This window comes from Taudactylus pleione, unplaced genomic scaffold, assembly GCF_031769625.1.
Source record: "Taudactylus pleione unplaced genomic scaffold, aTauple2 ptg000332l, whole genome shotgun sequence".
Taxonomy (NCBI): domain Eukaryota; kingdom Metazoa; phylum Chordata; class Amphibia; order Anura; family Myobatrachidae; genus Taudactylus; species Taudactylus pleione.
In genome coordinates, this window is record NW_028284733.1 from 509,243 (window position 1) to 637,480 (window position 128,238).

Consider the following 128,238-nt stretch of genomic DNA (forward strand, 5'->3'; position numbering starts at 1 on the left):
ATTAAAATAGTGCTAGACACGTCCAATGGGTGTTATTAACTCCCTATAGTCAGTGCTAGACATGCCCCTCCAGCGGCGCACACTATGACTGACTATAATCTCCCTGAAACTAGTTTTCAAAAGTAGGCATCTATGTCTTGCACCCCATATTCTTATATGTAAGCAAAATTTTGTCAGTATATACCACAGGTGTCATTAGTTAGTATGCTTGGGTGTGGTTCTGTCTCTTTAAGCCAGTGAGCCAGCACCTACACCTATTGGAAAAGCATAACGTGTATTTAAAAATCTATGTGATACCTAGAGCCAAATGCTCATATTTTTGAAGGTCGGCATAGGGACTGACCACAATGGGAAGACCATGATGTGGTTGGTCAGCTTGACAAACTATTGCCATACTTTGGAACTAACATTCCCTGGAATCATAAGTACAGTTTGGAATATAATGGTGAGTGCTGAGTTGATATGATGTTTTTATTTAAATGGTGTGGTCACATACCACTGGCACCGCAGATGTTTGAGTGCCGTGGGTAAAGCCAATTGTTTATACATATTAGGGGTGTGCACCGGCCACTTTTCGTGTTTTGTGTTTTGGTTTTGGATCTGGATCTTTCTTCGTGTTTTGGATCTGGATTGGTTTTGCCAAAACCACCCTTCCGTGTTTTGGGTTCTGGGTTTTGTGTTTTGGATCTGTATTTTTTTGAAAAAAAGCATAAAAACAGCTAAAATCACAGAATTTGTAGGTTTTTCTGCTCCTATGCTATTATTAACCTCAATAACCTTAATTTCCACTCATTTCCAGTCTATTCTGAACACCTCACACCTCACAATAGTGTTTTTATGTCCAAAAGGTTGCACCGAGGTAGCTGGATGACTATGCTAAGCGACACGAGTGGGCGGCACAAACACGTGACCCATCTAGGAGTGACACTGCAGTGGCAGGCAGGATGGCAGTTAGAAAAACTAGGCCCCAAACTGTACATAATGCAAAGAAAAAAAGAGGTGCAAGATGGAATTGTCCTTGGGCCCTCCCACCCACCCTTATGTTGTATAAACAGGACATGCACACTTTAACAAATCAATCATTTCAGCGCCAGGGTCTGCCACACAACTGTGGCTGAAATGATTGGTTCGTTTGGGCCCCCACAAAACAAGCTGGCAATTAATGTGTCCCTGCACAAACTGGCTCTACGGAGGCAAGATGTCATCCTCATCCTCCTCATCCACCGATTCCTCACCCTCTTCAGTGTGTACATCCTCATCCTCACAAAGTATTAACTCGTCCCCACTTGAATCCACCACCACAGGTCCCTCTGTACCTTCTGGAGGCTGGTCTCCCTGGAAGAGCTGATAATTCATTTTGATGAACATCATCTTCTCCACATTCTGTGGAAGCAACCTCCTACGCCTTTCGCTGACAAGGTTCCCGGCTGCACTAAACACTCTTTCGGAGTACACACTGGAGGGGGGGCAACTCAGGTAAAATAGAGCCAGTTTGTACAGGGGCCTCCAAATTGCCTCTTTTTCCTGCCAGTACAGGTATGGACTGTCTGACATGCCTACTTGGATGCTGTCACCGATGTAATCCTCCACCATTCTGTCAATGGTGACAGTATCATATGCAGTGACAGTAGACATGTCAGAAATTGTTGCCAGGTCCTTCAGTCCGGACCAGATGTCCAAACTTGGTCCTGCCTGCCCTGCATCACCGCCAGCGGGTTGCTTAGGATACCTAAGTTTTTTCCTGGCAGCCCCAGTTGCGGGAGAAAATGAAGAAGGAGCCGTTGACGTGTCACGTTCCGCTTCAGCTGACAGTGTGTTCACCAGCAGGTCTTTGCACCTCTGCAGGCTTGTGTCGGCCGGAAAGAGAGACACCACATAGGCTTTAAACCTAGGATCGAGCACGGTGGCCAAAATGTAGTGGTCTGATTTCAACAGATTGACCACCCTGGAATCCTGGCAAAGCGAATGAAGGGCTTCATCCACAAGTCCCACATGCCGAGCGGAATCGCTCCGTCTTAGCTCCTCCTTCACTTTCTCCAGCTGCTTCTGCAAAAGCCTGATGAGGGGAATGACCTGACTCAAGCTGGCAGTGTCTGAACTGACTTCACGTGTGGCAAGTTCGAAGGGCTGAAGAACCTTGCACAACACGGAAATCATTCTCCACTGCGCTTGAGTCAGGTGCATACCCCCTCCTTTGCCTATGTCATAGGTGGATGTATAGGCTTGTATGGCCTTTTGCTGCTCCTCCATCCTCTGAAGCATATAGAGGGTTGAGTTCCACCGCGTCACAACCTCTTGCTTCAGGTGATGGCGGGGCAGGTTCAAGAGTGTTTGCTGGCGCTCCAGTCTTCGGCACGCAGTCGCTGAATGGCGAAAGTGGCCAGAAATTTTTCGGGCCACCCAAAGCGTCTCCTGCACGCCCCTGTCGCTTTTCAGAAAATTCTGCACCACCAAGTTTATTGTGTGAGCAAAACATGGGACGTGCTGGAATTTGCCCAGATGTAATGCCCGCACAATATTGGTGGCGTTGTCAGATATCACAAATCCCCAGGAGAGTCTAAGTGGGGTAAGCCACTGGGCGATGATTTCCCTCAGTTTCTCTAAGAGGTTGTCGGCGGTGTGCCTCTTACTGAAACCGGTGATACACAGCGTAGCCTGCCTTGTAACGAGCTGGCGTTTCTGAGATGCTGCTACTGGTGACGCTGCTGCTGTTGCTGCGTAAGGTGATACATCTACCCAGTGGGCTGTCACAGTCATATAGTCCTTAGTCTGCCCTGTTCCACTTGTCCACATGTCCGTGGTTAAGTGGACATTGTGTACAACGGCATTTTTCAGGACACTGAGGACACTTTTTCTGACGTTTCTGTACAGTCTCGGTATCGCCTGCCTAGTGAAGTGGAATCTAGACGGGATTTGGAACCGGGGACACACTACCTCCATCAATTGTCTAAATCCCACTGCACTAATGGCGGATACCGGACGCACGTCTAACACCAACATAGCAGTCAAGGCCTCAGTTATACGTTTTGCTTCAGGATGACTGCTGTCGTACTTCATCCTCCTCGCTAAGGACTGTTGGAGGGTCAATTGTTTAGTAAAAGTAGTGGTGTTCCTACTTCCTCTCTGGGATGATGAACGACTCCCAGCAGCAGCAGCAACAGCAGCAGCGGCAGCAGTAGGCGTAGCAATGCAGGATCCTCCGGAGGAATCCCGGATAGGAGAGTCAGTCATGCCAGTGATATGGCCTGCAGGACTACTTCCGATCCTGACTAAGGAGGAAATTGACGAGGAGGGAGTTGACGGTGTGGTTTGCAGGCGCTTGGATACAACAGGACAACGGGATTTAGGTGTCCCTGGACTGCTTACGGTCTGAGCCAAAGTTTCTGAACTTGACAGTAACTTTTTATGAACGCGCTGCAGGTGCCGTATAAGGGAGGATGTTCCTAGGTGGTTGACGTCCCTACCCCTACTTATTTCACCTTTACATATGGTACATATGGCAAGACAGTTGTTGTCCGGATTTGGATAGAAATATTGCCAGACCAAAGAGGTGGAATGTTTGGTCTTCTGCCCAGGCATGACCGTGATGGGCTTTTTCATCCCACGGACAACAACTGTCTCCCCCGGAGCCTGATTTAAACAAACCACATCACCATCAGAATCCTCCTCGCCAACTTCCTCCTCAGCGCCAGCTACACCAGTATCCTCATCCTGTTGTACTTCAACAGTGACATCTTCAATTTGCATATCAGCAAGTGGACTGTGGGTGCTCCTTTCAGCACTTGCAGGGGGCGTGCAAATGGTGGAAAGAGCCACCTCTTCCCGTCCAGTGCTGGGAAGGTCAGGCATCGCAACCACCACCACACTTGGACTCTCTTTGGGGATTTGTGATATCTTCTTAGAAAGCACAGTTCTTCGCTGTGCTTTTGCCAGCTTAACTCTTTTGATTTTTTTAGTGGGAGGAGTGCTTCCATCGTCATGTGAAGCTGAACCACTAGTCATGAACATACTAGGGATCGACCTTAGCCGTTCCTTGCCACTCCGTGTCGTAAATGGCATATTGGCAAGTTTACGTTTCTCTTCAGCTGATTTAAATGTCTTTTTCAAGGTCATTTTCCTGAACTTTGCCATTTGGGATTGTATGTGCCCTCTACTATGACATTGGGCATCGGCCTTGGCAGACGACGTTGATGGCATGTTATCGTCTATGTCATGACTAGTGGCAGCAGCTTCAGCACTAGGAGGAAGTGGTTCTTGATCTTTCTCTATTTTATTTTTATCGGAGAAAGTTTGGTCCTCCATTTATGTTATATCGATTTGATATATACGTGCGGCTAAACACAGAAAATAAATTTTTTTTTGGTTCGGACTGGAGTGTACTTTGTGGGTTACAGCACCCTTTAACGGTCAAGCCAGCCGGCCCTTTACTTATGACACAGGCGCACTCTTGGCACTACTTTGTTGATGCACGTGCGGCTACTGCGCACACAATTCACAAACACAGAAAATAATTTTTTTTTGGTTTGGCTTTGGACTGGAGTGTACTTTCGGGGGTTACAGCACCCTTTAACGGTCAAGCCAGCCGGCCCTTTACTTATGACACAGGCGCACTCTTGGCACTACTTTGTTGATGCACGTGCGGCTACTGCGCACACAATTCACAAGCACAGAAAATAATTTTTTTTTAGGTTTGGACTGGAGTGTACTTTCGGGGGTTACAGCACCCTTAACGGTCAAGCCAGCCGGCCCTTTACTTATGACACAGGCGCACGCTTGGCACTACTTTGTTGATGCACGTGCGGCTACTGCGCACACAATTCACAAACACAGAAAATAATTTTTTTTTGGTTTGGACTGGAGTGTACTTTCGGGGGTTACAGCACCCTTTAACGGTCAAGCCAGCCGGCCCTTTACTTATGACACAGGCGCACGCTTGGCACTACTTTGTTGATGCACGTGCGGCTACTGCGCACACAATTCACAAACACAGAAAATAATTTTTTTTTAGGTTTGGACTGGAGTGTACTTTCGGGGGTTACAGCACCCTTAACGGTCAAGCCAGCCGGCCCTTTACTTATGACACAGGCGCACGCTTGGCACTACTTTGTTGATGCACGTGCGGCTACTGCGCACACAATTCACAAACACAGAAAATAATTTTTTTTTGGTTTGGACTGGAGTGTACTTTCGGGGGTTACAGCACCCTTTAACGGTCAAGCCAGCCGGCCCTTTACTTATGACACAGGCGCACGCTTGGCACTACTTTGTTGATGCACGTGCGGCTACTGCGCACACAATTCACAAACACAGAAAATAATTTTTTTTTAGGTTTGGACTGGAGTGTACTTTCGGGGGTTACAGCACCCTTAACGGTCAAGCCAGCCGGCCCTTTACTTATGACACAGGCGCACGCTTGGCACTACTTTGTTGATGCACGTGCGGCTACTGCGCACACAATTCACAAACACAGAAAATAATTTTTTTTTTGGTTTGGACTGGAGTGTACTTTCGGGGGTTACAGCACCCTTAACGGTCAAGCCAGCCGGCCCTTTACTTATGACACAGGCGCACGCTTGGCACTACTTTGTTGATGCACGTGCGGCTACTGCGCACACAATTCACAAACACAGAAAATAATTTTTTTTTGGTTTGGACTGGAGTGTACTTTCGGGGGTTACAGCACCCTTTAACGGTCAAGCCAGCCGGCCCTTTACTTATGACACAGGCGCACGCTTGGCACTACTTTGTTGATGCACGTGCGGCTACTGCGCACACAATTCACAAACACAGAAAATAATTTTTTTTTTGGTTTGGACTGGAGTGTACTTTCGGGGGTTACAGCACCCTTAACGGTCAAGCCAGCCGGCCCTTTACTTATGACACAGGCGCACGCTTGGCACTACTTTGTTGATGCACGTGCGGCTACTGCGCACACAATTCACAAACACAGAAAATAATTTTTTTTTGGTTTGGACTGGAGTGTACTTTCGGGGGTTACAGCACCCTTTAACGGTCAAGCCAGCCGGCCCTTTACTTATGACACAGGCGCACGCTTGGCACTACTTTGTTGATGCACGTGCGGCTACTGCGCACACAATTCACAAACACAGAAAATAATTTTTTTTTAGGTTTGGACTGGAGTGTACTTTCGGGGGTTACAGCACCCTTAACGGTCAAGCCAGCCGGCCCTTTACTTATGACACAGGCGCACGCTTGGCACTACTTTGTTGATGCACGTGCGGCTACTGCGCACACAATTCACAAACACAGAAAATAATTTTTTTTTTGGTTTGGACTGGAGTGTACTTTCGGGGGTTACAGCACCCTTAACGGTCAAGCCAGCCGGCCCTTTACTTATGACACAGGCGCACGCTTGGCACTACTTTGTTGATGCACGTGCGGCTACTGCGCACACAATTCACAAACACAGAAAATAATTTTTTTTTGGTTTGGACTGGAGTGTACTTTCGGGGGTTACAGCACCCTTTAACGGTCAAGCCAGCCGGCCCTTTACTTATGACACAGGCGCACGCTTGGCACTACTTTGTTGATGCACGTGCGGCTACTGCGCACACAATTCACAAACACAGAAAATAATTTTTTTTTAGGTTTGGACTGGAGTGTACTTTCGGGGGTTACAGCACCCTTAACGGTCAAGCCAGCCGGCCCTTTACTTATGACACAGGCGCACGCTTGGCACTACTTTGTTGATGCACGTGCGGCTACTGCGCACACAATTCACAAACACAGAAAATAATTTTTTTTTGGTTTGGACTGGAGTGTACTTTCGGGGGTTACAGCACCCTTTAACGGTCAAGCCAGCCGGCCCTTTACTTATGACACAGGCGCACGCTTGGCACTACTTTGTTGATGCATGTGCGGCTACTGCGCACACAATTCACAAACACAGAAAATAATTTTTTTTTAGGTTTGGACTGGAGTGTACTTTCGGGGGTTACAGCACCCTTAACGGTCAAGCCAGCCGGCCCTTTACTTATGACACAGGCGCACGCTTGGCACTACTTTGTTGATGCACGTGCGGCTACTGCGCACACAATTCACAAACACAGAAAATAATTTTTTTTTGGTTTGGACTGGAGTGTACTTTCGGGGGTTACAGCACCCTTTAACGGTCAAGCCAGCCGGCCCTTTACTTATGACACAGGCGCACGCTTGGCACTACTTTGTTGATGCACGTGCGGCTACTGCGCACACAATTCACAAACACAGAAAATAATTTTTTTTTAGGTTTGGACTGGAGTGTACTTTCGGGGGTTACAGCACCCTTAACGGTCAAGCCAGCCGGCCCTTTACTTATGACACAGGCGCACGCTTGGCACTACTTTGTTGATGCACGTGCGGCTACTGCGCACACAATTCACAAACACAGAAAATAATTTTTTTTTGGTTTGGACTGGAGTGTACTTTCGGGGGTTACAGCACCCTTTAACGGTCAAGCCAGCCGGCCCTTTACTTATGACACAGGCGCACGCTTGGCACTACTTTGTTGATGCACGTGCGGCTACTGCGCACACAATTCACAAACACAGAAAATAATTTTTTTTTAGGTTTGGACTGGAGTGTACTTTCGGGGGTTACAGCACCCTTAACGGTCAAGCCAGCCGGCCCTTTACTTATGACACAGGCGCACGCTTGGCACTACTTTGTTGATGCACGTGCGGCTACTGCGCACACAATTCACAAACACAGAAAATAATTTTTTTTTGGGTTTGGACTGGAGTGTACTTTCGGGGGTTACAGCACCCTTAACGGTCAAGCCAGCCGGCCCTTTACTTATGACACAGGCGCACGCTTGGCACTACTTTGTTGATGCACGTGCGGCTACTGCGCACACAATTCACAAACACAGAAAATAATTTTTTTTTGGTTTGGACTGGAGTGTACTTTCGGGGGTTACAGCACCCTTTAACGGTCAAGCCAGCCGGCCCTTTACTTATGACACAGGCGCACGCTTGGCACTACTTTGTTGATGCACGTGCGGCTACTGCGCACACAATTCACAAACACAGAAAATAATTTTTTTTTAGGTTTGGACTGGAGTGTACTTTCGGGGGTTACAGCACCCTTAACGGTCAAGCCAGCCGGCCCTTTACTTATGACACAGGCGCACGCTTGGCACTACTTTGTTGATGCACGTGCGGCTACTGCGCACACAATTCACAAACACAGAAAATAATTTTTTTTTGGTTTGGACTGGAGTGTACTTTCGGGGGTTACAGCACCCTTTAACGGTCAAGCCAGCCGGCCCTTTACTTATGACACAGGCGCACGCTTGGCACTACTTTGTTGATGCACGTGCGGCTACTGCGCACACAATTCACAAACACAGAAAATAATTTTTTTTTAGGTTTGGACTGGAGTGTACTTTCGGGGGTTACAGCACCCTTAACGGTCAAGCCAGCCGGCCCTTTACTTATGACACAGGCGCACGCTTGGCACTACTTTGTTGATGCACGTGCGGCTACTGCGCACACAATTCACAAACACAGAAAATAATTTTTTTTTTGGTTTGGACTGGAGTGTACTTTCGGGGGTTACAGCACCCTTAACGGTCAAGCCAGCCGGCCCTTTACTTATGACACAGGCGCACGCTTGGCACTACTTTGTTGATGCACGTGCGGCTACTGCGCACACAATTCACAAACACAGAAAATAATTTTTTTTTGGTTTGGACTGGAGTGTACTTTCGGGGGTTACAGCACCCTTAACGGTCAAGCCAGCCGGCCCTTTACTTATGACACAGGCGAACGCTTGACACTACTTTGTTGATGCACGTGCGGCTACTGCGCACACAATTCACAAACACAGAAAATAATTTTTTTTTGGTTTGGACTGGAGTGTACTTTCAGGGGTTACAGCACCCTTTAACGGTCAAGCCAGCCGGCCCTTTACTTATGACACAGGCGCACGCTTGGCACTACTTTGTTGATGCACGTGCGGCTACTGCGCACACAATTCACAAACACAGAAAATAATTTTTTTTAGGTTTGGACTGGAGTGTACTTTCGGGGGTTACAGCACCCTTAACGGTCAAGCCAGCCGGCCCTTTACTTATGACACAGGCGCACGCTTGGCACTACTTTGTTGATGCACGTGCGGCTACTGCGCACACAATTCACAAACACAGAAAATAATTTTTTTTTGGTTTGGACTGGAGTGTACTTTCGGGGGTTACAGCACCCTTTAACGGTCAAGCCAGCCGGCCCTTTACTTATGACACAGGCGCACGCTTGGCACTACTTTGTTGATGCACGTGCGGCTACTGCGCACACAATTCACAAACACAGAAAATAATTTTTTTTTAGGTTTGGACTGGAGTGTACTTTCGGGGGTTACAGCACCCTTAACGGTCAAGCCAGCCGGCCCTTTACTTATGACACAGGCGCACGCTTGGCACTACTTTGTTGATGCACGTGCGGCTACTGCGCACACAATTCACAAACACAGAAAATAATTTTTTTTTTGGTTTGGACTGGAGTGTACTTTCGGGGGTTACAGCACCCTTAACGGTCAAGCCAGCCGGCCCTTTACTTATGACACAGGCGCACGCTTGGCACTACTTTGTTGATGCACGTGCGGCTACTGCGCACACAATTCACAAACACAGAAAATAATTTTTTTTTGGTTTGGACTGGAGTGTACTTTCGGGGGTTACAGCACCCTTTAACGGTCAAGCCAGCCGGCCCTTTACTTATGACACAGGCGCACGCTTGGCACTACTTTGTTGATGCACGTGCGGCTACTGCGCACACAATTCACAAACACAGAAAATAATTTTTTTTTTGGTTTGGACTGGAGTGTACTTTCGGGGGTTACAGCACCCTTAACGGTCAAGCCAGCCGGCCCTTTACTTATGACACAGGCGCACGCTTGGCACTACTTTGTTGATGCACGTGCGGCTACTGCGCACACAATTCACAAACACAGAAAATAATTTTTTTTTGGTTTGGACTGGAGTGTACTTTCGGGGGTTACAGCACCCTTTAACGGTCAAGCCAGCCGGCCCTTTACTTATGACACAGGCGCACGCTTGGCACTACTTTGTTGATGCACGTGCGGCTACTGCGCACACAATTCACAAACACAGAAAATAATTTTTTTTTAGGTTTGGACTGGAGTGTACTTTCGGGGGTTACAGCACCCTTAACGGTCAAGCCAGCCGGCCCTTTACTTATGACACAGGCGCACGCTTGGCACTACTTTGTTGATGCACGTGCGGCTACTGCGCACACAATTCACAAACACAGAAAATAATTTTTTTTTTGGTTTGGACTGGAGTGTACTTTCGGGGGTTACAGCACCCTTAACGGTCAAGCCAGCCGGCCCTTTACTTATGACACAGGCGCACGCTTGGCACTACTTTGTTGATGCACGTGCGGCTACTGCGCACACAATTCACAAACACAGAAAATAATTTTTTTTTGGTTTGGACTGGAGTGTACTTTCGGGGGTTACAGCACCCTTTAACGGTCAAGCCAGCCGGCCCTTTACTTATGACACAGGCGCACGCTTGGCACTACTTTGTTGATGCACGTGCGGCTACTGCGCACACAATTCACAAACACAGAAAATAATTTTTTTTTAGGTTTGGACTGGAGTGTACTTTCGGGGGTTACAGCACCCTTAACGGTCAAGCCAGCCGGCCCTTTACTTATGACACAGGCGCACGCTTGGCACTACTTTGTTGATGCACGTGCGGCTACTGCGCACACAATTCACAAACACAGAAAATAATTTTTTTTTGGTTTGGACTGGAGTGTACTTTCGGGGGTTACAGCACCCTTTAACGGTCAAGCCAGCCGGCCCTTTACTTATGACACAGGCGCACGCTTGGCACTACTTTGTTGATGCATGTGCGGCTACTGCGCACACAATTCACAAACACAGAAAATAATTTTTTTTTAGGTTTGGACTGGAGTGTACTTTCGGGGGTTACAGCACCCTTAACGGTCAAGCCAGCCGGCCCTTTACTTATGACACAGGCGCACGCTTGGCACTACTTTGTTGATGCACGTGCGGCTACTGCGCACACAATTCACAAACACAGAAAATAATTTTTTTTTGGTTTGGACTGGAGTGTACTTTCGGGGGTTACAGCACCCTTTAACGGTCAAGCCAGCCGGCCCTTTACTTATGACACAGGCGCACGCTTGGCACTACTTTGTTGATGCACGTGCGGCTACTGCGCACACAATTCACAAACACAGAAAATAATTTTTTTTTAGGTTTGGACTGGAGTGTACTTTCGGGGGTTACAGCACCCTTAACGGTCAAGCCAGCCGGCCCTTTACTTATGACACAGGCGCACGCTTGGCACTACTTTGTTGATGCACGTGCGGCTACTGCGCACACAATTCACAAACACAGAAAATAATTTTTTTTTGGTTTGGACTGGAGTGTACTTTCGGGGGTTACAGCACCCTTTAACGGTCAAGCCAGCCGGCCCTTTACTTATGACACAGGCGCACGCTTGGCACTACTTTGTTGATGCACGTGCGGCTACTGCGCACACAATTCACAAACACAGAAAATAATTTTTTTTTAGGTTTGGACTGGAGTGTACTTTCGGGGGTTACAGCACCCTTAACGGTCAAGCCAGCCGGCCCTTTACTTATGACACAGGCGCACGCTTGGCACTACTTTGTTGATGCACGTGCGGCTACTGCGCACACAATTCACAAACACAGAAAATAATTTTTTTTTGGGTTTGGACTGGAGTGTACTTTCGGGGGTTACAGCACCCTTAACGGTCAAGCCAGCCGGCCCTTTACTTATGACACAGGCGCACGCTTGGCACTACTTTGTTGATGCACGTGCGGCTACTGCGCACACAATTCACAAACACAGAAAATAATTTTTTTTTGGTTTGGACTGGAGTGTACTTTCGGGGGTTACAGCACCCTTTAACGGTCAAGCCAGCCGGCCCTTTACTTATGACACAGGCGCACGCTTGGCACTACTTTGTTGATGCACGTGCGGCTACTGCGCACACAATTCACAAACACAGAAAATAATTTTTTTTTAGGTTTGGACTGGAGTGTACTTTCGGGGGTTACAGCACCCTTAACGGTCAAGCCAGCCGGCCCTTTACTTATGACACAGGCGCACGCTTGGCACTACTTTGTTGATGCACGTGCGGCTACTGCGCACACAATTCACAAACACAGAAAATAATTTTTTTTTGGTTTGGACTGGAGTGTACTTTCGGGGGTTACAGCACCCTTTAACGGTCAAGCCAGCCGGCCCTTTACTTATGACACAGGCGCACGCTTGGCACTACTTTGTTGATGCACGTGCGGCTACTGCGCACACAATTCACAAACACAGAAAATAATTTTTTTTTAGGTTTGGACTGGAGTGTACTTTCGGGGGTTACAGCACCCTTAACGGTCAAGCCAGCCGGCCCTTTACTTATGACACAGGCGCACGCTTGGCACTACTTTGTTGATGCACGTGCGGCTACTGCGCACACAATTCACAAACACAGAAAATAATTTTTTTTTTGGTTTGGACTGGAGTGTACTTTCGGGGGTTACAGCACCCTTAACGGTCAAGCCAGCCGGCCCTTTACTTATGACACAGGCGCACGCTTGGCACTACTTTGTTGATGCACGTGCGGCTACTGCGCACACAATTCACAAACACAGAAAATAATTTTTTTTTGGTTTGGACTGGAGTGTACTTTCGGGGGTTACAGCACCCTTAACGGTCAAGCCAGCCGGCCCTTTACTTATGACACAGGCGAACGCTTGACACTACTTTGTTGATGCACGTGCGGCTACTGCGCACACAATTCACAAACACAGAAAATAATTTTTTTTTGGTTTGGACTGGAGTGTACTTTCAGGGGTTACAGCACCCTTTAACGGTCAAGCCAGCCGGCCCTTTACTTATGACACAGGCGCACGCTTGGCACTACTTTGTTGATGCACGTGCGGCTACTGCGCACACAATTCACAAACACAGAAAATAATTTTTTTTTGGTTTGGACTGGAGTGTACTTTCGGGGGTTACAGCACCCTTTAACGGTCAAGCCAGCCGGCCCTTTACTTATGACACAGGGGCACTCTTGGCACTACTTTGTTGATGCACGTGCGGCTACTGCGCACACAATTCACAAACACAGAAAATAATTTTTTTTTAGGTTTGGACTGGAGTGTACTTTCGGGGGTTACAGCACCCTTAACGGTCAAGCCAGCCGGCCCTTTACTTATGACACAGGCGCACGCTTGGCACTACTTTGTTGATGCACGTGCGGCTACTGCGCACACAATTCACAAACACAGAAAATAATATTTTTTTTGGTTTGGACTGGAGTGTACTTTCGGGGGTTACAGCACCCTTTAACGGTCAAGCCAGCCGGCCCTTTACTTATGACACAGGCGCACGCTTGGCACTACTTTGTTGATGCACGTGCGGCTACTGCGCACACAATTCACAAACACAGAAAATAATTTTTTTTTAGGTTTGGACTGGAGTGTACTTTCGGGGGTTACAGCACCCTTAACGGTCAAGCCAGCCGGCCCTTTACTTATGACACAGGCGCACGCTTGGCACTACTTTGTTGATGCACGTGCGGCTACTGCGCACACAATTCACAAACACAGAAAATAATTTTTTTTTTGGTTTGGACTGGAGTGTACTTTCGGGGGTTACAGCACCCTTAACGGTCAAGCCAGCCGGCCCTTTACTTATGACACAGGCGCACGCTTGGCACTACTTTGTTGATGCACGTGCGGCTACTGCGCACACAATTCACAAACACAGAAAATATATTATTTTTTTAGCACTTGGGGGGAGCACCCCTGATGGACAGAGCACCCCCTGGACAACACTACAGCACCCCTTTAGGACTGGGACACTGCACAGGACTTTGGAGTGGACACAGCCCCTATGGAGAACTGACTGCACAACACAGTCCAGCCAGCCCCTATGGACTTTGAAGTAGTGGACACAGCCCCTATTAACAACAGCAGCACAGCACAACACAGCCAGCCCCTATGGACTTTGAAGTAGTGGACAACAGCAGCACTACACTACACTACACTACACAGCACTAACTCCCACCCTCCCTCTTCACTGTCCACAGCCGAGTGAGAAAATGGCGCCGACGCGGGTACCTTATATAGGATCCAAAACCCGCGAGACTCGGAAGGCGGGATGATGACGTTTTGCCTCGATGTCAGATCCGAGTCAGGCGGGAAAAGTCGAGCCTGACTCGGATCGGACTCGGATCGGGGGGGCTCGGGGGGGTTCGGATTTCAGAAATCCGAACCCGCTCACCCCTAATACATATAAACAAACCCTCAATGCGCTATTAATACCAATTTGCAAAATTTAAATAGAAAACAGATTCAGCTGCTCCTCTTGTACGATCCTCGCCAGAGAATGGATCTAGAAATTAGAATATTAAAACAAGACCAGAAGGCGCTAATAGTGTAGTATGTAAGACACAGATTTGTTTGAAAATGAATAATAATGTGCGTACATTTAATCAGAATGTACATATATATATATATATATATATATTGTTTATATAAAAAAAAGAAAAAAATTCAACATGAAATTTGTTTTAAAAGAAAATGTGTTCAATAAAAGATTTTTTTTCCTGTGGCCTGAAGCTTCCATTGCAGGATGGCGATACGAGGATCGTAGGCTTACCAGTGCACTGTGTAGATATGCTATTGCCAGAGAAATCTGGCTGATAGTTTCTTCAATGCTAAACTTTTAGTAAATAGAGAAAACTTCCCCCCTGAAGAGTCTAGAAATCTCCATGATTCCACCTTCCCCCCCCCCCATTATGAAGCTGTTATATTAAAAAAATCAGAGATATATAAATGGGATCATTAGTATAATGTCCCTGCATTGGTTATAATAACTAATAAGGCACAATGATCCCTATGGTTACATGCATTTTCTGAAAAGTATCAGTGTGTTTTCATCAACAAATAGAACTTACTGACTACTTTGGGGGTCATTTACATTTGGCTGTAAGTCAGTATTGGGACACGCCTCTCAGATGTAGCAGGACACGCCCACTTTACCACCGCGCTCATAGGTGCTGCTTTCACACTCTCCCTGAAATGCTTTTTCAAAAGTAGCCAAGTATGCCACAAGCTCCAGCATTTGCCTTTGATTTACCTGCAGCAGCAAGGAGCCTTGTGCCCTGTGCAATGTACTAACGGGATTCCTGCACCTGTCATCAGCAGGTTACACGGGGGCTCTCAGGCGCAGAACTAGCTGTGCAGTGCTGAGGAAGTCAGCTCGGGAGGGATCAGAACACACAGAGAACACTCTGTGTGAAATGAGCTTTCCCCGGCCAACAGGATCACGGGAAACCCTGCTTCTATTTGCATATTACATAGAGCGCAGTTTCTCTAATGAACAAATAAAAGGCACATGTTGAAGGTGGTGGCTGTTGCCATGGAATGAATCTTTGTCTAGACAAGAATAGTAAAGCTGCATACACACACAACAATTTAGTTAATGAACGATTTTAGTAAACGATTTTATACTTCAGGGTCCATGGGGTATCCACAGGATACCTTGGGGTATAGGTGATGACGTCAGGCATCGGGCACCATAGAGTTAAGTTTTCAGCCTCCCAGGTTGCACTAGGGTCCCCCTCCTATACCCTGCCCCCGAGCCAAGGCATCCCAGTTTCGATTGGTGCCCGGCCGGAGTCGGATGCACCTGTTTAGAGGGGGGCTAGAATTGGCTCCTGAAGTTTTCTACAAGCAACTGTGGCTGCTCATCTGGGTGTACAGCATGGACAGTCAGTACTGACGTCCATGCTGTCTTCCCTACACCCCCGCCGGTACCAGAACGCCGGTACTGATCCGGGGATGCTGGTAGGCATCTGGGGTCACTGCTAGCAGTGACCCCAGATATTTGGTACCATGGCCGGATTCAAGGGGGCAGCAGGTAAGCAGCGGGGTCCCGTGGTGGGTCCATGCTGAACACATGGTCCAGAGTCCCCAGGCAGGGGGCTCCCTGGGTACTGGCTGCAGCGTGGAGCTAGGTTTCGTACCTGCGCTTCCACTACCCCCCTGGGACAGCGGACCGTAGCTGAGCGGTAGCCCTGCGGCGTCCCAGGGGTTAATTGCATGCCAGCGGAGCGCGCCTTCCCTGTAACAGCTGGCGCCTCCCCCGCTGCACACAGCCCTCTCCGCTCTGTTGACTGGCTCTGTGGCAGCGCTCCTCCCCCAGGCCGGCCTCCTCTCTGCTCCTCAGTGGCCATTTTTTGCTGGAAGCATGGTGAGCGCTGCTGGACGCTGAAGATCGGTGGCATTGCGGTCTGGGTCCCCCGGCATACCTCTCCTCCGTTGGTTCAGGTCTGTGTATGCAGCGCTGTGTCCTACCAGGCTCTGTGTCTGCGTAGTTGAGAATCAGCGCTGATAGTGCAGGAATTGATTTCTTTGCATTGTATGTGACTTCTGCTAGCGTCTGCTGCCTGTACTTTCACTTTCTACTGTCAGCCATTTCACTGTCCCTGTTCTTCTTCTGCTAAAGCCCTTGCGGTGCGGTGATTGCAGGGTGGTTCTCCCGCTATACTAACAAGTATCAGTGAGGGGGGTCAGATACTTACCATCATGTCTGAGAGTGACTTTCCTCTCCAGCTTATGTGTACTAAGTGTAAGGTACCAATAGCGGAGGGGGAGGGTAACACAGAGGGGCTATATCGGCAGTGTTATTTATTGGCGCGGCCAATTACTGTCACGGCTCCGGTACAGGAGCCGCCCTGGGCTTGTTTCGCCAAAGCGCTTACAACCCTTGTGGGCCAGTTAGCTCCGCAGCCTGCGCTCTCACAGATGGGATTGTCCCAGCAGTCAGTGGTGTCGTCGCCCATGCAGGGTTTCCCGAGACAATTGATGGTACCCCACAGTCTCCCTATTTCCCCTCCTCAGGTCTCTCAGGAGCCTGCGTGGGTTAATTCGCTGACAAGCTCTGTACAGCATTTGTCGGACGTGTTACAAGGGGAGTCTGTGTTGTGGCCTCACAAGCGGCTGGTGGCGTCTCTGTCTGCTCCTTATGAGGATGATGGGGAGATTCTGGATCTTTCTGACCAAGAACCTCCCCGTACTAAAGAGTCGGACACTAAGTCTAGGGTTTATATTCCTGGCCTTATTCGTGCAGTCCGTACTGCTTTAGTTATTGAGGATGATGAGCCTCCGGTGTCAAAATCCAAATACGCCTCTTTCAAGGATGTTAAGGGTGACACCACAGTGTTTCCTCTTTCGGGTCAATTAGTGGACCACTTAGAGGAGGCGTGGAAACATCCAGGCAAACGGTATCAGCCTCAAAGGCAGTGGCGTATCCGTTAGCAGACAATTATTTTGCTAAGTGGGAATCCCCGCCACAGGTGGATTCACATGTGACACGCCTGGTCCGAAGTGCCACGTTGCCCATGCCCGCCATGTCCTCCTTAAAGGATGCCACGGACCGTGAGGTGGAAATCTGCCTAAAGTCCGTTTATTCCCTCGCGGGGGGGGGGCAGCCAGGCCGGCTATGGCCATTTGTTGGGTAGCCAGAGCTATGGAGCGCTGGGCAGATACTTTAGAGGCGTCTTTCGATTCCGACTGTACGGCTGAACAGACCGAGTTGATAGGCAATCTCAGGGATTCGCCACTTACATTAACGAAGCGGCTTTAGATATCAGTACCCTGACCTCACGGATTTCTTCGGCTGCAGTGACGGCTCGTTGCACCTTATGGTTGCGATCTTGGAAGGCGGACGCTGATTCCAAAAAGGGCCTGGAAGCCTTGCCTTTTAATGGAGAAGTCCTATTTGGTTCGGATCTGGACAAAATTGTAGCCACGCTGGCGGCAGCCAAATCGGCATGTCTCTCGTCTGCTGCAGTTCCTTCCAGTTCAAGTACGTCATCCTTTCGGCCTTACAGGGCCCAGGGTAGGCCTAAAGCACAGTCCTTTCCCCGACAGGCTGGCCCCAAGAAGTCGGCCAACCCCCGGAAGCAGGCCTGGAGTACCAGACGTCCGGTCCCAAAGTCCGATGACAAACCTGCGGCCTGACGGTCCGGGCCTCCCTTTGGGGGATCCCAAAGTGGGAGGCCACCTGCTACGGTTCGCCCAGTGTTGGTCGGTAACCACGACAGACAGTTGGGTTCACGAGGTGGTTTCTCACGGGTATGCCCTCTCCTTCCGGCACAGGCCCCTGTCCCGATTCTTCACCACGGGTCTTCCATCAGACCGGAACAAAGCCACGGAACTGCAGAAGGTTTTGCACACTATGCTCCAGGCTGGAGTTATAGTGCCTGTTCCTTTTACCCAGAGGGGTCTGGGTTTCTATTCCAATCTGTTTTTGGTGCAGAAACCTTGCGGGTGCCGAGGTTTCAGATGGAGACCCTACGGTCCATCATTCTGGCGCTGGAACCTGGGGATTACATGGTGTCGTTGGACATACAGGACGCTTATCTGCATGTCCCTATTCTTTCGCGCCATCAACAGTTCCTCAGGTTTGCAATCCGCAACGATCACTTCCAGTTCCGGGTGTTACCTTTTGGCTTGGCAACAGCACCACGTGTGTTCACCAAGGTGATGGCGGTCATGGCGGCTTCCCTGCGGCTGCAGGGAGTGCGCATGTTGTCGTACTTGGACGACCTACTGTTGGTAGCAGGATCTCCGGAGCTCCTTCTGCGCCATTTGGATCTGACGATTGCAGTACTGCAACGGCACGGCTGGTTGATAAACTGACAAAAGTCCACCCTGATCCAGTCTCAGAAGATTCTGCACCTCGGAGCCTTGTTGGACTCCAGTCAGCAGCGGATCTTTGTGACAGGGGAAAAGATCTCTGCCTTGCAGTTGAGGGTGCGCAGTTGTCTGCAGAGTCGCCGTGTGTCTCTTCACTCGGCAATGAGGTTATTGGGCTCCATGGTGTCCGTATTCGACATGGTGGAATATGCCCAGTTTCACTCCAGATCTCTGCAGCAATTGATCCTGTCCAAATGGAATGGACTGCCTCAGAGTCTCAAATCCCAGACGATGGTGCTCACTCCGGAGGTTCGCCTGTCCCTTGCCTGGTGGTTGCAGATGACCAATCTCAACAAGGGTCGTCCGTTTTGGGTGCCGAACTGGGTCTTATTGACAATGGACGCCAGTCTTCGAGGCTGGGGAGCGGTCACTGGTCCACACTTGTTCCAGGGCAGATGGACAGGCGGAAAAGGAGCTTCCGATAAACCGTGGCTTACATAAATCGGCAAGGAGGAACCAGAAGTCGGGCGGCACTTGTAGAGGTGTCCCGCATCCTGATCTGGGCGGAGCACAATCTTCCGGCCATATCAACGGTATTCATCCCGGGAGTCCTCAATTGGGAGGCCGACTTTCTCAGTTGCCAGGACATTCATCCGGGTGAATGGTCTCTGCACCAGGATGTCTTTCAACTTCTGGTGGACAGGTGGGGTCTTCCAGAGATCGACCTCATGGCGTCACGGCACAACAACAAGTTGCCGGTGTACGGGTCTCGCACAAGAGACGAAAAGGCGTCTCTGGTGGATGCTCTGTCCGTCCAGTGGACGTTCCGGTTTGCTTATCTCTTTCCTCCATTTTCCCTTCTTCCACGGGTAATCTGGAAATTCAAACAGGAAGGAGGGATGCTCCTGTTGATAGCTCCCGCGTGGCCCAGACGGCACTGGTTCTCAGACCTTCAGGGTCTGTCCGTGGACATTCCTCTGCGGTTGCCACTACGACCAGACCTACTGTCACAGGGTCCTTGTCTTCACCCAGACCTGACTCGGCTGTCTTTGACGGCGTGGCTGTTGAGACGGCCATGTTAAGGTCCAGGGGGTTTTCCACCTCCGTAGTACGCACTATGCTGAGAGCTCGAAAACCATCTTCTGCAAGAATATACCATCGTGTGTGGCATACGTTCTTCCAATGGTGTCGACCGAGAGGTTATGCACCTCGGGAGTTCCATCTGTCTAGAGCGCTAGCCTTCCTACAAGCGGGACTAGACCATGGGCTTCGCCTTGCTTCTTTGAAGGTTCAGGTTTCTGCCCTGTCTGTCTGGTTCCATCGTAGGATTGCTACGATCCCTGATGTACGCACCTTTATGCAAGGTGTTCTTCGAATCCAGCCGCCATTTGTTCCACCGGTGGTGTTTTGGGATTTGGCGGTGGTCCTGAGGGCTCTCCAGGGACCGCCGTTTGAACCACTGGGTTCAGTGGATCTTAAATGGCTGACAGGCAAAACAGTTTTCCTTCTGGCCATCGCTTCGGCCAGACATGTTTCTGATTTAGGGGCACTATCTTGTAGACCCCCTTTCTTGATTTTTCATGGGAACAGGGCGGTGCTGCGCACTTGTCCTGATTTTCTTCCCAAAGTTGTTTGCCGGTTTCATATCAACGAGGAAATCATTGTGCCGGCTTTTAACTCACCTGACCTTTCAGTGGGTTAGGCCACTTTGGACGTTGTGCGGGCCTTAAAGATTTATGTTGACCGCACTTCTTCGTTTCGGAAGTCTGATGCCTTATTTGTCCTCTTTGGCTTCCGAAAAAAGGGTTGGCCTGCTTCAAAGCAAACTTTGGCAGGTTGGATCCGTATGGCAATTTCAGAAGCTTATCTTCATGAAGGCCTTCCAGTTCCTTCCTCTGTGAGGGCTCATTCCACTAGGTCTGTGGGTCCTTTGTGGGCAGCTCGACGTGGTGCCTCTGCAGTCCACATCTGCAAGGCTGCCACGTGGTCCTCTGTCCATACCTTTGTGAGGTATTACGCGTTTGACACCTTTGTCTCTCAGGATGCTTCCTTCGGGCGGCGGATTCTCCTTTCAGCACAGGCGCGTCCCCACCCTTGAAGGATACTGCTTTGGGACATCCCCAAGGTATCCTGTGGATACCCTATGGACCCTGAAGTAGAAAATATGAGATCTGGTAAGAACTTACCTTTGTTATCTCTATTTCTACGAAGTCCATAGGGTTCCACAGGACTCCCGCCCTGTCGCACCTGTGATTCTTGTGTGTGTGTGTCCAGATCTTTTTTCTCTCTCTTCCTTCTCCTCCTCCAGCCTATGGCTTGGTACGTAACTGAGATGCCTTGGCTCGGGGGCGGGGTATAGGAGGGAGACCCTAGCGCATCCTGGGAGGCTGAAAACTTAACTCTATGGTGCCCGATGCATGACGTCATCACCTATACCCCAAGGTATCCTGTGGAACCCTATGGACTTCATAGAAATAGAGATAACAAAGGTAAGTTCTTACCATATCTCATATTTTCGTTAATTTTTCCCTGGAAAAAATTTACGAAAATCGTTTACTAAAATCATTAATTTACTAAATGTAATGAATAATTTTTTTTTTTAACTACAAACAATTTTTGCATATTCCCTTACTGAAAATCATTGAGTTGGTCAGTCTGACTGAACAACAAACGTGAACGCACATGAACGATAATCGTTCGTCGTTTTAACTTCAGAAAGTGAACGATTTTTTTCAACGATTGAACGATAAACGATACCGTTAACGATAATCGTTCACAAAATCGTTGTGTGTGTATGCACCTTAAGCCTGGGACATGCAAGTTATTATTATTATTATTATTATTAGCAGTTATTAATATTTTGTTTGCCCTTTGCAATTGGAAACAAACATTAAGCGGCATATTCAATTGGCTGCAAGATTTTTGGCACAAAACGTAACACTGCTATTGCAACCAATTTCCATTTTCCAATTCTCACGCTACCGAAATGAGTAATATTGAGTGCAATCATTTTTAGTTAAAAAAATCCGCTGGAAAATTTTTTTACAAACTGGGAAATCAGCCTGTGCCCTAATAACTTTGAAATAAATATTGGATAACAGTAGGGGCATAGATGTCTATAATATCGCTTTTATACCTAAATTCCGGGTCTGACCCAGAGGTTGGTACAGGGTTACAATCCGGATCAGACCCGGAATTTCCCCGGTGCCGACCCAGGATATTCCTGAGTCGGCGCCGTTCACACCTGAGCCGGGTCTGCAGTGACCCGGGTTTTCCGGCGATGAAGAGGACACTTGGAGATTACATCATCTGCAAGCGTCACTGAAGCCGGCCAATCGGCAGACGTGCGGCACGATCTGGATCATTGCTACCCGGATCGCGCCGTTTACAGTGCAGGGTTTGACGGGTCGTTCCCGTGTTAAACCCTGCAAGTTACCCGGGTCACTCCACCTCGGAATCCAACTCTGTCCCCTTTTACACCAAGGAGCTACCCGGGTTAACCCTGCAATAACCCAGGTTTTAGCTCTGGTGTAAAAGGGGCATTACCATCTACCGTCCATTACTGTCCCAAAGAAAAATATTTAGCACTTTCAAAATGTTTCAAATGCCTGATTTGTTTATTTTTTAATCGTAGTGAAAAAATTATAAGAAAGCAATTATTTTTTGTTAAAATAAATGCGGTAAATAATTTTGGGGTGCGTAAAAATGCCAACAAGTTGATTTATGAGTCATTTGAAGCCATTTAAAAAAAATATTTAAAAAATAATAAAAAAACCTCCTGTACTTCCCACCTGCAATGTTAAAAACACCTGTCCCATGCATACAGCACCCCTATATATTTATCCCACAGATTCTCAAACTCTCTCCTCAGGAACCCAAACAGTGCATGTTTTCCAGGTCTCCTCACAGAAGTGAAATAATTAGCTCCTGCACCTGTGCGGCTGCTGGGTGAGCTGGGAAATGTGACCTGTTTGGGGGTCCTGAGGACCGAGTTTGAGGACCACTGATCTACAGTATCCCATATATGAATTTTGCAGAATAATACCCCAATAATGACATTGTTGGTCCAATTAAACTAATTAAAAACTTCTAATTGACTAATTAATCATTTGGGAGGGGGAAGGGGCTGCGAGAAAAAAATGTTGGTAAATCCTACTACGATAAAGAACTGGACATAATGCAGCCTTATTCAGTGTCTGTATTACTTCTCAGTACATAGGCCGAACAGGGCCGGATTATAGGGGGGGCGACAGGGGCGGTCGTCCCAGGGCCCCCACACCTAAAGGGCCCCCACACAGCAGCTGCACAAGAGCAGGCACCGTTATTAAGCCCCGCATCATGCCGCGATTCGCGGGTCAGTCGGCTGGAGGCGGAGCCAGTATGATGCATTTCCATTACAATTGTGTCATTTGGCTCCGCCCCTTTCCGATTGACCCGCGAATCGCGGCCAATGTCGCGAGGGGGACGGAGCTTAATAACATGGTGCCTTCCTGCCAGGTCCCCTCCCCATCCACAACACACTGTGCAGATGGTGCAAGGTAAGTGTGTGTGTGTGTGTGTGATTTGTGTGTGTATGTATGTTTGTGTGTAATGTACAGTATGTGTGACACATGCATGTGTGGTGTATATATGTGTTTTTCTGTGTGACTGTATGTATGTCTGTGTAAGTATATAAATATACTGTATGTGTATATATAAATATATACAATTATATTGATAGGGGCCCCCACAAAGTTGTTACCCCAGGGCCCCTTCAAACCTTAATCCGGCCCTGAGGCCGAATATGAGAATAATCCAGTATATGGATAATAAGACATATTGAATACAGTAATATAAAGGCTTTTTCACCATAGATAGTAAATGGCGTGTCTGACGGTCACGTGTTGATGTAGAGATCACAGTTATTCGCGGAATGCTGCTGGCTGTACCTAGGGGTGTGTACTGTAGGATGCATTCGCTCTTATGCTGCATTTTCTGTCTCATAGAAACTCACAACAGGATAAACACGAATATATATATAAGTATACAGGACATATATAGACCATGTACTGTCCGCCGGGCTTAATCAACAGAGATAGGTTCGCATGTTACAGTTTACATAGAAAAGAGGGACATCAACAGGGATTTCCTGACCTTATATCCATAAATATATTTACAACAATGTTTAACAAATTATTCAAAAGGAACTTACTGTTGGTGCTTTATCCTACTGTATCGGTGCCACTGTCTGTGTTACTTGTGTGACCTCCCTCACAGCACTGCTACTTATTCAGATATCATTTCAAATGCATTTCTCCACCGAGAATATGGTCCTTCTCTCTACTATCAGAGAACAAGAATACATTGTATCTGTTGGACACTGCTGAGCTCAACGTTGTTTTCACTGAACTTATATTCACGATAATTGGCAACTGATAACTTGATAATATTGTTATGAATATTGCCAAACTATCATGACAAAAATAACAGCAATGGAAAGATGTAATGGAAGTTGGTTAATATGTTGGGGATGCTTTAGAATGCCTCCCTGTCTCTTAACCAGGCTTGGCAACAGGGCGGTACAAGAATTTGGGGGACCAATTCATGTGCCCTGCCCCTTGCCTCTGCTGCTGCTGTATTCAGCAGAGCACAGCCATGAGAGGGTGGCCGGCAGCCTGGCACAATAAAGTATTTACTTGTGCCTGCATGGCGCACATGATATCATGATGCCATGCCACTGGTTTAGAGAGGTGCCAGGCTTGAGCTACCAGGGATGAGGAATAGCAGGCATCAGGCAAGTGTTGGTGGGCTGGAGAGACACAGGTGGGGCGGAGATTGGGGGGGGGTGGCTGTAGATGAAGTGGCAGGGGGGAATGAAGCTGAAGACTCAGGGCTAGGGAGATACAGGCTGGGGTGAAGCTGAGAGACACAGGCAGAGCCGGCCCTAGGCATAGGTATTATAAGGGGCATCCAACGGCTCTGATGCTGCCCCCACCCGATGCTGCCCCTACCTGGCGCAACCCCCCCGCCTGCCGCTGCCCAGTGGTGTAACTATGGAGGGTGCAGGGGGTGCAGTTGCTATGGGGCCTGGCGGCTTAAGGGGCCCACCGACCCACTGTTCGCATCCCCTGCACCCTCCATTTGCTGGGCGCCCGCTGAAAGTGTGTTGCCAGCGGGCACCCGGCTCCTTCTCTCCTCTCTCCCCCCCGGCACTAGCGACAGCCAGAGGATGGAGTGCACTCCTGAGCTCCGGCTTCCGGGTGCCGCAGTGCACTATTGGAGTGACATCATGACGTCACTCCCATAGTTTTGAGTAGCAGGCGCCGTGGACGGACGGCAGCAGGCACTGGAGAGGGGTTTAAGGTAAGTATTGTTTTTCTTTTGGTGTGTATGTGTGTGCGCGAGGGGGGGGGGCTTACATCTGGGGGCATCATATGGGGACATTAAAGGGGAAATTACAGGGGCCTTACTACTGGGGGCATCATATGGGAGCACTACAGGGGCCTTACTATTGGAAGCATCATATTGGGGCACTACAGGGGCCTTTCTATTGGGGCACTACAGGGACATTACTACTGGGGGCACTATTGGGAGCACTACTACTGAGGGCACTACAGGGGCCCTTACTACTGGGGGCACTTCAAGGGGCATTACTACTGGGGCACTGCAGGGAGCATTACTACTGGGGGAACTACAATGGCATTACAACTGGGGGCACTACAGGGGGCATTAATACTAGGGGCACTACTACAGGGGGCATTACTACTGGGGGCACTGCAGGGGGCATTACTACTAGGGGCACTACTACAGGAGGCATTATTTTTAGGGGCATTATTACCAGGGGGCATTGTTACCAGGAGCATTACAACAGGGGGCATTATTACAATTGGGGGCACTGCATAAGGGGCACATATATATGTATGTGTATGTAACATATATATATATATATACACAAATAGGGGGCACCAGTCAACATTTTGCCTAGGGCACCAAACTTGCTAGGGCCGGCTCTGGATACAGGGGCCACAGTGAGGCAAAGAGACATGGGGTAGGTAGGGTGAGGCTGAGAGACATGGAAGGTGGGCTGAGGAACAGGGCTCTTGAGTGAGAGACATAGGCTGGGGTGTGGCTGAGAGACACAGGGGCTAGAGGGAAGCTGAGAGGCACAGGGGCTGGGTGAGGATGGGATATACAGGGGCTGGCATGAGGCTGGGAGACATGGCCTGGGATGAGGCTGGGAGACATGGGCTGGGATGAGGCTGTGAGACACAGGTGCTGGTGTGAGGCTGTGAGACACAGGGGCTGGTGTGAGGCTGTAAGACACAGGGGCTTGGGTGGAGAGAGAAGGGCTGGGGAGAGGCTGACATACATGGGATGGGGTGAGGCTGTGAGACACAGGGGCTGGGGTGAGGCTGTGAGACACAGGGGCTGGTGTGAGGCTGTGAGACACAGGGGCTTGGGTGGAGAGAGAAGGGCTGGGGAGAGGCTGACATACATGGGATGGGGTGAGGCTGTGAGACACAGGGGCTGGGGTGAAGTGAGAGACACAGGTGCTCGGGTGAGGCTGAAAGACACAAGGGCTGGGCTGAGAGATACAGGGGCTGGAGTGAGGATGAGAGACATAGAGGCTGGCGAAAGGCTGTGAGACACAGGGGCTGGGGTGGAGAGAGAAGGGCTGGGGAGAGGCTGACATACATGGGATGGGGTGAGGCTGTGAGACACAGGGGCTGGGGTGAAGTGAGAGACACAGGTGCTCGGGTAAGGCTGAAAGACACAAGGGCTGGGCAGAGAGCTACAGGGGCTGGAGTGAGGATGAGAGACATAGAGGCTGGCGAAAGGCTGAGAGACACAGGGGCTGGGGCAAGGCTTTTAGACATAGGCGCTGGGGTGACTCTGAGAGACACAGGGGCTGGGGTGAGGGTGAGACACAGGGGCTGGGGTGAGGCTGAGAGACACAGGGGCTGGGGTGAGGCTGAGAGACACAGGGGCTGGGGTGATGCTGAGAGATACAGGGCCTGGGGTGAGACTGAGGCACAGAAGCTGGGGTGCAGCTGAGAGACACAGGGGCTGGATTGACACAGGGTGGGGAATGAACCTGAGAGACACAGGGTGGGGAATGAACCTGAGAGACACAGGGCGGGGAATGAAGCTGGAGAGACACAGGATGGGGAATGAAGCTGCAAGACACAGGGGCTGGGGTGAGGCTGAGAGACACAGGGCAGGGAATGAAGCTTAGAGACACGGGCTGGGGAATGAGGGTAAAAGACAGGATGGGGAATTAAGGTGAGAGACACAGGGTTGGGAATTAAGGTGAGAGACACAGGGTGGGGAATGAGGCTGAGAGACATAGGGGAGGGAATGAGGCAGAGAAACACAGAGGTGCAGATGAGGCTGTAAGACACAGTGGAATGGATGAGGCTGAGAGACAAACTATGGGGATGAAGCTGAGAGACACGGGGGAGGAATGATACTGAGAGAGGGATTGGAAATAAAGCTGAGAGACATGGGTGGGGAGATAATGATGCTGACAGACACAGGGGAAATGAGTGGATGGCTGGAGATGGAGAGACCGAGCGGGATGAGGCTGGATACACAGGGATTGTGCTGGGGCAACACAAGCAAGTATGAGGCTGGAGAGATGAGGGTTGAGACTGGTGTAACACCGGCAAGGATGAAGTTGGAGAGACAAGAGGGGGTTAAGGCTGAGAGACACAGTTGGGGATGAGGCTGGAGAGACACAGGGGATGAGCCAATGGCCGACCTGTACCTACTGGGAGGGGATAAGGGATACCAAAAACATGAGTGTGCCAGGCCCCAATATTCCTGTTGCTGGCCCTGCTTTTATCTGAGTCCTTCCTAGTGGTGGCTGAATCCTGTCACTGTGGGGTAAAGTTACTAAAGCTTCTAAAGCTGCCAGTTGGTGGTATTGCCCCATAGCAACCCATCAGCTTCTGTCTATCATGTCTCTATTGCATTCTAGAAAATGCTAGACAGAATCTGATTGGCTGCTATGGCCACCAATTGTTTGCTTTAGAAGCTTTAGTAAATCTACCACTGTGACAGCAGATTGGGTGTTGTTGCTGCTTGAGGGAGGAGCCAGTGCTCCTATGATGATGTGGGCTCCAAATAGGTTCTTTTAAGTTAAAGCAGCCACATATGGAGTCTATTGCTAAGTGCGAATGTACAAGCGATTGCAAATGTTAATGAAACCTCTGCAGCGGCGGAAGCCTGCTTGCTACCTTTTTCCATATTGGGTGCAAAATATCCATCAGAAACTGGAGGGCTACCACCAGGGCCAGCTCCAGGGGTCAGAGCACCCTATGCCGGCCCTCTCTAGTGTGTACAATCTTTGCGCGCTGAGAATGGGGGCATGGTCTAATTACCATAGGTCATGCCCCCTATGTGACATTAGGAGGCATGCCCGCCTCCAAATAACGTCAGGCCTCACTAGCTGGGCTTCCCCCAGGCCCTCTCCCGTCACTGAATGGATGTCTCGCGCATGCACACAGCATCCATTCAGAGTCTCCGGGGTCCGGCACTGCCGCACAACTGCGGCGGTGGGGCTCCCCGACCTCCCGATTTGACCACCCGCAGGACAGTACTGTCCCACTGAAATCGGGATGTTGGGGAGGGGTGCGCCCTCTATGGGTGGCGCCCCTGTGCGACTGCACAGGTCGAACGCCTCTAGAGCCAGCCCTGGCTACCACCACCCGCACGCTCCAAACGAGCACAGAAGTCAGCCTATATTCCCACCACAGTCCTATGGGACCAATCGTCTGCCCGGTAACCTCCCATTTCCTACCAAAAGGGCCCATTTCACACAAAGAGAGATCCATCAACGGACGGAGCGCTCCGTCTGCACTGTCATGCTCCATCTGTGAGCGGAGCGTGGTGCGGCACATGCACAGTCTGCAATTGCTTTCTGGGGAGCATGCACAGTTTGCAGAATTAGGCCCTATATGTGAATTTAGGGTCCAGATTTCCTGTGGTCCAGCCAATGGGGAGAGTTACGATATTATTGATACAATAGTCATTGCATTGATCGACAATTTTGTTATTTTTTTTTTTATTGGCGCAGAAGTCTATATACAGTAGGTGTATATTTATATTTATGCAGAAGCAGAAACTTTATTTGAAAATATCTTTGGCCGCAGAGATATGTGGAAAATTAGCTTTTTTTTTTTTTTTTTTTTAAATATGTAAACTAAAAAGAAAACTCCCTTTATACATAAAGTGATAGGTTGAAACTAAGGGGTACATTTACTAAGATGGGAGTTCTATTTAAGAAGTGATGTTGCCCATAGCAACCAATCAGAGTCTACTTCTCATTTATCTAGCAACTTCTAGAAGATAATACCTGGAATCTGATTGGTTGCTATGGGCAACATCACTTCTTAATAGAACTCCCATCTTAGTAAATTTACCCCTAAATATGAACTCTGCCATGATTGAAGAATTTCTAAATGTAAAGTCTATGGTTTAAAAGTTTTTTAAAAGATTTTAAATAATTATACTCTCATGCATATATACTGTATATAAAAGATTATACTGTGGAAGATTATATTTTTATTCTATCCACTCTGAACACCTGGGGTAAAGTAATTCGTTTTTTTTTCATTTAGATTATAGTAGAAGGCATGGCATCTCATTTATATCACCATATACACTGATGTATTCCTCTGGCCTTTCAAAACCACTTTTTAATATATCTTATTCACTTTTAGCTACTTCTATTCATTCGCCCTATTTCACTAGTGTATATAATTTTTAATTTGGCACTTTGTCACTTTAAATAGCACTAGTAGTGGTTCTTTAAAATACTGTACTAGGGGCCTAATTCAACAATGCACACTAGTGCACTGCTGAACGCAGATTCCTGACGGTCGGGAATCTGTTCCCCGAGACAGAGGCATGTCGCCGCCGTTGGGGGGGAAGGAAGAGGCCAGGATCTCCGTCGGCTGACAGAGATCTCCTGGCTTCTTCATCTCAACTGCGGCGGCCAGCTGTGTGACCTTAGCCGGCCGATTTCCCGCAAAGTATCCGATGCTGTGTTGGACAACGCAGCTCGGATACGTAATGCAGCAGGAGGAGTGATGCCTCCTGCTGCATTACCATATCAACACAGACGGAATTGCAAAGCTGCTTACGAGCACTGTTCTGTTTCATTTCAAAACAGGCACAGTCGTGCCCGGTAGCAATGGAGGTTTCCTAGGTGACCCAGAGCCTGGAGCTGATGATGTCATCTTCCGGCCATACCCAAAGTCCTTCGGGGGTTACGGGAATGGCGGCACCGTGGACACCTTCTCTCACAAGCAATTATCTCCTCATCCTTTATAAGGTAAGCACCTCACTTACTCACTTGTTGCTCACACCTTGACAAAGGGGCTATGGGCCCTGAAACGTTGGTACATGCTGTGACCTTTTGAATACACTTTTTGGATCACTACAAGACCCTGAGTGTCGCTGTGTTTTCTATGCTTTATATATATATATATATATATATATATTATAGAGAGAGAGAGAGTTGTCGATTCAGCACTCCAAATATAAGAGGTTGCTGTTTCTGCGTGCCCTTGAAGTGATGTATACACAAAACGCGACAAGTCACCCTTTATAGTGAATCAATGCACGGCACTGCAGCTCAATAATTAGATAAACTTTACTTCAACGTTTCGGGGCTCCCGTGCCCCGCAGTCAGGAAGACATATTACCGCGGGTATGCTCGCTCCCGATACCCGCAGCCGCTTTGCACACGCACTGCAGCTTATATGCATGTGTGATGGCAAACAGTCGCTCTATCTGCGTACGGATTCGCCATTGCGTTCAGCTCTGAAGCAGGCCCTATAGTCAGCGCAGGTTCCCTGCCCCTTATCTATAGTGTGTATACTGTGTGCATTGTAGAGATGAGTGGGTTCGGTTCTCAGAGAACCGGACCCACCCGAACTTAGAGATCTGAGACGAGATCCTAGTCCGGCTCAGGTTTTCCTGCCTGACTCGGATCTCAAAGCGAGGCAAAACGTCATCCTCCCACTGTCGGATTCTCACAGGTTTTGGATTGTATAAAGGTTCCCCGCACTCGCCGCCATTTTCATTCCGGCTGTGGAGAGTGAAGAGGAAGCAAGGGAGGGTCCATAGGGGCTGGCTGCTGCTGTTGCTGATAGGGGCTGTCTGGGCTGTGCTGGGCTGTGCTGTTGTCCATAAGGGCTGTGCTGTTGTCTATAGGAGCTGTGCTGCAGACAGAAGAGGGGGGCTTCAGTGGTTCGTGTGTCACTGCAGTCCATAAAGGGGTGCTGCTGTGTTGTCCAGGGGATGCTCTGTCCATCAGGGGTGCTCTTCACCCCCAGTGTGAATTTTTTTTTAAAAAGTGGGTTTTTTCCTGTGTGGGTGCGTTAACCGCACTTATCAGCAACGCTGCTGCCTTGTTAAGGGATGTCCCCCCCAAGTGCTAAAAAAAAAATATTAATATTATAATTTTTTTTCTGTGTGTGTGTGCGCGTTAGCCAAACTTATCAACAACGTAGCTGCGCCAAGCGTGCTGCCTGTGTCGTTAATCAAGGGGCTGCTGTCTCGTTCAGGGGTGCTCTCCCCCCAGTGTTAAATAAAAAAAAGAAATAATAAAAGTGTTTTTTTTCTGTGTGTGTGTGTGCACATTAGCCGCACTTATCAACGATGTAGCAGCGCATGGGTGCTGCCTGCGTCGTTTATCAAAGGGCTGCTGCCTCTTTCAGGGGTGCTCTCCCCCCAAGTGCAAAAAAATATATATTAATATTATAAATGTTTTTATTTCTGTGTGTGTGTGTGTGTGTGTGTGTGTGTGTGTGTGTGTGTGTGTTAGCCACACTTATCAACAACATAGCTGCGCCAAAATGTATTTTAGGAACTGAAAAACTTGATCCTAGAATGATCTTCCCTCATAAATTTTTTTAAGACTCAAAATATTAAATTAATTATATTAAAAACCAATGAATCCTTCCTTCCTTTCCCTGTCTTCTGTCCATAAACATATTCCAACACCGTCGGGCCTCTGACCTAGTTAAGGAAAACATTCTTGGTTTTTAAAATTCCTAGGGGTTGTATAGTTTATTAAACTGCCATCCTGTCTACCACTGCAATGCCACTCTGTGCCATGTTCGAAGCCGAACTGTCACATGTTAGTGCCGCCCACTGCTGCCGCTTAGCTTAGTCAGCCAGCTAGCTGGATGCAACCTTTTGGCCCTTTAACTAGATGAAAAAAAATCAATATTGTGAGCTGTGAGGTGGTTAAAATTGTCTGGAAATGAGTAGAAATAAATGTTATTGAGGTTAATAATACTGTAGGAACAGGCCCATTTTATGTGATTTTATGTTTTTATTATTTTTTTTTAGAAAAACTTTGCTGCCCCAGTCCGACCCTGAAGTAAATGCAAATATTTAAATGCGCAAGGAAGTGTTTATAGGATGCAGAATCCTCCTAACAGCAATTGCGATCCGAGTGCACTTTGGCTGCAGCACCGGCCAGTCTTAGTAAGCTTCAGCTTACTCAGGCTGGCAGATGCAAGGCCAAGAAATCTGCATCCACTAACGCAGACCCTGGTCAGGGCATTCCCGGTAATGCAGCCCAGACATCTCCACCAAATGCTGCAGCATGTCAACCATGCTGCAGCTTTGTGGACCTATGAGATCACAGGAACGGTACTACGAATGTGCAGACCCCAAACAATCGGACTGTGCTCCCTCTCATCTATTGCAGGCACAGCTGCTCAGTGGCTCCCCTCATCGCCTCTCACCAGCTGCTCCGGTCTGGCTCCTCCCAGCGGCTGAGCACCACCTGAGGCGATGTATCGCCTCCTAGCCAGGACCCATGTGCCTCTTCTGGACGACAGTACTGCTCTCTGGGACCAGGACCTCCCCCCAGGAGCCTCACCATAGCGTGATCCTTCCAACCGCCTCAGATCCTGGTCTCACAGTGCCCACTGCTCCAGTGAAGCAGCCTCCTCACAGGCAGTCTCCTCAGGCAAGTCTATACCTCCTGGGCCGGCTCAGCGACAGTGTTTGCAGCTAGTCAGCAGCTTCCGGCGGTAACTCTCCCCATTGCGGAGCTGGCTCTCTCTCAGTGCCACCGCTCAGAACCTTCAGATATTGGCAGCCAGCCAAACAGGAGTGACAGTCTGCCTTTCCTTTTATCTCTGCTGTCTCGCAGTCACTTTCTTTTCCGTCTCTGGTGTAAGGCAAGAGTCTCGGCATGCGGTGCTTTACCAGCACGCACCAGGTCAGCTCTTAAGTCCGGCACTCCCCTGGCATGGGTTTGAGTAAAGCTGCATAAGGCAGGACAGGCACCCCCAGCCTTAGTAATGCCCAGTTTGGGGGTATCACAAGTGTCTGTGGATTACTGCTCAGCACATAGTTAGAATATGAGAATAAACAAGTATTCGGATAATAAGACACCTTGTATACAGTGATATAAAAGCTTAGGACCTGATTCAGACCCGCTTCCCGAAGGAGCGCCTGCCGATTGTGGGCGGCCCTACTGACATCACACGTGATGTCAGTAGTGAACTTCCTGCTCTATTAGACAGGAAGTTCACTCGGGCTTGCGGGAACTGAGACCCTACCACAAGGGTCTCGTCGCAAGCCCGATGGTCGCGATAATCGCGACCATTGCCAGGCCGCTTGCAAAAGCTGTGGGTGGTCATCCACAGCTATGCGAGCGGCCTGGAGGCGGATTGTTTTGAAAAAAAAAATCCGCCCTGATTCAGAGCGAGCGCTCGCAAATAGTGAGCGCCTCTGAATCAGCCCTTAATGCGGTTGTGATTAATATTTTTCACATAAATTTAGATTGTGAAAATGAATATTTGTGCCGGCAAATGGTGAAGAACTGGAAACAGAGGAATAGGTTACGCTACCTGTGCTTCATGCTTTGGGTCCTCTGTGCACACACCGCGCATGCACAGTTGGCGGCCGGCGCATGTGTCATTGAGGTGACACGGAGCTTCGTATTCCAGAGCCTAGCAACCATATAGAAATCTATTTTGGAGATATCTGCTGTGGTCCTACCACTGTAAATGGGGGGGATGTAGTTAATAAACTTACCAAACTGATGCCGGCTGCTGAAATCCCGGTGCAGGAATCCTGAACCGTGGGCAGAAGACTGGCACCGGAATCAGTGAAGATGCCGACACCAGAATCCCGGCAGCCGGGGGGGTTAGGCTTAGGCACCATGGGGGAGGGGGTTAGGCTGCAGGAGGGGGGAGGTTAGGGTTAGCCACCACCGGGGGGTGGGTTAGGCACTAAGGAGGGAGGGTTAGGTTTAGGCACTAACTGGGAGGGTTAGGGTGTGGGGTAGGGAGGGTTAGGGTGCAGAAAAGGAGGGTTAGGGGGTGATGGGGGGAGGGTTAAGATACTTATCTAACTCCTGTCGGGATTCTCAGAATTGGGATGCCGCTGTCGGTCTTTTGACAGCCGGCATCCCGACTGCCGGTCTCTCATACCGGTATACAGTGGGGAAGCCGGCGGACCTAATCCCGACAGCCGGCTTCCTGATTGTCATATCCCGGCAAGGGTCTAAAGACAGGCGTCGATATGCCGACGCCTGTCATTAGACATACGCCGGGAGCCCGACGACCCGCATCCCGATCGAAGGGTCGCCGGACGCCGAGCGCGGATAACCACGGGGGGGGGGGTTAGGTTTAGGGTTCCCGGGGGGGACTTAGGGTTAGGCACCCCCCCAGGAGGTTAGGTTTAGGCTAGGGGAAGGGGGGTTAGCGTTAGGCACCCCCGGGGGGGACTAAGGGTTAGGCACCCCCCCCCCGGGGGAGTTTGGCTTAGGCGGCGGGGAAGGGGGGGTTAGGTTTAGGCACTTAGAGGGGGGATTAGGGTTAGGCACTGGGGGGGAAGGTTAGGGTTAGGCACTCCTAAAGGAGGGTTAGGGGGTAGAAATAGGTTAGTATATACTTACCTTTGATGATCAGGATTTCCTCCTCTGTCGGGATGCCGCTGTCAGGATTCCAACCGCCGGGCATGGGTCCGGCGGTAATCATACCGATTCCCTCATACCCAACCCCCTTGCAGGTAACATCAAAAATTGGGTGTTTTCAAGGGATATTCTGCAAATACTAACTGATAAGTAGGTCACTTAGTCACCATAGATAGTAAATGGCGTGTCTGAAGGTCACGTGTTGATGTAGAGATCACAGTTATTCGCGGAATGCTGCTGGCTGTACCTAGGGGTGTGTACTGTAGGATGCATTCGCTCTTATGCTGCATTTTCTGTCTCATAGAAACTCACAACAGAAAAAGACGAATATATTTATAAGTATACAGGACATATATAGACCATGTACTGTACAGCAGGCTTAGAGATAGGGTTACATGTTACAGTTTACATAGAAAAGAGGGACATCATTTTTTTTTTTCACTTTATCCATTAATATATTTACAACAATGTTTTCCAAATTATTAAAAAAGGAACTTACTGTTGGTGCTTTATCCTACTGTATCGGTGCCACTGTCTGTGTTGCTTGTGTGACCTCCCTCACAGCACTGCTACTTATTCAGATATCATTTCAAATGCATATATTCCATAATTTCTCAACCAAGAATATGGTCCTTCTCTACTATCAGAGAACAAAAATACATTGGGTCAGATTCATAATTGCACGGTAATGCGCAGCACGGTAATGCGCAGCACGGTAATGCGCAGCACGGTAATGCGCAGCACAGTAATGCACAGCACGGTACTGCACAGCACGGTACTGCACAGCACGGTAATGCACAGCACGGTACTGCACAGCACGGTAATGCATAGCACGGTATTGCATAGCACGGTAATGCACAGCATGGTATTGCAGAGCACGGTACTGCGTAGCACGGTACTGCGTAGCACAGTAATGCGTAGCACGGTACTGCACAGCAGGGTACTGCACAGCAGGGTACTGCACAGCAAGGTACTGCACAGCAAGGTACTGCATAGCACGGTACTGCATATCACGGTATTGCATAGCACGGTACTGCGTAGCACGGTATTGCAGAGCACGGTACTTCGTAGCATGGTATTGCATAGCACGGTAATGCATAGCACGGTATTGCGTAGCACGGTATTGCATAGCACGTCTCATCTCCTGGACAAGATGTAAAGGATGGCCATTGGTGGGGTGTCCATCGATGGTTACCATTGATGGAGCCATCAGTGATTACCATCGAATGCACACATACTATCTATTGTGAGCCATCGATGGTTTGCATTCCCTTGATTGTCACCTCTGATGCGGGCCAATAAGAAATGGGGACGGGGCCAAGTGGGTGCCAGGGCTAAGCTCCGTCCTGCCACTAAAGAAAAACAAATGAAACATCGGCTCCTGCTCATCCATCGATGGCAGAGAACCAATGGTTCTCTGCCATCGATGCCAAAAATAGTTACCATCAACCAGCAACCACCGATGTTTTGGAAGCATCGATGGTCATCCCTAACAAGATGATGAAGAGCCACCAGAAAGGAGGAGCTGTGCCCTGGCCTGTACAGCCTGTCCAAAAAAACAAGAGGATGTGGACAGTACAGCGGAGGACGGAGGGGGTATTTTTGCACCTGGGCCCATCACTCGCAAGTTCAGCCATTGGTCGCACTCATAATGTAATAAACACCCCACAGATCATGCAATCAAAGCTTGTCTCAGGAGTAGCAGTGAAGGATTGTGATGGCTGGGAAGGGGCCATGATGTCTGACATGAAAAGACCACATAAACAGCAGCTTCGGAGGCCCATGTAGAACTGGATGAGGTCAGTGGGCACTTTGCCCAGCAATTAATCAGCCATCTATATGTAAAACGTCCAGGATCACGGTGATAAGTCAGATGGCTGAGTCGCTAGGGAACGGGAAGAGGGACATCTAGACCTTCTAGCAGATGGTGTCATCTTCTGGTAAGAGAATAATGCTACTTAGTGACATTGTAATAGTGAATCTGGGTCTTATACTTGGTGCAGAGGTTTAATAGTAAATAGGGCACCATGGGAAAGGATGAGGTGGGGAATCTGCACCATTTTTCTGATTCTGTGCAGGATATAACATCACTTGCAATCGGATCGAGTAGTACAAACAATGTTTATATTACTGCATACTGCAAAAAAAATTCCGTTACCATGGCAGTAACTGTAATGCATCATCCAGCTGTATGTATGGGTCTTTACAGTTGTATTTCTTTGCTGCTTCCTAAATTACAAAGGAAAAATGAAGGTTATGTAATAATAAAGTCCATATTATCCAACATGTTTAATGGAGAACTAAATATATATAATAATTTCTATTTTCTCATATTCTGCAGCACCGGTTGCTGTTAAAAGTCCAGGACTTGGAGTATTGGATGCTGTCATTCTTTTCTCTGGCCAATATTTATTATCATTGTGCCAAGCATCAGTGTGCGTCCATTTGTTTTTTTCTGCAGTCACCGCACAGGTGAAGAGAGCGATCAACATGACTTCTCCCAATAACAGCAGTGGTTGGCGTGAGTAACGCCGTTACTGTCTTGGCACCTAATACTGTATTTATAGCATCATTTAGCACGTAATTTCATGTATTTATCTGTCCCTGCCTGTATATCAGCATCTACCGAAAGAAAACATTTAGAGATGATTACACCAAGCTGCCATTCATAAGATTTATATATTATTTAATACTTCACAGACAATATTCATGTAGCTTATAATACATCAATTTATTAGTGTTCATTCTAGCACCCGGCACCTGTTAAAACTTGTGCAGATCTTCTTTTCTGCCCAGGGTGTCATTGTGCTCTGGTGCTTCTAGCACATAAACTGCTTAATCTCAGCAGTTTGTTGAATCAGCTGAGTGTGCTAGAAGCACCAGAGCACAGAGCAACACCCCAGCCAGGAAAGAAGAACTGCACGGGGTGTGACCGCTGCAGGGTGCTAGAATGAACACTCAATTTATCATGTAAATATGTAGGTTCGTGTAACTAGTGTCACCAGGGGGATAACAATACACAGCAGCCTGTAGCAAAGGTGGGAGAGGGGGGTGGGGAGTGTCACAATTCAGGGATGGCCATCAAAAACCTATGGTTTAAGAGAGGAGGGTCCCCATGTGCAGTCTACACATGAGCTCCCCCTCTCACCGGCTCCGTTGCAAAGTAGACTCTAGCACTGTGCCAGTCTACTGTGCGTGTGCAGGTCTCCGAGAACATGGCACCTACGTCATGTCCCGCTCATTGTGGTAGTGTGGATTTCTGGATCTTTACCTCATATTAAAGGGGGATCGGTAATGAATACCACCAGATGCATGTCCGGTGGTTCTAATCCCGATGGCTGAAGACCAGCAGTGAAGATCCCGACAGGTAAGTATATTAACTATTACTAACCTAACCCTCCCCCCCCAACCCTCCCCTAGGGGTGCCTAACCCTGACCTCCCCCCCAAGTGCCTATTCCCCCTTCCCCGCAGCCTCCTAAGTCTCCGGGGGTGGGGGTCCATACCCTAACCTCCCCCGGGGGTGCCTAACCCTAAGCCCCCTTCCCCTAGCCTAACTCTAAACCTTCCGGGGTGGGCGCCTAACCCTAAGTCCCCTCAGGAGCCCCTAACCTAACCCTCCCCCCGCGGCTGTCCACGCCTGGCTTACCTTCGATCGGCATACCGAGCATCGGGCTCCCGGCGTAGGTAAAATGACAGGCGTCAGGATTTCGATGCCTGTCATTAGATCCCTGCCGGGATTAGACAGTCGGGAAGCCGGCGGACGGCATTTCGACCGTCGGCTTCCTGACTGCATCCCATTAAAGGAACGTTACATAATTTATATCCAGGACACGTTCCATCTTATCCAGCCACTGGTGGTGTTTATGTTGCTCTATTAATGTGCTGCACTGGTTTTCTGGGGTTTATTTTCTTACATGAGTAATGTAGTGAGACATAGGAGAGGACTGGGATGGGGAGATAAAGTGGACATGGGAGCACGTGAAGGATGAACTTCGGTGCCTTATATAAAACCATTTATTGTTGCTTTTATGGGTCAGCTGATCACCAGGTGGGGAGTGTAGGAGAAAACTGTCAGCAAAGCGTCAGACAGGATCATCAGCATGAGAGCCGGGCCCCTTTGCAAGTGTGCCCCCACCCCATCCATACCCCTGATGGCAGCATTGGGCATTCAAGTCTAACCCCCTACACATACTGACCATTTCATTCGTTGCGCCATGCCATGTATCACAAACTTCAATTGTTTGTGGGATTGGAACTCCGCACTTATAGTCTATCTGGCAGTAATTAATTTACTGACTACTGTACTACTGACAGCGCAGGGTCCCTGGCCTTGTCTATTGTGTGTATACTGTATGCATAAGCTTCAGGGAGGACAGAATAGGTGTGGTGTGATTTGTTGACATTCAGAATATCGACACCAGAATGTCGACAGGTTCTGAATGTTGATTGTCGATTTATTGGTTGTCGAAATCCTGACAAACACTTCTGAATATCGACTGACTAGATACCAGACTGAATATAGGGACTGAGAACAAGGCCTTGTCTATTCATAGGGGCATATTCAATTGTGTGCGAGAAAAGCAAAAACCCCGCACCTGCGAGGTTTTTCCTGCAGGTGCTGGTTTTTTGATATCCTGTTAGGTGCGTGTTTTTTTACGCACCTCCTGAGCAAGCGTGATTTTTCCTATAATCGATGATTTTAGGAGAAATCACAGGGACTCGCTCTTACACCCCCACGGCACCCCCCCCTGAGGACTAATTAAGCAATTGGAAGTATCCAATTAGCTTAATTAGTCCTTAATTACTCACCTTCCGAAGCGCTGTCTTCTGCATCTTCTTCTGCATCCAGCATCGGGAACCAGGTCCTCTGCAGCAGGGTGAGTATGTCAGTGTGTGTAGTGTATGTGCGTGTGTGACCCCCGTTGCGGTGTGTGTGGCCCCCCCCGGAATGGGCGCTGGGAGAACTACATCTCCCAGCAGCCCTTGCTCCTCCCAACAGCACCCGGGACTCCAAGCATCCCCCTCTCCAGTAAGAAGAGAGAGGGGAAGCCACTGGGAGCCGCGGAGACTCCCTGAAAACCCCGAGAGCTGAAAACCCAGCGACCACTATATTTTTATTGAATACCGTGGGTAGCGGAAGCGCACATACCTGCGGTATTCCGTAATTGGGCGCGAGGTGCGCAAGGTTTTTAACTTGCTAAACATCGCGCCCAATTGTATATGCCCCATAATGTTTTTATGCACAATTGTGAATGTGGGATATGTTCAGTATCACGATGCCAGCATCTTGAATGTAAATAGCGGGGTTAGGCACTAAGGGGGGAGGGTTAGGTTTAGGGTGCGGAGAGGGGGAGGTTAGGTTTAGGCACTAGGGGTAGAGAGGTTAGGTTTAGGCACTAGGGGTAGAGACGTTAGTTTTAGGCACTGGGGATGAAGGGATAGGGAGAGGAGAAGGGCTAGGATCCTAACCCTATCAGGATGCCAGCATTAGGATTTTGATCGCAGGCATCCCGTACCCCTCCTGTGTCAAACAACTTCGGGTGTACCACGTTTACAGTTGTGGGAAAGACAGTGGTAGCACCCTGCTGGGTTCAGTTTTGCCAGATGGTCAATGGGAGTACAGTACGACGGTATTGCTGGGTTCAGTTTTGCAGGATAGTCAATGGGTGTACAGTACGACGGTATTGTTGGGTTCAGTTTTGCAGGATGGTCAATGGGTGTACAGTACGACGGTATTGCTGGGTTCAGTTTTGCCAGATGGTCAATGGGAGTACAATACGACGGTATTGCTGGGTTCAGTTTTGCAGGATGGTCAATGGGTGTACAGTACGACGGTATTGCTGGGTTCAGTTTTGTAGGATGGTCAATGGGTGTACAGTACGACGGTATTGCTGGGTTCAGTTTTGTAGGATGGTCAATGAGTGTACAGTACGACGGTATTGCTGGGTTTAAAACTGGAATTATTGTTGCTCAAACATACAGTCAAATTTGGTTCAGAATGTCTTCTATAATCAAAGACAGCATTCCGAGCGCAATTCAGGTGTAATATCAAGCAAAAAGGAAGCGCTTAGGTGATCCAATGTGACATATACGTGTGGCCAATTCCTGGACACAATTTGCAACATAAGTTTTGGATAAAAATTAGCAACAATGTTGCAAATTGTGTCCAGGAATTGGCCACACGTATATGTCACATTGGATCACCTAAGCGCTTCCTTTTTGCTTGATATTACCCTCTTTCTATTTGTTTAATAGTTAGTACGGAAGCAGCTACATTATTTTCAGGTGCGCTATTGTGATTTCTCTTTCGTTCTGCAATTCAGGTGTAACCTACAGAGAGGGAATTTAATTGTACACCTAGGATCACAGAGTGTTACATTTGTTGTACTATAATATTACACACAGCCAGGATAAAGTGACAAAGAGGACCCTGCAATTGCTTAAAACAGCGATAACCAGTAAGAAATAAAAGTTCTTTGCTGCTAATTGTTCAAAACTTACTTTTGATAGTATTACAACTAACTTGAAAGGTAAAGATTGACTCTGTCAAGTCATTAAATCCGTTTTCTCTAGGGAAATACCCCCTGTCCACTGTATGTAATGGGGGAGTGACGCAGAGTGGGTTTTGTTGAGATCTGCAGCTCATGTTGATTTATAGGTCTGACTTCTCATTCTGTCACAGGCACTTACGGTTTTGTTCCACTAAACTAAGTGGATTTCTCTGGACAGTAACCAGAAAAGAGCCTTCAGTTCTCCTACAGCAATAGACAATATTGTGGAGCCACCAATGTACAGTTTAGGAAAGAGACTGCAAACTCTGCACACCAGCATTCTGCTTTTTCAACTTCTTTTGCTCAGTTTTTCATATTTCACCTCCCAGTCTTTCCTTATGGCGTCTATTCTTCATTCAATCGTAGTCAAAGAGATCTTACATTCTGTGTCTATAATGAACCCCTGGCTGGTTCTTGTGTAGTTAACGCAGCCACAAAGCTGAATACACAATAGTATGGGCATGTAAATTCATCAGTTTGATTCCAGGCGTAAGTTCCCATCGTCATGTTCCTTCCTATAGGAGGTCCGGGTTGCGAATTGGGATCCAGCCCTCGCCGCACGCAAGCGTGAACTTTGTCAAACCCGCGGTGTAAATATTCACCGCTATTCATTAGCAGTGAAAGTAACAGGGATAGGGCTTGTAGGAGCGGCTGCTTTTCGGAGCTACTCTCTGCGAGTTGGATACCTGAGTAATAAGGGCCGATGGGACTTGTTAAGGAATAGGCCCCTATATCACCCATTAATATCATGCATGAACCATCCTGCCTTTATAGTGCTGGATAGTAAAATGGCTGAAAGACTTATTAAAATCTATTGTGTTTCCAGCAAAGTTCTGCAAGACACCAAACACAATGGAGGTCATTAACAACAACAAAAACAACAACTATGTTTTGTTATATCATTTGCTAATTTTTATGCAATTGAGAATGTGGCTGCATCTCCAGGGGCAGCATAAGCTTTAGGGTGTCAAACTCCGGACACTTAAAATATCTTTCTTATACCTCCGGTGCCTTACCAGGCTAGCGCTGAGGTCCACTCACTCTGCACATCGCTTCCGGTTGGTGCTGAAGTCTACCAGCTCACATGTACTCTGTATGTGAACGGTCCCAGACGATTCCTTCAATCATTGGTCCCATTCGATACCTTAAAATATCGGTCTCATTCAATACTTCTAATCATCGGTTCCATCTGATACCTCCAATCATCAGTCTCATTCAATACTTCTAACCATCGGTTCCATCTGATACCTCCAATCATCGATCTCATCCAATATCTCCAATCATCAATTCCATCTATCATCTCCAAACATCGGTCTCATCCGAAACATTCATCATCGGTCCAAACCGATTAAAAAATCCAACTCATCATCATCGGTCTCAAACTGATTCAAAACAACTTCATTGGTCTCCAATTAATTCAGAACTCTATTTCATCACTATTGGTCTCAAACTGATCCAGCTCTTCAGTTCCGCATTACCGGTCATTCCGGCTCTACTCAATAATCCAGCATCATCGGTCCCCAACCTGATTCTGCATATCTTTACAGTAAATAAAGACATTGCATTCCTGTCCTTGCCTTCTAGCCCATCATCCTCTCCAGCTCCTCTAACTCCTCACCTCATACATGAGGAAGTCTTGGCTCAAGACTCCCAACTTCATCCAAGCCTCCCAAGTATCCAACCCTCAGGCGTGACACGGGGCCTGATTCAGAGGTGCACACTATTGCAGCCATGACTGCATCTTTATGCTAATGCCGCAGCCGATAGGATTCATAGAGACACCTACCGGCTGCACTGCTAATCCGCCTGTGTTTAGTAAGATGCACCATCAGAGATTGCACCAGCCCTATGGAGGTTCAGAATCTTAACCTGAACATTGCCGTCGGAATCAGAGCAACTGTGGCACTTGTGTAGGAATAATATGTCATCTTCATACAACAGAGTTTCAACCAGATAATAAATACTGTAGTAATAGAAGTTATGGCCATCCCCCTGTGCCTATCCCCTGCATCTCTCTCCAGCTCCCCCGTCTCACCAACACCATCTTCCCCGCATCTCTCCAGCATCATCCCACCTGCGTCACTCCAACACCATCCCCCTGCATTTCTCCAGCTCCCATCTCACCAGCATTATCCCACCTGCGTCATTCCAACACCATCCCCCTGCATCTCTCCAGCTCCCCCATCTCACCAGCATTATCCCACCTGTCACACCAACACCATCCCCCTGCATTTCTCCAGCTCCCCTGTCTCACCAGCATCATCCCACCTGCATCACTCCAACACCAGCCACCCTGCATCTCTCCAGCTCCCCGTGTCACCAGCACCATCCCACTGCATCGCTCCAGCTCCCCCATCTCACCAGCATCATCCCATCTGGGTCATTCCAACACCATCCCCCCTGCATCTCTCCACCATCATTTTCCTGTCTCACCAGCGTCATCCCACCTGCATCACTTCAACACCATCCCCCGTGTCTCACCAGCGTCATCCGTTTGTCTACAGCGACCATCATCATGCCGTGACTGACCCCCACCTTTATGTATGTATTGATTTTATGCCCGTCACTGCCCCTCATTCACTAATAACACCCCCAGCAGACCCACGCCCCTCATTCACTAATAACACCCCTAGAAGCACCCATACACATCATTCACTAATCACACCCAGGAGCACCCACACCCCTCATTCATTAATAGCACCCACAGCAGCACGCCCCTCATTCACTAATAACACCCCCAGCAGACCCATGCCCATCATTCAATAATCACACCCCCAGCAGCATCCTTCTTCCCCCAAATTCAGATTACCACTCAGAAACACATAATATAAGTAAACTTCTGCTTCCTTGGCTGACGCTCCCAACAGGAAGAGAAAGTGAATTGAGGCCGGATGAGGTGGTGAGCGGAGACAAAGTACAACTGCCGGAACATGTTCTGTCCCCTGCCAGCCCACGGTAACCCGTCAATGCCAGTGGAATATGTCTCTAAAGGCTTGTTCTGTTTGGCTGCATATTGAATACATAGGTGGTTTAGGCAACTGCGCCAGGTCTGGAATTAGCGTGCTACTAATTAGTGTGTGTTACATTGTTGGTTATGTGACATACAGGAAACTCAGGGGCTGAGTTGATAGCAAAAAAATGAGTAACTTTGCACCTGGAACAAACCATGCTGCACGGCAATGGGGGCAAATACATTTGCATGCAGGGTAAATACTGGTTGCTTTTGCATGTGGTCCACAATTGCTGGGCAGCCTTATGTCTACACTGCAATGTAGAGATCAGGCAGGACACATCCCTCTCTACTCTAAATCTCTGAACTCTGAATCAGACCCTAATGGGGCATACACACGGTCAGATTTGTCAGACTTGTCAGATTTGTCAGATGAACGACTGAACGATTTGAACGATTTTACCAAAGTTTTGAACGATTGAACGATTTTTGACTGCATTAGAATGAATGGAATCGTCCAAGTCTGACTGCAAACCCATCAGATGTCAGATATCGTTATCTGACAAACGGGAACGCGCATCGTTGATCGTCCATCGTTCAGGCATGCCAGATATGAACGATTTTCCTTCAGATATGAACGACTGAACGATTTTTAAATCGTTATCGTTCATATCTGAAGGAAAAATCTGACCGTGTGTATGCACCATTAGTGTAAAATTATCACTTTTCTTGTAGGAGTCTGCCAGTGGAGCGGCGGCCGCGGATGGTCAGGGGCTGTGCATTATAGCAATAGGCTGCACTGCACGGAGTTAAGTTAAAGAGCAGCACATTACACCTCCTCCTCCGTGCAGTGCAGGGGCTGGTCCTATTGCTATAATGCACAGCCCGTCTCCCGCTCCAGTGTGGTCCTGTCCTTCTCCTCCAGTGCTCCAGTGGGGTACCACTTCTGGCTCCACCCAACAAGTAGGTTATAAAGGGCACCAAATTAAAATTATATCTTGCCCCCCCCCCCTGGTCCAGTTTTGCATTCAGACACCCCTGCACCGATTGGGGTGAAACCAATGCAAGGTGGTCCAGTTGGATCCTGGCCAGGTTTTAGGGGGGGGGGGTAAGGTCCTGGTCGGACCTCCCGTTGGTGTACACTGGGCAGAACTTTGACCCGGGGAGCCTGTTCTGGGCCTTCCACTGGATGGATTTGGACATCACATAATAAAACTTAAGATTTAAACCAGGGCAACGCCAGTTACTTCAGCTATTAAATAATATAATGTCTGCTGACCAGTCGGGACCACCAAAGAAACACATATTCATGTAACAAATAGTGTGTCAGCGATGAGGAACAGACACCCCGCTAAGTCTTCCCCTGCAGCATTGTTCCGTTTCCAGCTTAGAACACCGGTTTATCATACAGTAACATGCCAGCTGTTGTGTTATTACAGATACAGGAGGAGCCACTTTCCTTGTTCTGCTTTCATTCGTTATAGAAATGAAAGGTAATGTGTGGCCCTTCCGAAAATGAGAGCGTCACCCCTGTGGCATCTACAGACGTGTCCACATACATCTATCCTCCGTACACTTCAAATAACGCGTGAGAACAGTGTGAGTCAGTAGTGCTAAGCGTTGCGTCTCATTTTGTTATATTAAGCAGCTTCTGCTGATTAAAATATGCAGCGTGTCTATGTTCTGTGCGCCACTGCGGGTGCATCTGAATGTGAAACGCTACGTTACAGTATCAGCGACTGTGACACGGTAACGCAGCGTGACGCATGCAGATACACCCGCAGTTATACACAGAATATAGACATGCCGCATATTTTAATCAGCAGAAGCTGCTTGTGGGTCCTATTAGCATCACTGTGCCAATAAGACACATTTGAAGGTAAAAAGTCGCACAAAGAGACGCTCGGCGCTACCGAATCACGCCACGGCATGACGCAACTAGAAGGGCCTTTTAACATGCAAGGATGCTAGATGTAGGAGGACACACCTGTATTGTGTGCCCGGATGCCTATCATCGCTTTAAACCAAACAATAAAACCTTGTTTTTTTCAAATGTTTCCCCAACCTTAATAACGCAAATACATGGAAATGTCCCTTTATTGCACCAGCTCCTGAAAACTATTGTACATTCCAGGTTCCAGCTAAATGACAAAGATGCAGAGTCAGCCCTTACTAATGGGGTACCATTCCCGGCAGGGAGCCTGCAGATATTCTGGCAGATAGAATAATCCCATCTTTTTTAACGGTTTAAACAAAATTTTCCAGTAAATCATTTAAGGAATGTTATTTTGTAAAAGTAATTGTGGATTGAAATTGAGCTATAGCTAAAATGATGGTATTTTTTTATTTTAATGCATAGACTTCTTAAGGGAAAAAAAGAAAAAAGTCTGATTTGTGGGTTGTGAGCCCAAGAGAGGCTCTGCACGGGGGTGACAGCCAGCAGCTTAGGGGTTAACACGTATTGCTACAGAGAAAAGCTTTGTTCTGTTATTCTCTGTCTTCTCTGCCTCCTGGGATTACTAAAGGTGTTGTCTTCCTGCAACCCGCTATGTGCAACGTTTGGAGAGAGAGCTGGCCTGCAGGACTTTTCTAGGTTTCGTCTCACACATCATGGCACAGAATCCACAGGGGAGCATCAGTCAGAGGAAAAACAACGTTCTGATAATGCAGTTATTAGAACATAACAAATGAAATACAGAATATTGATAGCAGATAAATACGGATTGCTCCATGTAGACTTTTTTTTTTTTTATTACGAATAATACCCTAAAACTGACCATATATGGTACAATTAGTCACGTGGTGGTTTTTTTTCTTTCTTTTTCAATCAGGACGTGGTGGGGGCTGCCCAGGTTCATCTTCCGTTGTAAACCATCCGTGACAGGCAGCCTGGCACCTGATGTGAGTCTGTCATTGCAGAGCATGGCATGCTTGTCCTGCCGGACATTTCCACCTCTAGAGATATCCTGGTCACTGGCATCTGCACACAAATAGTAAGTACTAGGGGTATGAAAGTGCTGCTGCGGTAGGGTCCCATCTGTATTGTGTGAAGATGGCAATAGTGCTCTCCGTACTGCGTGGAGGTGACAAAGTATGCTTCCTGTATTGTGTGGCACTGATAAGCGTACTCTCTGTATTGTGTGGCACTGAAAAGCGTACTCTCTGTATTGTGTGGCACTGACAAACGTGCTCTCTGTATTGTGTTGCACTAACAAGCGAGCTCTCTGTATTGTGTGGCACTGACAAGCGTGCTCTCTGGAAAATATACAGCAGTGTGCAATAGAAACAGGCGCCAACAGCAGCGGATCCAAACAAGTAACCTGCTGCCGGTTGCGAGAGCTGCAGTAACGTAGCAGAGAGCAACAGTCGCCAAATGCCTCATCCTTTATTCTAATTCCGTTTCCTAAATTCTCTCGTTGTCTGCTCTCACCTCCTTGCACATGGTTTACTTTTAACTCCACCTTCAGTGGAGACTTCATCAATGAAACAGGTCTCTCCCGTATAATACCGCATTACTTGGAGCCAAAAACGGTCTCACTCTGGACTGTAAGGAAAAGTGTATATTTCAGATCATCCATAACTCTTTCACAGAGCTATAACAGGGCAGCTTCCATTGAGTTATAGTGTGGTGCTATATTTACTAAGGATCAGGTTTCCAAAACCCCCAGAGTTTCTGCAGGATCTATAGCTGCAAGAATCTTCATTGCGTGTATTTTGCAGCCAGTATTCCTGCCATCCTTGGTCTTCTAATGTCTACAACTGCTGTGTGAGACACCATTTGCTAGACCAAGCAATGTCTGAAATATATGAGGTAGTACAGATGTGTCCTTATGTATTATTTCTGCAGTCGCACCAAACAGCCCTTCTCGGCGAGCCAGGCCCCGTGTGATTTTGCTTGTGCCAAACGTCTGTTTGCTTCTTTTTCACCCAAAAGTGCGTCTTAGTTGCAAATAGATGCGATGATTGGCTTCACGAGACTGCACTGATTAATATACTTGTATATCTTTATGCGACGGCGTCTGGATCTGTATAAGAAGTGCTATGGTACAGCGGTCGCAGCTTTTTTCCACACCAAGTTCCGTTGTGCTTCGTTTCAGTCGCATAGCAAACTCACCAGTGCCGTCTTGTGAAGCGGTTTTTCTCATCAGTTTGTGGCAGACGCATTTTCGGGCACAAAAGACGCTGGACACAAGCCTAGTTGCACGAGACCTGGCGGCTCGCTCGCGCCAGGCGTCTTACGGTGTACGAGGATACATTTGTAGTAGTGAGTTAGGGAAGACATCCCACCTTCTTGTCTTCCCGTTATTCTCTTTTTACCCATTTCCCATTAAGCCGCGAAGGAACGCTAAAATCCAAGATATAATATAGAATAGCAAGATAAAGAACATGGCATATAGAAAGATTCCTATTTTTGTTAATATCAATTAGCTAAACCAGTGGTTTCCAAAGTGCATCCACCGTAGCACCCTGGGGTGCCGCAGCTGGAGGGGGAAGCAGGTGTCAGTTTTTGTTCCCCCCAGTGCATTGTGTATGGAGCCTGAGCGGAGGCGGCGGTTAGGCGCTGTCACTGGGAAGCTGCTGTCTTTTTTTTTTTTTCAGCGCCTTGCGATTGGAGCGGGGGGGGCCGTGGTTAGATTTGATCACACGTGAGCCTGCAGTCAGTTGGGCTGGGCTGTCTGTGTAGACTCAGCGGCTGGAGAATCTGAGGAGCTGAAGGACCGCCCGCGGCGCTGAATCTCTGTAGGTAAGTAAAGTTGGCTCCTGTGGAAATAATAGGAGGGCGGATATGACCTGCACTGGTATAAGTTCTGTCTGCATACTGTATGGAGGGGGCCCACATAAGGAACGATAGGGGGGGCTGGGGGTGGCTGCAATGAAACACAGGGAGACATATAGGGGGGGGGCTGTACAGGGAGGGGGCTCTATAGGGAGACACATGGAGTAGGGGGCTGCAATGAGACACACATGGAGGACGACACATTCTGTTGCATATTGTTTTTATTCCTGTCAATGAGTGCTGTATATTGTTTGTTGAAATTTAAAAAAAAAATACCCAAAAAACGTTTTCATAAAATATATATATATAGAAAATTATTTTTCCTTGCATTTACGTGTATTATTTCTGCAAACAAGTTAATAAGTATTTCTGTCCTGATGTAAATACTAATTACGTTATTTTGACCCATCTACTTTAAAAAAAAAGGGACCGGTCAGTAATTATTTTGGCTTGGGGTAGCCTTGAAAAAAATATCATGGAGATCCTAAGGGTGCTTTGAACTGAAAAAGTTTGGGAACCACTGAGCTAAACAAATTCATTAAAAAGGCCCCAATAGTTTTTAACAAGGTGGTCACTGTTACTTATAAATGGGCTCGGTCACACAGGAATTGCTTCCTTCTAGTTCGTCAGTATAAAACTTGTAATGGATACATTTGCAAATGGAAAACAAAAGCAATCTTGTTAGAATTCTAGGGATAATCCCACAAAAAAAAAAAGTTTTTAATTCATCAGCAGTTACAGTGGATCTGCCGGTCAATGAAAACAAAAAGTTGGCACTAAAAGTTATTTCCTTGAGACTCAAGTAGACTGAAATCACGCGATTGCGTTAGGGCTTTTTTTTTTTTTTTTCTTCTTTTGACAATTTTCAAACAACATTTTGTTCATTTGCAAATTAAAAGCTAATTTTTAAAGACCAAATTTAAAGTAAAACTGATATACATAACAATTTCAGCAAATTAGGTTAAGTGTGGGGGCGCACCATTTCTTACTTTCGGAAAAGGTCACATAGCAATGTCCAAATAGGCCCGGACAGCGCCCTCGGTCTCTGCTTCGCATCAGTGCTCCCACAGAAATGACAAAACCTCCGTCAGCTTTAGCGGAATTAAAACCTGTGACGTTCCCTGACAGTTATCAGGGAATAATAGTCATCGCGTAACAAGTAGACTGAAAAGATTATTATCTCACACACACACACAACCTTTCGCAAGTAATTCGGAAGACGGCAGTAGTTACGGCAATTTTTTAAACCATCTATCAAATAACCATAATGCATTTTGCAGGCTTTATTAAAACACAATTTACGTAATTAAAAAAAATTGCATCACAAGAACATAGAACACCCCAAAATGAAGATTTAATTTCACACACACACAAAAAAAAAAATACTTAAAAAAAAAGAAAAGTTTCTGGTTGGTCTATCGTACTACGGAAACAATTATATCACTGTAGGAGATTACAGATCAAAAACCCGGAAGGGCCAAACCTGACATCAGATTGCTGATAATACTCTCTAATTACAGATAGCAGCACGGCACTGGAATATCTACAATCCACTTTAGTGAAGACTAATAATCCGGTGGAAACTAGTGAAGTTCCTGGAATTTACAGAGAATGTCACACATGGTCGCTCTCTTATTGCAGCTCATTTATAATGCTCTGCGTGGCTTCCTCTGTCCCCCACAGTGCCCTATTATTAAATAATCACTAGGAAACTCCAGTCCGGATGTACAAAGGAGAAACGTTTTATTTATAGACGTAGCTTAATTACAGTGAAAAAAGAAAAAGAAAACCCAACCAGCACAGTCTGATTTTATATGCTCTCCTCCGCCAAGTGTCCCTCTTATAGAAGCACCAGCTGGAGAGGATTGTACAATCGTGATCGGTGACCGGCAGTGTTCCCGAGAAGGCACCGACAGGCGATTTGGACGGCACAGCCGGGTGGTGACAGGACCAGCACCTTCGGTATCTGCCGGAGACAGGACGTTCCTGGGATCTGAACAACATGAACAGCAGGGTTAAAATTTTACTTCGAGACATTTACATACAGTAGGAAATATTTCTATAAAAATTAATTTTCTTGTTGCATTATTTATACAAACTTCCTAACAACCTTAGTCTTAATTTGCAATCTTTACACTGTGCTACCACTGCATATGGGTACAATGTACGGTCCTGCAGAAAGTCTAAAATAACCACAAATTCCCCAAACTGAAATCTGTAGCTGTCACTCAAACACTCCCTACTTTCCGAAATAGGGGCGATCTCCCCGACTCCATGGAGAGTCCAGCAATCTCCTATAGCATCTCCTTATTCTTCTCCTTTCTGTTTGAGTGGAACACAGTAATGATGTCATCAGTCTCCACCCACCATGGGAGGAGAATAGGAAGGACGTGTGCTACAAGAAAATGTCTGCCGCTCACTAGCGCACTGATGGCGATGTGAGGAGCTGTGTCCCCAAATATGTGCGCTGAATTACAGGTGATTTGTGACCAGTGCATGTGCTGCATTACTGGAGACATACATTACATTAATGGAGATACGTGCTGCGTTAAAGGAGGATGTGCTCCATTGGGGTCATGGGCTACAGAGCAGACTTACTGCCCATCTGTGCAGGCTCTTTCTGCAACCACAGCAGATTTGTCTTTGGTTTGTTTTAATGCGACAACTGCACAAGGTTTGCAAACCTAAAATGCTTTCTTCAAAAGCACAGCCATATACACGCACGCATGTACGTTCGTACACCCCCATCTATGGAACCGCTTGGGGGCTCATTTACAGTTGGACAGAAGTAAATTTTATGACACGCCTCATGGATGAAGCAGTACACGCCCTCTACACTTGCACAGGTGCGGTTTCAATCTCTCAGTGAATTAGAACGTAGCCCCTTTGTCAAAAAGTTCTTCATAAAGTAATTTCTAGCACTAATCACCAAAGCCCCGAGGGCACTGACCTGACACGTGGGTGGCTCTGGTCGGTATCATGTGGGCGAGTTCCAGTTTGCGGGACATTAAAGCCAGTTGCCTACATAGCCCTGACTTAGCCCAAGGAAGATTACTGTATATACAGTGCATTTGCTCCTACTCGGGGCAAGCAGCCAAGAGAATATACTGTTTTTGTGGTATGTTAGAACAGAACAATATCAGAGAATAGGCCCCACACTAGCATTCCAACACGACCAGGTTCACAGAGCTATGAATGTACCATAGGACGATACATTTACGACACTGATTAATGTTTATAAGTTACTCGCACAGCGGGGTGCGTATCTCATATCCAGACAGGCCACAAAATGGTCTAGGTACAGATTACACACAGTCACGCTGCTCACTAATTAGTTACGGCGCAGCCCGTGGGTAATGAGGTGGTCGCTAATCAGATGCGTAACTGAGGCTTATGTACCAAGAGGAGCGACAGCGCACTGATAAATACGCCGCAGACTGACAGCTGACAACAGAGTATCCAACAGATCCCCGAAAAATAAACCGTTCAATTAACAAGATGATCACGGGACACTGCGTGCTCGTCAAACGGCACCTCTCCACTTACCAACCTGACGCTGGGGCGCTGACACCACGCTAATAGTCGGCACATCAAACTGTCACAGCGTACTAGGAGGCCGCGGCGCTCGTGTTACATGAAATAGGTGAATGATAAAACAAGTCACTGATGAGCTCTCTGGCTTGTCTACGGCACAGCAGGACAGCCTTCAATAATTATATTAACTCCAAATCATTTTGTTTCTGATGTACGTATGACAATATAGATATTAGACAGGATTTGAATCTCACGTATGATTGACGGGTGATGTCTGGCGCTGCTCACAGGCGAGCTCAGCTGGTCTGTTCTGATATTACATTAGCTGTCAGGGACAATGAGGATCCTGTAATACGCAAGTAACCAGATGTAGGAATTCCTGTAAAGTGTTATCTGCCTAAACGGCGAGTTTTGATGCCGCCACTTATTGCGTCCTAATTCTCCGTTCCCAGCCTGATCTGTATTCATAGATTCTGCGTTTCACAGATACTGCGGTCCATAAATAGAGCTCGGACAGGCGTCCTATTCATGCTCCGTGTCGTCGGGCAAAAATTTCACACCCAATGGAACGAGCTGAACATTTTGCGGGATCATTTAAAAACAGATCTCTCATCTCTAGTAAAATACGTTGCAGGCGTCTTTGCTGCAGTCGCGCCAATGTCCCGAGGGACTCTGCAAGCACCGGGAGTCTTTTTTTTTTTTGCCAAAAAGGCATCTAAGTTGCACTGCCATGTGATTTGGACGCACCAGCAGACTGCGCTGATTCATTTGAAATGTGACACTTGTATGTTTAAAGTGCGACTGAGTCTCACATCAGTATACGAAGCGCTACAATGTAGCGGCCGCAGCTTTTTTTACGTGCCTAGTTCCGTTGTGCTTCATATACAGACTCGGTCGCACACAGATATACAAGTGTAACATATTAAATTAATCAGCACAGTCTGCTGCTGCGTTTTCATCACATTGCGCTTTTCTGCACAAATTAGACGCAAAAAAAAAAAAAGACGCCCGGCGCTAGCAGAGTGTGACGGGACCTGGTGGCTCGCTCACGCCAGGCAAGTTACGGTGGGTGACGTATTGGGAAGTCGATGGACGGAATCCCAACCGTCGGCTTCCCGACTGTCTAATCCCGGCAAGGGCTAAATGACAGACATCAAAAATATGAGATATGGTAAGAACTTACCCTTGTTATCTCTATTTCTATGAAGTCCATAGGGTTCCACAGGATACCTTGGGGTATAGGTGTGACGTCAGTCGCAGGGCACCAAAGAGTTAAGCTTTCAGCCTCCCAGGATGCACTAGGTCCCCCTCCTATACCCCGCCCCCGAGCCAAGGCACCTCAGTTAGTTACCAAGCCATAGGCCGGAGGAGGAGAAGGAAGAGAGAGAACAAAGATCTAGACACATACAAGAATCACATTCTCACCAGAGGGAGACGGAAAACCGGTGACCAGAGCAAAGCCCATCTGCAGCACAGGTGCGACAGGGCGGGAGTCCTGTGGAACCCTATGGACTTCGTAGAAATAGAGATAACAAGGGTAAGTTCTTACCATATCTCATATTTTCTACTTCAGGGTCCATAGGGTATCCACAGGATACCTTGGGGATGTCCCAAAGCAGTATCCTTTAAGGGTGGGGACGCTCCTGTGCAGAAAGGAGAATCCGCCGCCCGAAGGAAGCATCCTGAGAGGCGAAGGTGTCAAACCTGTAATACCTCACGAAGGTATGGACAGAGGACCACGTAGCAGCCTTGCAGATCTGGACTGCAGAGGCACCACGTCAAGCTGCCCACAAAGGACCCACAGACCTAGTGGAATGAGCCTTCAGAGGAGGAGGAACCGGTAGGCCTTCATGAAGATAAGCTTCAGAAATAGCCATACGGATCCAGGCTGCCAAAGTTTGCTTTGAAGCAGGCCAACCCTTTTTACGGAAGCCATAGAGGACAAACAAAGCGTCCGACTTCCTAAACGAAGAAGTGCGGTCAACATAAGTCCTTAAGGCCCGCACAACATCCAAAGAGGCCTCACCCACGGAAAGACCCGGAGAGTTAAAGGCCGGAACAACGATTTCCTCGTTAACATGAAACTGGGAAACAACTTTGGGAAGAAACTCGGGCCGAGTGCGGAGTACTGCCCTGTTCCCATGAAAAACCAAGAAAGGGGGTCTACAAGAAAGAGCCCCTAACTCAGAAACACGTCTGGCCGAAGCAATAGCCAGAAGGAAAACAGTCTTAGCTGTTAGCCATTTAAGATCCACTGATCCCAGTGGTTCAAACGGCGGTCCTTGGAGAGCCCTCAGGACCACAGCCAAATCCCAAGGCGCCACAGGTGGAACAAAGGGTGGCTGAATGCGGACAACACCTTGCATAAAGGTGCGCACATCCGGGATTGTAGCAATCCTACGGTGAAACCAGACAGACAGGGCCGAAACCTGTACCTTCAAAGAAGCAAGGCGAAGCCCATGATCTAGTTCCGCTTGCAGGAAGGCGAGAATCCGAGACAGACGAAACTCCCGCGGTGCATAACCTCTCGGTCGACACCACTGGAAGAACGTATGCCACACGCGATGGTATATCCTCGCGGAAGACTGTTTCCGAGCTCGCAACATGGTACGCACCACAGAGCTGGAAAACCCCCGGGACCTCAGCATGGCCGTCTCAACAGCCACGCCGTCAAAGACAGCCGAGTCAGGTCCGGGTGACGACAAGGACCCTGAGACAGGAGGTCCGGTCATAGCAGCAACCGCAGAGGACTGTCCACGGACAGACCCTGAAGGTCTGAGAACCAGTGCCGTCTGGGCCACGCGGGAGCTATCAACAGGAGCGTCCCTCCTTCCTGTTTGAATTTCCGGATTAACCGTGGAAGAAGGGAGACCGGAGGGAACAGGTATGCGAACCGGAACGTCCACCGGACGGACAGAGCATGCACCAGAGACGCCCCTTCGTCTCTTGTGCGAGACCCGTACACCGGCAACTTGTTGCTGTGCCGGGACGCCATAAGGTCGATCTCTGGAAGACCCCATCTGTCCACCAGTAGTTGAAAAACGTCCGGGTGCAGGGACCATTCCCCCGGATGAACGTCCTGGCGACTTAGAAAGTCCGCCTCCCAATTGAGCACTCCCGGGATGAAGACCGCTGATATGGCCGGAAGATTGCGCTCCGCCCAAACCAGGATCCAAGACACCTCTACGAGAGCCGCCCGGCTTCGGGTTCCTCCTTGCCTGTTTATGTAGGCCACGGTGGTAGCGTTGTCCGACTGGACCTGTACCGGGTGACCCTGGAGAAACCGATGTGCCTGCTGGAGAGCATTGAAGACCGCACGGAGTTCCAAGATATTGATTGGAAGCTCCGCTTCTGTCGGCGTCCACCTGCCCTGGAACAGATGTGGACCCGAAACTGCTCCCCAGCCCCGAAGACTGGCGTCCGTTGTCAACAGGACCCAATTTGGAACCCAGAACGGACGTCCCTTGCTGAGGTGGGTCGTCTGTAACCACCAAGCAAGGGACAGGCGAACCTCCGGGGTTAACACAATCGTCTGGGACTTCAGACACTGAGGCAGCCCGTTCCACTTGGACAGGATCAGGTGCTGCAGAGGTCTGGAGTGAAACTGGGCATATTCCACCATGTCGAACACCGACACCATGGAGCCCAGTAACCTCATCGCCGAGTGTAGAGACACCCGGCGGCTGTGCAGACAACTGCGCACCCTTGACTGCAAAGCAGAGATCTTTTCCTCCGTCATGAAGATCTTTTGCTGTCCCGAGTCCAATAAGGCTCCAAGATGCAGAATCCTCCGAGACGGGATTAGAGTGGACTTCTGCCAGTTGATTAGCCAGCCGTGCCGTTGCAGCAGGGCAATGGTCAGGTCCAAGTGGCGTAACAGGAGCTCTGGAGATCCCGCCACCAATAACAGGTCGTCCAAGTACGGCAACATGCGGACTCCCTGCAGCCGCAGAGAAGCCGCCATGACCGCCATCACCTTGGTGAAAACACGTGGTGCTGTCGCCAGGCCAAAGGGTAACGCCCGAAACTGGAAGTGGTCGCTGCGGATTGCAAACCTGAGGAACTGTTGATGACGCAAAAGAATAGGGACATGCAGGTAAGCGTCCTGTATGTCCAATGACACCATGTAGTCCCCAGGTTCCAGCGCCAGAATGATGGACCGTAGGGTCTCCATCCGAAACTTCGGTACCCGCAAAGACTTGTTGAGTGCTTTGAGGTTGAGAATCGGACGATACGACCCATTGGGTTTCTGTACCAAAAAAAGATTTGAATAGAAACCCTGGCCCCTCTGGGAGAATGGAACAGGCACTATAACTCCAGCCTGGAGCATAGTGTGCAATACCTTCCGCAGCTCCGTAGCCTTGTTCCGGTCTGATGGTAGACCCGTGGTGAAGAATCGAGCCGGGGGTCTGTGCCGGAAGGAGAGGGCGTACCCGTGGGAGACCACCTCCAGAACCCAAGTGTCTGTCGTAGTGACCGACCAACACTGGGCGAACTGCAGCAGGCGGCCTCCCACCCTGGGATCCCCCAAAGGGAGGCCCGGACCGTCAGGCCGCAGGCTTGTCATCTGGCTTGGGGGCCGGACGTCTGGTACTCCATGCCTGCTTCCGGGGCTTGACCGATTTCCTAGGGCCAGCCTGACGAGGAAACGACTGTGGTTTGGGCCTGCTCTGGGCCCTAGATGACTGAAAGGACGATGGTCCAGAACCAGAAGGAGCAGCGGCCGACGGGAGACAAGCCGATTTGGCTGCCGCCAGCGTGGCCACAATCTTATCCAGATCCGGACCGAAGAGAACTTCTCCGGTAAACGGCAACGCTTCCAGACCCTTCTTGGAATCTGCGTCCGCCTTCCAGGATCGCAGCCACAAGGTGCGACGAGCAGCTACCGCTGCTGAAGAAATTCTAGACACCAGAGTACTAATGTCTAGAGCCGCCTCGTTGATGTAGGTGGCCGAATCACGGAGATTGCCAATCAACTCCGCCTGTTTGGCCGGACAGTCGGAATCAAAAGAAGCCTCTAATGAATCCGCCCAGCGCTCCATCGCTCTGGCAACCCAGCAAATGGCCATAGCCGGCCGTGCTGCCCCCCCCGCAAGGGAATAAGCGGACTTCAGGCAGATTTCCACCTTGCGGTCCGTAGCATCCTTAAGGGAGGACATGGATGGCATCGGCAATGTGGCACTACGGACAAGACGAGTCACGTAAGAATCCACCTGTGGATGGGATTCCCACTTAGCAAAATAATTATCCGCGAACAGATAAGCCACAGCCAGGCGTCGCTGCGGCTGGTATCTTTTGCCAGGCTGTTTCCACGCCTCCTCTAAATGGTCCACCAACTGACCCGAAAGAGGAAAGACTGTGGCATCGCCCTTCACGTCTTTGAAAAAGGCATACTTAGACTTAGCCGCTGGGGGAACTTCGTCCTCAATCACCAAGGCTGTGCGGACCGCCCGAATAAGTCCAGGAATATATACTTTGGACTTAGCATCAGCGTCCTTAGTATGGAGAGGTTCCTGATCGTAAGGATCCAGAATCTCACCATCATCAGACGTCCCTTCGTCATCCTCATAAGGAGCGGATAGAGACGCCACCGGTCGCCCCTTGCAACACATCCGACAAGTGCTGTACAGAACTCGTCAGGGAGTTAACCCACGCTGGCTCCTGAGAAACCGGGAGCGGGGAAATAGGGAGACTGTGGGGTACCACCAATTGTCGTGGGAAACCCTGCATGGGTGACGACACCACAGACTGCTGGGCCAAACCCATCGGAGTAAACGCGGGCTGCGGAGCTAACTGGCCCACTAAAGCTGTTAGCGCCTGAGCGAAACAAGCCCAGGGCGGCTCCTGTACCGGTGCTGTAACCGTAAGAGGCCGCGCCATGGACAAACACTGCCGGCAAAGGCCCTCCGCGCTACCCTCCCCCTCCGCTAACGGTACTTTACACGTGGTACACTGTAGCCGGAGGGGAAAATCACTTTCAGACATGATGGCACCACGTATGTGACCCCTCTCACCAATTATATATTAAATAGGCGAGAGACCACCCTGCAGCACCGCACCGCAAGGGCTTAGCAGAAAGAACGGGGACAGTAATAAAGCTGACAGTCTTGAGAAGAAAAGTTACAGGCAGCAGCGCTAGCACAGTCACATACAATGCAAAGAAAATCAATTCCTGCACTAACAGCGCTGATCACTCAACTACACAGACACAGGGCCTGGTAGGACACAGCGCTGCATACACAGACCTGACCACAGCGGAGGAGAGGTATGCGGGGGGACCCAGACCACGATGCTTCCAATGCAGGCTTCCAGCAGCGTTCACCATGCTTCTGAAAAGATGGCCGCCGAGGAGCAGAGAGAAGGCTGGCCTGGGGGAGGAGCGCTGACACAGGGCCAGTCAGCACAGTGCAGAGAGGGCTGTGTGCAGCGGGGGAGGCGCCGGCTGTGAGACAGGGAAGGCGCGCTCCCCTGGCATGCATTTAACCCCTGGGACGCCGCAGCGCTACCGCTCTGCTGCGGTCCGCTGTCCCAGGGGGTAGTGCAAGCGCAGGTTGGTCGCCTGGCTCCACGCTGCAGCCAGTCCCCAGGGAGCCCCCTGCCTGGGGACTTAGGACCATGTGATCAGCGGGGACCCACCGCGGGACCCCGCTGCTTACCTCTGTCCCCCTTGAATCCGGCCATGGTCCGGAACATCTGGGGTCACCGCTAGCTGTGACCCCAGATGCCCACCAGCATCCCCGGATCAGTACCGGCGTTCTGGTACCGGCGGGGTGTAGGGAAGACAGCATATACGTCAGGACTGACTGTCCATGCTGTTCATCCAGATGTGCAGTCACAGCTGCATGAAGAAAAGCTTCAGGGGCTCATCTAGCCCCCACTCCAACAGGTGCACTCGACTCCGGCCGGGCACCAAACTAAACTGAGGTGCCTTGGCTCGGGAGCGGGGTATAGGAGGGGGACCTAGTGCATCCTGGGAGGCTGAAAGCTTAACTCTTTGGTGCCCTGCGACTGACGTCACACCTATACCCCAAGGTATCCTGTGGATACCCTATGGACCCTGAAGTAGAAATCCCGACGCCTGTCATTTTACCTACGCCGGGAGCCCGACGCCCGGCTTACCAATCTAAGGTAAACTGGGTGCCGGACGCGGACAGGGGAGGGAGGGGGGGATTGGTTTGGGGAGGTTAGGGTTCCCGGGGAGGGGGTTTGAGGTTAGGCACCCCCCCAGGAGTTAGGGTTAGGCTAGGGGAAGGGAGGGTTATGCACCCCGGGGGAAGGTTAGGGTTAGGCACCCCCGGGGGAAGGTTAGGGTTAGGCACCCACGGGGGGAGGTTAGGGTTAGGCGACGGGGAAGGGGGGGGGTTAGGTTTAGGCACTTGGGGGTGAGGTTAGGGTCAGGCACCCCTAAGGGAGGATTAGGGTTAGCGGGGAGAATAGGTTAGTATATACTTACCTCTCGACGATCAGGATTTTCACTGCTGCCGGGATGCCGCCGTCGGGATTTGAACGGCCGGTGGTAAATCATACTGAATCCTACAGTACAACATCCTTTTACCTGGGGGACTAATTAAAGGCACGAAGCCCTACACCTGTAATAATTCCCCTTTGTATATTCCGAATAATAAATATTTAGGTGAATGTATAATGAAATGATTGAATTCACCCCTTCACCCATCTTCTAGAATAGTGGTGGGCATGAGGCAGCCCTCCAGCTGCTGAGACTACACATTCCAGCAAACCCTGCCATTGCTCAGCTATCAGGGCAAGCTAAAACTGTGGTAGGGCCTGCTGAGACGTGTAGTTCAACAGCAGCTAGAAGGCCGCTTATTGCCCACCTCTGTTCTAGTAAGTTAACCGTAGTCCAGCCTCTTATGTTTTTCATTATGTCCCATAAGCCCTGTATTTCCTCCCAAGTCTTATTCATGTTAGGTTATAGAGTCATAACAAAATGAAGATGTTCAATGTTAGCTGGGTGTGAGGGGTCCGTACCCGGTTCATACCCCTGTAACGGACATAATTAAGATAATGGAACTTTGATGTTAAGAGTGACACTGAGAAAAGGGCAGATGAGTAGTGTTCATTCTAGCACCCTGCGCCTGTCACAATCCTGCCTGGGGCGTCGCTCTCTGCTCTGGTGCTTCTAGCACACTGGTGCGTAGGTCAGCCGCTTGCTGCATTGGCGGAGTGTGCTAGAAGCACCAGAGCAGAGTGACACCACAGGCAGGAAAGAGGAACTGCATGGGTGGTGACAGGTGCAGGGTGCTAGAATGAACACTAGATCAGCAGTGTCAGGCAAGTTGACGACTTGGCGCCTGTGACTCTGATTGTGGCGCCGCTGGAGCAGCACTTTTCTGGTCGTAAGTCCTTGCACCACTGCATTGAAAGATTTATGACTCTAAGGCCCGTATTCAATTTGAGCTGAGATACTTTTCCGCCTGCAAAACAGGCGAAAAGTCCAGGAGGCAAAAAAGTATTGCGTGTGTGCCCGCGTATCGCCGTATTCAATTTGAAAGTAGGCGAAAACGGGACCCGGCGAAACTTAAACAGGCGGAAAGTACTGTCAGATTTGGGGAAATCAGCCTGACACCCCCCAAAAGATGCTCTGACATGGGGGTTAGCTATGGTACCCCACGAGTTGGCTTGCTGAAGGTATTTGGTGTTTTTAAACGGACTCAATAGCTGCTAAATAGCATTCTTGTATAAGTGATGCAGAATAGTATTCTGAAGGTTTTTTTGCAAAAAATAACTTATCCCAGCAAATTTGGGGTACTTGAAATTGGGGGTCAGCATATTTTAAAGTTACTAAAGTTTAAAAAATCGTGAAAAACCCACCTGCCGTAAGCCCCTGAAATTAAAAAAACACCTGGGGCATACTTGGGGACCCCCCCCAGAGTCAAGTTCCTGGTTTTTAATTTTGTCCACCAACATTTTTATTTTTCTTCCCCAAATTCAAAGTGATTTTTTGGGGTGTCCTTAAGTCTTTTTTCAACATTTTTTGACAGTTTACCTTTGGGGGACTGTCTGAAGGCTGCAGGGGGGGTTCCCGCAACGTTGCACCCCAAAACCCCAATTCTGCACTCTTTTCCGCCTGCTATTCATAGGCGAAACTTTACCGCCTATTACACTGCATTGACTTTCTGCCTAGGCGAAAAGTCTTCCAAATTGAATACGGGGTGAAATCAAAACAGGCGAAAATGAAGTCATTGGCGAAAAGTTTCCTCCAAAAAACACGCGAAAACGGCTTTTCGCTCCAAATTGAATACGGCCCTAAATGTAATAAAAGCAGGTTAAAGTCCCCATTCTAGTAGCTGGGGTCCAAATACACAGACAGTGGCGTGGTGAGCGATCCCCTAATATCAAACAGATCACGTTCATTTACACATCAACGTGAAACGCGATGCCCCCGCCGTACAAAGCGACTTTCCGCAGCTTTAATCTCCCGATACAAAGACACAGACTGACAATGAGGGAGAGACGTGGCTCTTGCACGTGGTCTGTTCCCTATTGCCGCACTCTCCGCTGTGACATGGGGTAAGCAGTTGCCAGGATTTGTATTTCTCTATTCTCTCTGCTTTGCTGACAGCGCTGCACAGCCTGGAGGAGCAGTCATGTCGGGTCATGCTAAGCGCTGGGGGAACAGCTGTGACCGTCCTTCCCTGGTTGTTATCACACAGTGCTCACTGCCAGAGAATCTCCTATCTGTGCTTCAGCCTGACAGGAGACAAATAAGGCTGCACATCCACATGGCGTAGACGAGAGGAAAGGCGCTGGCGGTGGTGTCCTCTCCGTGCGAGGACGTCCTCATACAGGGCCTGATTGAGAGCCGCACACAATGCTGAAATTCGCGCAAATGGACACTGTGCGAGTGTCTAATGTCGTGTACTCACTAGGTTGCCAACCTGCCGATTGTTAAGTGCATATACACTTACCAATCGTCTGCCCGATGTGTGGAGCCTGACGTCACAACTGGGCGGGTATTTAAATTTGCCCGCCCAGTTGAGCTGTCACTCACCGCCGTGTCCCCGCAGCAGGTGTACGGGCGAACGGCAGGTCGCCATACACACTAGCAGATGCACCGATATATGTGCAGATATATCGGCTTCTGCTGTGCTGCACTGCTGATGCTATAGGTGTTGAACGTCGTTCACAGACATATCGGGGGTACACACTCGCCAATACACTCGCGGTATGGACCATATATCGCCATGTGCGTACCCATCTTAAGTCGTTAAAAGAGCGCATGGGGCATGCATACCATGGCATGCACGCACAAAGTCGCAGTAGCGATCGAGACGCACAATCTCACAAATGCATTGGGCGTTCCTGGGGGGGGGGGCTATTCAAAGTACCGTTATAGGGGCGTGTTAGGGGAGAGTCGCGGGGGCGTGTTGCATAACTGGTTGCGTACACAGAAGCTTGATAGCTCACACTGGAGGTCATGGGGCAGGTGCAAGTTTCGATGGGGCGACCGGTGGCAGAGTCTAAAGACGCACCAAGTGGGAGTGTTGCATCTATAGACGCACAGAGTGGGGGTCCCAGAAGCGGCAGAGTCAGATGCAGCAGGTCACAGTCTGTGCACGTTCAGACGCACCAGGGAAGGGCTGATACTAACATTACCATAAAGTCACAACTGTTGTGACTCTGGCACAAGATGCTAAAGCCGTCGCAGCAGCTTGCGGTGATGCTCACAAAAACAGGACGAGAGCCATGTCTGTATGGGACAACACGTGACTGCCACCTAAATGCTGCATGATCAGCACTGCAAAAACTCTAATCCGTGCACTTATTATTTCCCGCATTGACTATTGCAATAGCCTCCTTACTGGTCTTCCTAAAAACAGGCTCTCGCCATTACAAGCCATTATGAATGCAGCTGCGAGGCTTATCTTCCTTGCCAAACGTTCATCGCCTGCTGCCTCGCTCTGTCAGTCCCTCCATTGGTTGCCGGTTTTCTACCGTATTCAATACAAAATACTTTCACTTACACATAAGGCTATTAACCAAACCTCACCAATATACATCTCTTCACTCATCTCAAAATATCTCTCAAACCCGACCTCTCCGCTCAGCACAAGATCTGCGTCTCTCATCCCCACGCATTACTTGATCCCATTCACAGTTACAGGACTTTCTGCGGGCTGCACCCACTCTATGGAATGCCTTACCACGCACAATAAGACTTTCCTCTTGTCTCCAATCCTTCAAGCGTTCCCTGAAAACTCACCTCTTCAGGCAAGCTTATCAGATTCCAGAACCGCCCACATATCCTTCATAGCTTCCATATCTAATTACATCCCCTTTCACAGTCCACACACAACCTCACACATTGTCTCTCACATCCTCACGACATTTGGCCGTCATTCCGGTGTGACTGGATAATGCAGCCCACCAAGAAACTGTGCATTCTGGCTCGACAAAATGCAATATATAGCACCTACCCTTGTATATCAATGCCTATTTCCCTATAGATTGTAAGCTTGCAAGCAGGGCCTTCCTACCTCTAGATCTGTCTGTTATTACCCAGTTTTGTTCAATTAATGTTTACAATTGTAAAGCGCAACGGAATATGCTGCGCTATATAACAAACTTAATAAATAAATAAATAAGCACGACACATTATATGGTGTAAAACTTTATGAACTTTTGTCCTTTAAGTCTGCTCTGATTGAGGGGAGGAGGTAAACCAACATCTGTGCCGTCTAATTGGCCTTTAAACACAGGACAGTACGTTAGAACAACCAGGCTACGGCCCGACATTTGTCCCTCTGGCTGAGGCCGCTGTAAGCCCGACGCGAGAATACCTCCGTAAACAAAACATAATTAACACATATTTATCCTATTACGGACCCAAATATTGATGGCATTTCCTAGTCACCCACCCTTGGCAGACGGCACTTCACGTCGCAAGATGACAACTTCAATTAACTAGGTAGATTAATTAATTGCCTAATTGGTGAGGAGAGGTAGAGCTGCGGAGGAGCGGCATTCACCACCTACTGCCAGTCTATTATTGCAGACTTACTGTGCCAGTTACTGGGGGAGCTTAGGACTCGCTACCGTTCATTTTATTTATTTTTTTTATTTTCATTTTGGAATATGCTGGTATCAAACTTTCAACAAGCTGAAATTGATATTACACGTACATTGTGAAAAGTCAATCAGTCGCGTTTAATGCTACGTAAGGATTACAACAATGTTTGTCATACTTGACTTTTAAATCAGGGGTAGGGAAGGGAAATAAAAAGGAAGGAGGAGGCAAGAATCTCCCCCGCCCTTCAATGTTGTAAAGTAAAAGAGGACAGAGAAAGGTCAGTATTGTCCCATTCTGTAACCCACCTTGGTACAATACTCACCGGCTCACGGCACAACCCCTGTGCAGAGCCTATATTAGCACTTTAGGGCACGTCATACCCCAATGCCATGATCAGTATTTTTTACGTGCAATATCAGAAATGACCACTTTGTGTCTATATACAGTGCATCTGGAAAGTAGTCACTTTTTCCACATTTTGTTATGTTACAGCTTTATTCCAAAATGGAATAAATTCATTTTTGTCCTCAAAATTCTACACACAATACCCCATAATGACAACGTGTAAAAAGTTTTGAGATTTTTGTACATTTAATTTAAAAAAAGCAACTAAGAAATCACACCTACATAAGTATTCACAGCCTTTGCAATGAAGCTCAAAATTGAGCTCAGGTGCATCCTGTTTCCACTGATCATCCTTGAGATGTTCCTGCAGCTTAATTTGAGTCCACCTGTGGTAAACTCAGTTGACTGGACATGATTTTGAAAGGCATACACCTGTCTATATAAGGTCCCACACTTGACAGGGCATGTCAGAGCACAAACCAAGCATGAAGTCTAAGGAATTGTCTGTAGACCTCCGAGACAGGATTGTCTCCAGGCACAAATCTGGGGAAGGGTACAGAAAAATATCTGCTGCTTTGAAGGTCCCAATGAGCACAGTGGCCTCCATCATCCATAAATGGAATAAGTTCGGAACCACCAGGACTCTTTCTAGAGTTGGCCGGCCGTCTAAACTGAGCGATTGGGGGAGAAGGGCTCTAGTCAGGGAGGTGACCAAGAACCTGATGGTCACTCTGTCAGAGCTATAGCATTCCTCTGTGGAGAGAGGAGAACCTTCCAGAAGGACAACCATCTCTGCAGCAATCCACCAATCAGGCCTGTATGGTAGAGTGGCCATACGGAAGCCACTCCTTAGTAAAAAGCACATGGCAGCCCGCCTGGAGTTTGCCAAAATGCACCTGAAGGACTCTCAGACCATGAGAGACAAGATTCTCTGGTCTGATGAGACAAAGATTGAACTCTTTGGCATCAATGCCAGGCGTTTTGTTTGGAGGAATCCATGCACCTCTCATGACCAGGCCAATACCATCCCTAGAGTGAAGCATGGTGGTGGCAGCATCATGCTGTGGGGATGTTTTTCAGCGGCAGGAACTGGGAGACTAGTCAGGATAGAGGGAAAGATGAATGCTGCATTGTACAGAGACATCCTGGATGAAAACCTGCTCCAGAGTGCTCTTGACCTCAGACTGGGGCGACAGTTCATCTTTCAGCAGGACAACGACCCTAAGCACACAGCCAAGATATCAAAAGGAGAGACTTCAGGACAACTCTGTCAATGTCCTTGAGTGTCCAAGCCAGAGCCCAGACTTGAATCCGATTGAACATCTCTGGAGAGATCTGAAAATGGCTGTGCAACAACGCTTCCCATCCAACCTGATGGAGCTTGAGAGGTGCTGCAAAGAGGAATTGGCGAAACTGCCCAAAGATAGGTGTGCCAAGCTTGTGGCATCATATTCAAAAAGACTTGAGGCTGTAATTGCTGCCAAAGTAGCATCAACAAAGTATTGAGCAAAGGCTGTGAATACTTATGTACGTGTGATTTCATAGTTTTTGTTTTTTTTATTAAATTTGCAAAAATCTCTAAAAAAAACTTTTTACACGTTGTCATTATGGGGTATTGTGTATAGAATTTTGAGGACAAAAATTAATTTATCCATTTTTGAATAAGGCTGTAACATAACAAAATGTGGAAAAAGTGAAGCGTTGTGAATACTTTCCGGATGCACTGTATATGCCAATGACATAAAAGCACATTCATTTTCAGAAAAACCCTCCGTCCTATCCCCGGCATTTACAGTGCTCGCTGCCGTGGAGGGCATGTGTGTGCACATCTTATGATGTCACAACACACGCACCTGATCGCAAGCATGATGTCCTGCTGCAGCACTACAAGGAAACCCATCGGTCACAGAGGTGATTGGTGGGTTTTCTTGCAACTGCAGGGTGAGCGGGACTCTACCAGCAGCTGTACTGTGCTAAGGCCGAGTAGGACTCATTCTTAGCAGCCAAGGGGTTAATTTCATCCAACTAACTCGCCGACTACATTTTAACCACCATTACTCCATACGTTATATGCAACGCCACCACACCTGAGAACATCACTTTTAAGATGACAGTGTCCATAGAACATCATCTCTATTCAATCTGCTTCTTTATAAAATAATCCTAATTCTTGCTTAAGTCTGCAACTCCATATGGGCCTCAGAAATACTGGATTTGGCAGAGGAGTAATAACGAGAAGACCCGGACCAGCCATGTTTGTAATTTCACCCAGGGAGGGAATGTTAATTCAGGTTGAACCCGCCACCATTAGGTAATAGTACAATCGCTCTGTTTAAAGTGACAAATATTCATCATGGATACAATTTCTAAAATCTGTGTAGTATTCAACTTCTATTTCCCTACAGAGTGTAAGCGTGCGAGCAGGGCCCTCTTACCTTTCTGTCTGTCTGTCTGTTATTATCCAGTCTGGTTTTATTAACATTTTGTTACCAATTATAAAGTGCAGCCGAATATGCCAAATAAGTGTTAATAATAATAATAATAGTAGTAGTAGTAGTAGTAGTATGGAAATATAAAAATCAGAATGAATACCACCCCGCTTTATAACAAAGGGCTTTCAGCCCTTGGCCACTACATTTTCTTTCCTCACCTCAACCATTATGTGCCCGTATTCAATTTGAGCTCAGCCGTGTTAACTTAACGCGGCCCGCACTTAACGCCGACCTCACCTGTTGTGTAGGCTTCACCCCATATTCAATTTGAAAGTAGGCGTAAACGGCACCCGGCGATACTGTAACAGGCGGAAACTGTCATTTTTGGGGAAATCAGCATGTCACCCCCCAAATGATGCTCTGACATGGGGGTTCACTATGGTACCCCCCAATTTGGCTTGCTGAAGGTATTTGGTGTTTTTAAACGGGCTCAATAGCTGCTAAATAGCGTTTTTCTATATGTGATGCAGAATAGTATTTAGGAGTAATTTTTGCAGAAAATAACTTATCCCAGCAAATTTGGGGTACTTGAAAATGGGGGTCAGCATATTTAAAAGTTGCTGAAGTGAAGTTGAAAAATCATGAAAAATCCACCTGCCGCAAGCACCTGCAATGAAAAAAAACCACTTGGGGCATAGTTAGGGACCCCCCAGAGTCAAGTTCGCTAGTTTTCATCTTTGTCCCCCAACATTTTTTCTTCGCCCTCTTTTTCAAAGTCAATTTTTGGGGTGTTAAGTTTTTATTTTTTTTGACAGATTACCTTTGGGGGGCTGTCTGAAGGCTGCACGGGGGTTCCCGAAACGTTGCAGCCCAAAACCCCAATTCTGCAATCTTTTCTGCTGGCCATTCATAGGCGATACTTTACCGCCTATTACATTGCATTGGCTTTCCGCCTAGGCGAAAAGTCTTTCAAATTGAATACGGAGGAAAACCAAAACAGGCGAAAATGACGTCATCAGCTGTAACTTAACGCGGATCTTCACTTAACGCTTCAAATTGAATACGGGCCATGGTCGCTTAACCAGATTCTACTGCTAGAAAATTCATCTCTCTGGGACCCTAAGAAAGGGGAGCAGAATTCGGGGTCCTGTTTATCCTTTGGAACATAAGATGCACATTTAAGCTTTGAACCCATTTGATAATCTTTCTGCACCTTGTGCTCCAGCTAACGGGGGGTTGCAGCTGCCATTTCTTCCAGGAAAGCACCTTCCCACTACAGCCACCCACAACAGTGCAGCACATGGTCTGCATACTCTGTCAGGGAGACGCTGCCAAGTGTCTGTGTGTTTCTGTACATGCCGTCATGCAATGTTCCTCCATAGGGTGAAGTAGGGCCACTAAGCACGCTTTGCTGCCCATCAGTGCACAGAGACCCTACAGCAAGGGCAGGACGCGCCACTGGCACTGTGATGACAACAGTGCCCTGCTGTCTGCACCGGATAAGAAACCCAACCGATCTGTGTGGCTGCAGGGCAGTGAGGTCTAAGTAAAGTTCTCATTGTTGAGAGAAAAAAAAAGCAGGGACAATACACAATAGAAGCATGTGTTGTGTGTAAGTGAATGGGTGCCAGATGTTCCACACATGGGAATCGGTGTCAGCGGGTGTATATGAGACAATGGAACCACTGATTGGATGAGCTCACCAGTCACTGTACTATAAGACTGACAAAGTACCTGGTGGCCTGGTTAAATACTCCCAGTCTCCTTCAGCTTATTTACAAGGTCCTCTACAGTCTCCACTTTAACACCGGCCTCTCTCTGCGGAGGATCCTCCACGCTCAAGATCTGGATACGACTTGTCACGTCCACCCCCAGGTCTGTTGGCTTCACTGTCTCGATCTTCTTCTTCTTGGCTTTCTGAAAAACAATCAGGAGAGTGGGCTGGGGTGGGGGTGGGATAGGGAGATGGCAGCCTTGTCCCCCAAATTCTGTGCAGTCATCTCTTAGCTAAATAGAGGGGGCTCACCCTGCCCATTGCTATGCGACCTCCCTCCTGCTGAACTGTGGGAAGCAGAAGGATCTGTACGACCAAATGGGTCTCCCCAATTCTGATCTGCATAATACAATCCGATGACAAGGAAACCCACTTATTGTTTATTTTCAGGAAGTTTCAGACGTGTTACAGACGAATATTGTAGCCAGCGGCAGCTGTATGTTTTATGGATGGGACACTTTCACCAGAGTCTACTTAGTGCTTCTGTAAACACAGCGTTGCCCACGTGAGCTGTACACGGAGCCCCGGATAAAGGATCATGGCGGTGCGATTACTACTTAATATTCCCATTCCAAATACGCAATATCTCCACCGCCAGAAGCTGCCGAGCACATTGCTTATAACTGCTCGTCTATATGCACACTGGATGTGATAACCGTCTGCCTCACCATGATGTTCGGTAAAGTGGCGTAGCGCGGCTCATTTAGCCGGAGGTCGGCGGTCACGACGGCCGGGAGTTTCATGCTGATCGTCTCCAACCCTCCGTCTACCTCACGGAGCACGGTCAACTTCTCCCCTTCAACTGTAACCTCGGATGCAAACGTAGCCTGGATCAGAACAGAAGACACCTTAGTACCGCAAAGGCTTCTGATACAGCTTCACCTATGTAAGACACTTTAGGAGTAAATAAAAGATATTTATACACACCGCTGGCTTTTCTAGAACCCGGGATGTCTGAAGTTATCAAAACACAAGTAACAATAACAGTAGAAAGATTATCTTGTGCCATAACTCTGCTGCTACTAATTTATACCTGTATACACTGAAGGCCTGATTCAGAGATGGACGCTCAGGGTGTTTTTTTTGTGCAGCCTCCTGGCCGCTCGCATAGCTGTGGGTGACCACCCTAAGCTATTGCGAGTGGCCAAGATGATGGTCGCAATGGTCAAGACCATCGGGGCTTGCGACGAGACCCTTGTGGTAGGGTCTCGTGGCTGCAAGCCCCATAGAGCTTCTGGCTCTAATAGAGCCGGAAGCTCTCCCACTGACATCACTGGTGATGTCAGTAGGGCCGCCCACAAACGGCAGGCGTTCGCATGGGAACGCCTCCATTTGTGAAGCAACCCCCCCTGCCACGCCTACAAAACGGGGCGAGCTGTCGATCAACATCGACAGCCGCCCCTTTTGTAGTGAGCCACGGAACCAGAGAATTTCTCTCTCGCTCTGGGGCTTGCGCACACCATCGACCCGCTCGAGAGCGCCCAAGCGCTTGCGAGCGGGTCTGAATCAGGCCCCGAGTTCTGACGTCAGCATTTCCCTGTTCATCAGGACACGTGTGTATCAGAAAAGTCTCATTATTATTGGCCAGTCCATTCAAATCAGTGCAATTACCCTGTGTGTCATCTTATGAGGGGCTGAACGTCCTGATTCCATCAAATGTGCATTTACATGTGCACCCAAATTTGACGTTGGCCCTGTTACCCGGCACGATCTGAGCAGCTGGCTCTGCCCATATGCAGCCAGCTTTACACTACAGCCTGGCACACACTAGACGACTTGCAAACGATGTGATGTCGTCAACGATTTCCCTTGAGCTCCCGGACAAACGATCTGGTGCATACGCACTGTGCAATGTAACAAACGACCACACGATATATCTTGCATCGTTTGGTGGTTAGATCGCTAACTATATAATGTAGCCATATCGCCTGGTCGTTCGGTAGTGCGTATACCCTGCACGATCTGAGGGGAATCGTTAACGAGATTGACAGATCTTCTTGCAGGTAGAGAAGATCTGAAGATGCGACGGACGATGCCATGGGAGCGCGCAAAGTGCGTACACACTTGACGATTTCTTGTTCCGATGCGTCGGAAGCGGCTATATCGTTCAAAATATCGTCTAGTGTCTAGGGGCCTTTATGCTGGGTACACACTAAATGGCGTGTAACCAGCGCGATGTCTTGTGCAGCGGTCCCGGCATCAGCGTGTACGCACTTGCCATGCCGGGAGCGACGACGTGGTAGCTTGGCCCCCGCTGACTATACCGCCCGTCGGACCTGCATGCACCTGCGATGTCGCTGACGACGCGTGGCAGCAAGCATAGTCAGCGGCAAAGCGGGTACAAACTGCCCGATGTGGACGATCTGTTGTCCCATCAGCCTAAAGGTTCCTACCATTGAAATGACGTCTCCGTTATGTATATATGCAGGAGACTGTTCTCTGTATCATTTGTTCCACTAGTTAACCAGACTGCAGAGCTCTCCGTCCAGTAGAGAGGCCATTGCACCTGTTCTCTTCCCTGCAAGTCCCTCTCTCTTCTCCCAGAGGTCAGGGGAGAAACCCCTCTCAGTACAATATGCATAGAAGCTAGTGGCAAGGAATACTCATGACATCCGGGCTGAACATGACATCGGGGAGGAATAGGACATCACTGGGGGATAGGCAAGGTACGGGGAGCAATGAAAATAAGACCGGGAGCAGGCAGAGAGGTAACTCCATAACCCCCTGAGTGTACTCAGGCTGTAAATAAGGGTAACCGAAAGCCACGTCTGCCTACCAGATACATGACGCTTCGCTAGGCACAACCACGCAAAGAAAAGTAGCGAGATCAGAGTTGCTAAGAATAAGATTAGCTAAATATTAAGAAATGCCGATGTCTACACCTCTGGCTATTGAAATGATCTGGCGAGCCTGATAGCACACCTCTAGCAATGCTCCCAGTAATTGCAGCAAGCTCACCTTACATCTCAGAATGCTTTCTCCGTTACAGTACATTCTGTGATTCAAATGTAGCATGAGAGATGGTTGAGGTTGTTAACCCTTCAGTTGCTAAGGTCTGTGGCCGAGAGGCAACCGGGTTTGGAAGCCAAAGAACAGAAGTATTGCTTAGTCACAACAAATTAGAAAATGATTCATCTTTATGTAGGCGGGTATCCCTTATAGCACAAATACTATGTTTTAGATCCTCAAAAAGTGCATTATGTTCAATATCTAGGAGTTACATCTCTACTCTGGTGGTCAATCCCAAGGCCCAGCAGTAGCCATTGTTCAGTCAGTTCAGCTGCAAACCCCCTGGATCCCGGCTCCACACGTTAAACCTCGTCCCCAGAGATATTGCTCTCATTTGCCAGAAAATAAAACACAGCCGGGGAAGGATCGGTACCTGAGGCCAGTCGAGCAGAGCAGCGGTCATCTGTCCGGTCTGATTACAGTCATCATCAATGGCCTGCAAAAAGGGAGAACGTGGAGAATGGTGAGCTGGGGGGCATCTATGAACAACATTATCTGAGATGTGCACTGGGGAGGGCAGGTTCCAGGAGGCGATTTACAGGGAACGGTAAAACAATAACAGTGCAGAGAAAACAGGAGTGTGGAGGCACACATAATATAGACGTGCACAGAGACAATGAAATGACAGCATACAATTATCATCCGTCTGAAACACCATCTAGGACAGGTGCATAACATGCTGGCCATTAGACGTACAGGATAACTGACCCAAGTTCTACTTCTTGTAACAATATGGAAACCCTGGCTATCGCAGGATGCTGGTGGCCTGGGTGGCTGACTATTACTATTCCCAGGACCCCTCCCGCATCTTCAATCAGCGAGTCACCTCTCCATTACCCACCTGTTTTCCCAGGAGCACAAGGTTCACATTCTCCTTCTTGGCCAAAGCGGCTAGGATCTTGGAGACCTGGAAAGGTCCAAGGCTTTCGGAGTCCTTGGCGGACACATCTACGTGGACGCCGCGGTCAGCTCCCATGGCTAAGGCGGTCCTGATGGTCTCCTGAAAAAGAGGGGAGAAGTGTGAGGCTACAAAAGTGGCAGGAAATATTGTAAAACCCACAGGCAGAAGATTGTGGTAGAACGTTGTGTCTGCAAGAAAATGGCGGTCATACATGCTCAACGCGAATTTCGCACGGCCGATTTGCTGGTGCCACATGTGATTAACTCTAGAAATGTAAGAGACAGAGAGGCAAGGGAAAATATCATGGTAATAACTAAGGTGGTCACGGGTAGCTCCCCGAGAGGTAATTCCGGGTTAAGAGACAAATAGAGAGAGTTGAAGCAATTTGATTACTACAGTTTGTCGGATTCACACTCTTCTCTACTCCTGTTAATCCTGAAAGTGATAATCATCCTATATATTTGTAACATCACCGCACTGTTAGACCTGCTGGGAGATTATATTGTGTACAGTAGGGGCTGGGGAAAATTGGGAACAATTCAGGAGCAGTTTGTTAAATGTAGGTGCCAGCAAAATCGCATAAAGGTGCCACCTAGAACGGACTCTCCGGCACCAGGGGACATTATTTAATAAACTCAGACTGCAAGATCGTTTGGGCAGTGTCCCCTGTGTCTACTGTTTCACTAGTTCATATTTCATAATTCCCCTCAATGTTCAGCGCCGACTAATATGTTGGTGCTTTATAAATGGATAATAGCAAGAACAACGATAATGGCTGCGTGGGATTTATCCAGCCACGGTGTATTCGTGCCTATTATAGAAATGTTTTCTGGTATCAACTGTCAATTATAAGCATACAATAATACATTGGTAGATTGTGTGTCGTACAAGTGGAACGAAAAAAGAATGGATTGTTATGTCCTTACACATCATTGCTACAATCGCGAAAAAAGCCTGTCTCGGCGCACCATGCCCCGTGCAACTATGCTAGGCCAGGTGTCTCTTTCTGCCAAAGATGCATCTTTGCTGCAATGCTATTAGACTGGGACGCACCAGCCGACTGCGCTGACTAATTTGAAATGCGACACTTGTACATCTGTGCGCGACTGAGTCTCTAAATCTGTATATGAAGAGCTACGATGCAGCGACCGCGTTTTTTTCCCAGGCCAAGTTCCGTTGTGCTACATATACAGACTCAGTCAAATATACACTGTCACATGCCAAATCAACCAGTGCAGTTTCCTAGTGCGTCCTTGTCCCAAACATGACTGAAAGATGCACAGCGCTAGCAGAGTAGCATGGGATCTGGCGGTATATTATATATATCATAATCTCACTAATCCACAGCCTTAGATTTGGCGTGCAACAGGGTATGTGACCACATTGTTTAAAAACATAATGTGATAGCCATTTCCCGGTTATAATTCTGAGCAATAGAGTAGGGGACTTGCAGCAAAGTGGGGTCCCTTGACGGGAGCTGCAAGCTTAAATGCATTGATCAATTCGTGAACCAAAACCCCACTGTTTATTATTATTATTATTGTTATTATGGTGAGTGCAGAGCCCCTGTGATATATATATATATATATTATCGAACATATATATTAGCCCTATTTTCCCCCCATAAGAGTTTGTATTAATGCCTACTTATAGGGTGCATGTAAGATTGTACAGCTGGGATTCACACCAGAATGAGGATCAGCAGGGGGGGAGCTAAATATCCGGCATCTCCTCTGTATAACACATATCAAATCCCTGTAAAAATATACTGACAATTTCATCCATTTCCCATGAGCCAGGTAACAGGATTAGACAGGCGTGCTGCCTGTACACAGGAGAATGAATAACCCACAGGCAATGTCACTGCATAAGAAACAGGTTAGCCCCGGTGTGCGCTCCTTGTACTATACAGGGGCAGCTACTCTGTATTACTGCAGACAATATGCATTTTTTTTTTCTTCTTCATTTTCTTGCATGCACAGGGAAAAATCATGAAGATTATGTCATGAAAATACGATGCCCCAGGCAAAGGGACTATGGCGTTCAAGGTCAAAAATCCTGTGCCGGAATAACCGCCTGGCACTTGGGAGTAATCAGCTTCGATACGCCTGCAGTGTACACAGTGCCAGGGCAATGAAACGCTGGGCTTTGATTGGTGCTGCTTAACGTGACAATGCTGTATGCAGGATGTACTAATCGGCACCCTGTCCGAGAGCATCGCACACTTGGGGGGAGACGTGCGCTCGCTGCGCTGACATTTAAAATGCGGAGGGAGCAGCAGATACCATCTGAATCAGCCTTTCTGTATCATTAGCCATAGGAGGGAGACAGGAAAGATGTAGAAGGAACAGAAAAAAAATTGAGTTATGAGACGGGGAAAGAGCGATGTCGGTGACGGACAGGCCAGGGGAGGGGAAACTGCAGCCACCGCGAGACAAAGACCAGCGACAGAGGAGAGCAAAACCAGGCCGTCATGGGCCCGGGCGCTGGGTTAAGCCAATAAAAAAGGGTGCTGAACCCTAATGTGAATTGGGCTTGTGTAAAAAGAAAGCGTTTGCAGCATCTGTATAGAAGGCAAATCACTCCATCCTATGTGGATTTGATGAAAGGCGGCAAAAATAAATAACTAAATGATAAAATAAAACAAAGTGCGGACGGCTCTCTGCTAAGATTACTAGAGCGGAAAAGCAGAACTGACAGGTCTGTGGATTGGATGCGGGGGCCAGGAGGTGGGAGGACGGGGCGAGGGAGGGAGGGCTCGTCCTGTGAATGTAGCCGGCATCTGTGCCCTCGTTTAGATGAGATGATAACTCAGCCAGTGGGTAGAAAACACAGGGCAAGGAGGAGAAGGGCTCTCTAGGCAATTCCTGGCCTGCACGATACGAATCCGTATCGTGTTGGTTGTACGGACAGCTGTAGAATGAGAAATACTGTGTTACGGGATGTTACTGCTAATAACTTACACTGTATATAGAGTCTAAGCGGGTAGATGTTCCCTTACTTTCCTCCAGCTCACAAGGTGTCCTTCACCCTGCAAAGAACGGCGGCCGCTCCCTTCTCATGAGAGCCATAATCCCGGCTTTGTGCGTACTCCAACGCCTTCAGTGTCCGGGGTCAGGGCTGAGCCGGCCATCGCAGGCCTTACAGGATTATTATTCAGGGTGCAGAACACAAGGTCACGCACCACAACAAAGGTTTTGCTTACAGCTTTAAAGAGGACATCCCAGAGAACCAGTCAGGCCTACGTGCACGTTATACCGGTGTAACTGGCTGGGTGTACAAGTGATTGCGCACAGGGTTATGTTATTTTAACAGACAAAAAATAAAGTGATGTGAAAGTTTTATTTTGCACATTAGTAGTGTTATAATATATTATATTGCAAGACATTACTAATATAAAGGCAGCTTAAGGCAATAATATACAACAAGTGGCCTACACATACACACACACTCATCATGGGTAGGTAACGACACTTAGACAGCGGACTACACCTGCAAAGGCTTGCACCACCTATACTTTCCTTACTACTGTCCACCAATTACTAGCGATTTACTATATGTGGGGCCTGTAAAAGCCTCCGAACTTCCCAGTGTGACTGAAGTCTCTGTATGTAATAGAATGCGAGTACATGTAAATTGGCCAGAATTTCACTCCAACATTTTGGCGTGACACAACACACCCTCCAGATGTTTTGAGCGGTAAACAAGTAACTTGCCGGATGTAATAGTCAGCACCATAGAGAATTCGCAACTAATTCCCTCATCCTCTCCAGCAAGTGTCATACCAACTGACACGGGCATAGCTTAGCTCTGCCCTAATAAAGGGTGTGTCCCCCCCCCCTCAGGGCTCTCAAGGCCAGGGCTGAAGCACAGGGCTATCCCCGACACACCTGGGCTGTGGGTGCAAAGTTGATGGTCCATTAGTAAAAGTGTAATATTGTCTTTTACAGGTGGAACTACAAGTACCAGCGAACGGGGCATTAAGGGCTCGCTGATACCTATAGTACCCCTGTAAAAGAAACTTTAAAATAAAAACAAAAACACTCAATGTTTAAATAATTAACTTTGCTGCACCTTCACCTGGGGGGAGGCGGCCTTTAAGCTCTTTTACATGGCGGCCACCTCCCCCAGGACTTCCACGGCGTCTTCACCTATAAGACGGCACCCTTTAAGCTCTTTTACATGGCCGCAGCCCATTCAGTACTTCCCCCAGGTGTCTTAGATCTACAGGAGCTATTCATCGCTACTCCTACGCCGTCGGACTAACACCCGCTGCGTCGCACTGGTGGAGACCGTATCGGAGATCGGTTGCCAGCTCCGGTCACCGCAGCCCTCACACTACAACATTGTTCGCCTGGTCAGTGGTTGGGTCTCCTAGTTTTTAAGCCTGTTTAAAAACCAGGAGACCAGACAGGCGACCAGGATCTGGTCTGTGGATCTGTCGGCGGTGGTCCCGTTGGTCAGGAACCGGATCTCCCAAAGCTTGGACAAGTGTGTACCCCAGCTTTACCAATCGTTCTGCTGGATGCCTGCAGCAAGTGTACGGATGGTCGGTGGACCTTCATTGCACACAGTCGGATGTGCCGATATATCTGCGAGCAATGACTGGGTCAGTTTTGTAGCGTGCCATGTGTGACAGTGCGCATAGGAGATTGCCCAACTACAGGAGCATCATATCCCTTATCTTGCAGGCTCAGGGGTGAGGAGTAATGCAGGGAAATCGCCAGCACGGCATTTATAAAATTAAAGACCACGATGGTCAAAAATGCTCGGAAGGATATTTTGTTGCTGGAGAATACTTTAATCTGAGAAGCACGGACACCAAGCACTGACGTATTTCTGGATAATAAGCAAAAAATCATGAGGGTACTGTATCTAAAGTAGTGAGAAGTTCAGACCAGCGCGCAAAGTAGCAAAGAGTTAATTTAGGCGTCTTCAAGAACTCATTTTTCTGGAAGCCAAGAATGTGGACAATCAATTCTGTTTCCCAACGCCGAGCTCTCAGCTCTTGCTAAAGTTGTGCTTTGCAGTCTGGAACTTGGCCAGTTCGTTAAGGGAGCTGAGCCCACAGGGAGCCTGTATTGCTTGAGGTCACGAAAACTCAACCAAAAAGGCGCAGGCCTCCAGTGAGTGCTTTATCCACCGGCTCGGGGGCTCCGGGAAAGCCGTGGGTCACAGCCATGGCTGGGAAGAGAAAGACTCCCAAATGGATGGGAGGATTTATAACCTCTATTACGGAGAAAGCAGAACGGCCGTAATGATTTAACCCCTTCTAGCGCTACAAACTCTAGTAAATCATGTTCTGCAGGCGGTTTCCTTACTTCTGTGCAGCTTTCAGACGAGCAAACGGGAAGAAAAACTTGCCTTGTGATTTCCCAGGATAAATAGGAGTCGCGCACACAGTAAGCACACACAATTAAGTAAGCTGAGAAAATATATGATTAGCAGTCTGTTAAAACAACTATTTTTTTTACTTGATGCAGTGTGCACAGCAAGACATAGTAAAGTTCATATATGTATATATATATATATATATATATATATAAATAAAAACTATTAAGTTATGGTCTTCAATAAATGCACTTATTTCTGTATGAAAATGTAGACTTTGCATGTATGAGTCAATAATTACACGTCTGGTGTTCATTTTAGCACCCTGTCGCAAGCCGTGCAGTTCCTCTTTTCTGCCTGGGGGTGTTGCTCTCTGCTCTGGTGCTTCTAGCACACTGTGGTCTGTAGCTCAGCAGTTCGTTGCATCAGCGGAGGGTGCTAGAAGCACCAGATCAGAGAGCGACACCCCCAGGCAGAAAAGAGGAACTCCACATGTTTTGACAGGTGCAGGGTGCTAGAATAACCACTACATGCCCACCCCCACCCTTGCAAATAAACATTTAATAGGGTCTGCTCTGGAGGAGGGTACAAGAAGTGTAGCTCAAAATAGAGAGAGCGTATTATACGGCCGTATCTTTAGATTTTACAGGAAAAATTAAAAACGAAAAGCAAAGAAACCCCCTCTAAAAAAAATGTAAGTAAAAAGGGGTACAACAAGCTCGGGGGGTCACCCTACCAAAATGGCAGCCTTGTCAGTTAATGCCAGTCTGGGCGGAATAGGTATGAATTGAAATCCCGACAGCAGCTGGCAGACATGGCTGAAAATCCTGATCGTCCCCAGGTAAGTATCAACTAACCTAACCCTCCTTAGGGGTGCCTAACCCTAAACTTCCCCCCAGTGCCTAACTCTAATCCCCCCGGGGGTGCCTAACCCTAACCTCCCGGGGGGGTGCCTAACCCTAACCTCCCGGGGGGGTGCCTAACCCTAACCTCCCGGGGGGGGTGCCTAACCCTAAGTCCCCCCAGGGAGCACTAAACTAACCCTCCCCTCCCCAGGGCTGTCCGCAGCGGCGCCCGGCATCACTTCGATCAGGATGCCGGTCTCCCGGCGTCGGTAAAATGGCAAGCGTCTAGATATAGACGCCTGTCATTTAACCCTCGCCGGGATAAAGCAGTCGGGAAGCCGGCCGTCGGGCTTACGTCCGCTGGCTTCCCGACTGCATACTGTCTGGGCTGGTCACATTACAGGCAGATCTACAGCAATATTGTCCCACTTCCTTGCTCTTCCCCGATCCGCTGTTTTAGGCATAGGGGTACCAAGTCCTAGTGATGCTAAACCTAAAATCCACGCTCGTTTTACAGTTCAAAAGTTTGTGGGCAACAGTTTTACGTATATGTCCAACTCTAAATCCGGACTTTGAAGCTCTTCTTTGCAAAAACGTAAATGTGGCATACATGGACCCCAAAAGCCTCCTTTACATGATCCCACTCCCCAACCAGTCAGACCCTAGGGCACTCACTCCCACGGCTACCGCATTCGTGAGTAGCTGCCACTGTGCTTCAGAGATATTTTAGCACTGTGATCAATTTCACAGGAAGGATAAATGTGCAACTAATCCTGTGCACCTTTTTTTGCACGTACAAACGCTTACGGCGGTCACAACCGGCAAGTCACGCCATAGGGACCATTTGCAAAATTGACTTTAAAAAAAAAAACATAAAAAGTATCTGGGAATAGCCCTCACGTAAAAATAGGCTCAAGTGATAAAATTTTAACGAAACCTTAAAAAAAACGGGGCAACGCATTTTTACCGACTATATACTGAGAGCATCAAGTGTTTGCTGTAGAATACATTGTGCTGAAAGGGATAGGTTTATCGATCGGAGCACTGGAATACGAGATAAGACAGAGATGTTCTTACATCCACCAAAGCGCTGGACGGTTTGCTCTTCTCCCCGATATGGGATCTGTCTGTATTGCTTCCATTAGGTGGGATGACGTGGAGTGCAGGCTGGTTACGTGGACCCTTGTAACGTGGGATTGGAGGGCATAAGCGGCCAGACAGTGCAGGGTATGCACCGTAAGGAGTCTGTGAGCTGTGCGATTAGTATGTACAGAGTCATTGTGTAATGTATCTGGAGCCGTGTGTTACATTTCCAGCGGTGAATGCTTGCAGCCCCGGGACTCTCTGTTCTCTGACTGATCCTCAGACAAATCCATCAATAACGCCAATTACTGCCCCACTCCACCACCAGGGAGCCTGTAAAGTCCTTCCCGGTAACGAGAAGTGACAGTGCTCGCCCCCCTCCCATGTCCCCCTGTTCCTCGCACACCTTTAAGTCCGGCTTCTGGGACAGAGCATTTCTCAGCCAAAGTGACAGCCAAGTTCATTTCCAAACCCTAGGTAGCGAAACAGGCCCCGGAGCATGTTTAAAAGAACATTACTGTGGAGGGAAGATTAAATTAGCTTATGCTTCTGATTCCTGCGTGGCTGGAAGGCCAAGCTGCCTTTTTTTACCAGGTGCTGGAACGGCTGGATTTGCAGTACAGCTCAGAAGTCCTTTACCAGCGGGCGGCCAAGGAAAGCACCCGGAATGCCGCTCGCTCACTCAGCTCTCTGCAGAGACCCCCCCCAACAGCAGATTCAATAAGCAGCAGAGAGTCATCCTATAGGACAGGTCACAATACGATCCAAATCCCATAATGTGACCCAGGAATGCATTTAATCCATACGTTAGGATACAAAGGACTCTACTGGACAAACACTGGACCCGGCTTTTCATATTAAAACGAAGCAATGGCCCCAATCAAAAGGAAAAATCAGTATTTGCATCCACTGAAATACAAAAATAATAAATAATTTCCCCCAGCCCTCCACCCCCCAATTTAACGATTCTCCAATCCATCAATAAGCGCCTATACACTGCCAAAATTTTCAGCAATTTGCAGAACGTTTTTTTTTTTGTACTCTTAAGATCGAATCTGCACATCATGAGAGTGGCCCATACATCATCTCAAAGGGTCATCATTTTACCAGTCACGTCTACAACCAAAAATTGTTCCATCGGCGAACATGGTCTGCAAATGGGCTGATTGTGGCTATACACTAGCAAACTACATGCCCAGATTGGGTAGTGACATTCAACATGTTGGACAACCTGATTTACCGATTCCGACCATTTTTGGGGGGTTGGAAATGGTAATTGGTGAATCTCACACACATTGTGCAAAAAAGAAAACAAGAAAAATAAGTTGCACAATCATCTGCAAAACGCAGAATTGCCCCAATTATTTGCTAATGTCTGGACCTCATGTGATGTTGCTGCAGAGAGGCGTTACCCTCACCATTTTGTATGCCGCTACTAGACTTTGCCCGTGCTGCTCCCCACCTTTGGAATTCTCCCTCTCCGACTCTCCACCTCTCTACAATCCTTCAAACGTGCTCTCAAGACCCACTACTTCATCAATGCTCTCCAGCTCTCATCCTAACTTGCTATTACATTTTCCATCCTCCCTGTCTTCCCCATCTGTGTCATGCCCGTCTGTCTGCCCCTCCCCTTTAGAATGTAAGCTCTTGCGAGCAGGGCCCTCTACCCTCTTGTGCTTCTCCTCCTAACACTTGGTGCCTATGCTTTGTTGCTTAGTTGGATGTTATGGCCACCTATGTATAAATGTATATTATTCTTGATTGTATTGTATTTTACTGTAAGTCACTTTTTGGTTATGTACCTTGTAAGGCGCTGCGGAACACTTGTGGCGCCATATAAATAAACGATAATAATAAAAAAAATTTATCACATGTTACAGGCAGCTGTGCCTCTGTCCCAGCTATTCTGCTACAGAGATGTATTCTATATATTGACTAGGAAGCAGTGAGAGGGAATGAGGTGCTTTGTACAAGTGACAGCTTCCACTAAAAACTAATCACTCTGGGCAATGGTTCTACACCTGCTATTGTCAGATTTGGATGTGGGGAGTTCTAGGCTCATCCAATAAGAATAAACAAGGCACCTGGTCATGTGACCTTACGAAAAAAAAGAAAACAAAAAGTCACTTATTTATTTTGTCCCCGATTGTTCTTTTCACCAGTTTGGGACTATAAATGTTACATAAGATTTCCCCTCGGATGATTTGGCGGCAGAGCTCCTCCTGCGGATCTCATTTTCAAATGGTTGGCATAGATTAATGGCAATCTGACAAAGACCAGGACAATAAGATGTACTGCACGAAAGCAATCTGTTCCTATACAGCGGTTGCGTTTTCTTCTATAGTAAATTACACACAGCATTCTGCAGGCAACACTGCTAGGTCACATGCATCAAAATGACCATCCTTCAACAAATAGCACTCAGTAAGAGGGGGGGGGGGGGGTGACTCTACCAAAGGGCAGACGTCACTAACCTGACACTGGGGTCCTGAGATCTGTGATTCCTCCGGAGACTCTGAAGGTAGAGAGTCACCAAAATAATAACTAAACAAGTAGCATTTAAACTGGCTTTTATAAACCGCTGTATTTGACGCAAGTGTTTGGGTAAAGCACGGTTTATTTCTACAATCCTCGCATAAAGTGATGGCGGTATATGGCGCAGTGTGTGCCGGGGGCACAGAGGACGGTATCCGGTCATCGAGGGCCATGTGCCCAGCCTGTGAACAGGAAAACAGGTCCTTAGCTTGATTTTAGTGTTGAAGAGGCAGTGGAGGTTGTGGCATTTATTATTACACCCAACCTATGAGATTGTATATGCCAAAACCATTACACCTGCCTGTATATCTATATTTAAAAACAAGAGATATGGTAAGAACTTACCTTTGTTATCTCTGTTTCTACGAAGTCCATAGGGTCCACAGGGTTGACCTTGGGGTATAGGTTGGGAACCAAATCCGGGCACCACGCAGTTAAAGCTTTTAGCTCCCAGGATGCACTGGGTCCACTCTCCCTATAACCCCACCCCCAAGCCAGAGGCACCTCAGTTTGTAAGTAGCCAAAGGCCGGAGGAGGAGAGAAAAAGAGAGAGAAAACTGGAACACTCAATAACCATACTCACCGAAATGGGAGACGGAAAACCGGTGACCAGCCACACAGCCCATATGAAGCCAGGTGCGTCAGGGCGGGCGCCCTGTGGACCCTATGGACTTCGTAGAAACAGAGATAACAAAGGTAAGTTCTTACCATATCTCTTGTTTTCTACTTCAGGGTCCATAGGGGGTCCACAGGGTTGACCTTGGGGATGTCCCAAAGCAGTTCAACCAAGGGTGGGGACGCTCCTGTGCTGAGAGGAGAATCCGTCGCCAAAAAGGAAGCATCCTGAGAGGCAAAGGAAACCAATGCCTAGAACCTTAAAAAGGTGTGGACAGAAGACCACGTGGCCACCTAGTAAGGCAAAACAGCCGAGGCGCCACAGCGAGCCGCACACGAGGGTCACATGGCCCGAGAAAAAACAAGCATCAACAACAGGAAGGCCTACCCATGGGTAGGCCCCTGAGGAAGACCTACGAGGCCATCCAAGCCAACATTTGGTTATAGGCCGGCCATCCTTTCCTGTGAAAACCAGAAATCTCAGACCACCAATAAGGAGTCCGATTTCCGTAAGGAACCTGAACGGATCACATAAATCCAAAGAGGCCAGACCACAGTCAATGAGGCCACACCAGCCGAGAGGACTGGGGACAGAATGACCGTACCATAAGTTCCAGAATAATATGGAACCAGAAAACCACTAAGAAGAAACACAGGGCGAGAGCAACTCCCACCCTGACATGATGCCCTCCAGAAGAGGGAGCCACATGAGAACGCTCCCAATTCAGACACTCTCCTGGTTGATATAAACACCCTGAGAGAAAGAGAGAGCCTAAGCAATAGACCATGTAATGGCTATCACAACCAGCGGTTCCATTGACTGTCCCCGGAGGTAACGAAGAACCACTACTTACTCCCAAGGAGTCCCTAGGGAGGACAAATGGAGGCATAATCAAGAAAACACTCCAAAGGATGAACTGGATACCAGAGTGAAGCCATTCCATATCTTAACCATACTGACAGTGTAGAGATCCGCACTGTCAGGAAGACCAGGCCAAGTGTGAAACCCAAGCCAGCCGGAAGGAATGCCAGAATATCTGGAAATCCTGGACACCGGAGGATTGTATCGACAGGTACAATACCATAAGATTTATGGCTGCCACAGTTTGTGGTAGGTCCCAGCAAAAGCTGATCCATGTGCTCTAATCATTCCAACGATGACAAAGCCAGGGAAGCCGTAAGACCACTGTAAGGACACAGTCAAAGACAAACGATCCAGGTCCAAGGCAAAACCAAGGACCCTGAGACAACAGGTCCGGGCAGTGAAGCATCAGGGATGGAGTATCGATGTAGAGACTCCGAAGATCCAAGTACCCCTGACATCTGGGGCAATCAGGAGCCACCAGCAGGAAAGCATCTCCGTCTCGATTGAAAACACTTCCAAAGACCTCGAGGAAGAAGGGAGACCGGAGAACACAGGTACACAAAGTGGAAGGACCACTTCACCGACAAAGAGTCGCTGAAGTTTGCTTCAGAATCCCCAGAGCTGAACTGTAACACCATAGTGTGATAAAGTCAGAAGGCCATGAGGGTCACCTCAGGGGGGCCCCCCCTGCTCACCAGGAGATGAAACCTCTCTTGGGGAAGAGACTAGTCCCCGGGATGCACGTCGTGACGGCTGAGGACTCCCGCTTCCCAATGGAGAGCTCCTGAAATGAACGCTGCCGAGATGGTCGGGAGGAGACCCTCGGACTATGTCCGAATATGTGACATACCTGTCATTGCCACCCAACGAACAGTGTTGCTAAAAAGGAAGCCACTGTCCTGACCCTGTCGGACTGAACCTTTTCAGGTTCACCGGGAAACAAGAGTTATGCCAGAGTAAGTTAATTGACAGGGTGGAATCGACAGACGTCCAACTGCACTGAAAAGGATTCGATCCAGACACTGTCCCTAGCAAAGAAAACCCTGGACGAGATGGCCATAGCCACCCGGACAGGGACCGACTTGCCTCCGGAGAGAGCATCATCGTTTGAACAGTTATCCGACAGAAAAAACTCATTCCATCTGGAGATGAGCCAATTATCGAAAGGCCAGGAATGGAACTGAGCCCATTCCACCATGCATCCCAGAGTGTAAAGACATCTGTCGACTGCGCAGACAACCATGTACTCCTAATGGAAGAGAGGAGATTCCGTCTTACGCCAGAAGAATTCTCAGATTCTGAGAATCCAGCAGGGATCCTAGATGAAGAATACCCAGAGAGGGATGCAGGGAGGACTTTTTCCCCGTTGATTAAACGTCTGCACCCTGAAGAAGCCACAGTCATCCTGACCTGGCCGTAAAGTACCCCGGTGATCCCGCTAAGAGCAGGAGGCCGTCCAGGTACAGGAGCATTGGGATATACTGAACAGAAGAACTGTCAGAAAATCCAAAACGCTGGTAAACCCCTATGGGGCTGAGGACAGTCCCAACAGGCAGAGCCCAAAAAATTGTAAGTGTTGCTGTGATACAGCAAACCTCAGCCCATGCTGAGGAAAGGTCTCTGTAAGTACCCGTAGGCACGCGTCCTGTATATCCAGTGATACCCTAAAGTCCCCAGGTTCCAAACATCGTATGATGGAGCATAGGGATTTCCTCCTGAGCCCAGGTAGCTTTAGGAACTGGTTCAGGGAATTGAGACAGAGAATAGGCCAAAGAGGACCATTCAGCCACCGCACCAGAAAGAAAACAGAACAACCAGTCCCTCACTGAGATAGTGGGGATGGCCTAATTAGCTCCGCTTACCGCAACAACTGCATAGCTTTCTGGATCTGTAAGGCCCTTGTAAAGAGGGCGTACCCTCCTACCCACGTAGCCGCGGCAACTTGACACTAATACCGGGCGAACTGAGAAAATCGGTATCTCCCAGTTGTAGGCCTGTCCCGTCAGACTGAAGAGATATCCGTAGGTTCAGAAGCAGGATCGGCTGGCAGTCCAGGCCTGCTCGGTACTGGATATGTCGGCCCTTGTAGATGCCGACAGTCTACGAAGAAACAGACCTTTAGGCTGACCCAGAGGACAAAAAAGACTTAACAGACTTAGTCTGAGGCCTTGTAGTGGGCATAGCTGAAAGCGGTAAACTTGTCGTTAGTAATACTGCCAATGTTACTACAATCTTGTCAAGGTCAGGACCAAACAATATCAACCCTAAAGATGGTATCTGCACCTCTGCATTCCCAGAGCGCAGCCATAGGGTATTACGGAGGATACAGTCGCAGCCGGAACTCTGAAAGTTAGGAGACTGGTATCCAATATAGGCATTTCCACCTATGACAACAGCATATATTACATGAGCGACCAAATACATTTGAACCCCCGACGTGTTGGAGGGGAAAAAACGTTACAAATGCATCAACCCAATATGCAATAGTATTAACCAACCATGCTATAGCCATGGTAGGATGGGTAACAACTCCTGAAAGCAAGTATACTGATTTCAGGCAGAGTTACCACCTACGGATCCGAAGAATCCGACCACGCAGGAATGGGAGGCGTAGTAACGTCTGTAATCAGACGAGTAACACGCCCATCCCCCCCAGGAGGGGCTCGTGATGACCCTCAGGGAATTTGGGACAGGAGGCCAAACACTGTTGTAACACCTCCTATCTGGCAACAGCCAGAGTCCCGCTATGCGATCCACCCGCTAGTCAGCAACAGGTAACCCGAAGGCACGCAATACTGAGGGTGTATGATACAGGTGCAGGTCAACATTCACTCTAACCAGAATGGACCTGCTACCAGCCCTAAAGCAGGGATAATAATACCTGAAATAGGCTTCCCCCCGTGTAAGAGGGAAAGAGCCCCGAACAGTACCCAGTTCACGGCAGAGCCAACTGGGAAGTAACCACAGGGCGTCAACCACGCCAATTAGCGTTTCGTAGAAAACGACATCCACCCAGGGTGGCTGTTGTGGTAATCCCTGCAAGGGGAATGACAGACTATTGTGGCACCAGGGGGAATTCATATACTGCGAAAAACCCCTGCAGGGAGCGGTAGTCTGTGTCACAGGGGAAGAGTGCAAGAAGCTGCGAGATACCCTGAGATGAAAAGGGCAGTATGGTGAAGTAACCCCAAGTGAGGTACAACAATGGGGCCCGCCCGGCGATCCGCAATTGAGAGGATCCCGAGAAAACAAACCGCCCAAGGGGGTCGTGAAAGAGGCCGGCACCAGATGACGCCACATACAGAACCCTTTATGAGTCAAATCCTCCGCACTAACACCTGCAGCACATGACTTGCAGGATAGTAAAAATGGGTGCAGTATAACGCTCTATCTCCTGGTCAGACATATCTGACCAATCTTGGCGGAAATATTAAGCAGCTCTATACTGGTCCTGACTGATGCCAAAAATTAGCTGCAGGGACCCATTTTCAGCGTATGCAACACACAGTTCCATCTAAAATATGGCAACGTGCAGCACGCAACAGTATGTGACAAACCACACAAATATTAACAAGTATATAAATGTGAGGTCTCAGAACCACCCTAAGTACAGCTGTATTAGGGCAGATAAAGAAAAGGGATAGATATACACTGACAGGTGAGAGAATAAAGTACAGTCAGCACTAGCATAAGTCACATACAATGCAGATATATACATATATACATAAACATGTCATATAATATACTGCACTATTACACTGCATTCAACTGCCCAGATTCAGTGTCTGGGAAGGCTACAGCGCTGTGTACACTGACCTGATGGTGAGGTACGCAGGGGGACTGGACTCACTGCCATCCTGAGAGATTTCTGCTGCACCACAGAGATAAAATGGCCGCTGGAGACCTCAGAGGAAGCGTGGCCCGCGGAGGAAGCAGCTCAGCGACGCCAGACTATGGATACTGAAAGGCGCGCTGAGCTGAGGGGAGGAGCCGCTGTAACAGGGAAGGCTGCCTCCCCTGGCCGGCTATTAACCCCCGGGACGCCGGCTCCCTGCACCGATCGTTAAGTCCCTGGTGGTCTAGTGGACACACGGGGTATGGGGGGCCCGCCGCCACTGCCGGCGCCTCTGGTCTGTCCCCTGAGACCGGAGGCACAGGACTGCATTTGAAATGCGCGGATCACCGCAAGCGGTGATCCGCGACCTTACCTGCTCCCCGTGGATCCGGCAGCAGTCCTGGGCGCCCACAGAGTCCGGCTAGTACAGACTCTGGGGTCCCGCTGAGATCCCCAGATCTGTACTGGCGTCTCAGCGCCAGCGGGGTGACGGAGCGGCAGCTTAGACGTCCTATGGACAGTCCGACGCTGCCGCTCTGAAGAGTCCAAAGTCCATGAAAAAACTTTGTCCCTAAAAAAATAAAATAAGCTTAGGGGCTGCTAATCAGCTCCCCCTGCGCTAACGGTGACCCGACTCCGGCCGGGCACCAACTTAAACTGAGGTGCCTCTGGCTTGGGGGTGGGGTTATAGGGAGAGTGGACCCAGTGCATCCTGGGAGCTAAAAGCTTTAACTGCGTGGTGCCCGGATTTGGTTCCCAACCTATACCCCAAGGTCAACCCTGTGGACCCCCTATGGACCCTGAAGTAGAAATACATATTTTGCCAGCCAGTGTCCTCACTAACAACGTTCTATATCAGAGCGTCTTAGCTCTTATAGTGTTGTATATCGCAGACCTCTAGCAAAGAACGGGCGTGACGCCCAGAGAGATGGAGCAATAACGATCAATGTCCAACATTCAGCGGATTTGGTCTAAAACTACAACCAACCAGATCAAGGGCCTGATTCAGCACGGATCGCAATTGCAACCGCGTACGGCCGATTGTGGGGCAGTGCGCATGCACAGGATAGCGTTGCGATCACACTAAGATCACGCACACACGTAGAAAGCCATCGCATAGTGAGTGTGGGACGTCAGCGTTTGGGGGGTGGTGAAGGGGGAGAGGTTGGAGAAACGCAGGCGTGCCTGTCCGTTTGAACGCCGTTGCGTGGGTGTGCATAAATTAGCCACTGCGACAGCATATGTAGTTTGAGTACTCACTGCATGAGACGAAACTTGCAATTACTGGGGCCGGTCAGGGCTGCTGTAATTGTGCACGATAGGCCGATGTTACCGATGTACAGTATGTGCAGGACAGCGAGGTATTACGGAAGTGAGAAAGCGGTAGTGAGAGTCTCTATGCTGGCTGAGCGGCGGCAGACATTAGCATATTTTCGCAGCGGCACTGTGTGCGATTACGGAGCTGCGATCACAATAGCGATCCATGCTGAATCAGGCCTCAGATGACCACCACCAAAAAACAAATGTGCGGACAACAAGCTTCAGTACATGGAGGAAAAAACTGCCAATCACCAACATCAAAAAAGAGATTACGTAGAACCGGCAGATCTATCTTTTAGGCGTGTACCCACATTTAGAGGATAGAATTACTAAAGCTTCTAAAAATTAAAAATGGTGGTGTTGCCCAGAGCAACCAATCAGATTATAGCTATCATTTCTCTATTTCAACCTATAAAATGATAAGCAGAATCGGATTGGTTACTTGGGCACCACCAAAACTTTTCATTTTTAGAAGCTTTAGTAAATGTATCCTCTAAATGTGGGTACACACCTAAAAGATAGATCTGCAGATGACTGTTGTTCATACACACTGAATAACCCTCATCTGGCTGCGGGCCCCACTGGCCGGGGGGTGGGGGAGAGTGTTGCGCCCCCCTCCTCACGGCCTCTGCTGCAAGTGTATGGGCAGTCATCTGACCCGATGGACAGGTGTATCTGCCGATGTGATATGTCCGTGAACGACGTCGTGCACAGACACATCGCTGGGGCACATGACAGATTGACCGATCAGTTGATGTGTACCCAGCTTTAGAATGCTGCCAGTAGGCTTGCAACTAACTGAAATGACCCCTTAAAATGCTGAAGGCATGGTTATTAGTAGGCCCCAGAGCAGGGGCAGTTTACGAGAGATGGGGGCCCTTCTGCAGCCTCCGTGCGGGTCCCCTCCTCTCCGGCAGCGCAGTAGACTGGCTTAGTGTGGGGAGTTTTGTGGGAGCCCTCTATAAGCACCTAGCTGGCTATGGTGGAGGGAAGCTCTGAGGCATCGGTGTATCTATAATGGATTCAGGGTGTGCGCTGCACATCGCACCCATATAATTACTACACTTACCTCTCTGGAGTCACGCATCGGATGTCCTGCAGACTGAAATCACCAGGAAAATGGCCGCTGCAGTGTACGGTGCATTTACACTTATGAACGCTACAGGTGACGTTGAAATGAACACAAAGCAAAGGGGTCTATTTACTAAGCAGTGTTAGGAGACAGAGTGAAAAGTGATAAGAAAGTGATAAGGTGCCAGCCAATCAGCTCCCAACTGTCATCTCACAGGCTGTGTTTGAAAAATGACAGTTGGGAGCTGATTGGCTGGCACCTTATCACTATTCACTCTGTCTCCTAACACTGCTTAGTAAATAGACCCCAAAGTGTAAGCTTCTCATAAACTGTGTGTCCAGGTCCATTCACTTGTGTTCCGGACTATAGACAGACCGTTAAAAGGTAGACCATGTCTACATAGACACCAGATGTTAGACAGACAATAGGTCGGCAGGGACAAAGGTCGGCACACTAAATGTCGACATGGAGAAAGGTTGCCGGGTACAAGTGGTCGACATGGCCAAAAGGTTGACACGAATGGTCGACACGCTTTGTTTTTGTAGGGTTAGTCACTAACCCCAACAGTTAAGGTTAGGCGTCAGGGGAGAGGGTTAGGGTGAATATTAGTGTTACAAAAAAAATAAAATAAAAATGTGTCCACCATTTCAGTGTCGGCATTTTGACCTTGTCGACCTTTAAGGGGCCTATACACTAGGCGACCTGAAAGACTGACTGACTGTTCAGACTTTCAGGTCGCCAAGGTGTGGTGCCCGCACTGAACGGCGTTCATTGAACGTTATTCAGCGCAGGAGCCCGACCTCCTATCTCTGAACATACCGAACCTGACGAGCGCCATAAATATTCCCTATATACGCCAAGTGTACCATATCTCCTAAGAATCCTATGTTCGTGATAATTCCATTTATAATTTATACCGAGCTCTACTGACCTTTCAAATATTTAATGTATTCCCTGATCACTGTGAATTTAAACACTCTCCCTCCCGTTTAGTGGGTGGGGGGTGAAGCTACTTTACCAAGTCTTGTGAGTGCTACTATCCTAAGCTGATGTCACACCTATACGCCTAACCGCAGGGCGGGATCCCACCACACCAGGGAGAGCTGGCAGCCCGTCAGATGCATTTGTGGCCATTAATGCTTCATACCAGTGCCATTAAGGCTGGTTTTACAGCACTCTACTCCCGCTGCCCCGAACACCAGGAGAAAAGTGCTCAAAATATGAATTACACTACTCTTCTCAGTGGCAACTTATCAATACTTGCATTAATGGCCTTGAGACTGTAAAGCAGAACACGGAGCAAGATCCGTACAGCACACAGAGATTTCTATGACATGATCTAAAACAGAAAAAAAAATAAAAACGGCAGTGCCAGGAAATCCACTATACTCTCCTTAAATATACTGTACAGAGTGCAGTGTTCTCCCCAGGCTGTTTTCTGCGGGCGCATCGCCCGGCAGAAACAGCCCACCGCCCGGCACTTCCCCACGCCGCATTCCCGGTCACCCTCCGCCTCCTGGTGTGGAACGCTGGCCTCTGAAGCGACCGGAGGCTAAAGAAGCCTCCGATCGCTTCAGAGGCAAGCGTTCCCAATGATGCACTGTGCGGGTGACGTCATGACATCACCGGCGACGTGAAGAGCTTACCCTATGCACCTGCTAGATCCAGTCACAACGAGGCAGCGGGAGTGGGAGCGCCGCCGCCAAGCATGTTCAGGTAAGTTCTGGGCTGGGACCAGTCTGTGGTCACTGCATTGCATATGGGGCCAGTCTGTGGTCACTGCACTGCATATGGGGCCAGTCTGTGGTCACTGCACTGCATATGGAGCCAGTCTGTGGTCACTGCACTGCATATGGGGCCAGTCTGTGGTCACTGCACTGCATATGGGGCCAGTCTGGGGGGGGGAACTGCATATGGGGCCAGTCTGGGGGGGGGAACTGCATATGGGGCCAGTCTGGGGGGGGGAACTGCATATGGGGCCAGTCTGGGGGGGGAACTGCATATGGGGCCAGTCTGGGGGGGGAACTGCATATGGGGCCAGTCTGGGGGGGGAACTGCATATGGGGCCAGTCTGGGGGGGGAACTGCATATGGGGCCAGTCTGGGGGGGGGAACTGCATATGGGGCCAGTCTGGGGGGGGAACTGCATATGGGGCCAGTCTGGGGGGGGAACTGCATATGGGGCCAGTCTGGGGGGAACTGCATATGGGGCCAGTCTGGGGGGGGAACTGCATATTTCAAGTTTAAATCATTATAAGGTCAGAGTTTAAAACATTTTATTATTGCAAAGGCCCCACCCGGCTACTTCTTGATACCACCCGGCTGGAAAATTTTCTGGGGAGAACACTGCAGTGTCCCATTCAACAGAATGGCAGCAACCACTGTATTATAGATAATTCCCCAACCCCCCACCACCATATTTCCCTTCATACCCAGGAAGCTACTCATTACTTACGCAAATGTGCTGTACCTGCTGCTATTAGTACATGCCAGTCTTTACTATGCAATTATATCTTACAGTGCAGGTTCTTATCCCTATATACGCATCAAGCACACATCTGGCCTCATCCTGTATGTACGCTTCCTTGTGTATTAATGCTCAGACTTGTGCGCACTCTCACCCAGTGAGCTCCTATTGCTATTGAACAGGTCTTTACTTTTTTTTTTGATGAACGGCTTTCCTTAGAGGCGATTTTATTTCTACGGATGATTTATTTATTAGTTTGTACATTTACTCCTGCAAGATGTATATGGAATTATCCATCAGGCTTCCCTCTGAGCTATCACTTAAAAATATAGAAAAGAACACAACAAAAAACAAGAATTCAGATGACAGCGTAGCCCCTCTCAAAAATGATACAGAAACACACTGGTGATGTCATTAGACAGATAAAGAAATGATCTACAATTACAACCATGTAACCAAAGTGTAGCTGACACTAATGCTGGGTACACACCACACGAAGTGTACCCCCCAGGGCTCGACAAATCGCGGGGGGGCCAGGTCGCCATGGCTACCAGATTTTGCTGCCTGGCTACTAGATTTTGCAGTGAGGGAGGAAGCAGATCCTCATCAGCTCCGGCGGAGATTCGTGCCTATACTATTGCAGTGTTCATATCATGTACAGGAGTGCATGTGCTGAGTGTCGCCTGCGGTGACTGCTGTGCCTGTGTCCGTCCTGCACTGATGACTCCTGTCCATCCTGGCCTGCTCTGATCCCTGCTGTCTGTCCCAGTCTACGCTGATCCTCCTGTCCGTCCCGGCTGTCTACTGTCTCCTATCTCTGGCTGAATAGAGCTCTCTGGTCGTAGGGTCTATGCGTGGCCGGGGATTGCGAAGCGCCTTAAAAAGGGATAGTGGTGTGACCACGAGGGGAGAGGGGTTTTGTTGTACTTTCTGGCACCATTATTTTATGTGAAATTTGGTCCATTATTACTGGAGGGTGGGGCAGGGGAGCTGTGCAGAGCAGTGAGGGGGCCTCTATTTTACTGTATCCATTCAACTGTGACCATTTTGTGGACTAGTATAGTGTGTATAACACACAGAGCTGTGCTCCTCACTCACTCCTGTAACTTTTTTGGGGGGACGGTGGTCTGTCTCCTACACTTTCATCCTGGCTCCTAGATTTTAGAAAAATTTGTCAAGCCCTGGTGTACCCAACGATGGGACGACGCGATGGAGCCATACATCTCGCCGTCCATACACGCTGCGGTGGGGGACGGCGCAATGTATCATCATTCCATGCTGCATGGTGTCGTTTATTGCAGCGTCCCATCTGCTGTGATGCGCACGATATATCGTTCCGATCTGCGTCAGAACAATATTGTGCAGAGGATCGCATAGTGTGTACCCAGCTTTAGCCCATCGATGTTTTCAGTCGTATTTCAAGGAAGGCTTATTCCAGTGAACTGTTTTAACCAGCATGACGACAATTAATGTTTAGAGAAGTTAATTCCTAAATTTGAAATTATCCGTCAAACTCAACGGCAGAGGAAATTCAGTCTCTTACACCAAAGTAATGAACTACCAACCGAAAGGATCAATTGAATAGTCCCTTTATTTTACAGAAAGCCTCTAATATCAGCCAATCACGCGGCAGCAACTCAATGCATAAAAGCACGCAGACATGATCAGGAGGTTCAGCTGTTGTTCAGTCCAAACACCAGAACGTGGAAGAAATGTGATCTAAGTGGCTTTGACCGTGGAATGATTGTTGGTGTTGAGCAGATTTGAGCCTTTCAGAACCAGTTGATCTCCTGGGATTTTCATGCACAAGTGTCTCTAGGGCAGGGGTGGGCCATATGCGGCACTCCAGCTTTTGTTGAACTACAAATTCCAGCATGCATTGCAACATTTTTAGCTAGGTCAAATAGCAAAACTGTGTCAGGGCATGCTGGGCTGTGTAGTTTTACAACATCTGGGGGGGTCGCTTATTGCCCTCCCCTACTCTAGAGGTTACAGAGAATGGTTTGCAAAACAAAAGCACCCAGTGGCAGTTCTGTGGGTGAAAATCCCTTGTTAATGAGAGAGGCCAGAAAAGAATGGTCAGACTAATTCTGGCCAACAGGAAGGTGACAGCAACTGAAATAACACCAGAATGTGGCTTATAAACCATGATTCCACGGGACCATCCTGCCTTGTGCCAGTGGTTTTAGGCTGGAGGTGGTAGTGTAACTGTATGAGGGTGTTGTGGCACACATTAGGCTTCTTAACACCAGCCGAGCACTGTTTAAATGCCCCCAGTCTACCGGAGAATTGTTACTGATTATAAAGCATCCCTTTAGGGCTACAGTCTACCTATCTTCTAGTGGCTATTTCCAGCAGAATGACGCACCGTGTGACACAGCGCTTGTCATGTCATGCTGGTTCCGCACACATGACAATGAGCTCAGTGTACTCCAATGGCCTCTGTAGTTACCAGAGCACTGTACACTACTCGCAAGAGGTGTATAACAGGAGATGCCCAGCAGGCAAATCTGCAGCAAGTGTGCAACGCTAACATGTCACCATGGACCAGACACTAAACCCGGTGATTCCAGCTCCTTGTAGAATCCAGTTCAAAGAATTCCGGGAGTTCTGGGCGCAGAGCAGGAACCTATCCAATACTAATAAAGTGCCCGCTGAGGGTATATAATTGTATTCTCATTTTCTCTTAAAGCACAGCTGATTGGGTTAAAAACTAGTGATTATTATAATACAGCAAAAACCACTTCACAGCTGTAAATGACTGTAGGAATGATACAAATATATGTAAGAATTACACGTCTTTACAACAGTAATGGGCAGAGTGAAGATAAAACGATGTGAGACAAGCTCTCTGTACTAAGAGCGACAGGCAATGAAGCCGTTCCTGGCTAATGACACTTACCTCGGAATATCTCTCAGCTCAGAAAATAGCCTTTATATCTAAATCGCCCGTAACATGCATTGCGTCTCATCAGATAGATGGCAGATGGAACCATGTCTGTTGCATCGGGGGCCCCTCATTTCCCATGTCTCTCAGTAACAATGCCCAGAGAACATTGCATTATCAGGTACTAGTTATCCGCTGTTGTAGATCTGCAGCCACTCAGGTTAACCATTTATATCCCCGTTTGTTTTCCTTTTCTTTCTGCAACATTTGGATCGTTTTTCAGCTGGGTACACACTAGGTCGATGGCCGATCCACCGTCCCGACGATTGGAAAGTGCATACGCACTTACCAATCGCCGACCCGTTGTGTTGTGCCTGACGTCACAATTGGGCGGGCGCTTGCATGAGTCCGCCAGCTGTGATGTCAGACACCGGCGGCCTCTGCAGCAAGTGTACGGGGTGATTAGCTGACCGCCCGCAGACACAGCATGATGCGCCGATATATCGGCCAGTGGCTGTGCTGCACAGCCGATGCGATATGTCTGAACGACGTTGTTCGCAGACATATTGCTGGTCCACACGCACGCACAATATATCGCCAGTTCAATTGAACGGATTATATATTGACCAATGTGTACCCAGCCTCAGATAGATTGGTGCTGGGAAGGGGAGTTACTAGGAACATGGGTACAATTTGTAGCTTCAGCATCTCCTGTTAGGAATCGGTATGAAATTCCCGGCAGCGCCTGGCCGAAAGATGAGCAGAGCTCGGCAGCGGAAGCCCGACAGCGCTGGAAATCCCGATCGTCGCTAAGGTAAGTGATAACTAACCTAACCCCCCTAACCCTAGCCCTCCTTAGGGGTGCTTAACCCTAACCTCCCCCCCTAAGTGCCTAACCCTTCCCCGCTGCCTAAATCTAAGTCCCCCGGGGGGGGTGCCTAACCCTAACACTCCCTCCCCCTAGCCTAACCCTAACCCTCCCGGGGGGGGTGCCTAACCCTAATTCCCCCCCCCCGGGTGCCCTAAACCTAACCATCCCCCCCCCCGCGACTGTCCGCTCGCGGCGCCCGGCATCCCTTCGATCGGGATGCCGGGCGCCTGTCTCCCGGCGTCAGGGAAATGTCAGGCGTCTACATCTAGATGCCCGGCATTTCACCCTTGCCGTGATATGACATTCGGGAAGCCGGCGGCCGGTATTAAGGCTGCCGGTTTCCCGATTGTATACCTCCTGTTATGCTCTGCACAGCAAAGGGGCCAAGTGGTCTTAGCACGACTAGGCTGTTTTCCAATCTAATCAGTAGAAGATATATACCAGAAGCTCATCTGTAAAGATACAGAAAGAATAGGAAATTTATAAACACAAGTACTAACACATACAAGTCCTAAATCAAAGTTACAGGCAAAAGAATTCTGACGGCACAGATAATCCTGTACATTGCAGGGGCCACAGGTAATATCAATTATTTGTAATGATGTACTATCTTACACACCAGACACTGCGGGGGGGCCACAGATCATTTCACTGATGATCTGCAATCTAATGTACAATAATGGGGACAGCTGGGGGGCCACAGACAATATCCACGATTAGCAACGCTCTGCGGTCTTTGTACCTGACATTGCTGAGGGCCACAGCTGACTGCGATAATTTCACTGACTATCTTCTTCTCCTTTAGCCTGACAGCTTCTTCCACAGCAATCTCGCAGAACGGATTCATGGAGTGTTTGACGCCATCGGTCACCACTCCTGTCTTATCAGGCTTCACGCGCACCTGCAAAGAGACGGGAAATGAGAGGATAATTATCCCAGGTCTGCAGCCTACATCCTGCGCTCACTCCAGCTGTACACACTACACGTATGAGAGGGGGGGGGGGGGATTGCACAATGGATAAGGAATCAAAGGAAAAGACTTCATGTAGGTTTAGCCCAACTTCAGCTCCAATCGCAGCTGAATTAAACAGCTAGAGGCCGTTAGCACCAATTATTAGTTTTTAGATGCATTCATCTAGGAAGAGCCTATTGCATCCCTGCTTCAAAGCTCATCACACATGGAAGCAATGGCAAAGTGGGCGTGTGTAACACAACCTAGTACAGAGGTTCCCAAACTTTTTTGAACCACGGAGCTCTAGAGTATCAGCATTGTTTTCACGGCACCCCTGAGCCAAAAGGTTTGTTATTGAGAAATTCAGAAAAAAATGTAGTAAAGTGAAGTAAATTGTGCTTATAGGTCATCCCTAGGCTCAGTTATGTGGTGGTGGACAGGTTTGTGCTTCTGTTTGTCCAGAACCATGCGGCCAGCGGTTCTAATCCCGACAGCGGCAGTCCGACAGAGGAGGAAATCCCTATTTGTCCTTAAGGTAAGTATAAAGTAACCTAATTCTACCCCCTAACCCTCCTTTAGGGGTGCCTAACCCTAACCTCCCCCCAGGGTTGCTTAACCCCCCCCCCCCCCCTTCCCCTAGCCTAACCCTAACCTCGCGGGCGGGTGCCTAACCCTAAGCCCCTACCCTAACGCGCGCGGCTGTCCGCGCCCGGCTTACCTTCGATCGGTAAGCCGGGTGTCGGGCTCGGGATTTTGACGCCTGTCATTTCTACCTTACCAGGATTAAGCAGTTCGGGAAGCGAACGGTCGGCATTGCGACCGCCGGCTTCCCGACTGCTTCCCGCCCATGTGTAATCAGGTCTGAAGTGGGAAAGGACCGGCAGTAGATGTACGAGACTCCTGATAGACTGGTGCAATGCTGCAAGGCTCATCTCTATATGAAACAGTTCAGGCCTTCAGGCTGTTAAAGATCAGAAACAAGTTAAGTGGGACCCACCCCCCCCAGGCATTTATTGTCTCCATAAAACCAATCGACTCCCATCTCAAAGCCAACGCGGAATTGTAAAATGTGAAATGTACTGGGGCTTGTAACCTGGCAGATGGGGGCTAGTCACAAGGTCATGCCCTGGCAAAAAAAGATTTAGCGCCTAAATATTGTTATTACCATCCACAAGAAATATTTTTACACACGGTTTGGCAGTTGGATTCCATTCCGTCAATTTTCGTTTGGCCGCGGGGAGACATTAATGGGTCAATTCGATTAGCTGTGATGCGCCGTACATCGCGTTCCCGGAAAGGCACATGGCTGATTTTCCCTCAAACCCACAGAAGCGCACAGGAAAATGGATAAGGCAGCGACTACCGAAATTGGCAAATCCGTGCGCAGGTGGGGACGTGGCAGATTAAGCATAAAAGAATTGATCACTAATAGCATTTAGTTGTACTCTACCAGGACACTCGGTTTGGCGGGTCACACCTCCCTTTAACTTATACTTTATGTATACACAGGCTAACCATACCGACATGTTTTTGTGCATAAAAGATAAGTAAGTAAGATAATGTGCCTGATGCGTATTGGACGCACATTGCACTAACAAAATGCGAATATTTGCCCAGCGCATCTAGAGACGTCAGAGATGGGCACAGCCTGTCGTCTGTAGCTGCATGCGCCCATCTTGGGCGCATGATCAGTGCGATTCCGCTTGCAATTCTGCATCAGCCCCAATGCGCCTTAATTGTAAATTACGATACCTTTACCATAAGATCACAAGGCTTCTAAAAATACGTGGAAAAAAAACGGAGCCGCGGAAAGCTGGCGAATAGCATTTACCGCTTGCGGATCGGAAACATGCAGGACTGCAGCAGGGAAAGGGGTTAACAGTCTTCCATCCCACCCCAGCAGACTGCAATGTGATTAGAGAGCTGGAGCGGCTTCTCCGTGCCTCCCACCTGCAGTGGAGGTTAAACATTCATTCAATCTGGACACTGAAGTGCATCTCAAGGACATGCTGCTTGTGTGCCTTGAACGGATGCCAGGAAGGGAGGCAGCCTGCTACCACTGCAGAGCCGTGCCGCACTGGACCGATCAGACAGGAGAGGAGAACACCTTTATTATCACACTGCTCACAATCTTCCCTGATAGCAGCAAAACGAGATAAGGAATATGTAAGGCAAAGCGCATTTGTGCAACGAGGATAGACAGCGATATTCTCATTCCTAAGATGTCTGAGCTCCCCCTAGTGGGCACAAGGTTAACACACATTTACTAGGAATTCCTGTGTTTTCATGCTGTAGATGATTTGAGAATACACATTAATAAACTAAGGGGGTCATTGCCACTACGAGGCATGGGACAGCGAGTATCAGTAAAACGCTCATGGGGAACACCAGCAGCGTCAGACGGCAGCGATTTTCTGTCAAGCGTTCTAAACGGTGGGTTACGCGAGGTCAGTGTAGCGAGGTCAGTGTACATGGACGCGAAAAACAAGAGATATGGTAAGAACTTACCTTTGTTATCTCTGTTTCTACGAAGTCCATAGGGTCCACAGGGTTGACCTTGGGGTATAGGTTGGAAACCAAATCCGGGCACCACGCAGTTAAAGCTTTTAGCTCCCAGGATGCACTGGGTTCACTCTCCCTATAACCCCACCCCCAAGCCAGAGGCACCTCAGTTTGTAAGTAGCCAAAGGCCGGAGGAGGAGAGAAAAAGAGAGAGAAAACTGGAACACTCAATAACCATACTCACCGAAATGGGAGACGGAAAACCGGTGACCAGCCACACAGCCCATATGAAGCCAGGTGCGTCAGGGCGGGCGCCCTGTGGACCCTATGGACTTCGTAGAAACAGAGATAACAAAGGTAAGTTCTTACCATATCTCTTGTTTTCTACTTCAGGGTCCATAGGGGGTCCACAGGGTTGACCTTGGGGATGTCCCAAAGCAGTTCAACCAAGGGTGGGGACGCTCCTGTGCTGAGAGGAGAATCCGTCGCCAAAAAGGAAGCATCCTGAGAGGCAAAGGAAACCAATGCCTAGAACCTTAAAAAGGTGTGGACAGAAGACCACGTGGCCACCTAGTAAGGCAAAACAGCCGAGGCGCCACAGCGAGCCGCACACGAGGGTCACATGGCCCGAGAAAAAACAAGCATCAACAACAGGAAGGCCTACCCATGGGTAGGCCCCTGAGGAAGACCTACGAGGCCATCCAAGCCAACATTTGGTTATAGGCCGGCCATCCTTTCCTGTGAAAACCAGAAATCTCAGACCACCAATAAGGAGTCCGATTTCCGTAAGGAACCTGAACGGATCACATAAATCCAAAGAGGCCAGACCACAGTCAATGAGGCCACACCAGCCGAGAGGACTGGGGACAGAATGGCCGTACCATAAGTTCCAGAATAATATGGAACCTGAAAACCACTAAGAAGAAACACAGGGCGAGAGTAACTCCCACCCTGACATGATGCCCTCCAGAAGAGGGAGCCACATGAGAACGCTCCCAATTCAGACACTCTCCTGGTTGATATAAACACCCTGAGAGAAAGAGAGAGCCTAAGCAATAGACCATGTAATGGCTATCACAACCAGCGGTTCCATTGACTGTCCCCGGAGGTAACGAAGAACCACTACTTACTCCCAAGGAGTCCCTAGGGAGGACAAATGGAGGCATAATCAAGAAAACACTCCAAAGGATGAACTGGATACCAGAGTGAAGCCATTCCATATCTTAACCATACTGACAGTGTAGAGATCCGCACTGTCAGGAAGACCAGGCCAAGTGTGAAACCCAAGCCAGCCGGAAGGAATGCCAGAATATCTGGAAATCCTGGACACCGGAGGATTGTATCGACAGGTACAATACCATAAGATTTATGGCTGCCACAGTTTGTGGTAGGTCCCAGCAAGAGCTGATCCATGTGCTCTAATCATTCCAACGATGACAAAGCCAGGGAAGCCGTAAGACCACTGTAAGGACACAGTCAAAGACAAACGACCCAGGTCCAAGGCAAAACCAAGGACCCTGAGACAACAGGTCCGGGCAGTGAAGCATCAGGGATGGAGTATCGATGTAGAGACTCCGAAGATCCAAGTACCCCTGACATCTGGGGCAATCAGGAGCCACCAGCAGGAAAGCATCTCCATCTCGATTGAAAACACTTCCAAAGACCTCGAGGAAGAAGGGAGACCGGAGAACACAGGTACACAAAGTGGAAGGACCACTTCACCGACAAAGAGTCGCTGAAGTTTGCTTCAGAATCCCCAGAGCTGAACTGTAACACCATAGTGTGATAAAGTCAGAAGGCCATGAGGGTCACCTCAGGGGGGCCCCCCCTGCTCACCAGGAGATGAAACCTCTCTTGGGGAAGAGACTAGTCCCCGGGATGCACGTCGTGACGGCTGAGGACTCCCGCTTCCCAATGGAGAGCTCCTGAAATGAACGCTGCCGAGATGGTCGGGAGGAGACCCTCGGACTATGTCCGAATATGTGACATACCTGTCATTGCCACCCAACGAACAGTGTTGCTAAAAAGGAAGCCACTGTCCTGACCCTGTCGGGACTGAACCTTTTCAGGTTCACCGGGAAACAAGAGTTATGCCAGAGTAAGTTAATTGACAGGGTGGAATCGACAGACGTCCAACTGCACTGAAAAGGATTCGATCCAGACACTGTCCCTAGCAAAGAAAACCCTGGACGAGATGGCCATAGCCACCCGGACAGGGACCGACTTGCCTCCGGAGAGAGCATCATCGTTTGAACAGTTATCCGACAGAAAAAACTCATTCCATCTGGAGATGAGCCAATTATGGAAAGGCCTGGAATGGAACTGAGCCCATTCCACCATGCATCCCAGAGTGTAAAGACATCTGTCGACTGCGCAGACAACCATGTACTCCTAATGGAAGAGAGGAGATTCCGTCTTACGCCAGAAGAATTCTCAGATTCTGAGAATCCAGCAGGGATCCTAGATGAAGAATACCCAGAGAGGGATGCAGGGAGGACTTTTTCCCCGTTGATTAAACGTCTGCACCCTGAAGAAGCCACAGTCATCCTGACCTGGCCGTAAAGTACCCCGGTGATCCCGCTAAGAGCAGGAGGCCGTCCAGGTACAGGAGCATTGGGATATACTGAACAGAAGAACTGTCAGAAAATCCAAAACGCTGGTAAACCCCTGTGGGGCTGAGGACAGTCCCAACAGGCAGAGCCCGAAAAATTGTAAGTGTTGCTGTGATACAGCAAACCTCAGCCCATGCTGAGGAAAGGTCTCTGTAAGTACCCGTAGGCACGCGTCCTGTATATCCAGTGATACCCTAAAGTCCCCAGGTTCCAAACATCGTATGATGGAGCATAGGGATTTCCTCCTGAGCCCAGGTAGCTTTAGGAACTGGTTCAGGGAATTGAGACAGAGAATAGGCCAAAGAGGACCATTCAGCCACCGCACCAGAAAGAAAACAGAACAACCAGTCCCTCACTGAGATAGTAGGGATGGCCTAATTAGCTCCGCTTACCGCAACAACTGCATAGCTTTCTGGATCTGTAAGGCCCTTGTAAAGAGGGCGTACCCTCCTACCCACGTAGCCGCGGCAACTTGACACTAATACCGGGCGAACTGAGAAAATCGGTATCTCCCAGTTGTAGGCCTGTCCCGTCAGACTGAAGAGATATCCGTAGGTTCAGAAGCAGGATCGGCTGGCAGTCCAGGCCTGCTCGGTACTGGATATGTCGGCCCTTGTAGATGCCGACAGTCTACGAAGAAACAGACCTTTAGGCTGACCCAGAGGACAAAAAAGACTTAACAGACTTAGTCTGAGGCCTTGTAGTGGGCATAGCTGAAAGCGGTAAACTTGTCGATAGTAATACTGCCAATGTTACTACAATCTTGTCAAGGTCAGGACCAAACAATATCAACCCTAAAGATGGTATCTGCACCTCTGCATTCCCAGAGCGCAGCCATAGGGTATTACGGAGGATACAGTCGCAGCCGGAACTCTGAAAGTTAGGAGACTGGTATCCAATATAGGCATTTCCACCTATGACAACAGCATATATTACGTGAGCGACCAAATACATTTGAACCCCCGACGTGTTGGAGGGGAAAAAACGTTACAAATGCATCAACCCAATATGCAATAGTATTAACCAACCATGCTATAGCCATGGTAGGATGGGTAACAACTCCTGAAAGCAAGTATACTGATTTCAGGCAGAGTTACCACCTACGGATCCGAAGAATCCGACCACGCAGGAATGGGAGGCGTAGTAACGTCTGTAATCAGACGAGTAACACGCCCATCCCCCCCAGGAGGGGCTCGTGATGACCCTCAGGGAATTTGGGACAGGAGGCCAAACACTGTTGTAACACCTCCTATCTGGCAACAGCCAGAGTCCCGCTATGCGATCCACCCGCTAGTCAGCAACAGGTAACCCGAAGGCACGCAATACTGAGGGTGTATGATACAGGTGCAGGTCAACATTCACTCTAACCAGAATGGACCTGCTACCAGCCCTAAAGCAGGGATAATAATACCTGCAATAGGCTTCCCCCCGTGTAAGAGGGAAAGAGCCCCGAACAGTACCCAGTTCACGGCAGAGCCAACTGGGAAGTAACCACAGGGCGTCAACCACGCCAATTAGCGTTTCGTAGAAAACGACATCCACCCAGGGTGGCTGTTGTGGTAATCCCTGCAAGGGGAATGACAGACTATTGTGGCACCAGGGGGAATTCATATACTGCGAAAAACCCCTGCAGGGAGCGGTAGTCTGTGTCACAGGGGAAGAGTGCAAGAAGCTGCGAGATACCCTGAGATGAAAAGGGCAGTATGGTGAAGTAACCCCAAGTGAGGTACAACAATGGGGCCCGCCCGGCGATCCGCAATTGAGAGGATCCCGAGAAAACAAACCGCCCAAGGGGGTCGTGAAAGAGGCCGGCACCAGATGACGCCACATACAGAACCCTTTATGAGTCAAATCCTCCGCACTAACACCTGCAGCACATGACTTGCAGGATAGTAAAAATGGGTGCAGTATAACGCTCTATCTCCTGGTCAGACATATCTGACCAATCTTGGCGGAAATATTAAGCAGCACTATACTGGTCCTGACTGATGCCAAAAATTAGCTGCAGGGACCCATTTTCAGCGTATGCAACACACAGTTCCATCTAAAATATGGCAACGTGCAGCACGCAACAGTATGTGACAAACCACACAAATATTAACAAGTATATAAATGTGAGGTCTCAGAACCACCCTAAGTACAGCTGTATTAGGGCAGATAAAGAAAAGGGATAGATATACACTGACAGGTGAGAGAATAAAGTACAGTCAGCACTAGCATAAGTCACATACAATGCAGATATATACATATATACATAAACATGTCATATAATATACTGCACTATTACACTGCATTCAACTGCCCAGATTCAGTGTCCGGGAAGGCTACAGCGCTGTGTACACTGACCTGATGGTGAGGTACGCAGGGGGACTGGACTCACTGCCATCCTGAGAGATTTCTGCTGCACCACAGAGATAAAATGGCCGCTGGAGACCTCAGAGGAAGCGTGGCCCGCGGAGGAAGCAGCTCAGCGACGCCAGACTATGGATACTGAAAGGCGCGCTGAGCTGAGGGGAGGAGCCGCTGTAACAGGGAAGGCTGCCTCCCCTGGCCGGCTATTAACCCCCGGGACGCCGGCTCCCTGCACCGATCGTTAAGTCCCTGGTGGTCTAGTGGACACACGGGGTATGGGGGGCCCGCCGCCACTGCCGGCGCCTCCGGTCTGTCCCCTGAGACCGGAGGCACAGGACTGCATTTGAAATGCGCGAATCACCGCAAGCGGTGATCCGCGACCTTACCTGCTCCCCGTGGATCCGGCAGCAGTCCTGGGCGCCCACAGAGTCCGGCTAGTACAGACTCTGGGGTCCCGCTGAGATCCCCAGATCTGTACTGGCGTCTCAGCGCCAGCGGGGTGACGGAGCGGCAGCTTAGACGTCCTATGGACAGTCCGACGCTGCCGCTCTGAAGAGTCCAAAGTCCATGAAAAAACTTTGTCCCTAAAAAAAAAAAAAAAAATAAGCTTAGGGGCTGCTAATCAGCTCCCCCTGCGCTAACGGTGACCCGACTCCGGCCGGGCACCAACTTAAACTGAGGTGCCTCTGGCTTGGGGGTGGGGTTATAGGGAGAGTGGACCCAGTGCATCCTGGGAGCTAAAAGCTTTAACTGCGTGGTGCCCGGATTTGGTTCCCAACCTATACCCCAAGGTCAACCCTGTGGACCCCCTATGGACCCTGAAGTAGAAACCGTCCCGCCAAGGTGGTTCAGCTGTCAAAAGGTCACAGGTCTGCACTTAAACAATAAAACCGCCTTGCTGTGACCAGGGAATAGTAAGTTTATGTACATACTGTAACATTTTCCTCATTAGTAAATATGGGCATTCCAAGATGCCCGACTGGCATTGCCCTACAGGATGCCAACACAAGGATCTCATGCAGATTAATTACAACTGATTGATTTTCAAAAAGGTGAGCCTGTTACTATTAAACCAGCTGCTCATTTTGTAGCGGGAACATCTACCTTGAACAAACAAATGGTCACCTAGATTAGGATGGCCACCAGATCTGTGGGAAACCGTGCAAGTTTTCACCAGGCACCTCTTCAACCCGTCTATTGGTAATACGCAGCATTCAAACCCTTGTGTCTGGCAGATCTCACCCATTATACCAAGGGTTGGACCAGCAGAAACACACAGACATACTTGCCAGTAGTGTCACTAGGGGAGTGCGGACCATTCCGATGTCACCCACCAAGGGGGGTGACACCAAAATGCCGGCCTCTCCTGCGCGGTGACGTTACTGTGCAGCGCCCCAGCTCCCTAACACTGAGGAGTCGGCTGGCCACGCCCCAGGAGTGATGAAACCGGTGGTGTGCTGTAAGACCACGCCCCCTTTTCAGGCACGCACATATCAGGCGTGAGTAAGGGAATCTATTGATACTTACTACGGTGCTGGGCCGCCTTCAGGTTACCTGACCAATCCTAGCTCATGATCAGCGCACTTCTTCACTATCTTTTTCCCTTGTTTTCAACTACGTATAATTTGGTAGTGGGTAGCACCTCCCCACAGTACTTTCAGATATTCAAGAATTGGAGAGAGCATCAGACGAAATCTGTACGGGTGACTCTACCCCTACTATACACCTAGCTCATGTATGCTGCTGGTTTTATGCCGCTACTGAGGAGCCAAAAAAACAAAAGTGCGGTATATTGAACTGCAGATGTGTCCTCAGACACAGCCTCAATACGCCATCCGGAGCGAGACGCCTTTCATGACTGAGCCACACCGATCAGTGTAGCAGAACGATTTCTTTTTTATTAAAATTTGCATCCACTTCGCACTTCAGACAAACACCACTTGATCTGTACCATAGACACCGGGCTGCACCTATAACCACACAGCAGTATATATTAAATATGTACAAAGTCGCAGATGATTATTTGCAAAATTCTATTGCTAAAATGTATTATTATTTATTATATATAATGAGTAACGTTGGAGTTGTACATCTGTAATTCTTTTTTGTGTGTTTGCAACAATAGTCTCCACAGGTAGCACCTCCCATTACATATATTTTCAGGGTGTGCAGTCTAGGGCCCCCCTTTCCACATATTCTATTTAGTGTGCTCCTATGCACACTTGAAGGTATGAGACACCTTCAATCTAGGCTAGCACCCCTTCCCACCTGTCCCTTATTGGTTTTAAGCAGGGATCTGGCATCTTGACTGCACTTTAGTACAAGGCACAATCTAGGTAAGTCCTCAAATGTTTATACTGTAGTGCAGCTATGGGTTGATTTTTGGGGCGTGGGTCCCCTGGATTGCTTTGGTTGGGCTGCTTCAGGGCATCACATTATATACACATTTTTCCTTTCACTTTTAGCACTTTCATTGTTTGTTTAATATATATGTATTATTTTCACATCTTTATTTCTCACCTCCCTACATGCAGCAGCAGCTGCTCTGATCTATCCTACACCTTATTACACTTCACCTTTCCTTATTGGAGCGATGCCCTGGGGTGGCTCAGCTGGGCTGGTTTGGGGGTATCCTGCGCTCTGGATTTCAACCCCAGTATGTCAGGGACCTACCCTCAGAGGTTACCTGGGCGCGGTGGGTAGGCCCATAACCATGGCCATGATTATGCCAAAACCTCTTATTATTTGCAAAATTCTATTGCAAAATGTATTATTATATAGAATGAGTAACGTTGGAGTTGTGCATCTGTAATTCTTTTTTGTGTGTCTTTGGCCATGCTAAAACGGGTTGCAGGGCGTGCTGGGATGTGTAGTTCAACAGCAGCTGGAGGGCTGCTTATTGCCAACCCCTGTGTGCAAGCTCCACGCACAGGGACATTCATTCTCTCCCTCCATTGTCCTGGTCTCCAATGCCCTTCCTATCAGTCTATGGGGCAGACTCAATCAGCTGCAGGGTGCACCCTGTTGCTAATGGTCAGCCCTGTGCTATTCAATGCAGCGCTGCATCCCACGCAAGTCCCAGAGGGTGCACGTAACGCAGATTTGTCCTCATACTAACTAATAAATGAATATAGTGGCGCCCTGTAAATAAATGATCATAATAAGAGTATCCCTTGGCACATTTTTGGACTTGCAAATGTATAAGTAGTGTGATCTGTTGGATTTTTGTCCACAGCAATATTACCCCTCTACCTCCGCAGTAATCGCGCCGAGTGACAAAATATGTGGGTCCCAGGGACCCCCACATTACAAAAAATGGGTTCCTACCTGACCATTTCTGGGTCATATCATAACTTATGCTTTACAGCTCCCCATATGCCTCTCAGACCTCCCCACATGCCACCTCACATTCCCACATGCCCCTAAAATGCCCATCGGATACCCCCAACAGCATCAGATATCCCCACATGGATATGGTTAGCCTGTGTATACATAAAGGGATAGTATGGTTAGCCTGTGTATACATAAAGGGATAGTATGGTTAGCCTGTGTATACATAAAGGGATAGTATGGTAAGCCTGTGTATACATAAAGGGATAGTATGGTTAGCCTGTGTATACATAAAGGGATAGTATGGCTAGCCTGTGTATACATAAAGGGATAGTATGGTTAGCCTGTGTATACATAAAGGGATAGTATGGTTAGCCTGTGTATACATAAAGGGATAGTATGGTTAGCCTGTGTATACATAAAGGGATAGTATGGTTAGCCTGTGTATACATAAAGGGATAGTATGGTTAGCCTGTGTATACATAAAGGGATAGTATGGTTAGCCTGTGTATACATAAAGGGATAGTATGGTTAGCCTGTGTATACATAAAGGGATAGTATGGTTAGCCTGTGTATACATAAAGGGATAGTATGGTTAGCCTGTGTATACATAAAGGGATAGTATGGTTAGCCTGTGTATACATAAAGGGATAGTATGGTAAGCCTGTGTATACATAAAGGGAAAGTATGGTAAGCCTGTGTATACATAAAGGAAAAGTATGGTAAGCCTGTGTATACATAAAGGGATTGTATGGCTAGCCTGTGTATACATAAAGGGATAGTATGGTTAGCCTATGTATACATAAAGGGATAGTATGGTTAGCCTATGTATACATAAAGGGATAGTATGGTTAGCCTATGTATACATAAAGGGATAGTATGGTTAGCCTATGTATACATAAAGGGATAGTATGGTAAGCCTATGTGTATACATAAAGGGATAGTATGGTAAGCCTATGTGTATACATAAAGGGATAGTATGGTTAGCCTATGTATACATAAAGGGATAGTATGGTTAGCCTATGTATACATAAAGGGATAGCATGGTTAGCCTATGTATACATAAAGGGATAGTATGGTTAGCCTATGTATACATAAAGGGATAGTATGGTTAGCCTGTGTATACATAAAGGGATAGTATGGTTAGCCTGTGTATACATAAAGGGATAGTATGGTTAGCCTGTGTATACATAAAGGGCTAGTATGGCTAGCCTATGTATACATAAAGGGATAGTATGGTTAGCCTATGAATTATGCTTTAGGTAAAAAGAGGGGATGCAGTCAGGAAGCCAACGGTCTAAATGCCAACCGCCGGCTTCCCGACTGTGTAATCCCGACAGGGGTCTAATGACAGGCGTCGAAATCTCAATGTCTGTCATTATACCTACGATGGGAGTCCGACGCCCGGCAGACCGAACGAAGGTAAGACGGGGGTGGACAGCCGCCATCTAGGCTAGGGGCTCCCGGGGAGGGGACTCAGGGTTAGGCCCCCCCCCCCCGGGAGTGTTAGGCCAGGGGAAGGGGGGTTAGGCCCCGGAGGAGGTTAGGGTTAGACACCCCTCCCCCTCCCCGGAAGTGTTAGGTTTAGGCTGCGGGGAAGGGGGGGGTTAGGTTTAGGCACTCACAGGGGGGGTTAGGATTAGGCACCCCTAAGGGAGGGTTAGGGTTGGAAAGGGTTAGTGATAGTGGGGTACTCACCTCCGTCGGGATCCTCACTGTCTGCTTTCCAGGGTCGGTATGACATCCGCCAGGCTAGCTTCTGGCGGTATATCATACCGATTCCAAAAAGAGGCATATTTATCCTAGAAGGCAGCCACTTTCTGAGCTGGTAGCGTTCCCGCTAGGCTGTTTTAGCGGGGCGCGGCGCCCTGCCCTCCTTCTGGAGGGCAAAGAGCACTCTGCCCTCCAGGAGGAGGGCAAAAAGCGCCCTGCCCTCACAGCCTGCGGGAGCCGCTCTCACCCGCGGGACGCAGTGTCCCGCGGGTGGAGAAACATGCGGTGACCCGGTCACCGCCGGAGAATAGACGCCGGGCGCATGCGCCCGGCATCTATTCTCCTTGTCTGCAGTGCGTGGGGGCTGCCCGGCGTGTCCGTAAGTGCCGGGCACGCCCCCAAGAGTGACCCCCTTATAGACACGCCCCCTTTTCCAATGACCACGCCCCCTTCTGGGTCGCGCGCGCGTGCATGCCCTCTCTAGCTCCGGCGCCCTGCCTCCCGCCGGAGCTAGAAGGAACACTAAGCTGGTATATAAATATTAAAAACTACCGGGATGTATGTACAGGAGACCACAGCACATATTCCAGGTATCTGCTATAATGACCTAGTTGTCTTGTTAGGACAGACTGGGGCCGCCTTTCAGACCACACGTCCGAAAAAGGGGTGTGGTCATTTAGAAAAGGGGACATCTCCTTGAGATGCGTCTCCTTTTCATTACTGTAGGGGACGTGCCCGGCACTCACGGAGATGCTGGACTGCCCTCAAGCTCTCCCTGCAGTGTGAATATATGCCGTGCCGGTCACTGAGGCCCGCGAGAGGGGATGGCCGTTTTAGCTTTTCACTGTATAGTAGGCCTTATTCACGTTACGTCACACAGTAATACCCTTTACACATTATGCCACATATTAATACCCGGCCTTTACACATTATGCCACACAATAATGCCCTTTACACATTATGCCACACAATAATGCCCTTTACACATTATGCCTCACAGCAGTGCCTGGCCTTACACATTATGCTATTATACATTATGCATCCCCCTCCCCAGCAGTCTTTTTTTTGGAGCCGGCCTCCTGCTAAGCTGTGGGTGACCACCCAGTTTTTGCGAGCGGCCAGGGGCTTGGGGCTTGCGACGAGACCCTTGTGGTAGGGTCTCGTCCCCGCAAGCCCCAGTGAGCTTCCTGCTCAGTAGGGCCGCCCTCAAATGGCAGGAGTTCCTTCGGGAACGCCTACGTTTGGCCAGCCACCAGAGAGCTTCTGGCTCTAATAGAGCCGGAAGCTCTCCCACTGACATCACTGGTGATGTCAGTAGGGCCGCCCACAAACGGCATTTGCCTCCATTTGTGAAGCCACCCCCCCCCCTCCCCGCCTACAAAACGGGGCAAGCTGTCGATCAACATCGACAGCCGCCCCGTTCTGTTGCGAGCCCCGGAGCGAGTAATTTCTCGCTCACTCCGGGGCACACATGCGGCTGCCCGGCCATCGACCCACTTGCGAGCGCATATAGTGCTTGCGAGCAGGTCTGAATCATGCCCAGTGTCCCTCTAGCAGACCTCACCAGCTGCCTGGCACCCCCGCCTCAGCAAGCAGCCGCACCGGACCAACACTCAGTGCAGCCCTTGAAAATAGCGCTGCTGTCATACAAATCTGGCGCCGTGCGCGAGTCAATCGGAGCTCGCGTACCAGCAGCCGCTGCCGAATGGCTGCTGGTCCGCGAGCTTTAATTGACTCACGACCGGCGCCTATTTGATTGACAGCAGCGCTCTTAGTGACGCGTGCAAGGCGGCTGGGCCGAGTCACCGGGGACGCGCTGTGGTGCAGCCAATCCCCGACAGCCTGAGAGGGATTGGCAGCGGCACAGCGCATCCCTGGCTCTTTTTTAAAAGCGAGTCCCCAGCCTTCATAACCGGGTAAAATACGCGCTATAGCGCGTATTTGCGATCACCGATTCAGTAATTGTCTATGAACAAAGATAGAAGCTACCACACAGCTGTGTGTGTAGAGGGCCGCTCTGATTACGTGACGCACATGTCTTACACTGATACAGAAAGTACAGCAGGAAAATCTGCCGATGCTTCCCACTAGAAACGTGCTCGAAAGTGAGGGATGAAAAGCAGCGACGGCTCTGTCTCCGCTCAGTCATTTACATACAAATCATCTGCTCCCATTGACAGCTGACGCTTATTCATCACAGAAGACACTTCATCTGCTGAGCGATCAGGGAAGGAAGCAACAGATAAGCCAGCGCCACAAGTGATTTACAGCTCAAGTCACCTCATTAGTTCCTAAAAGTCAAAGACAGAAACAGATTTTCCGCCCAAGTACAAGGGAGAAAAAAAACCAACACACAAAAAATTATGTATCTCTATTACGCTTCTAAAACACAGCGGTTTGTATAATGGTAAGATGTTACTGTGAGATATAAGTACATTAGGTGTGTATGAACTGCGGGACGTCAGTCCCTTTATACTGCGTTACCACAGTCCTTCCGACTGCGTACTATAAACCGAGCCACTATTTATTAAATTAGATTTTACGACTGCGCTGCAGAAGCTCCCATTGTCTCTTCATACAATTTACTAATAAAAATGTAGTTATTTGTAGACGACGTTAAAGTCGTAAAAATGAAATGTGTTAATAAAAGAATGAATCGCAATTCATCGGCTGGTTTACAACTTGTTCTACGGCTGGTAAAATATAAACAATGTCTTGTGTAGATGTATGAGGACTCTAACAGCAGCACTAATGATTTACACTAGCGAATGTATTATTCTCTTATAGAGCAAAACATTTATTAAAAAGGAAAAACAAACATGGACATAGCATAAAGAGATATATAGTGCCCGCCATCTCCCCTGCTATTCATAGCAGCTCTACTACTCTCCGCAACACCTTCACCACCCCCGCACTCCCCGACACCTCCCTCAACACCTCACCAAAAGACACCTCCGCCAGCTCTCTGCTCTCACTTACCCCTGCCCTCACCAACAACTCCCCCACCACCACCACATCCAGTACTAGTGTTCTTTCTAGCTCCATGAACCTGTCACGACCAGCGCAGTTTCTCTTTCCTGCCTGGGGTGTTGTTCTCTGCTCTGGTGCTTCTAGCACACTCAGCTGATACAACAAACTGTAGGGATACAGACCAGAGTGTGCTAGAAGCACCAGAGAGCAACACCCTAAGCAGGAAAGAGGTACTGCACGGGTTGCGACATGTGCAGGGTGCTAGAATGAACACTAAGTACCACCACCACCTCTCTCCCCCAGACACCTCCACCACCTCCTACTGCTCTCCCCAGCACCTCCTTACAACCACCGCTCTCTCTTTACACCTCTGCCAATACCATCAGCACTGCTCTGCCTGACCCCGCTCCACCTAACAATCACGGTTCTCCTCAACACCTTAACTATCACCACTCTTCTAGACGCCTCAATCGCTTACTGCTCTCTGTTACACCTCCCACTGCTCTCCCCAATGCCTCCATCACCACTGCTATATATCACTGTGCTCCTCATCAATACCTGCTCTACCTGACATCGCCCCCTTTACCATCTATTCTTTTTCTCCAGATAATCTACCAGCTCTCCCATGACCAACTATTCCTTCTCTCCCCAGGCTAACTCCGTCTCTTCTCATCCTCTCCCCCTGTTCTCCAAATAATCTCACCCTGCTCTCTCTGCCATCGCCCACTGCTCTCCTCCAGCCACCTCCACTGCTCTCATCGCCATCTTCCTCTGCTCTACCCCCGCCACCTCCAACTACATTTCCCCCTCATCTCCCGCTGCTCTCCCTACCATCCTCCGTGCACTGCCCCCATTGACCTATTGCCCACTGCTCTACCCCTACCATCTCCTACTGTGCTCTCTGCTACCGCACCTGCTGTTCCCCCATCATCTTCAGAGCTCTCCCCCTGCTATCTCACACTGCACTGCTGTTCATCACAGCAGCAATCTCCCTCTGCATGAGCACCAACTCAACTGCTTCCCCTCATCTCCTGCCGCTCTACCCACGCCACCTTCACTGAACTAGTTTCCCAACAATCTTTCCCTGCCATCTCCAGCACCACCATATTACCCTGGGTCTTCACTCGCTGTCTCCCTCTACTCCCTGATCATCTCCCGCTGACTAGCTTTACCCCTTGATCATCTCCTGCCTTCTCCCTCTACCCACCGCTGTCTCCTACCACCGCACTCCCTGCTCTCCTCTACACCTCCACCACTTTCCAAAGACACCTTTCACTACTCTCCTTAACACCTCCATCACCACCACCATATCTCACTGTGCCCCTCATCACTACCTCCTGGTCTCGTCTCGCTGTACACATCATCAACCACTGCTCTCTACAACATTGCCCCCTTTACCATCTACTCCTTCTCTCCACACAATTTACCCACTCTCCCATGACCAACTATTCCATCTCTCCCCAGGCCAACTCAGTCTCATCTCTTCTTCTCCCCCTGCTCTCCAAATAATCTTTACCTGCTTCAAGGCATCCAGCACTGCTCTCATCGCCATCTTCCACTCCACTCTCTATCTTCCTCTGCTCTCCCCCCACCACCTCCAACTGCACTGCCCAATATCTTCCTTTGCTCTCCCCCCCACCACCTCCAACCGCACTGCCCAATATCTTCCTTTGCTCTCCCCCCACCACCTCCAACCGCACCACCCATTATCTTCCTCTACTCTCCCTACCATCATCCTTGCACTGCACCCATTGACCTATTTCCCACTGCACTACCCCTGCCATCTCCCACTGTGCTCTCTGGCACCACCCTATCTCACCTGTTGCTCCCCCAATCATCTCCCTACCCTCATACAACTCATGCTGCCTGTCTCTACCCCCCCTGTCATCTACGGATGCCTCGCTTCCTGTGCCATCTCCTGCTACTCAGCCCCACCATCTTCCTCTGTTCTACCCCGCTGCTCTCCACTAGCCATCTCCCATTGCTCTCCCCCAAGACCGTCCCCTTACACCACCGCCTACTGCGCTCCCCCCAGCTGCATTTGAAGCAAAGTGGAGAACCTCACAAGTAGCATGTGCCACAGGTGTAGTACCGGCAGGCTTACCATATCATCCCATTCATTCAGGACACATGTGAATTACACAGGATCTGTGGCTGGTTAAATGTAGACTGGAAGTCAGCCAGCCAGCCAGCCACAGACTCTGTGTAATTCCTGTGTGTCCCAAGTTAAAGGCATAATATGGCAACGTATGGAGACCTTCATACACATTGCTGGAGAATGTGGGTGCATTTACTGATTTTTTGGAGATGTTTAATTGGGTCATCAGGGTTGGCACAGTGGTTAGCATTGCTGCTTAACAGCACCGAGATGATCTGCGTAGAGTTAGCATATTCATCCTGTTTCCTCCAACACATACAGCAAGGTTACATGGCATGTCAGTAATAACCCCTAGTGTGCCCATGTGATGGGGGAACATAGACTGCAAGCTCCACTGGGCAGCACTTCCCACTGACAGAGAGCCCGGGTCCCGACCATACACTCTCCGGCCACGGACATCCGCCCCGGTTCCCGGTCTCACCTTCACCGCGTAGTCTATGACCCGTTTGACACCGACCAGGGCCCTCAGCGCCATCTTTCCCGCAGCCTCAGTGTCTCAGGTGAAGGTCTCCCGGCGGCCAGCCGCCAGCCAATCACATCACACACCCGAGCCTGTGCCAAGCGGCCGCCGGAGCAGGCGACCAATCGCAACGCCGGGCGCCGCTGACTGTCCACGTGCTTCCACACGCCAACCAATCGCTGACGCCGACGTCACCTGCTGACTCGTCTTTAGAGGACTGCTCGGGCCGCCATGTTTGATTTGGGCAGAAAAGTCTCTTAAGGACGACAATGAGTTATAGAGCACTAGAAATAAGACAGATACTGTTTCAGCCAGTGTAATAAAGCAAAAAAGCGTGTGTGTGTATGTATTATTATATATTAAGACTGAATCCAATTAGGTGCGGATGGCGAGTTTGTTTCTTGAAACTCGCACACTTCGCAGCCAAGCGCGCTCTCGAGAATTCCCCAATCTATTTAAAAATGCCTATTCGCACTGCTCGCAGCGGAGGGGTGTGAATTGACTGCCAAATGAGATTTGCGAGAAATGTATGAAAATGTGGCGAGACCATCCTGGATCCCCCAAAATGGATAATTTCGTTAGCAGGACCGTATAGAAGGCTGCTTTTGGGTATTAGGAAGGTACTGTAGGTTTTGAAATGGTGTCAAATGGCTGATTTGTGGCGGGGTTTTTTAGAAATGCAAGAAAATGATTAAAAAAAAAAAAACAACTATTTTTGTTTAATCTCAGACGAATTAAACGAAAAATGCATAAAAAAAAGTAGGAAAAGGTGATTTTGGGGTACTTTGAGGGCACCTAGAAAAATTGAAAAAAAAATTATAAGAACAGTTATTTTTCAAATTATTATAATTATTTTGGGGTGCCTAAACTAATGCCACCTCAATCATCTACTCCCCTCTCATGAACTGAACACACAAGAGCTTTTTACATATCTATACACATTGACAATGACATTCACAACCTGTCGCCATAAAAATCTTTAATACACATCCCATAAATATATTTATATCTCTCTCCTGCTGCTTCTATTCTATTAGCTGGTGATATATCACCAAATCCAAGCCCCACCTATATGCCCCACTCACAATGGACTATAAATCCAGCTAACCTCATAAACATTGCATGCCTCCCTTCACCCTCCAAGTCACTAAAACGTGCCTTATAGAATGCACGCTCTGTCTGCAACAAACTAACATCCATCCATGTCCTCTTTATCTCAACTAACCTCAACCTTCTGGCGATAACAGAAACATGGCTCACACAATCAGACACTGTCTCCCCTGCGAGCTGTTAAGTCCAACTACAGGATTTCTGCTTGCACCCTCCTGAGTTACAAGAAGAAATCCGACTCAAATGCCGGCCGCAATGCTGTTTTCCAGCTTAGTGCAGCTCTAACAGCTTTGCGGGTGCCACATTAGTCATAGAATGGCGGTCACCGTGATCAAACACCCAGCTGACGGCGCGGTAAACAGCATTCTCCAACTTAAGTGCTTCTAGTCGGACTTAACATTTCAGTGAATTGAATAGGATCTCTTTGCTGGGGCTATTCAGCATCGTGCTGGATTGAATCACCCCCAGTTATTGCAGAATCTGTCATCCAGTTCCCCAAACTATCAGGGGAGGAGGTGGTGAGATGACGCACCTGTGTCAGAGACAAGTGCCAGCTCCCCATTACACACAACGCCAGTACCTCAACATCATAGACACACAGCACCATTATCCCAACATCATAGACACAACGCCAGTACCCCAACATCATCCACAACACCTGCACCCCGACATCACACACCAGCACCCCCACATCACACTACATTAGTGCCCCAACATCATACACACAACACCATTATCCCAAAATCTTATACTACACCATCACCCCAACATCATACACACAACCCCAACATCATACACACAACACCATTATCCCAAAATCTTATACTACACCATAACCCCAACATAATACAAACAACACTATCACCTGTATCATACTCACAACATCAACGCCCCAACATCATACACACATCAATATCCCAACAACACACTCACACACTTCATAACTGTTTGGATTTCTGTATGTACACTATGGGCCTGATTCAGACCCATTCGCTAACAAGCGATTGCTCATAGCGAGCGATGTTTTTCACTGTGCGCATGCATATGCATTGTTTTGCACGTGCGCGAACTGGTACGAGCGATCGGGAAGCCTAAACATAGACAGCCCAGCTGAATGAGTGACAGGAGAGACCGTTTGTGGATGGCAACAGGGGCAGTCCACTGGAAATGGGGAGGGGCGAACACAGGCGTGCCTGAGAATATTAGCGCCATTTCAGAGGCGTGCATAGTTAACAGCCAGCGTCATAGGACACGTCACTTGGTTGAAATATACACTGAAGTGCTCGCAGTGCTTGCGGCAGGGTATAGTCAACCTCAAGCACTGTGATCGCATCCGATGGTGCTCGATGTACCAATGGTTTCTTGCACTACCGGAAGATGACGTACGCAAGAGCGCGGCTAAATACTGGCTGGTGGGCGTCTACAAACACAAAGTAATCGCTCGCCAAGACATAGTGGGCGTGCTTATTCCTTGCCGTACGAGCGACTGCCTTGACGTCACTTAGCTGAATTTACATATGCTGGGCGCGAACGGCCGCATATAGGCCCTCATTCAGACCCGCTCGCAAGCGCTATGCGCTCGCAAGTGGGTCGATGGTGAGGGCCTGCGCACGCGCAGTGCTCGAAGCCCCGGAGCGAGTGACAAATTCACTCACTCTGGGGGCTCGCTACAAACAGGGTGGCTGTCGATGTTGATCGACAGCTCGCCCCGTTTTGTAGGCGGGGTGGGGTGGCCGGACAAACGATGGCTTCCTGAAGGAACGCCTGTCGTTTGTAGGCGGACCTACTGACATCACCAGTGATGTCAGTAGGGAGCTTCCTGCTCTGTTAGAGCAGGAAGCTACCTGGGGCTTGCGGTAGACGAGACCCTACCACCAGGGTCTCGTCGCATCACCTGGTCACTCGCTAAAGCTGTGGGTGGTAACCCACAGCTTAGCGAGCGTCCAGGAGGCCGGCTTTCAAAGCAAAAGCGGCCGCCTTCATTCAGAGCAAACGCTCGCTTTTTGCGAGTGGCTCTGAATGAGGGCCATAACGAATGGGTCTGACTCTGAATAAGCTCCTATATGTAATGTGTTGTTTGTCCACTAGATGTCACCATAATGCACACAGTCACCTGCTACATACATTTTTTTCTAGATAGAAACCACCAGTACAATTATTGTATCTATAGGTAATCTGTTGTGAGCAAAATAGAATTCTTCTACTGTATTAGCACTTTCATAAATGTACTTTAGTGCCTCTATTTATTTTATGTGGCGGCAGTCTAAATGCTGATTCTTTGTGCTTCAAATTGTCCTTTGGTACCTAAACACACACATATGAGTTGGCAATGATGGGATTAATCAGTGCCCTACATTATGCGGGAGCAATCTCTGGCTGTCATAACAATGCCAGGACTCAGTGTTGTGGGTGGTCCCCCTCCTGTACAACAGCATATGCTTATGGAAGTCTGTATGCACACGAGCCAAGAAAGGTTTAGAAGAGGCTTGTGGGGTGAGCAGGAAAGTAGGGAGCTTGTGACAGACAGAAAAATATATAAGAGGCAACGGGACATGTAGTCAGTGACAGTGAAGGACAGGCAACGTTTGGTCACAGTACGGGACAGTCATAGTCACAGTGAAGGCCCCTACACACTAGACGATATCTTGAGCGATTTGTCAGATTCCGGCGTATTGGGTGTACATTGTCCAGTGTGTACACTCTATCACGATCCCGATACCCGTTCCCGCGAATCATTGTTCTCATCTTCAGATCTTTTGTACTTGCAGGAAGATCTGTCAATATCGTTAATGATTCCCCTTTTACCGTGCAGTGTGTATGCACTACCGAACGATCAGGCGATATGTCGTTCACACCTGGACAATGTGGCCGTCACACTCCCCTCCCAGAACTGCTTCAGGCACAGATGCACGCATAGATCAGTGATATCCATGCATGCATCTGTGTAAAAGATTGTAAAGTGTATAATAAAAATAAAAAGTGATGTGGGCATCCCCCTAAAAACATATCAGAGCCAGTCCTGGTTGTAAAAATAAGGGGGACAAAAGAAGTAGGGGTCCCCTGTATTCTGCACAACCAGTACGGGGCTCAGCGAGCTGGTCCTGGTTTTGGAAACACAGGGGACAAAACGAGTAGGGGTCCCCTGTATTTTCCATAACCAGCACCGGACTCTTTCTAGAGGGGGGTAATTCCACAGCCATGGGAACCCTTTCTCCAGGTCCCCTGGCCAAACCATTACCCCTGAACGCTAGTCAGCCCAGGCCTGGGTTCCCTGGGGAGATGGGGACCCCCCAATAAAGGGGTCCCCCTCTTTGAGGCACCTCAGACCTGGGCTGAAAGCCCGGGGCTATCCCTGGCACCAATGGCCGGTGGGTGCCGGGTTGATTGTGTGCAGTGTGTGTATAAAATAGATTAACTAATCTTGTCTTTTGCTGGAGAACTACAGATCCCAGCAAGCCTCCCCCGGATGCTGGTACTTGGAGAACCACAAGTACCAGCATGCAGGGCATTCAGGGCGCAGCCGCCATCGCAGATCATTCAATAATCGGCCATCTGGGTAGCCCAATGGTCGAGCAGAATGGCCGCCTGATCTGAGACGTCAGAACCACTTTATCTGCATACGGTATTGCAGTTGTAGGCTGAGACGCTCCCCGAAAACGGTTGCAGCACACCTGTGTTTTCGCAGCCACTCCCCATAACCGCCCCTCAATCACTTTGCAAATTAATGCCCACTGCAAGCAGCATCGCTAAGGTACCTTGGCGTGTGCACAGCGCGGCCGCTACGCAGTCAGCCGACAATCGCTCAACTGCATAAATATGCGCATTGCATACATGTCTGACAGAATCTGAAACTTTCTGTTATCTTCTATTCCATTATCCAGAGTTTGAGCCACCAATGGACAATTATCCCCTACCGATGGATAAATCACAGGCCAATAAGGGTCACCATATCATAGCAATTTCACACTTTTATTAGATACTTCTAAAGCTCAGTTTATAAATGCTTATAATATGTAATTAATAAGAAAACGTATCTGGTGCTCCAGACCAGCTGGAGATACAGTACCTACTGTACATACAGATTCACAAGAGAAGAGAACCTCATGAGCTGCTCTAAGATGGCGAGTAGACGATATATCAGCACAATGTTGGGGGGCCATCTTTCACATTGAGGGAGGAACCTGCAGGGTGGACAGGTCTTGCTGTTCCTGGAGACTCATTTTCTGCTCCCTGTACATCTGCACCCAAGAGATACTTCCTCTTTATTTCTGGAGACCAGCCTTTGCCAGGTGTAAGTTAGAACAGAACTGGTCATGGTCAGGGAGATCTATCCGGAGGGCTTGATTGCCATTATGAGCTGCTAAATCTATTCTGCCAACCATCTTAGATTCCTCCATTGTTGGACTAATTCTGGAACAGTTGTATCGTGTAGCCATAAAAATCAATACTATTGAGGTTCCTCACCTTCAGAAGATCCTCTTGCTTATGGGCGTGATCATGTAATATACATATTATGTCCCTAGGCTAATTTGTCTTTGGACCCCTGGAACACTCTGTTAATCACTATCTAAAACACTTGAATCCTCTCCATGAACTTTGTTAAAGCGCTTTGTAAGGACATCCATGGTGGGGGACTTCTTTGGAGAGACCTCTTATAAGCAAGATGTTGTGATGACCTCTGCTACCTTGGTCATCTACCCTGGTTTGATGTCCTTTCCTTTTAAAGGCTTGGCATTAGACAAAATCCTGGAGCTTTGCTAAGGAGGCACCACTGTTCTTCCACAGACATGATCCTGTTGGCCAGTAACTCTCTATGTTTTTGCGGAAGATGATAGCCGTAGAGATTTAGAGATATTGGCCCTCATTCAGAGCCGTACGCTCTGAGCAGAGCGCACGCTCTGCATGAGGGCCGGGCTCCTTTTTCATGGAGCGTCCTCCTGGACGCTCGTATAGCTGTGGGTCACCACCCACAGGCTATACGAGCGTGCATTTTGATGGCCGCGATGGTCGTGACCATCGCGACCATCGAAATTGCGAGCCGGAGCCTGCGGTTGAGGTTTTCAACCGCAAGCTCCGGAGTGATTTTGGCTCTATCAGAGCCAAAATCACTCCCACTGACATCACTAGTGATGTCAGTGGGCCGGCTTCTGACGGGAGGCGTTCCCGTGGGAACGCCCCCGTCAGGGAGGCACGCCCCCGGCACGCCCACCAAAGGGGGCGTGCTGTCAATCAACATTGACAGCACGCCCCCTTTGATCGGACACAACGAGCGAAGGAAAGTCCTTCGCTCGTCGTGTCTGGCGCATGCGCACGACGGAGCTCCCTCCGTCGTGCGCATGCTCAGTGCAGACCATCGACCCACTTGCGAGCGTACAGCCGCTCGCGAGTGGGTCTAAATCAGGCCCATTGTCCGATGTCTAGTGACTTTGAGTGTTCACTCCCCCGACCTGCCTCCTTTTTTTGCGTGGCTCCTTCTTGTACCCCAGTAGGATTTCAGGACATATTGAGAATAGTCATAAAGTGTAAAGGATATTATAATGGTCACAGAGCAGGAGCCCAGCGATCAGATGATCTGAGCCACAGAGGAGCTCACAGGATCATCGATCACATAGGTCAGTGTTATCCCCAAAGTCATGTTGGTCCCTCAATCTTTACAGTATGTCGCTTGTAGGTCGTGAGGGCTGAGGGACTGAGAGGAGCCCTAGATTTCTCTATTGACTTTGGAGAAAACTAAGGGCCACCAGATGGCGGTAGACATTGAGAATGCTAAAAATAAGATTTGTCTTTATCTGCTTTAAATTGTAGTAAGCAGTATCGCAATAACACAGGCGGTCACTAGATGGCAGTGAAGTCAAATGCGGACTCGCTGTTGAACTTACTGCATGAATGTTAATGTTATTTGAGATCCTTTAACTATTCATAAGAATAAACTCTGTGCTATAAAGTGCCCCACTGCTTTGTGACTACAAACCCATTTGACAGAAGCTGGTGTTCCACAAACTAAATGGGCAGTTGCTGGAGTTGCACATGCACACTGATCACTGAAACACAAAGAGATTAAAGGCGCTAACCATATCAAGCATGCAAAAATTACATCTACATATAAATATAATTAGGTGGTTCAATGGTGCAGGTAGTGGTTCTCCTTGTAGCTGGTTCCACAGGCAGAGTGTGGTCATTAGGGCGATTTTGAAATCGCCTTGAAGAATAGTAAACTATAACTTGAAACGCTAGGAGAAACACTACCTGCTCCATTGCACTTTTCTGGACTATCAGAACAGGAGGATCAGTAACCTCCAAACTTTATTTACACCACTGCTCCCTTCAAGCATGGTTCCAGTACAGTTCCATTGTTTTTACTTTGCTATATATTTTTTGTATGTGCTTTAAAATATTGTTTTAAGGTAATGCACTATAGGCCTGATTCAAAGATGGATTTTAATGCAGCCCCTCTTTTATTTTTTTAAATTGGCCTAAAAGTACCCCCAAATTACCTTTTTTCTATTTTTTTTTGTTTGAAACTAAGCAAAAATTTTATATATATATATATATATATATATTTTTTTTTTTTATTTAATTGTTTTTGTTTTTTAGTCACCTAAAATGAAATTACCCACAAATCACCTTCTTTTTCTACTTTTTTGTTGTTGTTGCTTTTTTCGTTTCATTTGTACTGTACAATTTATTAAAAAAAAAAACTTGGTTTTTTAGAATTTCTTTTTTTTTGGACGGGGGGTGATTTCCCTATTTTTTTTCATATTTTGCGTGGATATTTTTTTTTTTTAAATTGCACCCAATTTTTTTTATTTTCTTTGGCCACCATTATTATCGTGAGCGAGCACACCTGCGTCAGTGAAAAAATTGGCCGCAAAAAAATAATGCTCTCAATTGGATATGCCCCTTTATGTTTGCAATTTCAGACAGACCATTAAACATTGATTTTGTATGGACAAATCACAGGACAGCACAGAAGAACGACAATCAATTACTGGAAGGATTTTGTATTGATTAAAATGTGTTTATTAGACATCAATATTTTGTAAGGAAGTCTTTACATTTTTCGGCAAGCTGCATAAATTTGGGAAGCAAAAAATTAAATTTTCAGCGCTAATACTTAACAAGCATTCTGCCATCCAATCACCACCCTGCTCTCATTCCTTGCCTTTCTGATAGACGCCCTCTCCCCCTCTCTCTGTTGGTATGGAAGCTAAAGTGGTGTGTATCATAAGAATCTTGTCCATGACGAATTGAGTAGATGACACACAATGAGTTCCAAGGTGGTTGGGTGGCATTTTTTTACCAAATATATAATTTTGCCTGGAATCCTGCTTTAGAGGCTCCACTACTTACTGACTTGTATGACATTTTACATAACCTAGCAATTCTGCTAACAGAATTCTTCCCTACTTCATTTGGCTTTCAAGTTACAGATACTGGTAGGTACCTTTAACAGTGTAAATTAACTTCAAAGATGAAAGGTAGCGCTAGATACAGGGCTTTCTAGTTTCCCATGACACCTTAGACTGTTGCAGACATCTGTCTCTACCTGGGACCTTTAAAGGATCCTGGTAAGAACAGTCTATTAGTTAGGCTGTGGACAATATTACACTAAAAGTTATTAAATAGCAGAGTTAACCATTACTTGAGAATGTAATTTTGAGTGGAATATCCAAGTAAAGTCTGGCCACAGAGGTTACTAACCTATGGTTCAGCCAGTGTCGGACTGGGGCATTAGGGACCCACCGAGTGAATGCAGTGGTAGGGGCTCATTCTTTAGTGGGTGTGGCCAGCCACCAAAGAGGGTGTGGCCAACCATTAGGTGAATTTTGTGTAGTTTCCATAGAAGTGCAGCAAGCACCCATGTATAACAGTGGTCCTATTCAACCAGGTAACTTACCCTCTAATAGAGTAATAATGTATAGTTCAAGAGTACATTCTGGAACCTGACCCCTAGAAGAGGGGTAATGTACTATAGGCCTGATTCAGAGATGGACATTAATGCAGCCCCTCTTTTTTTTTATTGGCCTAAAATTACCCCCAAATCACCTTTTTTCTACTTTTTTTTTGTTTGAAACTAAGCAAAAATCATAGATTTAATTTTATAATTTTTTACATTTTAATATATTTTTTTTGTATTTTATTCACCTGAAATTAAATTACACCAAATCACCTTTCTTTCTAGTATTATTTGTTGTTGCTTTTTTTATTTAATTTGTACAAAATTATACAAAAAAAGGTTGTCTTGTTTATAATGTCTGTTATTTTTTGTGGGGGTGGGGGTGGGGGACTGATTTCTCTATTTTCTTGTTTCGCGTGGATATTTTTTTTTTTAAATTGTGCCCGATTTTTTTTTTTTTTACAACGTTAATATCGGGAGAGAGCACACCTGCGTCAGTGAAAAAATGGTCTGAAAACATAACGCTCTCAGTTGAATATGCCCCTTAATGTTTACAATTACAGACATTTTAAACATTGATTTTGTATGGACAAATCACAGGACAGCATAGAAGAACAACAATCAATTACAATTACTACCTCTGGATTTGGGTCCCACCGGGGTTTTCCCCTGGGTTAAGCGTCAGGCTGTGTGGTTTATGCCCTGACTTCACACTCTCCTCACTATTCCTGTCTAGAAAAAAAAAAATCCCAAGGCCCAAATACAGTATTATAGAGGACAAGGGCCCTGATTCAGACTCACTCGCAAGCGGCTGTCCGCTCGCAAGTGGGTCGATGGTCTGCACTGAGCATGCGCACGACGGAGGGAGCTCCGTCGTGCGCATGCCCCAGACGTGACGAGCGAAGGAAAGTCCTTCGCTCGTTGTGTCTGATCAAAGGGGGCGTGCTGTCGATGTTGATTGACAGCACGCCCCATTTGGTGGGCGTGCCGGGGGCGTGCCTCCCTGACGGGGGCGTTCCCAAGGGAACGCCTCCCGTCAGAAGCCGGTCCACTGACATCACTAGTGATGTCAGTGGGAGTGATTTTGGCTCGGATAGAGCCAAAATCACTCCGGGCGTTGCGGTTGAAAACCTCAACCGCAGGCTCCGGCTCGCAGTTTCGATGGTCGCGATGGTCACGACCATCGCGGCCATAAAACTGCACGCTCGTATAGGCTGTGGGTGGTGACCCACAGCTATACGAGCGTCCAGGAGGACGCTCCATTTTTATGGAGGGCGGCCCTCATTCAGAGCGTGCGCTCTGCTCAGAGCGTCCGGCTCTGAATGAGGGCCAAGATTTGCAAAGTGCAGATATTTTGCAGACTTACTGCTGAGACTAAAAGCAGAATTTTTATTAGAATACAAAACTAAGTTGGTGCAAAAAATGCAGAACTAGTGCTAAATCGCTGAAATGTCTGCACTTCTGCAAATCTGGCACTTTATTACATTTGGGCCCAAGTGGTCAGGAGTGAGGAGGGTACGGTACACATTTCGGACTCTTCCCCTTTCCGGCTGGCTCGGTTTTCAGGCAGGCTATACATTGCACATCTGTCAGATAGACTGAACGCCCAACCCTGGGTAAGCAGCCTTTGGAAACCAGATTTTACTTACAATATTATCCTAATTATCCTTTAGGCAATTAGCTGTAAACAGTGGGTCTGGTGTGCACAGAACACAGAGCCTGATTCAGAGATGTACCTTCATCCGAGGATGGACGCACATCTCCCATGTTTTGGGGTCTGCAGTGCATGAGCATGTGCAGAACAGGTCCTGCGATCTCGCTCGCAGACCCCCCAAGCCATAGCATGATTGACATGCCGCAGCGTTTGGGGGGGCGGAGCAGGGGCATGCCTGGGCGCCATTCCCGGAAATGGAGGTTGTGATTGTTCCGATGGTGATCCCAGGCTGCGACCTCGCAGGTGCAACAAGGAGGTGTCTGACACCTCCCACCTCCTACTGCAGTTGCATCTGAGATGGACGGATATGCACAGCCGCTTGTGTGCTTCTTTGCAATTCCGTCCAACTCTGAATCAGGCCAAAAGTCTTCCCCTGTGATCACAACTTATTTTTAATTTTAATAGGCAACTTGTACTAACGGTTTAGTAACCTATAATTGGTCAACTAAGTCACCTGCAAGGAGAAGACATTTATGCCCAAACGACCATCTATATATCTCCGCCAAGCTGCAACCAGTAGAGCTTTGAGGCCAATAAAAACTGAAATAGAAATAAAACTAATTTGGCCCAATCTATAAAGAAACTCATTTTGGAGAGTCCAAAGGGGGAAGTTTACTAAGCAGGACTTGTGGCGTTTTTCTTTCTGGCAGTTTGAAAACGACACAATGAACTAAGGCCAATCCGACCGAAAACCACCAAAAATGCGCCGTTTAATAAAGTTTAAAGATCTTTAATAAGATGTTTTAATAATAAGGTGGCTGTGTCAGGTGAAATAGCGCAAACCGCATGCTGTTTGAGCACATGAGGTGGCACAAGGATCTAGCCTAGTATTTTTATCTCTCCTACTCTTGTGTCGTCTCTTCCAGGCATTGCCTATTCTGCCCACTATGGCCCTCATTCAGAGCCGCACGCTATTTGCGGTCGTTCGTTTAAAATCAAGGGGTGGCTATTTAAATGATCCGTACGCACATTGCAGTGTGTTCACACCTCTAAGTCTGAACGAACGAGCAAAACATACGCTCGTTTATTTGTTAAAAACGCCCCCTGGCCGCACGCATCCTACGTCATGTCCGCTATTTATTAGATTAATCGAGTACATCGACCAGCGTATGAACTGCTCGCTATTCTTGTGGTTGGTGTTTGCTACCACAAATTTGCGTGCAGTTCTGGCTATAAAATAACCCAGTAACGTGGTCAATGACGCTGCTGTTTTAAATATACACACCCATAAAACGCCCGTTTTGACCTTTAAGCACGCCTGCGTTCGGATCTCCACTCCCCATTTTCAAGCACCTTCCCCTGTTACCACCCACATACGCCTCATTCTGTCACTCAAAATAGCAGGCACTCGCTATATAGCGTACAAAGGATTTTCGGCCGCACTGACTGGTTCGCGCATGCGTACTAAAAAGCGTACGCATGCGCAGATGTGCAAACATCGCTCGGAACGAGCGTACTGCCGCTAACGAGCGGCTCTGAATGAGGGCCTATAATCCCATGTACTGCGCCTAAAGTAGCTGCCTCAACTATATCCTTTCTGGGCAGGATAAATAATCCTCCAAATTTATCCTCCAAACTGCTGAAGAGTAAATCCAGCAGTCTTGGGGATGAAAACCACCTGCACAAAGTGATGTTTGTGTAAATTTCCCCCCAAGTGTGAATATTAAGCTGAAATGTCCGTCTTGGCACAGACAACACCACACAAAGCTGTGATATTGTCCAAATTATAAGATTTCAACCAGCCAACCCTGGGGTACACCAAACAGTTACTTTCCATTC

The 128,238-nt window shown here is 48.5% G+C and overlaps 1 protein-coding gene across 1 annotated transcript; it reads right to left on the reverse strand.

Moving 5' to 3' along the window:
* Positions 1-50,656: 50,656 nt before the first annotated feature.
* On the reverse strand, positions 50,657-115,899 carry ETFB (electron transfer flavoprotein subunit beta). Its single transcript, XM_088443667.1, has 7 exons — positions 115,700-115,899; positions 97,432-97,590; positions 72,905-73,063; positions 72,437-72,499; positions 69,723-69,881; positions 69,015-69,197; positions 50,657-50,931 (listed from the first exon to the last, which is right to left on the reverse strand). The coding sequence occupies exons 1-6, from the start codon at positions 115,751-115,753 to the stop codon at positions 69,027-69,029; spliced, it is 765 nt and encodes a 254-aa protein (XP_088299793.1). The 5' UTR covers positions 115,754-115,899; the 3' UTR covers positions 50,657-50,931; positions 69,015-69,026.
* Positions 115,900-128,238: the final 12,339 nt, after the last annotated feature.

Excerpts from the sequence above, each read along its gene's own strand:
- ETFB (XM_088443667.1), bottom strand. The coding sequence starts at position 115,753 with ATGGCGCTGAGGGCCCTGGTCGGTGTCAAACGGGTCATAGACTACGCG. Across the intron at positions 97,591-115,699 it reads TCATAGACTACGCGGTGAAG|GTGCGCGTGAAGCCTGATAA; the intron begins GTGAGACCGGGA and ends GTCTCTTTGCAG. Across the intron at positions 69,882-72,436 it reads CTCTGCTCGACTGGCCTCAG|GCTACGTTTGCATCCGAGGT; the intron begins GTACCGATCCTT and ends GTTCTGATCCAG.